The sequence below is a fragment of the Salvia miltiorrhiza genome, chromosome 8, assembly GCF_028751815.1.
Source record: "Salvia miltiorrhiza cultivar Shanhuang (shh) chromosome 8, IMPLAD_Smil_shh, whole genome shotgun sequence".
NCBI classification, from domain to species: domain Eukaryota; kingdom Viridiplantae; phylum Streptophyta; class Magnoliopsida; order Lamiales; family Lamiaceae; genus Salvia; species Salvia miltiorrhiza.
This window is the reverse complement of record NC_080394.1, coordinates 24923842-25055391: the sequence shown is the minus strand read 5'-3', so window position 1 is coordinate 25055391 and position 131550 is coordinate 24923842. Positions and strand designations below refer to the sequence as shown.

Below are 131550 nucleotides of genomic sequence, written 5' to 3'. Positions count from 1 at the left end.
AAATTTTAGTTTCAAGAATTCGGAAAAACAATTTTCCTACCACTTAATTGTTGCAATGAATTTTGTGCACAATGGCCTACTCTTCTTTGGTCCGCCTTTGCCGGCCGATATGAAATTTCATGTCATAAACCGCACCCAAGAGACGGGTAGAATTAAGGTTGGAGCGCGGATGATAGCTGGTTGAAAAATACGAATAATTGAAAATAATGTATTTTTAAATGTTATTTTTTTTCACGACAATTATTATTTTTACTCATGAAAATTTGTAATTTTCGTTTATTTGATCAAGTAATTACACTGATAAAAAGAAAAATAATGTTTCAATAGATATCATAATGCTAAAATATCATAATGCTAAAAAAGAGAGAACTTGTAATTTTCGTTTATTTGATCAAGTAATTATTGTTAACCATTAATATAAAGAAAAGTAATGTTTCAATAGATATCATAATGCTAAAAAGAAGCAAAAAGCTCCAAGGAATTGAACCAACAACCTTAGAGATGATAGGCGAAGAAACACAACACTAGCTTTAGTGTAGTGAGTCTTATTTGTAGAAGACTGGATAGTTTTTATTAATACACTTGTACTGAAATCCGTTAAATCAAATAAAAAAATACTGCTCCTAGAACTGAACTCATTGAACCTATGTGCTACAGATGATAGGTGAAGACATTATCATTGAAGTAGTTTGTGCTATTTATAGAATAACAGACATATTTTATTTGTACATTCTTATGAGAAACGGTCTCATGAATGTACACATAATATGGGGAGCGTTCCAATGAGATCCCTCATATATGATGAGATCTTAGATTGATTTATAGGCATTGATTTAATATATCCTATGGCTGATATTTACTTGGAGGGGGGAATTTTTTACATGGGTTCGAATCCTGGGAGGAGCGCAAATTTTACTAATTTTTCGAATTTTGTTATTCAATACTATATACTGCATTATTTAATACTATATACTATCTTATTCATTATACTTAGCAATATCATATATATATATATATATATATATATATATATATATATATATATATATATAGGACAAAGTTCTATGGAAACACAAAGATAGGCAGAGAAAGAAGACATGATCTCGTTCGTTGATTGGAGGAAATCTGACGACTGTGATTGAATATGAACACATGCGGTATTATATAGGCAAAAGGATATGTTGGTATTTTCCTAATTATTGTAACAGTAGGTTACCTTAATTATACATAATCATATCTTTTTTATTATGGAAGATTTGTTCGTCCGATACATTAGATAACCTTATCCCTTTCCAAATTATAGTTCTCCTGTTCATAAAATCATTATTTGTTCACATGCTCAAAATGATAGAACATAAAAACTTATTTGAATGAACATGATCTGCCCATGTATTGAACTTAATATGTTAATAAAATGTAGCTTATTTGAATGAACATTTGAATGAACATGATCGGCAAATGTATCGAACTTGATATGTTAATAAAATTAACATGCTCAAAATGATCGAACATAACAACTTATTTGAATGAACATGATCGGGAAATGTATCGAACATATTTGACTGCGGATAATGCACCAGTGTTCGTCGACGGCGGGAGCAACACAAATAATCAATAACCTACGATTATTAATGATGATATAGAAAAGAAACAGATACCTATAATCAAATCCCATCGAAACAAACCAAGATTTGCTACAGATTTGGAAGGTGAGAAATTTTAGGGATATTATGAATCTTACCAAATTCCGTTTATTGTATTTTTTACTTAATTGGCTTTTTGAACGAAATATATATAAACTTAATGTCAGAAATGATTATAATAATTATATTAACTTCTAATCTCAGCCCTTGATCAAGATGGATCTAACGATCTAGAAACTGTCTTCTTTCTCTAGATAGGGAGCTGTTTTTGTTGAAGCCACCCCTACATATATTATATATATAGAGGTGGGCTACCGTGAGAACACATCTTAAAATAAGAAATAAGAGCAATTTTCAATGTATGAATTTTATGTAGAACACGTATGAATTCGCTGTATAAAGGTATGAATTGTGAAAAATAAATTTTTGCTACCTTTGGATTCGAACTCAAGACCATAAATCCATCCAACAAGATTACGAACCAACCATAGATCTTGATGATCTAAGGGTTGAAAATGATTCTTATTTTATATCTTAACCAGTGTACTTATTTTAGCCTATATATATATATATATATATAGGGGGCCGCTCCAATGAGACCCTCTAATTTTAGTGAGATCTAGGGCACGATTTGGTGCATTTATTTTATCAATTATATGGCTGATATTGTATCTCGAGGGTGATTTTTTTTCACAGGGTTCGAATCCTGGAGGGAGCATAATATTTTAAATTTTGTTATTCATCAGTATCTACTGCATTGTTTATCACTATATATTTCCTTGTTCATCAGTATATACGTCTTATTCATTACCAATTTTTAAAATTTTGTTTTTCATCAGTATATACATCTTGTTCGTTAGATATACGTCTTTTTCATCAGTATATATGTCTTATTCATTGTACTCAGTGTTTCACGTAAAATAGGAGGTCTCACTGGAGCGCGCTCCTATATATATATATATATATATATATATATATATATATATATAAATATCTTGGTGGTGAAATATATGATGTAACGTAAAAAGTGTGATTAAATAATTATACCAATTTCAACCCCTCCAAACATAAATTTACACATAATATGTATTGGTGAAGTGATATATAGAAAGTAATGTGAAAATGTACGTGATTGGATAATTATACCAATTCCACCTTCCAACATATATAATAATAATAATAATAGTAATATAATATAATATAATATAATATAATATAATATAATATAATATAATATAATATAATATAATATATTAGAATATAATATAATATAATATAATATGTATTGGTGAAGTGAAATATTAGATGTAAGGTGAAAAGTGTGATTGAATAATTATCCTAATTCTAATCCCTCCAATATAATAAGGCCTTTTAATTCTGCATTAAGTTAAATAAACTTACCCTTATCAATCCGCTAATCCCGCCCATTCTGACTTTTATACCCATAACCCTAATTTCCTTTCACACTCTCTCTCGATTCAGTCGTCGCCTCTTCAAATCTCTCTCTCTCTCTCAAATCTTTCGCAGCTGACGCCATTCACAGTCTCCTCATTCGGATGCGTAAATCCATCCACTTCGAACGAGGGATTTCAAGGACGCTCTCTTGATTCACTCGCCGCCGATCTCACTTATCTTTCCCATATCACCTCTCCTAAACATTTCCCTCTCTTGCTCCATGGCTTCGACGCCTCATTCGGATGAATCAGGTTGGGTCAATCCTCGCCGCCCCATCAATCGAGTTCGATCTCTCGCCGTCGAAAAGATCTTAGGAAAAATCCGAAGTCGCCACTGCCCCACTGGGATGACTGATGAGAGCGGTGGGGTTATCGGCATCATCTCGTCTAATCCATCTCCGTCACTTGTTAACCCTAGATCCAGTGCCAATCATCCTCGACACAGAGCGATCCGAGTCCTTTGGCCCCCACCGTGAATGTGATGACTGAGTCCGTTTAAAATAATATATTCAGTAAATAAAAATTTAATTAAAAAAATAAAATAACAATAGATTAAAACTAATTACTAACTCCTTAAATCTTGTGCCCAAAATAAACGACTCATATTTCGCGGGGCGAAGGGTGTATATACTGAGATAATTCCTTATTCTAGCCATTTTTCATATAATAAAAATAAATTATAACCATATATAACTAAAAATATGAAAATAGTATTCTCTCCGTCCATGAAAAAAATTTATATTTTTTCTTTTTGGGATGTCCATAAAAAACTTTCTACATATTTTTGGATTACATCCCACTACTTAGACAACCACCAAGAGTGACATTTGATGAGGGTCATGCAAATGGGACAAAACAGATTGTAAAAAATAATAATTGGAAAGTCATGGATAAGGTATGACCCGGGTGTTCTGCCGCCCCAAGTCACCCTTTCCCACTTTTTATCTTTGATGCCACATGTCAAATTATAGTTCCACGTGTCTGTATTTGCTTGCTTTTGGGTTACATATAGGGTTTTGGCATCATCAAAAATGAAAAAATTGTTGGGACACAAAAAGATATCCAACTAGTTTTGATGATACCAAAACCATTAGAATGCTTCGCTTGTCTTTATCTCTATTGCAGGTCTAAGGGTTTCAGTCCTCACAGGCCTTGACTGAAGCTGCAAAGACTTTAGATCATGTGGACAAGGAACAGAAGACTGAAGATCAAAGACAGTACAACTGAAGCACACTTCACTGAACGAGCAGAAGGACGCATCCTGACTGGAAGTCATCAGTCATCAGTTGAAGATGTTCACACAATTCAATATCAGCATTGAACTGAAGACCAGTCAAGTACCAGTCGACATTCTGCATCTGACTTAAGAGAAGAGTACCGGGCACGCTGTATTAAATGCTCAAGTACAACAACATGAAATGCCGAAGATTTGAAGATCGTCCTTGCAAGTACCGGAGCTTCCCTTTGCGTGTAAAGATGCAGAAGCACCATACTCAGAGGACAAGACAATTCAAATATCTGTCAAAAGGAGTATCCGAAGATTGCCACCTCAGCCCAAGAAGCGACATCCTCGCACAACGACAGAAATCCTGAAGACCATCTCTCCAACGGATCTATTTAAGACTTCGCCTATAAATATAGCTTGAGGAACAACTACAATCTTCACCGATTCAAAGACATACGCTGAAGCTCTACCGAATTAGAGAGCCAGCATTTTCATAGATAGATTTCGAATCGAAGAAGAGAGTAATCAATATTGTAAATCAGTCTAGCTGATTACCTAAACTCTCTTATTAGTCTAAGCACTTCGTATTTTATCTTAAGCCTAGAATGGATTACTTGAGAGTCTGTTCTCAGTAATCTTAGTTGGAAGAGTCCAAACCCCATTTTCAACCGAGAGAAAAGTGAGTTTGAGTGGTTGTTGTTTAGTACCAGAAAACTAAACTAGGTGGTTACCTTGGTACCGTTTAAACTAAGAGGGAGTTCAGATTAAAGGTTCTGGCTCCAATTACCCTAGCATTAGCTGATTGGACACGACAGCGTCAGGGCGTGCTAAGTGTTAAATCCAATTCAGGGTGGATTGGTAGGTTTGCTGTGCACTTCTAAGCATAAGCCCGGAGTGTTTGTCAGACAAATAATCTGGATGTGGATGTAGGAGAGATGTATCCGAATCACGTTAAAAATCCTTGTGTTCTTTATCTGCTTTTAATTTTTCCTTACTTGTGCGAAACTGTTTTCAACTGAACTGGATTAACTGAAAAGTATAACTAAGGATTTTACAAGTGACAAACATTTTCTAAAGGCTATTCGCATTAAGTTTAATTTCCGCCGCTGAGTTATTAATCCTACTGACGACTGTTAGTCAAAGAGATTAATAACTCTGCTCTGTTTTACAAACTAGACTGAAGCTTTACTTGGATATCAGTTAAGCCTAGTGCTCGACTGATATCACTTTACTGAAGTATCTTCAGTATCAGTCTTCAACCTATTTCGAACTGAAATCTGGTTAAGTTTGTTTTGTTTGCGAAAAATAGCCCACATGTGTATCCCCCCTCCTACACATGTCAGTCAACCCTCCGGGACCCCAACAACAACGTTACACGAATTTTGATTACACACAAAGTTCGTGTAAATTGTGCAAGTGTGTAAGGGTATAATAATAATCCAAATAAGCTTTATTTTTATATTTTTATTTATATAACTATAAGAGCATCCACAGTGGTTGAGTAAGCTCCTTACTTAATAGAGTGAGGGACCACTTATGAGTAAGGAGCTCACAATGGGATGACTTATTCTTTTTAGTTTTGATTTTTGTATTTTCATTTAACTTGAGTTGCACAAATTTAAATAACACAATTTACTTCAAATTAAAATTGCATTAATTTTAAAAACCTACAAATTACATAAAACTTAAAAATTTAAAAACATAGCCTAAAATAACTATTTCGGCCCTAGAAGTCCGAAACGTATCCAAACGTGCTCGATCAAATCATATTGGAGCCGAGCATGTATCTGCCTATCTCGGAGAAGTGCATCTCTTTGCACGTATTCCTCCAAGCTAGGTTGGGTTGCTTGAGCCCTCCGTCGAGTCACTACTAGACGCCCCGTGTTCTGAGTTGTCATCTCTCCAATAAATGTAGTTGGAGATTATAAGAAGAAAAATGAAAAAAAGAAGAAGAAAGAAATAGAGAAACGGTCATATGACCGTTTGAAACAAAGAATTAAAAAAAACCCGGCTAAAGAGCCGTTGGATTCAAAATTCAAGATTTTAATTTTTTTTAATTCAACATGTGAAGGGCACGCGCTCATCAAAACAACGAATGAGTCATACTCGAATTATCTAGTATTACTCGAGTCATGCATAGCCACAGCCCACAGTGGCTTACTCGAGTAAGGTGGATCGAGTAAGCCACTACAGATGCTCTAACTATTTATTATTATATGATTTTAGCTGGAATAGAATGTTGTCTAAGTGATATCTGTTTATATATATATATATAATACTCCATTCGTTCCACTTCAAATATCTTGTTTTCCTTTTTGGATTGTCCCACTTCAAATGTCTTGTTTTCCTTTATAGAAAAAATTAATCTCAAAAAGTGAGAATTTTTTGGGGTCACATCACGTTTTCAACTCTATATCACACTGCTTAATAATCTAATTAATTACTCCATCCGCCCCATTATTAATGTCACGTATTTCATTTTGGGATGTCCAAAGTTAAATGACTCATTTTTATTTTTAAAAATAATTTTATACTACAAATCACATGGGCCTACACACCTTTGCACACTTCTACACTACAAATCACATGGGTCCACATACATTTACACACTTTTGCATTACAAATGACATGTACCCTCATATTTACTATAATCTTATTTTATTTAATCTCCGTGCCGAAAAGACATGTGCCATAAATAATGGGACGGAGAAAATATTTTCTAAATAATGATATCGAAAAGAAGCAAGATACTTGAAGTGGGACGGGAGGAGTATAATTTAAGGCGAAGTTGTGATTGAATAATTACATTGGTTCCAGGCCACTCTAACGTTTAGCTGAATCCCCAAAATGTCAAAAGCCACTAATTAAGCAAAATCGAATAGCTGAAACGTTAATCGGCAATTAACGTGCATTAAATTCGAAACATGGTGCCCAAGTTATATCGAACCAATTGCATGTTACAATAATCATGGTGATAAATACCTCAGAAAAAGTAACAACCGTGATTATGATAAAGTTATTGTTATACCTAAGTTTCTTCTTCTTCTTTTTTTTTTTCCTAATTTTGTTTAAAACAAAGTATTATATTATTCTCTCCATCCATAAAACATTTTTCTTAAAATTTGAATACGATGAGTTTTAAGATTGTCTATTTGGTGAATATAAAATGACCCCCATAATTTAGATATTTGGAAATGTCCCACTAATGACAATATGCATTTATTTTAAAGGTGATAATTAGAGAATTTATGTCCAAATAAAAAGTAGTAAATGACTTTGTAAACAGATTAAAAGAATATAGGAAGATGTTCATTGATGGATAGAGTATTATTTGCATTTAAGCATTATTATTCTTTTGTTGGTAACTCGAGCCCAATTTTTTTAATATTTTTGGTTGTTAATGAGATAAAAAATTCGAAGTTGAACAAAAGTTTGCATAAAAAGAAAAAAAAGAGGAAAAAGTTGAACCAAAGTTGGGTTACATACACATAACATGCATGCTATATTGGAATATTTTGAGCTATGCAAGATTTTGTCAGACTTCGATATATGAAGATAAAATTGACTAATGGGATAAATAATTTTAGATCAACATTAAACGCCAATGTGTATATGCTATTTGATGCTTCCCAATTTAAATAAAAACTAGAAAAATGTTGAAGCAGCGAGACACAAAGTGTATAAAGCTGCATCACATGAATCCATTGGAAGGATAAAGTAAAACAAGAAGAATATTAAGCACATTTCAAAGCAACCTTAGGATTGTTCAAAGGAGATTTCCAATATCACTTTTCACAACTTTTTATATTTGCCCTTTTACTTTATTGAGATATGCAATTGATCAGTCAATTTTTTATACACAGAGAAATAATTTAGTGAGAATAATACTTTTATGAGAAATTAAAATATTCAAATTTTATGAATGATATTTATTTAAATATATCGTGTGAAATGAAAAATAACGAAGAAATTAATAAAATCTACGAATAAATCAATGTAACGTACAAATAACTATTTTGATATGAGTTCGAATCCTAAAGAGGGTGAAAATTTCTCTACATTAATTGAATATGGTTATTCGTATATTATATTGATTTATTCGTAGATTTTATTAATTTATTCATTATTCTCATTTTACGAGCATTGTCAATAAAATTTACGAATAAATCAACATAGCTGTATCCAGTTAATATGATTAAAATTCCACCTCCTCTAAAATTTGAATCCATAATAAAAATACCTATTCATATATTACATGAATTTATTTATAAAAATTATTAAATTATTTACATGTATTAGCATATATTCTCAGTTCTCATATATTTAGCATTTTGGGTGAGGTGTGATGGACCAAGAATATAATTTTTTTGAGGATGATGGACCAAGAATATTTAGAAGCTATCTCACAAAGAAAAGGGAATATAAAGAAGAACTTTCTTCAAATGGGAGTGATCCTGTAAGCCCATAGCGTTTTTTTATCGTTGCTGTAAGCCCATAATGTTTTTTTATTTTGAAGAATGTAAGCCCATAATGTTAGTGTTGTTGAAGCACATCTCTTTAATTCATAAACTCATCAGCTACATTGATATTTAGGGGGTATATTCGTTTAAGATTTTAATTGATTTCTGTAAACTTTTAAAATCTGGGTGTATTCGTTCAAGATTTTTAAAAGTCTATGAAAATATAGAGGTATTCGTTTCAGACTTTTAAAAATCTATGCATTTTAAAATTGGACTGATTTTCATTAATTTCATTCAAAAAATACACATGAACAAATCCGACCTCAGACCACGAGATTTCGAAAATCTTCAAATTCCAGCGCCGGCTGGGTTCTAGCGGCCGCGGCTTGAAGAAGCCAGCGGTCGCTGGGAGCTACAATCTTCATTACTATACGAAAAAAATTAGGTTTCATTACTATACTCATTTTAATGAACATACTGTAATATTTTTATGAACGTAGAGTTTTTTAAATAGGCTCCTTTTTGTGACATATGGAATATAATTTCGTTGAAAGCTGTTCCAAATTCTACATATGCATTAATAAATTCATAAAGATTCTATCATTATACGAATCAATGATAGTAATAGGAATTGAAATTATCATTAAACTGACCTTATTTGTACATTGAAATTATCACACAACCACTTAAATATTTACTTTTTAGTGCAATAGAATCAATGATAGTAATAGGAATTGTGAACGTCACTTGCTCTTATGAAGCCAGCGATCGCTGGGAGCTGTCCCAACGCTCAATTAACTCCAACGAGCGTTGGGATGGTCGATTTCAAATCCGTAAAAGTCACGTCAATTTTTTGTTAAAATCCCTACAAAATCTGTTTAGAATTCCAATATTATACATGAAGAATCTGTGTGAAATCCGTAGATTTTTAAAATCGAGAGATTTTAAAAATCTATTAAAATCCTAAACGAATACACCCCCCTTAGATATCAATTGAGCCACTTGATTTTAGGTCAGTTTATTCGGTTTTGGATTTAATTTTAAGCCAGTTTATTCGGTTTTGGATTATTTTTAGCTTCGATCAATTGATTTTTCTTTTCGAACGGTAATCTTTTAACTCTAATCCTAACTTACTAGGTTGCGGACTAGCAGTCAGACCGAAATACTTATAGAATTTTTATTTCATATTTCTAAATTTTTCTGAATGACCCTATTCGTATAGAAAACATACATATGCATTATAATTATATATTACTCCATCCGTCTAAACTCAATAGGATATAGAAATATTAAAAAGAAAATAGTTTATAATAGAATAGGAAATATGAAACAATTTTTTTGGAGGGAATGTGTCAAAAAATAGGAGATAGAATGAATTGTTCCCTAATAAATGTCCCATTTTAAAATTTGAGAATATTATTATGATGTTCTTCTTATTTTATTCTTATTTAATATTAGAATATGAATTAGTTGTATATTCGTATTTATTATGATAATTAATTTGGTATGTGTATTTTGACGGTTGGGGACACTTGATGAAAAATGGAGGGAGTATTTATTAATTTTGATGTTAGGTAGTAGTGACCTATTGAAATGAGAGGTCCAAAAAAAAAAAAAATATAGTCAATTCAATTGAGATTGATTGATGAAGTATAAATTATCCAAAAAAATTCTTTATAAGTTTTATATTATATAATTAGCAGCAAACCTAGATCTTCAACCTAATTTTATTACTACATAAAAAAAGCATTAAGCTGAGTCGTTGACACTGCAATTTGCCCATGCTTTGATTAACAAAAGGGAAAAGGTGCAGATGCACCCTTGTATTGGTAGCCCCTATAGCGTATAGCTCCCCTTACTCACTGTGTGTGCAAATAGGCCCCCAAAGTCCGAAAAATCAATTTAATTGATCGATTTTTTAATTGATCGAAAAATCGGCGGTGGTGATGGCAAAGGCATTAATTGACGGACAATTTTTTTGGCAGAGTAGAAGTTGAAGGGGATCAGGGGCTCGAGGTAGTGGTGGCGGCACTAATTGAGGATGGTGGAACGGTGGGCGAGGTTTGAGATGAACGGCGGAGAAATCAGGAATAGCAGCACGCTGGAGAGAAGGGTTGAAGAAGAGTATTTTTATTAGGAGTAATATTTTTAATCAGGGGCTACAAGGAGGGTGAAAATGGTATTTTATTAATATTTTAATATTTTAATAAATTATAGGCTACAAAGAGCAAAGTGTTATTGAAATAGAATCATCCATTCTCTTTATTTAAAATAACTATTGATCCAATTATGTATATATATTTTTTAATACGATTATTTATATCAACAATATCAAGTATGATTTTATTTTATACTCCATCCATCTCATTAAATATAGCTCATATGTAAATTGGATATAAATAATAAGATTCATAATTTTTCAATAATTAAATATTAATATTAACTTTTATAAAAATGAGTTATCTTTAATAGAACGGTCCGAAATGAAAATTAAATAATTTTTAATAGGGCCTAAGGAATACCATATAATGTTATTATATTTTAATCGAAGGAGAAGTGTCAAGTACGCACTTAAGTGAGGAACTGCTTTCCTCTTGTCAATTTTAATTTTTTTTATGATTTACAACTCATAAAACACCCACACTAGATGACTCGGAGCTATTAATCGAAGGAGAAGTGTATTATCAATTGAATTTCACATAGCCACTAATTGAGGAGTTGCAAATATAGAGTAAACATGGAAAATGGTGAATGTTTGGAAATCTAGTTTCTAGGGGCCTGTACTGACTGAGAAGTTGCTACAATTTGAGCAGTGATATTGGCATACTGGATAGCTGTGTGCTGCATCCCGTACTGATCCGGGAGGCCGTATTCTGCAAAGTTTGGTTCGTTGTGTACAAAATGACCAGGTAACGATCTTTTTGAGAGGGCTTCCTGCCAAAGTTCAAAGAAGTCGCCCAAGATTTCGCGTGATTTCTCCCATGATGAAATCGGTACATACTCCATCTGCAACAAAAATCACCAGATCCTCAAGCTATGCTTCATCTTCAACAAAATCAAGCACTCCTCATGATAATGGCAGTTACATGCAAACAGTTCTTGTTCTTCTATAACAGTAACTTGCTAAGGGTAATCAAAAAGGAGAGAGCTGAAGACTTAGCATAGAGGGAAAAGATAGAAATGCTCAACCTTAAAATGTAGTACTTTGAGTTTCCCTTCCAAAATAGAAACTCTTTAGTTCAAGTTAACTTTAGGTTATTAAAGGAACTGCATGCTGAATCTCAATTTTTTATACCTGAAACTCACCCATTCTGTAATTAGTTTTGACCCCTGTACTAAGAATGTCATTTGAATGAAAAGTAAAAGGGGGCATAGATGTTATTACTATTATCTCTTTCCTCCATTCAATTCCTCAAACTTTAAAAGCAGAAACGAGAAGCATGTATGTTCCTCGTCAGCAATCAACATATCAGAAATAGAGACTTGTGCAATCATGCAGAGACCAATCACAGCATATTGACATCAGTTCTGCTCTAATATATACCACTATTAATGATTTTTAAAGTCAGACTTCTCCAAGAATGCACAACAACATCTATCACCTTCTTGAGTAGTAGTATAAATTTTTTGTGATCGGGGCAAAGTTCCTAGGTGATAACAAACTCTGACGAGTATGGATATTCCATGAGTTTTTTGTTTTAATTTTTAACTTCATAATGGTTTTGAACTAACAGCATCCTTCAATAGGCTAAGGCAGGAGTTACTTTGCCTAGGTGTAACTAACCTCTTGTTTCGTCTTGTTTTCATTACATTCTATTCAACTGCAATTTGCGAACAAATAACTTCACAGTACTAGAATCCCAGTGGTCTATAATCATACAACCTAGATCTATTACACGTCGTGTAAACATATAAATTTAAATTAGGCTAAAAAGGTTCTATAAGATAGCCAATTACCTCCATAACAATGCCCCTCAAATTCTCCGAGTTCATTGGGACAACCTTCCCTACTCGCAACTGAAAGTCGCCAAGTTGATATTGGTTTCCCTGCAGTAATTTAAACATTCACTGAACAACTAATATAAAAGTAAAAATGAATTTTGCTTTCAGTTCTTCCCATTTCTCAAGCTTCAGCTCAACTCAACTGAGAAGACAAAAGTTTATGAACCAATAAATATATAAACAGAACAACAGGCATATCTACAAAACCACTAACCTCAAAATTAAGAGCAACTCGTGTTTTATAAGACTGCAGTTTCTCCATTATCATCTGAATACTCGACTCCGCCTCCACTACAAGACGCTGCCCTCTAATTACTAAGAAATATTTGCCGGGCTGCTCCGCAAGCGAAATCCCCACAAAATCACGAGGAAAGTCATTCGCAATAGCTTGTTCTTCAGCATCACCATAGAAAAATAAGTTAATAATTTTTAGGGATTAGGGGTTAAGGTAGAAAAAGCACGTTTAATTCAGTAAATAAATTGCAGATCGAACTGCGTCAACACCAATTTGACTAACTGTAGAGCTTAAAATACAACAAATAGTGCTCGAAATTGGACGCCGGAACCTAGAACGAAATAGAATGCGCACTAAAAGTGAGTGAGATACCTCTAACCATGGCTTTGTAGAAACTGAGAGTGGTTTTCCAGCGCCCTTCTTTAACGCCATTGATGCTCTCAGCGCACTGAGACACTTCTGAGAGGATTTGGGTGTTCACGGTCGTGCCCGGGTTGGGCTGCCAGTGCAAAATCCTGCACAAATCAACACTTCATTACGCAGTTATACGCAGATTCGTTTACAATTAAATCGAATTCGGGCAACAGAAAACGGGGATTAAGGTTCCCAATAAGTAATATTTCCATTCCCGACTTACCATTTGATGGGCATAGTGTCAACGAATCGAAGCTCGTTGAAGGGTGAATAAATTTGAAAATCCTGAAATACGAGCAGCCCAATTCTTTAAATTTTTTGGAGCCCAAATTAATGTTTTGTTTCTCTATAAATAGCAGCTCATTAGCTGCTAACTCACACTTGCAGAGCCCAAATTCACTCTACAAACTCTCTCTCTCTCTCTCTCTCTCTCTCTCTCTATTTTATGGTTTTTATTCTCTCCCTCTCTATTTTATGGTCTTTATGTTTCTATGTCGTACTCTCATTTTTTGCAGTTTAGTTCTTCTATTTCTTTTTTTTTTGTTTTTATGTTTATATGTAGTACTTTTATTTTTTTTTTGCTTTTGGCTAACTATTAGTCACAGGTACAATAGAGATACTAAGAGATTATTACAACAATTATTTCTAATTTATACATGAAGAGGCTGATATTTTTCTGAATTTTCTGTATCTATCAATAGAGCATGGAAGTGGTTATCTCTTGGATCTGCAAAAGCAACCAAAAAAATGAATTTATATTTTAATGATCAGGAAATCTACTATTGTATATGTGAACTTTTTCTTCATACCCACAAAGGAATTGGTTTTTTTCTGTTATTTTTCTGCTAAAACAATTTTTTACTTATTTTCAAGCATCATCAATAGACTAATCCGAGAATCAGCTCAAATTTTCAAAGAAAAAAACGATAATCAGTTTAAATTCTTTTAAATCAAAGATGCAAATAAAGGAAAAAAAAGTGCAGTTGTAATTCATCAAAGATGCAAATAAAGTAAAAAAAAGTGAAAATAGGAAAGAACATAAAATTATGCGGAAAAAAATAAAGATGTTCATAGAGATCGATGTTCATGTTAACAAAAAAGGTGTTCATAGAAATTTTCATAGATCTGCAAAATTGATATGCGAAGGTAAACAGCTTGGTGATTCGCGCATGCAATGAGCAGACAAGAAGGAAGAAGATGAGGAACAGAGATTCAACAAAAGGAAGAAGATGAGGAACAGAGATTCAACAATGGAGCCCCAGAAAGATATAGATACATATTTTCTCTTAATTTTCTCATCTTTTAGACATATAGATTATTAAACACATTGACTACAAAAGAAACACAAAAAAATGAAAAACTAAAAAACGAAAAACTAATATGCGAAAAAATTAAAGATCTTTAGTTTTAAGCGACACTTTGTGTAGAAATTTAAAGATTTACCAAAAGCAATGACATAATCTGCGAAAAAATGTTGATATTTCTGATTGAAGCAACACATTGTGTAGATATTCACAAATCTGCCAAAAAAACACACAGATAAGAAACATCCACATTAACAAGCAGACAAATAATTATATGGAGGGCGCTAGAATTTAAGATGCATACTAGGGAAGAAGCCGAGATCTGGAGCCGTCGTTTGAAACCCGGACGGCGGCGGCTGGATACGGGCTATGCAGAAGGATGCGGCGGAGCATTCGTTGTCGGCGAGGAAGGAGGCGACGCCGCGTGGAGCGACGCAGTGCCTAGATGTGAGAGCGGAGTGGGTGGATTGGGGATGTAGGGCTTTACCGCCGTTGTGTCGCGAAATCAGATAGGTCGAGGGAGATGGGATTAAGAAATAGAGGGTGAGGCAGAGGGAGAGAGTCAGAGAGATGAAGAGGGAGAGCATCGGCAGCCGTGGCTTGTGGAGAATGTTTGGAGCGTTGAATCTGGAAAGTGAGAACGGCGGATCTGTAATGAGATTAGGGTAGAATTTTGGAAGAAGTGGAGAACACTCTAGAATTCAAAGGCAGCGGCTGAAACCCTAAAAATGAATGCCTCTCTGTATTTATATTATGCTAAATATTGTGGTTGGGGCTCTCGAAAATTAGTACTAGCTTTTATATTGAATATTGTATACTCCCTCCGTCCCAATATTGTTGGCCACATTTCTATTTTGGGTGTCTCATTATTGTTGGCCACTTTCCTAAAATGGAAATATTTATCACATTCAATCTCTTATTTTATCACATTCTCTCTCCTACTTTATCACTTTATTACATTCTCTCTCCTACTTTACTCACACACTTAAAATACTCCTTCCGTCCATGAAATAAACTCCCATTTGCCCTTAAATTTTTGTCCACCAAATAAACTCCCATTCTACTTTTTGGACAATTATGCCCTCCCTTATTTCTTACATTTATTCTCTTTTACCACTCATGGGCTCACCCCCACAACACCTTTATCATTTTTATATTCACATTTATTATCTTTTACCACTCATGGCCCCACCCCACAATACCTTTATCACTTTAGTCAACTACCCTTATATTTCACTCACAACACCTTTATCAATTTTCTTAGTTTCCGTGTCGACCATCAAATGAGAGTTTATTTTATGGACGGAGGGAGTACTAATCTACAACTCCTTAATTCCCGTGCCGAAAAGAATGTGGCCAACAATATTGGGACGGATGGAGTACTATGTATCTGCCATATATTAAAATGTTAATAAATAGTAGGATAATATATTTAGTTGGGTTCGAAAATTAGTAGTTGTTTCGGACTTTCTTCTAAGCGTGGCCCAAAAAAAAAAAAAAAATTACACTTTTATTTAGTGGAGTTCATGGAGTTTGCTCTAATAAATTTATTTTTCTATATTTTTTCTTCAATTTATTGATTGAATTAAGAGCATCCATATTGATTGATTAAGCTCTCTTTACAGTTTACACTATAGAGTAGGGGATCATTTCTAAGTAAGGAGCCCACAATAGAATGACTCATTCTTTTTAGTTTTGATTTTATATTTTTCATTTAATTTTAATTGAACAAATTTAAATAACACAATTTACTTCAAATTAAAATTGCATTAATTTTAAAAACCTATAAATTATATAAAAAAATTACATAAAACTTAAAAATTTAAAAACATAGCTTAAAATTATTAATATATGCAAATTTGGGTAAAAATACCGATTTGCTATATTAATTCAACCAAAATTGCCACCAAAATTGTTACTCCAATTCAAGTTCCATTTGCTATATTAATTCGAATTTGGGTAAAATAGGTGAGAAATTGGAATCAGAGGTGGAAAGTAATAATGTGACCGTTTAAAAAATTTGAATTTAACTTTTTATTTTTATTTTAATTAAAGCGTGCACTGCACGCACTCCACAATAGGGAGAATGAGCCTTACTCGAAAAATCGAATAATACTCGAGTCTATGCCAATCCACAGTGGGCTTACTCGATCTCTCCCTTATACGAGTAATGAAGAACGAGTCACCATTGTGGATGCTCTAATGGTTTTTATGTGAATTGATATGTTTGTGAAGTAATTGGCTCAATGTATTCTAAATTGTTTAGAAACTAGTATTTATATTCTTTCTCTCCAATTGAGTTACTGATTGTATTTAACTCATATATAAAAAGTGTGTACCTATTTTTGTATTAAAATGGGGAATTCTACATGGAGTTAAATTATGAACATGTATCCAATTGGATTTAAAAATAAGGAGCTACACATTTGGATTTAAATTATACTCCTTCTATCTGCGATATGGTTTTCAACCCTAGTTTATCAAAGACGGGCCTGACGGAGCTGCTTGGGCCGAGTTTTACGTTTTTGAGCTTTTTGTTTTCTGTTTTAAATGTAATAGATTAGAATTGGGATTCCACGAATGGGTCACGAATAACCTTTTTTTTTCTTCTTTTATTCTGTTCTTTGCATGTCGTGGTGTTATTCCTTTATGCTCTTTGCATGCTATTTTTGTCTTTGCTTGTTAATACGTGTTTATTAACTACGCTTAGACAAGCATGCTAGGTTTATCGTTTTCTTAAGCATGTTTTTAGAATTCTGCGAGCATGTTTTACGTGTTGCGTTCTAGAAGAGCATGTTTAAGATTATGTGTTGAGCATGATCAAACCTTTTGAAAGAAAAAGACTAAGCTGATTTAATAATTTTTATAGTGATTAAAAATTATTTTAGACCTCCACATGCAGTCTCTAGACAAAGTGATTGGCGATATGAGTAAACATCCACACAGCGTGGCTTACTTCATGTTTGTTCTTTCATAAGTTTGTCAGATGAGGTTTCTATTAAAAATATTTAAATCCATTAAAGTAGTGGGAGTTATGCAGTAAACGTCTACACAGCGCGGCTTACTTGTATAATTTTCACGAGTACTTTGGAGAATGGAATTAAATAAGATAACCAAGAAAATTAAATTAAAAGCGGCATGGTCCGAGTGAGTATGCTAATTTCGAGAATTTAATTATCAAGGTTAAATTGTGGTCATTGCTTAGATATCATATCAAGTATAATGTACAACTCCCCGATGAGTCCCTTCTTGATGATGATATGGTCTAGTTAAGTTCCAACTATTAATTTCCTTTGTCAAAAGGTTAAGTTGACATGGATGGAAATTAAATGACTAGGTGAATAGTCTGGTTGAGGAGTTCGTGTGTAAACGTCCACACAACGTGGCTTGCATATGAGATTCCTTGAGCGGTTGGAGGTTTCATTAATATTGTTTAATCAAAAGGTTACAATATTTTTGTTACGAATTATGTGCTTCATGTTCTTACATGCTTTAATTGTTTACTTTCAGATATGTCTATGTCTCCTATCATCTCTATTATTGCAAACAATCCTCTCACCGGTCCGAAATATGTTGAATGGAAACGCCATCTAATGTACATTCTTGACGCCGAGGAGCACAATTTTGTGCTTACTACTCCACGTCCCGCGGCCCTTACTGATGAGTCGACTGATGCGGAACGTGAGGCGCATAGAAGGTGGCATAGCCAAGTGCTATATTATGACGACTATGTCACAAATTTTGCAACTCCAGCATCAGGTCATGAATGACGCAGCTGAGATCATGTTAAACCTTACTGAGGTTTATGGGGAGTCCGAGAGATCTGCTCGCTTTAACATAATGAGAGAAATCTTAGCATGTAAGATGAGCGAGGGCAGTTCTGTACACGAGCATGTCATGCACATGATAAATCTTTTTGATAGGCTTGAGTTACTCGGAGGAGGTATCGAAGGGGATGTCAAAGTCGATATCATCCTGAATACTCTCCCCAAGACCTTTGAGAACTTCCGTCTCAATGCCATTATGAGCAAGGCCAACTATACTCTTAATAAGTTGTTGAATGCTCTAGTTATGGCAGAGGGAGTCTTGGGCAAGGGGAAAGAAGTTCTTGTCACTGCCAAGGGATCTGCTTCTACGTCGAAAGGCGGGAAAAAAAAGTGGAAAGGTCCAAAAAGCAAGGGAGGCAAGGAAGCTAGTGGGAGTGGTAAAGCGGGCGGCCCTACCGGCGGCGTGAAGAAGCCATGGGAAAGGGAAAGTGCTTCAAGTGCGGCAAGACTGGGCACTGGAAGAAAGATTGTCCGGTGCTCAAGGCAAAGGGACAAGGTACGTCACAAGTTCTAGTAACTGAGACATGTTTAGCTTCGTTTTCTACTCATTCTTGGGTAGTGGATACGGGGGCAACTGACCATGTTTGTTACACCTTGCAGGGCTTCAAGCCGACAAGGGAGCTGGGAAGTGATGAGAACACCATCTCCAAGGGCAACGCGTCGAAGGTCGTAGTTGTTGCATTTGGAGATTTATCTTTATGTTTTGGTGATGACATTTTAGTTTTGAGAGATATTTTATATGTGCCGGAGTTTCGGCGGAACATAATTTCTATTTCAAAATTGTTTTTGGATGAATATTCTGTTACTTTTGATAGAGGTGTCTCTATCATGAAAAATAACATGACTATTTGCTCCGGAATTTTGAACAATTCTCTCTATACTATTACATGTCCAATTAATAACTCTGTCCATGTTGCATCTACATCACAAATCTGTCCAAATCCAAATAAAAGGAAATATTTTTCTCATGAACAATATACACATGCTTTGCACCTAAGATTAGGCCATATCAATCTAAACAGGATCCAAAGGCTTGTCTCGAATGGAATTTTGAAAGACTTTCAAGCTGTTCCATTTAGAACCTGCGAATCCTGTATAGAAGAAAAGATGACGGCAAGGCCTTTTAAGGCAAAGGAGAATAGGGCCTCGCATGTGTTAGAATTGATTCACTCTGACTTGTGTGGACCGATGTCCACAAAAGCTCGTGGAGGGTATGAGTATTTCGTCACTTTCATTGACGATTACTCAAGATATGAGTATATTTACTTACTTCAACACAAGTCTGAATGCTTTGAGAAATTCAAAGAATTCAAGGCGGAAGTGGAGAAGAGAACGAGTAAATCTATCAAGTCATTGCGGTCTGATCGCGGTGGCGAATACCTCGGAAACGAGTTTAAGCAATACTTGTCAGATTCTGGGATCACATCCCAATTGACTGCACCAGGCACTCCCCAACAGAATGGTGTAGCGGAGAGAAGAATTAGAACTCTTTTGGAAATGGTACGATCAATGATGAGTTATGCATCGTTGCCTATTTCGTTTTGGGGATATGCCTTGGAAACAGCGGTTTACTTGCTGAATCTAGTACCGTCCAAATCGGTTCCTAAAACTCCAGTCGAGTTATGGTCTGGGCGTCAGCCCGTTTTGAACCATATAAAGATATGGGGTTGTCCTGCATACGTGCTAGACAAGGAAGCGAAGAAACTGGAGCCTAGATGCGAAGTAATGTTGTTTGTAGGATATCCAAAGGGAACGAAAGGTGGTTATTTCTATAATCCTAAGGATCAGAAAGTGGTTGTTAGCACCAACGCACGATTCTTGGAACATGATTATATAGATAAACACAAGTCTAAGTCTGAGATTGTCCTTCAAGAAATCGAAGGCAATGGATAGACGATTCCATCACCCCAGCCAAGTGTGTAAGTGAATGCACCACAGGACACTGCACAAACCATTGTCACAGCTGTACCACCACCGCTTCGTCGTAGTGGGAGGGTTGTCGTCCAACCCGATCGATTTATGTTCTTGTAAGAATCTTCGGATCTTCTCCCTGTTGATGAACAAAAGGATATCGACCCTGATAACTTTAGACAAGCGATGGAAGATCTAGATGCAGATTCTTGGTACGACGCCATGGTTTCTGAAATAGAATCCATGACTGCTATGGATGTATACGAGAAAACTGAATTACCAGATGGCTTTTTAGCTATAGGTAGTTGGTGGGTATACAAGAGAAAAAGAGACTCGGAAGGCGAAGTCGCGGCTTTTAAAGCTAGATTGGTGGCGAAAGGTTATACCCAGGAACAGGGTATAGATTACGATGAAACCTTTTCGCCGGTTGCCATGCTTAAGTCCATCCGAATACTCCTTGCCATAGCAGCCCACATGAACCTTGAGGTTTGGCAAATGGATGTCAAGATCGCTTTTTTAAACGGTTTCCTTGAAGAAGGAAGGGACATCTATATGCAGCAACCCGAAGGGTTCGTGAAGAAGGGCGAAGAACATCTTGTATGGAAGCTGAAGAAGTCCATTTATGGACTTAAGCAAGCTTCGAGGTCATGGAACAAATGTTTTGACGAGGTCATTAAATCCTATAGATTTACTCGTTGTGAGAGCAAAATTTGCGTGTACCGTTTAGATGCCAATGGTGACGTGGTTTTCCTTGCACTTTATGTAGATGATATCCTCCTCATTGGCAACAATGTGGCGCTATTATCGGACATAAAGAAGTGGTTATCCGAACAGTTTCAAATGAAGGACTTAGGAGATGCAGCGTACATCCTGGGGATCAAGGTTGTTCATGATCGCCAGAAGAGGATGTTGAGCTTATCTCAAGCGTCCTACATTGATACTGTGATTGCTCGTTTTAGCATGCAAACTGCCAAGAAAGGATTGCTACCTTTCAGACATGGCATTCCTCTGTCGAAGGACATGTGTCCTAAGATGCCTAGTGAGGTTGAGGAAATGAGGAAGGTACCATATGCTTCCACTGTAGGTAGCCTCATGTATGCAATGCTTTTCACGAGACTTGATATTTGCTATGTCGTTGGCATGGTTGCGAGATATCAGTCAAACCCTGGACCAGGACACTGGACTACGGTAAAGCATATTCTCAAGTACCTAAAAAGGACTCTAGACTATAGGCTAGTTTACCAATCAGACAGTTTAACTCCTTTGGGTTATACCGATTCGGATTTCCAGGCTGACCGGGATGAGAAGAGATCTACCTCTGTTTATGTATTTACCTTGGGAGGTGGAGTCGTATCATAGCAGAGTGCAAAGCAGAAGTGCATTGCAAACTCCACCATGGAAGCCGAGTATGTAGCTGCTTCCGAAGCTGCTAAAGAGGCTGTATGGTTCCGGAACTACCTCTTGGATCTAGGAGTGGTACCTTATTTGCCTAAGAGTATCATAATTTATTGTGATAACTCGAGTGCAGTGGCAAATTCTAAGGAACCCAGGACCCACAAGGCGACCAAACACATAGAGAGAAAGTACCACATCATACGAGAAATCGTACAAAGAGGAGATGTGCTGGTTGATGATCACTAATTTCTTAACAACAATAACTGCAACTAAACAGTGTAATTGTAGCACAGAAATAGCAAGCAGAGTATCGTATCCACAGAGACTATTATAACGAAATTACTATATCTATTTCCTAAACAGACTCTCACAGTATGCAGGTAAAATTAAAATGAAGGTGAATTACGAACTAAGATTAACTAAATAAAAACTAAAGAACATATAAATAACGATAACTAACTCAAATGTAAGGAAAACTCTTACCCTAGGGATGTACCTTTACTAATCAACTACATGCATTTAATCTATCGATTCAATTACCAATTTAATCCAACCCTGATGAAAGATCACTATATTATTCACAAGGTTCTCTAACGAACACCTATGAACGTAGATTAATTAACCCCTTTTCGCATTCAAGACTCCAAGGAATAAATTAACTCCAAATAGCATATAAAGAATAGCTTCCTATAGCTTCACCTATCGCATTCAAGACTCAAGGCTAACACTACATCATGCATTCCTGAATCGGCTGAACAATTATCACATTCAAGACTCAAACTGAATAGCTAAACATGTAAATCATTGATCAGATAATTCACAAGAATAATAAGCACCAGGAATCATGAATCACAAGTTGGAGGGCAATTGATATCAATAAATAAAAAATACATAATTAATCAGCTATGTACAAACCCTAGGTTCAGATTAAGAAACTAGCCAGACATCATAAAATAAAACATAAACATAATTAAAAACAACGCAATTGTAAAAACAAATTGTATAAAAACCGAATTAAAACGAATGTAGCAGCTTGAATCTTCAATCTTGATCCAAGCCTTGAAAACTAGAAAGCAATAGAAAATTCTGAAAGCTAGAAAACTGAAAAATAAAGTCTGGGAACCCTAGATAGGTCAAAAGAGGACCTATTTATAGTCTAAGGGTCAAAAATCAAGTTCTAAACCGAAAATAACTTGAAAAAACGTAAAAACGCGGAAGGATTAAAAACACGCGTCCAATTCGGTGACCCGTTCGGCGATTGCCGAACTGGTCGCCGAATTCAGGCCAAATTCTCCTTGAAAACGGCGATCGCCGTTTTTTTCTCCGTAGGCCAAATTTCGATCAGGGATTTCGGCGACCTACTCGGCGATCGCCGAGTTGGTCGCCGTTTTTCTTCTTTAAAACGCCCAAATTCGGCGGTCAACTCCTTTAACCGCCGAAACTGCTCTTTTTCCGTCCCGACTTCAGAATCTTCGTCTTTTCTCGATTTTTAGGCTCGATTCTCTCATAACTCCTCTCTTCAACATGTTCCTTACACTCCATGCTTCAATGTCACTCAATTCTGCATCCAAACAGTCAAAACTATACCCGACCGTGAAATCATGAAATAATAATCAATGAACTCCAGATGATAATAAAACGGGCGTAAAATCGACTTAAACTACAGAATATAAACCATAAAAACCATGCAAAATGAGTGTTTATCAGTTGAGAAGATCAATACTTTGGAGAACTTAGCTGACCCTTTCACGAAGAGCTTACCGCAGAAGGCCTACGAGAAGCATGCTCGAGGGATGGGATTGCGGTTGATGCCACTCACTTAGGAAAACTTTCAGTATAAGTGGGAGAAATGATAGTGTTGTAATAGCTAGTATTTAGACACATTGTATACCAAAAGTTTGCTTTAGTATAAGTGGGAGATTGTTGGATTTGTATACTGAAAGCAAGAACCTTTTATGCTTGTATACAATGATTCATATGTTCACTATTTAATCTCCCATCTGATTGTGTTCATGATTGCATATGTATGTTCATTATCTCTATAGAAGTAGATTATATGGTGTGTTGTAGATCACAGAAGACCATATAATTGGAATAACCTTAAGAGATATAAAATGATCACAGCCGAAATAACTCTAGGATGAGTTATTGGTTTAGGCTGCAGTATAGATGGAAGTAGTTTGTCTTGACTACTTGTCTATACTGGTACGTCATAACGTATTGATAGGATCACAGTGAGATGTATTCTTCTATCTGACATAAGTGAAGAATCAAGATCTCGGTGACTTAATAGAATCTTAATACTAATAAGTCTTCAAATATATATGTTAATTCGTATATCACTTTGACTTACTATGGGTGAGAGTTATATAGTAACTTGAGTACTCTGTATCTTGGGTGATAGCGATTAATATATGATATTTGATTATCTGTATTAGTACCTGTATCCGGTATAGGATAATGACATCCCCTTAAGGAGCTCAATAAGGTTTATTGCGTTAAACCCTGCAGGTTGATTAAGTTCAGACGCAATAATAAAGTTTGAGTGGTACTGCTTAAGGATTACAAAGATATTAATTAATTTAAGCTGTCAGAGCTCTAATTAATTAATGGATGTCGGATATTTTAAATACGAAGATTTAATAAGTCTAAATACAAGCCCCGACTCATCGCCGACAATAAAGGGGTAAGTCAGTATTGATTCTCTAGTGGAATGAATTAATACTTATGAATTAATTATGATCTGGGCTGATCATAGAAATTAATTCATTGGAGGCCCATCTTTATTCCTTGTATCTGGTCCCTGGACTGGCCCAAAGTCTCCTTGCCCTAGCTGGAGAATTCGCCCATCACAGAAACTAGCGCCCCAGCGCTGTACTTTAATTATTTAAATATAGCTGTCAGCTCTCAGGAAACACACACAAAAATTAGGGTTTGAGAGCAGAGCTGAGCGGCGCTAGCGTGCAGGGCTGAATTCTCTCTTGGTACTTTCATAGCTCGTTGTCCACCCAACGGTGAAAGCTGAGCGGGATACAGTTTAGAAGGTCAGAGCTGGAGTCGTTCAACACGATCATCGACAGCCTTTGCATACAGTTTTCAAGTAAGTAATTCTAACTCCTCTGTGCAGCACTTAAATTCATAGGAGCATGTTAGGATTAATCGTTGTATGGCAAATTAAGATATCCAAGAAAAGATCTCGTAGGGGCTAATAATCCTTCAGATAGCCCTCCAGAAACATGTCTCATCAGCAAAAGTAGCTCGGAGCTCAACTGGCTGTGGCACATGAGACTCAACTACCTCAACTTCAAAATGATCAACAAGCTTGCTAAGCATCAACTGGTAGAGGGCTTACCCTCTATTGTGTTCCAGAAGAAGCAAGAATGTGAAGCATGTCAAAGAGGAAAGCAAACCAGGAAGTCATTCAAGTCAAAGTTAGGACACTCATTTGGAAGAATTCTTCAACTACTACTTCACATGGATCTGTTTGGCCCAATCTCTCCCAGAAGTTACAATGGTAGGAAGTATACCTTAGTTCCCGTGGATGATTATTCACGATATACTTGGGTTATCTTTCTCTACAACAAGAGGGAGACACTACTAGAATTGCCAAAGTTGCTGAGAAGACTTAAGCGTTGAAAAGGAAGTCAACATCATCAACATCAGATCAAATCGAGGGACTGAATTCCTCAATGTCGTCATTCGTGACTACTGTGAGGAACAAGGAATCAGTCATCAAACTTCTGCAGCAAGGACTCCTCAACAAAACAGAGTAGCAGAAAGAAGAAACATGTCTTTGAAGGAAGCAGCAAGGACGATGCTAGTCGAATCAAAACTCCCTTTGAAGTTTTGGGACGAAGCAGTCAACAACGCATGCTACACGCAAAATCCCTCATTCCTCACTCAAAGACATGGGAAAACTCCATACGAGCTATGGAAGAATAGGAAGCCTTCAATCTCATATTTTCATGCTTTCGGTTCTCGGTGTTTCATTCACAACAATGACAAGAGGAGATTAAACACATTTGATAGCAAGTCTGATCCAGGAATCTTTCTTGGATACTCTGGAACTGAACGATCCAGGAAAGCCTATCGAGTGTTTAATTCTCAAACTCTTTGTGTTGAAGAAACACCACATGTTATTTTTGATGAGTCTACTGATGATTTCAGGAAACAGGAAACTGAAAGAAGTGTTGAGAACACTGAAGTTTCCAGAACTGAAATGAACAACACCGAACCTTCTACAGTCTTGGTGTGGGGACCCCGAAAAGAAGAATATAATGAAAAGCTTCAGTATCAGAAGATCAGTCAAAGGTTTGAAGCTCTGACTGGAACCAATACAGATGGCATCAGTCAAGGGGGAACTCCGTTAGCCGAAGAACAAGTTGAACCTGCTGAAGCAACACCAGTTCAACACTTCCCTGCTCGAGAAACTACTGAACGATTCAGAACTATTCTGACTGAAGAACCTCCACCATCGCCAGAAGAGATCAAGAAGTATCGAAGATTGTTTGAACTCCATTCAAAGGAGAACATCATTGGAGAACCATCAGACGATGTAAAGACTCGAAGATCAATGTGCAATCTCATCTTTGACATCAACCAGAACTGCATCAACGAAGATAAGAACTTTAGTTGTTTCTTATCATCTACAGAGCCCAAGGACGTTGAAGAAGCTCTGAAGTCCACTCAATGGGTCATCGCAATGCAAGAAGAACTCAATGAATTCAATCGGAATTTAGTTTGGGAACTTGTAGATCGACCAGACGATGCAAAAGTGATTGGTTTGAAATAGATCTTCAAAAACAAGAAAGACGAAAAAGATTACGTAGTAAGAAACAAAGCAAAGCTAGTAGCAAAAGGATACAGTCAAGAAGAAGGAATCGACTACGATGAGACTTTTGCTCCAGTTGCCAGATTGGAAGCAGACAGGCTCTTCTTAGCCTTTGCCGCTCACAAAGGATTCAAGGTACACCAAATGGATGTGAAGTGCGCATTTCTCAATGGAGTGCTCACCGATGAAGTCTACGTGGAACAACCTCCAGGTTTTGAGGTTGCAGGACTAGAAAAGGTGTACAAGCTGAAGAAAGCGCTCTATGGATTGAAACAAGCACCAAGAGCATGGTATGATACTCTTTCTGAGTATATTGTAGAACAAGGGTTCAAGAAATGATCAATGGACAGAACCTTGTTCACTCTCAAAGAAGGAGAAGATCTCCTACTTGTTTAGATTTATGTCGATGACATAATCTTCAGATCCAAATCCGAACGCATGTGCAAGAAGTTTGCTGATATCATGACTAATAAGTTTCAGATGTCCATGATGGGAGAAATGAATTTATTTCTTGGATTACAAGTCAAGCAAACCAGCGAAGGAATACTGATCAATCAGTCAAAGTACGCCAAGGAACTGATCGCCAAGTTCGATATTCAGCACATGAAATCAGTCAAGATTCCAATGAACACAAACTGAAAGGTAGATCCAGGATCAGAAGGAAAATCTGTATCGTTAACCAAATACAGAGAAATCATTGGGTCATTGCTGTATTTGACTGCTAGCAGACCAGATATCGCTTAAGTAGTCGGGGTTTGTGCAAGATATCTGTCAGATCCAAAGGAAGCTCATATGGATGCTGCAAAACGAATTTTGCGATATCTCAAAGGCACACCCAACTTAGGATTGTGGTACCCAGCTGACGATGACTTCAAGCTCACCGGATATTCAGACTCAGATTTTGCAGGATGCAAAATAGATCGCAAATCAACTTCGGGAACTTGTCAATTCCTAGGCCAGCAAACTTATCTCATGGTTTTCAAAGAAGCAGACTTCAGTTGCCACCTCCACAGCTGAAGGTGAATATGTTGCTGCGGGAAGCTGCTGTTCACAACTCCTATGGTTAGTCCAACACTTGAAGGACTATGGGATCAAAGAAAATGAAGTCCCAATCTATTGCGAATGCTCTAAGTGCTATTGCAATATCATAGAATCCAGTTCATCACACCAGAGTCAAGCATATTGCAATCCGACATCACTTCATTCGTGATCACGTCGAAAAGAAGAATATCTCTGTTGAATGGATTCCAACCGCAGTTCAGAGAGTAGACTTGTTAGGTCAGAAGGGTCTCGAATAGGTGTATGGGGGAGGGGGGGAATACACCTATGGGCTATTTTTCTTCTCTAAAGACAGAGGGAACTCAAGATAGAGATCAAACGAAACTTTACACTGCAAACTTAGACGCCTGTTGACTGAAAGGAGTTTTGACAAAACAGGGTTAACGACTGATACTGAAATACTCTTCAGTAAAGAGTTATCAGTTAAGTTACTGGAACTTAACTGATGCACGTTAAGGCTTCAGTCGAGTATGCTAAAACTGAGATGTTACAAGTTTCCTGACTATCAGAGGATAGATCAGTCAGACTGATAACATACGCAATGGAAATAACTTTGTTTCGTAATAGCCTCGGTTGAGCACGTTGTTAGACTTAGGTTTCTCTTTGTAGTTAATCAGAATTCAGTTTATCAAATGTAAGAACACAAATAGGAATGTAAAACTGAAAGCTGTAAATAACACAGAGAATTTTACGTAGTTCGAAAAAACCTTCCTACATCCACGGTCGGTTGATCAGACCAACAATCCATTCTGCAAGTGCTTAACTGGTGCACTGCAAACCTATCCGTGTGCTTAGCCGGGTGCACACAATCGAAACAACCAAAGATTCCACTCTTCAGTACCAGAGTACCTTCCTGAACTCCTTTTCACTCAAACACTCGATTCAGTATCTCGAAGGGAGGTTTGAAATCCTGCCAACTAAACTTCAAAGAACAAGTTCTTTGGAGCTAGTTTGACCTAGGCTTCTGGGTGAACAGAGGTTTGCCTAAGGTCTAAGAGAATGTGTGTAATCAGCAGTGACTGATTTTTGGCATTGGAATTCTCTTCTTCGATTCAAGCTTTGGCTGAGAAACTATTTTGGCAGAGTTTCAGCTTATATCGTTGAATCGGTGAAGATTGAAGTGATCCTCGAGCGCTATTTATAGGAGAGGTCTTGAATAGATCCGTTGGCGGAGAACGTCTTCAAGATTTCTTCCGTTGGAGAGCTTTTCGAATTTAGGCTGAGGCTTCAATCTTCGAGGTTCCTTGTTTGGTGGGAACGACTATGTTGAAGAGCAGGAGATGTGACGTCTCTGATAAAGTAGCCACCAAATAGGAGTGACCTCTGCAGAGAGGGATGATCCTGAGATCTCTGCATTTAATGCGGCTGTACTTTTTGGAGTACGTGGCTTCCTTTGAACGTTGGAGGTTCAGTCCGAGGAAGAATGTTTAACTGATACTTGACTTTAGTATCAGTCCGCTGAATCCACGTGGCACGCATTGAGTAATCAGTTCCGAACTGATTCTTCAACTGATACTTCAGTTGGTAACTTCAGTCTTCAGTCTTCAATCCTTCGTCCTTCAGTCTTCAGTCTTCAGAACCGCAAACTAAACTAGAAAAGAACTCTAACACTTGAGTTCGAACAGTTCTAGTCTATTACAATTAAGGCCTATGGATTTTGGTATCATCAAAACAAGGATTAGAATATTTCAATAAAGTTCCCAACAATTTCCCCCTTTTTGATGATGCAAAAACCACACAACAGTTCTAGACAAACAACAGACTGAACTTAGAGCACAAGCCCTAAAACAGGGTGAATACTATTCCCCCTTAACAATAGAACCTAAAAACTTGTACTAAGAGAAAGAACACAACAGTTCTAACATAGAACGAGGAGAAAACAGAAAAACATTAATCAGAGCCTGGACAAAGAGTCATTGTCTTCAGGTTGAGATCAAAAGAAGTTATTTTCATTAAAAATAAGACCGATGAGACATCCATCGAGGTACAGAGCAAAACTTACATTGGAGTAAAAATAAAAACATTTACACATGGGAAACCCATGGACTCCAGCAGTCTGCATGGCTGCGCCTTGAACTTCTTGATCTTCATCTTCAGTCTTCATGTTCCTAAGCTTGTTCCATTCACACTTGTTTTCCGTTGACTTGAGGTCTTTACTGGAACGTCCTCCTTACGACTTCTGGTGATCCTTTTGCTTTACCATCTTCAGTCAAGAAAGAAGATGCAGGAAAAACCTTTGAGAAGGTTTCTCTCTGACTTCCTACTTTCCCCCTTTTTGGCAACATAAAAAAGAGAGTTGATGATGGAAGCGATGATCAGATGGGACTTCAACTTCGACTCTCAAGCACTTGTGGGAGGACTTGAGAAGAAGATGAGTCTAGAGATTCAGAAGGAGGAAGACACCAATGGAGAGGTAGAGAGATGAGAAGGGAGACGGAGAAGTGAAGGAGACGGAGAGATGGAGAAGAGTAGTGTGAAGGAAAGGAAAGTATGCATAGCATCTTGGAGATATTCATGTGATGCGGCTATGCATACAGACCTAGGGGAGAGGGAGAGAGACGAGGAAAGGTGGATAAGAGGAGTGCTAGAAGGGAGGAGGGAAAATGAATGAAATGCATGACGAGCCTTTGGTGAAAGAAGTAGGGCAAAATACGGCTTGTCATACATGTAGGAAGTGGATGTAAGGATGGAAAATCGAATCAGTGGTAGTCATGAGGACTAGCACTGTCGATGTTGCGCCGACTGACAACGAGCTCCTGCTCATTGTTGTTGCTCCATATGGAAACTTCACAAAAAGGTGAGAAGCTTTCCTGAGAACCAGGTGAAGTCTGTCTTCTTGAGACAAGAACTTCAAACCGTATGGGTCGGGCATGAGGATGGAAGACGGTCGCGTCGCTGGATACAAGTGTGGATAGAGTAAGCTTTGACGTCGGAGAGACATTGAGATCCAGTGGAAGGGTCCGGTGAAGACCAAGTATGTGAACGTCATTCTCCCACTCCATGACTTTGCAGTCATTGATTTCTCCTTTTGTCAGAACAAAATTTTTCTGCAACTTTGGGAAGATTGGAAATTTTTCTCACAGTGAAGGCTGTGAAGAGTTGTTAGTTGATGCAGAAAATAAGTGAAGACATCAAGGTATAAATACACAAATTTTACCAAGAGGAAGATGAGAGAGTTTTTTTTGAAAACTGTGCCTAAAATGTTTTTGAAGTAAAAATTCACGTCCGCCGTCACTGCAAGGGACGGAAGCTTCAAAAGGTGAGAAGTATCATTGCATTATGTCATGTCAATGAGATTCTCAAGAAATTTGATTACAGAGGCAAACGGTTGGAAAGATTTTAGAAAAGATCAGGACAAGATAAATCAGATACGATTTTTCCCTTTTGAAAAGTACTTGTCCTTCTCGGATATTTCATTTTCCAACAATCAGTTAAAGGTTTTGAAATAAATTGATCAGTCAGAGAAAAACTTTTGAATTCAAACAAAAGACTCTTAACTGAAATAACTGATTTTTTAAGAGTAAGTTGAAAATACTTACTGCTCGACTGATTATTGTAGTCAGTCGATACCACTAGATCCTGGTTGACTTATCAGGATGAGTTTTCTTCAGATGAGGACTTGTCTTCATTGCTTTCCACGTCAGCGGTCGTAGAACAACAGTTGGTTGACCACCAGTCAGCATGACTGTTTGAGATGATCTTCAAACACAGCATCACTCTTCTGGGTTGATGAGGCCGATCCTTCCACATAGATCGTTGAACCTTTCTTCTGGAAGAGCCTTGGTCAGCAAGTCCGCTCTCTGAACAGCAGTTGGAATCCATTCCACAGAGATGTCCTTCTTTTCGACGTGATCACGAATAAAGTGATGTCGAATGGAAATATGCTTGACTCTGGTGTGATGAACTGGATTATGGGAGATTGCAATAGCACTGGAGCTGTCGCAATAGATTGGGACTTCCTTTTCTTCTATCCCATAGTCCTTCAACTGTTGAACTAACCATAGGAGTTGTGAACAACAGCTTCCCGCAGCAACATATTCAGCTTCAGTTGTGGAGGTGGCGACTGAAGTCTGCTTCTTTGAAAATCAAGAGATGAGCTTGTTGCCTAGGAATTGACAAGTTCCCGAAGTCGATTTGCGATCAATTTTGCATCTTGCAAAATCTAAGTCTGAATATCCGGTGAGCTTGAAGTCATCGTCAGCTGGGTACCACAATCCTAAGTTGGGTGTGCCTTTGAGATATCGCAAAATACGCTTTGCTGCATCCATATGAGCTTCATTTGGATCTGACTGATATCTCGCACAAACCCCGACTGCAAATGCGATATCTGGTCTGCTCGCAGTCAAATACAGCAACGATCCAATGATTTCTCTGTACTTGGTTGAAGATACAGATTTCCCTTCTGATCCTGGATCAACTTTCCAGTTTGTATTCATTGGGATCTTGACTGATTTCATGTGCTGAATACCGAACTTGGTGATCAGTTCTTTGGCGTACTTTGACTGATTGATCAGTATTCCTTCGCTGGTCTGCTTGACTTGCAATCCTAGAAAGAAATTCATTTATCCCATCATGGACATCTGAAACTTATTGGTCATGATATCAGCGAACTTCTTGCACATGCGTTCGAATTTGGATCCGAAGATTATGTCCTTGACATAAATCTGAACAAGTAGAAGATCTTCTCCTTATTTGAGAGTGAACAATGTTCCGTCCACAGATTCTTTCTTGAAACCTTGTTCAACAAGATACTCAGAGAAAGTATTATACCATGCTCTTGGAGCTGCTTTCTTCAGCTTGTACATCTTTTCTGGTCCTGCAACCTCAAAGCCTGGAGGTTGTTCCACGTAGACTTCATCGGTGAGCACTCCATTGAGAAATGCACACTTCACATCCATTTGGTGTACCTTGAATCCTTTGTGAGCTGCAAAGGCTAAGAAGAGTCTGACTGCTTCCAATCTGGCAACTAGGGCAAACGTCTCATCGTAGTCGATTCCTTCTTCTTGACTGTAACCTTTTGCTACCAGCCTTGCCTTATTTCTCACAATATTTCCTTCTTCGTCTTTCTTGTTTTTGAAAATCCATTTCAAACCAATCACCTTTGCATCGTCTGGTCTATCCACAAGCTCTCAAACTGAATTTCGATTGAATTCATTGAGTTCTTCTTGCATTGCGATGACCCATTGAGTGAACTTCAGAGCTTATTCGATATCCTTGGGCTCTGTAGATGATAAGAAACAACTGAAATTCTTATCTTCGTTGATGCAGTTCTAGTTGATATCAAAGACGAGGTTGCACATTGATCTTCGAGTCTTGACACCGTCTGATGGTTCTCCAATGATGTTCTCCTTTGAATGGAGTTCAAACCATCTTCGATACTTCTTGATCTCTTCTGGTGATGGTGGGGGTTCTTCAGTCATAATGGTTCTGAAATGTTGAGCATCTTCTGGAGCAGGGGAGAGTTGAGCTGGAGCTGCTTCGGCATGTTCAACTCGTTCTTCGGCAACTTGAGTTCCCCCTTGATTGATGCCATCTGCTGTGGCTCTAGTCTGAGCTTCAGACCTTTGGTTGATCTTCTGATCCTGAAGCTTTTTAGTATCTTCGTCTTTTCCTGGTCCCCACACCAAGACAGTAGAAGGCTCGGTGTTATTGATTTCAGTCCTGGAAACTTCAGTGTTTACAACATTTCTTTCAGTTTCCTATTTCCTGAGATCATCAGTAGACTCATTAAAGACAACATGTGGTGTTTCTTCAACACAAAGAGTTTGATAATTAAACACTCGATAGGCTTTGCTGGATCGTTCAGTTCCAGAGTATCCAAGAAAGATTCCTGGATCAACCTTGCTATCATATGTGTTTAACCTCTTCTTATCATTGTTGTGGATGAAACACCTAGAACCGAAAGCATGAAAAATATGAAATTGAAGGCTTCATGTTCTTCCATATCTCGTATGGAGTTTTCCCATGTCTTTGAGTGAGGAATGAGCGATTTTGTGTGTAGCATGCGTTGTTCACTGCTTCGGCCCAAAACTTCAAGGGGAGTTTTGATTCGGCTAGCATCGTCCTTGCTGCTTACTTCAAAGACCTGTTTCTTCTTTGTGCTACTCCATTTTGTTGAGGAGTCCTTGCTGCAGAAGTTTGATGACTGATTCTTTTTTCCTCACAATACTCACGAATGACAGTATTGAGGAATTCAGTCCCACGATCTGATCTGATACTGATAATGTTGACTTCCTTTTCAACGCTTAGTCTTCTCAGCAGCTTTGGCAATTCCAGCAGAGTCTATCTCTTGGTGTAGAGAAAGATAACCCAAGTATATCGTGAATAATTATCCATAACAACTAAGGTATACTTCCTATCGTTGTAACTTCTTGGAGAGATTGGGCCAAACAGATCCATGTGAAATAGTTGAAGAATCCTTTCAGAGGAGTGTCCTGACTTTGACTTGAATGACGTCCTTGTCTGCTTTCCTCTTTGACATGCTTCACATTCTTGCTTCTTCTGGAACACAATAGAAAGTAAACCTTCTACCAGTTGATGTTTAGCAAGCTTGTTGATCGTTTTAAAGTTGAGGTGGTTGAGTCTCCTGTGCCACAGCCAGTTGAGCTCCGAGCTGCTTTTGCTGATGAGACATGTTTCTGGAGGACTGTCTTCCCATGAGACGACGTAGAGACTCCCTTGTCTGATTCCTCTCAGAACCACCTTTCTTTGGCTGTTTCCAACAATAAATTCATCCTTTTTGATCTTCACTGCGAAACCGCTGTCACAAAATTGACACACAAACAACAGGTTATGTTTAAGACCAGAAACAAAGCTAACATTACTGATACTGGCGTTACCCATGTCGAGCACATCATAGCCTTTTGTTTCTCCGATTGAGTTTTCTCCTGATTGGGCGTATTTTATACGCACATTTTGAGTGTTTTTGGTGAATTTTAATTCATAGTTCCTACTTATTATTATTTTTTGGAGTTAATTATGGAACTAATAAATTCTTTTAATGGTTTTGATAGGTTTTGGAGAAAAGGTTTAATTTTTGAAGAGTTTTGAAGTCTTAAGTTATGAAGAATGAAGGCTGCCCAATGTCTGTTGTGTAGAACTCACAAGCTGAAATTTGAGCTAATTGAAATTACTGGGGTGGCGAAAAATTGAGAGACGTTGGGTTGATTTAGTATTTATTTTGTTAGGGCCTTGCGCCACTTTACTTAGTTAATAGTACTCCCTCCGTCCCACTCTAAATGTCCCATTTGCCATTTTGGGCTGTCCCACTCCAAATGACCCATTCCCTTTTTGGCAAAACACTCTCTCTCTATACCTAATATTTAAATAATTTCCACCAACCCACTTTATCTACTTTATACCCACTTTATCTACTTTTTACACATTTCTTAATCTCCGTGCCCAAAAGAAAGGAGACATTTGAAGCGGGACGGAGGGAGTATTAGATTAGGTTTCAATTTTGTTTCCTTAATATTATATATAAGGGAGATCATGTAGGAAAAAAGGAGACACCTTTTGTTAACGCCAACTTGGAACAGAGCAGCTGGGATGTGATTTTTCAGCAAATTAATTCAACTTTTTCTTTTCTTTCATTCTTCGCAATTTATTATTTTTATTTTTCTTGTTTTATTTTTTGTATGAGTTTTAGTTAATTTCGTTTATTCCAGCAACGATTAGGGAAGCACTAGCAAGATTATTCTATGAGATCTAATTCTTTCTTATACTTTATTTTATGCTTGTATCTGTGATTCTCTGTGTTTATCGTCATTAATTATTTTAATCCATTAGGTAGTGCGCAATATTTAGTGGGTTAGAATTAATTATACAACCAATTGAATCGGCCATACGTAATCGTGGTTTAGGTTTGATTAGTGGTAAATTGGCACATCAGGGTCAAGGGAAAAACAGTTTTAATTCAATAATCCTGCATCAGAGTTTATTGGTTTTGAATCGGGTTTCTCGAGTAATTAATGTTGTCGGCTCATTAAACCTATAGAGCGTCTCTTACGGTTGTCAGTCGATTAGGGTAGTAATTAGTGAAGCGTCTTCCTGGTTACCAAATAATTAAGGAGAAATAAGATCACGTCAGAAGCGTCTTCGGTGATTATAACTGGTTTGCTTGCATGAATTAAAGTTTTATTTGCATCAATGATCGGAATAATTAAGCTAGGGTGGACTTAATTGATTGCTGGAATTCTTTATTAACTGTTGGATTTTCTATTTATTTATTTAATATTAGAACCATTGCACTTCTTTTGAATTATTTATTTATTTATTTCTATTTTAGTATTTCATATTTTTCCCATAAATTTCATTTCTTGCGTTTCTTTGCAAGTTGAATTTTAGGAGAATTCTCGCCGATCCCTTAGGAGACGATCTTGCTTACTACTGTCTGCGCAGTGTGGGCATACCGGCTGACTGCCGGATATTTTTGGTGTAAAATGACGCACCAAATTTTGGCGCTGTTGCCGGGGATCGGTTTTTAAGTAGTAATTTTCCTATTATTTCGATTTGCTTTTTTTATTTTTATTTCTTTTTTATTTGATGTTGATCTAGAGCTGAAGCTGAAATGTCTGAAGATGGGGACGATGATCGTGATGATATTCTGCCACCACCACCATTGATAAGAGAGTTGGGCCGCCATAGGAGAAATCATCCTCTATGCATTGTGTTGCCCACGATTAATGAAAAGGCTGAAATCAAGCCCGACTTCATTCAAGTTCTTCCAAAATTTGGCAACTTGCTTGGAGAGAGTGCACATAAACATCTCGCTGAATTTGATTTAGTTTGCACTACTTTACGCCCTCAAGGTTTTTCTGAAGATCATTTAAGATTACTAACTTTTCCTCATACATTGCAGGGTAGAGCTCGAGATTGGTTGTTTGATCTATCACCTAGCTCAATCAGAACTTGGAACGATTTAGAGGAGCAGTTCTTGCGTAAATTCTTTCCAGAATCAAAGGCTACAAATCGAAGAATAGCTATTAGTAGCATCAAGCAAAGGCAACACGAGTGTTTGCCTGATTATTGAGAGAGATTTCAACAATTATGTCATAGATGTCCTAACCACGGATTTTCTGATTATAAGTTGCTCATTAATTATTTTTATCGTAGTATGTCTTCTTTTGACAAGAGGATTGTTGATGCTGCTTGTGGAGGAAGTTTGACCAACAAGACCTTGGATGAAGCAAAATAATTGATTTTTGATATGGTCTCCAATGGTCAACAATATGAGGATGAGGATGATGATAGGTACAGGCCGGTCAACAGAGCAGAAGATGCATGTGTGAATGAGAAACTCGATGCTCTAACTTCCTTAGTTATAGGCTTTGTTGGAGCTCAAATTTAGAAGGATAATCATCCAAATTTCAGCTGGAATCATTCGCCTGAATTTTTCACCAGCGCACAGCCGCAGGCTGGGCAGTATGCCCATACCGACCGCCCAGAGCCCAGTATGAGCGATATTATTAAAAGTCTGGAACAGAGCAGTCAGATTATTAATAATCTGGTGCAAAGTCAGCAAGCTTTCCAGCAAGAGACGCAGGCTGCGTTGGGTAGTATGGGCACACAGATCACTCAACTCACCACTCAAGTGAACAAGTTGCAAGTCAATCATGGAAAACTTCCATCTCAAGAAGTACATCCCAAGGAATATGTTTATGCTGTGAATTTCATGAGTGAGGAAGACTTCTTTGATCCAAAGCCCATGGAAGATGGAAAGGAGACGGAAGAGCAAGAAAGTGCTCAAAACGATGAAGTTGTCGAAGAGGCACAACAATATGAAAATATCTCTTCTTCCGAGGTAAGTGTTGAATCTAAAATTTCTAATTCTAAAGCACTAATTCCTTTCCCTTTTCCTTTCAGGTTGACCCAAAACAAAGAAAAAGAATGTGGCAAAGAGATTCTGGAAATATTCGCGATGAATAAAGAACCACCAGAATATTATGACGAAATTCAAGGGTGTAAAGTGCAGTCGAACTCCACCAATGAAATTCACACTTGGCATCTGTCGCGCGGTATGCCCATACCGACCAGCACTTGGACAGATTGTGCCTTCAATTGTGAAACTGCCAAAGCGGAAATTGAAACCACCTAATGATTGATCCAGTTTCAGGGAAGTTCTGTTACCTTCTTTCGTTTTTATTTTATTTTATTTATTTATTCTTTTTCCTTCCTTTTATGCTTTCTTTGTTTTATGTTTTCGTTGTTAGTTTTTCTCACACAATGAGGACATTGTATTGTCTAAGTGTGGGGGAGTTTTTATGTCTTTTGTCTTGAGTCGTGTGTGCATTGTTTTATTTTGGTCTTCCTTTTGAGTTTGTCTATGGCAACTTTTCATGCGAGCATTTTGATTTGTTAGGATGAGCATATTGATATGGATTGTTTGGTTCTTTTCTTGGATGTGATACAAAAATGTGTTGAAACCCATATGTGTTTGAGGATGACGAATGTGCAAATTGATCAATTTTTTTTTTGAAAATCACTCATATAGTGAGGATTGAGCCTTTAGAGCAATAACTTGAATGCTCCTTGCTTGTTTTCGATGAGTGTTATGCATTCTTGACTTCTTGATATTCGGTTTGCCATGTTGCCATAATAATTTTTTTTTGGAATTGGACTCATTTGTGAAGGTGATTTAGGCATTAGGAATGAACCTCATTGGCCTTAAAAACGTCCTACCTTTTGCATATCCATTAGTGAGCCATTTTGAAGCCTTGACCCTTTTTATTGTTATATATGATTGAAGCCTCGAAAATTTTAGCCATTAGCCTTCTTTTAGCCTTGCTTTGTCCATTTCCAACAAGATGCAAGTGGTTTTGTTTTGTGATATTACTTTGTTGGAATAATAAGGTTGATTGAAATTTAGTGCTTGGTTGGAATGATTGAGGATTGAAATTAAAAAACATGAGGTTCTGGGTTGTTTAAGAATGAGGTGATGTTATGATGTTAGTTCAGAAAAAAAAACAACAAAAAAAAGAGAGAATTTTTTTTGTGAAAAGTACCATCTGCAAAAAAAAAAAAGAAAAAAAAGAAAAAAAGAAAAAAAAAAGAAACAAGAAAAAAAGAGAAGAAAAGAGAAGAAAATGTTGGAGTTTGAATGCCTATGTATTGGGAATAAGGGTTGATTTGATTTAGTATGATTTTGGGATTTGAATGTGGTGAACTACTTGCATTTTGTTGGTTTTATTAGCCTTGTTTATTCACTTTTGTTTATCCTACCCTTGCACCCTAGCCCCATTACAACCTTGTGGAAAGACCTATTGATTCATGGATAAGTTCAGTTTTCGAAGTGAAAATATTGACATAGTGGCAAACTTATAATGGATAGAGTCAAGTTGCATGTGTGTGAATTTACCTTACCTTTTGATATTGAGAGATTTGAGTGAACATGGTGAGGCTGGATTGATTTGCACACTTTTGATTCGAAATGAAGGGGTGAATGCACATATTTGTAGATTTCAAGAATGGTTCGAGGAAAAAGGATGATTGTATCTTATTCTAACTATGAGATTTGCTTGTTGTGATTGTTGCCATGGCTAGTCGTCGTTAGTTGCGTCTTGTCTTGTCTTGTCTTGTCTTTTGAGTTTGTTTTTTCCCTTTGTTTTGTTCTTCTGATGCTTGAGGGCGAGCATTGTTTAAGTGTGGGGGAGTTTGATTGGGCGTATTTTATACGCACATTTTGAGTGTTTTTGGTGAATTTTAATGCATAGTTCCTGCTTATTATTATTTTTTGGAGTTAATTATGGAACTAATAAATTCTTTTAATGGTTTTGACAGGTTTTGGAGAAAAGGTTTAATTTTTGAAGAGTTTTGAAGTCTTAAGCTATGAAGAATGAAGGCTGCCCAATGTCTGTTGTGCAGAACTCACAAGCTGAAATTTGAGCTAATTGAAATTGCTGGAGTGGCGAAAAATTGAGAGACGTTGGGTTGATTTAGTATTTATTTTGTTAGGGCCTTGCGCCACTTTACTTAGTTAATAGTATTAGATTAGGTTTCAATTTTGTTTCCTTAATATTATATATAAGAGAGATCATATAGGAAAAAATGAGACACCTTTTGTTCACGCTAACTTGGAACAGAGCAGCTGGGACGTGATTTTTCAGCAAATTAATTCAAGTTTTTCTTTTCTTTCATTCTTTGCAATTTATTATTTTTATTTTTCTTGTTTTATTTTTTGTATGAGTTTTAGTTAATTTCAGTTTATTCCAGCAACAATTAAGGGAAGCACTAGCAAGATTATTCTGTGAGATCTAATTTGTTCTTATACTTTATTTTATGCTTGTATCTGTGATTCTCTGTGTTTATCGTCATTAATTATTTTAATCTATTAGGTAGTGCGCAATATTTAGTGGGTTAGAATTAATTATACAGCCAATTGAATCGGCCATACGTAATCGTGGTTTAGGTTTGATTAGTGGTAAATTGGCACATCAGGGTCAAGTGAAAAAGCAGTCTTAATTCAATAATCCTGCATCAGAATTTATTGGTTTTGAATCGGGTTTCTCTAGTAATTAATGTTGTCGGCTCATTAAACCTATAGAGCGTCTCTTACGGTTGTCAGTCGATTAGGGTAGTAATTAGTGAAGCGTCTTCCTGGTTACCGAATAATTAAGGAGAAATAAGATCACGTCAGAAGCGTTTTCGGTGATTATAACTGGTTTGCTTGGATGAATTAAAGTTATATTTGCATCAATGATCGGAATAATTAAGTTAGGGTGGACTTAATTGATTGCTGGAATTCTTTATTAATTGTTAGGATTTTCTATTTGTTTATTTAATATTAGAACCATTGCACTTCTTTTGAATTATTTATTTATTTATTTCTATTTTAGTATTTCATATTTTCCCCATAAATTTTGTTTATTGAGTTTCTTTGCAGGTTGAATTTTAGGAGAATTTTCGCCGATCCCTTAGGAGACGATCTTGCTTACTACTGTCTGCGCAGTGTGGGCATACCAGGCTGACTACCGGATATTTTTGGTGTAAAACAACGCACCATCTCCGAATGCAACTTTGGATCCAGCTTTCTCAACATATTGAGATAGATATTCTTTGTAGCCCGTCATGTGCTTCGAACAGCCGCTGTCCAGATACCATGTTCTGATTGAAGCTTTAACTTCTTCCTTCTTTTTATGTTTCCTATTTTTCCCCTGCAAGGAAAAGTTACTTTAGGTACCCAATCAAGATTTGGGTCCTTCAATGTTAGCTCGTGTTCCCTTTGGAACCCATATCTGCTTCAGAACTGGTCTTGCTGATCTCTTGCGCTTTGCTGGTCGTCTGACTGAAGTAGTTGGTGCTTCAGTTGGCACATGAGCAATCTTCTGTTGAGCTTTTCCTTTTGAGAACCTCACTCTTGTAGGCGCTTTGTCTGATGAGTTGTTGAGGTTTTCTTTGCTCAACAAAGTATCTTCCTTGAGATACTCGAGTCATTCCAGACTGATGGAGACTTGACTGATGTCGTGGAACATGAGTCGCATGATGTCCAGTCGCTTGTCGTCGTGAATGATGTTTGGCTCGTCGGGACTCATCATTGCTTTGTCTCCATGGATGTTAGTTTGTTAGGTCCGGAGGGTCTTGAATAGGTGTATGGGGGGGGGGGGAATACACCTATGGGCTATTTTTCTCTCCTCTAAAAACAGAGGGATCTCAAGATAGAGATCAAACGAAACTTTACACGCAAACTTAGACGCCTGTTGACTGAAAGGAGTTTTGACCAAACAGGGTTGACGACTGATACTGAAATACTCTTCAGTAAAGAGTTATCAGTTAAGTTACTGGAACTTAAATGATGTACGCTAAGGCTTCAGTCGAGTTTGCTAAATCAGAGATGCTACAAGTCTTCCTGACTATCAGATGATAGATCAGTCAGACTGATAACATACGCAGCGGAAATAACTTTGTTTCGTAATAGCCTCGGTTGAGCACGTTGTTAGTCTTAGGTTTCTCTTTGCAGTTAATCAGAATTCAGTTTATCAAATGTAAGAACACAAGTAAGAATGTAAAACTGAAAGCTGTAAATAACACAGAGAATTTTACGTGGTTCAGAAAAACCTTCCTACATCCACGGTCGGTTGATCAGACCAACAATCCACTCTGCAAGTGCTTAACTGGTGCACTGCAAACCTATCCGTGTACTTAGCCGGGTGCACACTGAAGGATTATTAGCCCCAACGAGATCGTTTCTTGGATATCTTAATTTGTCATACAACGATTAATTCCTAACATGCTCCTATGAATTTAAGTGCTACACCTTGGAGTTAGAAATACCTGAAGAATTCCTAAGAATTCATCAATTCGTCGCTGAACAGGTCAGCCAACTTCAACACTCCGTTTGACCCCTCAAACGACCTCCAATTGTATTTTGTGCAGAAATACGACTTGTTCGTCTTTGAAAGAGCTTTCCGTGGCCGCCTATTTCACCTCAATCGGAGTTCTGTAGAGGAAGTTATGGCTGTTTTTCGGAGACTGCCAGAACTTGGTTTCCTGCGAAAAACTGACTCCAGCTCAGATCTTCTGAACTGTATCACGCTTAGCTTTCACCATTGGATGGACAACGAGCTATAAAAGTCCCAAGAGAGAAATCTGCTTCTCACGTTTGGCGCCTTTCTACTGCTCTCAAAACCCTAATATTTTAGTGTGTATTTCCTGAGAGCAGACAACTGTATTTAAATAATTAAATCAAGCTGTGGGTCGCCAGTTTTCTAGTGATGGGCGAATTCTCTCTCTGCTAGGGCAAGGAGACTTTGGGCCAGTCCAGGGACCAGATACAAGGAATAAAGATGGGCCTCAAATAAATTAATTCTCCATGGTCAGCCCAGACCATAATTAATTTATAAATATTAGTTAATTCCACTAGAGAACCAATATTTACTTACCCCTTTATTGTCGGTGATGAGTCGGGGCTTGTATTTAGACTTATTAAATCTCCGTATTTAAAATATCCGACATCCATTAATTAATTAGAGCTCTGATAGCTTAAATTAATTAATCTCTTTGTAATCCTTAAGCAGTACCACTCAAACCTTATTATTGCGCCTGAACTTAATCAACCTGCAGGGTTTAAAACAATAAACCTTATTGAGCTCCTTAAGGGGATGTCATTATCCTATACCGGATACGGGTACTAATACAGATAATCAAATATCATATATTGACCGCTATCACCTAAGATACAGAGTACTCAAGTTACTATATAACTCTCACCCATAGTAAGTCAAAGTGATATACGAATCAACATATATATTTGAAATCTTATTAGTATTAAGATTCTATTAAGTCACCGAGAACTTTTGATTCTTCACTTAAGTCAGAGAGAAGAATACATCTCACTGTGGTCCTATCAATACGTTATGACGTACCAATATAGACAAGTAGTCAAGACAAACTACTTCCATCTATACTGCAGCTTAAACCAATGACTCGTCCTAGAGTCATCTCGGCTGTGATCAGTTTATATCTCTTAAGGTTATTCCAATTATATGGTCTATTGAGATCTACAACACACTATATAATCTACTTATATAGAGACAAAGGACATACATATGCAATCATGAACACAATCAGATAGGAGATTAGATAGTGAACTTAGGAAACATTGTATACAAGTATAAAATGTTCTTGCTTTTAGTATACAAATCCAACACACACAACCGAAACAACCGAAGATTCCACTCTTCAGTACCAACACTTCACTCGCGTTGGATTTCTCACTCCTAGCACGACCTTGCACTAGGATCTCACGGAGCCAGAGTACCTTCCTGAACTCCTTTTCACTCAAACACTCGATTCAGTATCTCGAAGGGAGGTTTGAAATCCTGCCAACTAAACTTCAAAGAACAAGTTCTTTGGAGCTAGTTTGACCTAGGCTTCTGGGTGAACAGAGGTTTGCCTAAGGTCTAAGAGAATGTGTGTAATCAGCAGTGACTGATTTTTGGCATTGGAATTCTCTTCTTCGATTCAAGCTTTGGCTGAGAAACTATTTTGGCAGAGTTTCAGCTTATATCGTTGAATCGGTGAAGATTGAAGTGATCCTCGAGCGCTATTTATAGGAGAGGTCTTGAATAGATCCGTTGGCGGAGAACGTCTTCAAGATTTCTTCCGTTGGAGAGCTTTTCGAATTTAGGCTGAGGCTTCAATCTTCGAGGTTCCTTGTTTGGTGGGAACGACTATGTTGAAGAGCAGGAGATGTGACGTCTCTGATAAAGTAGCCACCAAATAGGAGTGACCTCTGCAGAGAGGGATGATCCTGAGATCTCTGCATTTAATGCGGCTGTACTTTTTGGAGTACGTGGCTTCCTTTGAACGTTGGAGGTTCAGTCCGAGGAAGAATGTTTAACTGATACTTGACTTTAGTATCAGTCCGCTGAATCCACGTGGCACGCATTGAGTAATCAGTTCCGAACTGATTCTTCAACTGATACTTCAGTTGGTAACTTCAGTCTTCAGTCTTCAATCCTTCGTCCTTCAGTCTTCAGTCTTCAGAACCGCAAACTAAACTAGAAAAGAACTCTAACACTTGAGTTCGAACAGTTCTAGTCTATTACAATTAAGGCCTATGGATTTTGGTATCATCAAAACAAGGATTATGATATTTCAATAAAGTTCCCAACAAGACTTGCTGACCAAAGCTCTTCCTAAAGAAAGGTTCAACGATCTATGTGGAAGGATCAGCCTCATCAACTCTGAGGAGTGATGCTGTGTTTGAAGATCTCCTCAACAGTCACGATGACTGGTGGTCAACCAACTGGTGTTCTACAACTGCTGACGTGGAAAGTAATGAAGACAAATCTTCATTTGAAGGAAACTTATTCTGATAAGTCAATCAGAATCAGTGGTATCGACTGACTACAACAATCAGTCGATCTGTAAGTATCTTCAACTTACTCCTTGAAATAAGTTATTTCAGCTATGAGTGTTTTGTTTGTTTTTAAAAGTTTTCTCTAACTAATTAGTTTGTTTCAAAATCTTTAAACTGATTGTTGGAAAATGAATTATCCGTGAAGGACAAGTACTTTTAAGAAGATTTGAATTTGATTTAACTTGTCCTAATCTTTTCTCAAAATCTTTCCAACCTTTTTGCCTCTGAAATGAAAATCTTGAGAATCTCATTGATTTGACAAAATGCAATGATCTTTCTCACCTTTTGAAGCTTCCGTCCTCTGCAGTGACGACGGACGTGAAATTTTCCTTCAAAAACATTTTAGGCACAGTTTTCGAAAAACTTTTTCATCTTCTTTCTTGGTAAAATGGTCTATTTATACCTTGATGTCTTCTTTTGTTTTCTGCATCAACTAACAACTCTCCATAGCCTTCATTGTGAGAAAAATTTCAATCTTTCAAAAGTTGCAGAGAAAAATTTGTTCCAACAAATGAGAAATCAATGACTGCGAAGTCATGGAGTGGGAGAATAACGCTCACATACTTGGTCTTCACCGGACCCTTCCACTAGATCTCAATGTCTCTCCGACATCAAACTTGTTTCTATTCTTACTTATATCCAACGACGCAAGTGTCTTCCATCCTCATGCCCGACACCAAGAAGCCCTGTTGGTTCTCAAGGATACGGTTTGAAGTCCCTTTCTCCAAGGAGGACTTCACCCCGCCTTCAGGCTTCTCTCACATCTTTTGTGAGCTTCCATGGTGTGCAACAACAATGAGCAGGAGCTCGTTGTCAACCGGCGTAATATCGACAGTGTTAGTCCTCACGACTATCGCTGATTCGATTTTTCATCCTCACATCTGTTCCCCGCATGTATGACGAGCCCCGTTTTTCCCTACTTCTTTCACCAAAGGCTCGCCATGCATTTCTTTCATCTCCCTCCTCACTTCTATCACTCCTCTTCCTCACCACCTCTTGTCTCTCCCCTTCTCCCTTTAAGGTTCGTATGTATGGCCGCATATCTTGAATATCTCCAAGATGCTATTCATACTTTTCTTGCTTTCACGCTGCTCGTCTCCATCTCTCCATCTCCTTCACTTCTCATTTTCCCTTCTCATCTTTCTCTCCCCACTGGCGTCTTCCTCTTCTGCATCTCTGGACTCATCATTTTCTCAAGTCCTCTCACGAGTTCTTGTGAAACGGAGTTGGGTACCGTCTGATCATAGCTTCCATCATCATCTCTCGTTTTGATGTTGCCAAAAAGGGGTAAAGTAGGAAGTCAGAGAAAAACCTTCTCGAAGGTAGTTCCCTGCATCTTCTCGAAAGACTGAAGATGGTAAAGCAAAAGGATCACCAGAAGTTGTAAGGATGACATTTCAGTAGAGACCTCAAGTCAACGGAAAATAAGTGTGAGTGGAACAATCTTAGGAACATGAAGACTGAAGATGAAGATTAAGAAGTTCAAGGCGCAGACAAGCAGACTGCTGGAGTCCTTGGGTTTCCCCCCATGTGTTTTCTTTGTTGTTTTTGCTCCCTTGTATGTCTTGCCCTGTACCTCGACTGATGTCTCATCAGTTTTTCTTAAATGAAAAAGAACTTCTTTTTTATCTCAACCTGAAGACAATGACTTTTTGTCCAGACTCTGATTAATATTTTTCTGTCTTGTCCTTGTTCTGTTTGAACCGTTGCATTATTCTCTCTGAGTACAAGTTTTAGGTTCTATTGTTAAGGGGGAATAATATTCACCCTGTTTAATAACTTGTGCTTTGAGTTCTTTCTTTTTCTTGCTTAGAACTGTTGTGTGGTTTTGGCATCATCAAAAAGAGGGAAATTGTTGGGAACTTAATGAAATATCCTAATCTTTGTTTTGATGATACCAAAATTAATAGGTTTATTTTGTAATAGACTAGAACTGCTTGAACCCAAGTGTTAGAGTTCTTTTTCTAGTTTAGTTGTTGTTCTGAAGACTGAAGACTGAAGAACGAAGGACTGAAGACTGAAGTTGCCGACTAAAGCATCAGTCGAAGATTCAGTTTTGAACTGATTACTTAATGCGTGCCACGTGGAATCAGCGGACTGATACTAAAGTCAAGTATCAGTTAAACATTCTTCCTCGGACTGAACCTCCAACGTTCAAAGGAAGCCACGCACTCCAGAAGTACAGCCGCATCAAATGCAGAGATCTCAGGATCGTCCTTTCTCTGCAGAGGTCATTCCTCTTTGGTGATTACTTTTTCAGAAATGTCGCATCTAATGCTCCTCAAGATAGCTGTTTTAACCAAACAAGGAACCTCGAAGATTGAAGCGTCAACCCAAGTTCAAATTACTCTCTAACGGAAGAAATCTTGAAGACCTTCTCTGCCAACGGATCTATTCAAGACTTCTCCTATAAATAGCGCTCGAGGATCACTTCAATCTTCACCGATTCAACAACATAAGCTGAAACTCTGCCAAAATTGTTTCTCAGCTAAAGCCCAGACTCTCCAAAGTTTGAATCGAAGAAGAGAATCCCAATGCTAAAAATCAGTCAGTGGTGATTACATAAATTCTCTTAGACCTTAGGCAAACCTTTGTTTACCCAAAGCCTAAGTCAAACTAACTGCAAAGAACTTGTTCTTTGAAGTTTAGTTGGCAAGTTTTCAAACCTCCCTTCAACCGATTGAATCGAGTGTTTGTGTTGTAAAGGAGTTCAGAAAGGTATCCTGTCTCCGTGAGATCCTAGTGCCCAGTGCGTGTTAGGAGTGAGAAATCCAACAAGGTGTGTTGGTACTGAAGATTGGATCTTCGATTGTTTCGGTTGTGTGCACCCGTAAGCACATGTTCAGGTTTGCAGTGCACCAGTAAGCACTTGCCGAGTGAAGTTATTGGTCTGATCAACCGACCGTGGATGTAGGAAGTGTTTTTCGAACCACGTAAAAATCTATGTGTTATTTACAACTTTCAGTATTTAGTTTCTTATTTGTGTTATTCCTTTCATAAATTGAAAACTAATTAATTGCAAAGAGAAACTTAAGACTAACAACGTGCTGAACTCACAGGCTATTGCGAAACAAAAGTTTTCCGCTGCGTGTGTTATCAGTCTGACTGATCTATCTTCTGATAGACAGTAAGACTCATAACATCTCTGTTTATCAAATTCGACTGAAGCCTTACGTGCATCAGTTAAGTTCTCTTGACTTAACTGATAACTCCTTACTGAAGAGTATTCAGTATCAGTCGTCAACCCTGTTTTGGTCAAAACTCTTTTCAGTAAACAGGTGTCTGAGTTTGTGTTTAAAGTTTCGTTTTGATTTTTGTGTTGAAATTGAAAATAGCCTATATGTGTATTTCCCCCCCTTACACCTATTCGATACCCTCCGGACCTAACAGATATTAATTTATACATTCCTAAATATTTGGACTTGATTTACGTTACATATTCACAGATAAAGACATGGCAAATGAACCAAAGGGAAAGAGAAATAGAAAAAAGGTGTTTGCAAATCCAAAGAACGTCAAATGTAGAAGACGCATTTTGCAAAGCAATAATGGTGTACAACCGAAGGAAAAAGCAGACCACCCGCAGCTGAAGACTCGTACAACAACTAGAGAATTCTTCAAAAAGTTGGCAGAATTGAACGATGCACAAAAGGCTGTTGTACGGGCTATTGGTTTCGGAAGTATACTGCACTTTAAGGTGAATATGGTGCCATCCAAAATGGCATATTGGGTGCTGGACAGATTCAACAATAAGAATTGCACACTTGAGATTGACAACTTGACCAAGGTTCAAATTGTGGAAGATGATGTGTACAGGGTGTATGGATTTCCCAAGGGAACAAAGCTCGTTGAGGAATTTGAGCGCACAACAGAAAATGATCTCTTTAGAGAGTGGATGTCATTCTTCGGCGTTGTCAACAGAGATAAAATCAAAATAAAGGCAGTGCTACGTCATATGATCGACTGTGCAGATGGCGGGACGTGGTTTAAGCGCCATTTCGTCATTGCTTTGTGTTTCTCGTTGATGGAAAGTTTCACTAGTGGGACAGTACATCCGTACATATTTACGACTCTGTTAAACGTCAATGAAATCCATACCTGGAATTGGGGAGAGTATTTATTGCGTTGTTTGATAGATCACAAGAGATCGTGGATGGCGGACAAGACAAAGGTATTTGGTGGGCCAACATTGTTCTTAGTTGTAAGTGACTTGTTCCCTTTTCGGTGTTCTTATGATATTGTTAGGTCCGGAGGGTCTCGAATAGGTGTATGGAGGGGGGGGAGTACACCTATGGGCTATTTTTATTTCCTCAAAGTGAGGGATCTCAAAGACGGAGATCGAAACGAAACTTTACACGCAAACAAAGACTCCTGTTGACTGAAATCAGTTTTGACCAAACAGGGTTGACGACTGATACTGAAAGCTCTTCAGTAAAGAGATATCAGTTAAGTTGCTGGAACTTAACTGATGCACGTTTGAGCTTCAGTCGAGTTTGCTAAAACAGAGATGATAACACTCTAGCTGACTATCAGAAGATAGATCAGTCAGACTGATATCATACGCAGCGGAAATTAAACTTAGTTTCATAATAGCCTCGATTGAGCAAGTTGTTAGTCATAGGTTTCACTTTGCATTAACACAGTATTCAGTTTATCAAATGAAATAACACAGATACGAATGTAAAGACTGAAAGCTGTAAATAACATAAAGTCTTTTACGTGGTTCGGAAAACACTTTCCTACATCCACGGTTGGGTGATTAGACCAACAATTCACTCCGCAAGTACTTAACAGGTGCACTGCAAACCAACAACTGAAGAAAAACCTTCTTCAGTACCCACACTTCACTAGCGTAGGATTTCTCCGTTTAACACACCCCGTGCTAAGACTTCTTGCTCAGCACACCCAGTGCCAAGACTTCTCCGCTTAGTGCAACCCGCACTAAGACTTCTTGCTTAACACAACCCGTGTCAAGACTTCTCTGCTTGGTACAACCCGCACCAAGACTTCTCTTGCTTAGCCCAATCACGAGCTAAGACTTCTCCTGCTTAGCACAACACGTGCTAAGACTTCTCAGAGTCAGGGCTCCGAATCACTCAAACACTCAATTCAGGAAGGAAAGGAGGTTTGAACGAGTGCCAACTCTGCTTCAAAGAACAAGTCCTTTGGAGCAAGTTTGACCTTGGCTTCTGGATGGACAGGTATATGCCTAAGGTCTAAGAGAATGTATGTAATCAGCAGTGATTGATTTTGGCTTTGGAATTCTCTTTTTCGATTCAAGCTGTAGGGAGATTTGAGCTTTAGGCTGAGTAGCGATTTTGGCAGAGCTTCAGCTTATGTCGTTGAATCGATGAAGATTGAAGTGATCCTCGAACGCTATTTATAGGAGGAGTCTTGAATAGATCCGTTGGCGTAGAACGTCTTCAAGATTTCTTCCGTTGGAGAGCATTTTGAATCTGGACTGAGGCTTCAATCTTCGAGGTTCCTTATTTGGTGGGAACGGCTATGTTGAGAGCAGGAGATGCGACGTCTCTGATAAAGTATCCATCAAATAAGAATGACCTCTGCAGAGATAAAAGATATCCTGAGATCTTTGCATTTAATGCGGCTGTACTTTTGTAGTACGTGGCTTCCTTTGAACGTTGTAGATCAGTCCGAGGAAGGATATTTAACTGATACTTGACTTTAGTATCAGTCCGCTGATTCCACGTGGCACGCATTAAGTAATCAGTTCCAAACTGATTCTTCAACTGATACTTCAGTCGGGATCTTCTGTCTTCAGTCTTCACTCCTTCGTCCTTCAGTCTTCAGAACCGCAAAACTAAACTAGAAACGAACTCTAACACTTGAGTTCAAAAGCGTTCTAGCCTATTACAATTAAGACCTATGGATTTGGGTATCATCAAAACAAGGATTAGGATATTCCACAATGTTCCCAACAGATATAAATATATATTCTTTTAAGTGACTTGTACCCTTTTCGATGCAGCTTTTTTACGTGGATAGGGTGCAGATCGATAGGAAAATGTGCCTAGAAGTTTCCCTGTTTTCATGAACTGGGATGGAAAAACTTTGCGGGAACTCCAGGAGAAAGAGCTGGACGATGATTTCTTCGGTGGTGGTGCTGTTGTACCACCAATAGATCTCCCAGAAGAGTACAGAACTGAAGACCCATTTGAAGATGCACACGGTGAATACAGGGGTCCCATGGCAACAAAATTGATGAGGGACGCAATAGTAATTGGTGAGATGATCCATAAAGCACGTGAAATGGTCCACAATGTTTCAGCAAAGGAGAATGAGTCAAAGTACTTCAAGGATAGCTTGGTAGCAGCTTCAAAAATAATAGGCGTAAAGATTGAAGTCGATGGAAAGTTGCGTTGTAAAATGCCTGAGGGACTGGAACCTGAAACTGACCCATATTGGTATATGGACGAAGTTCACGATGTAGTTGACGCAGCTTCATCTGAAGCTTTGCATGAGAAAACAAGGCACGTGGCTGAGGATACTAGTATCCCGAGCTTCTCACTAAACGTATTTCAAGACTTCAAAAATCCAGAAACCAATGTAAGTATTATTTGTTAAGTGTTTTAATATGCTAAGATAAGTTTTATGTATGCTCGAGTAGTTCGATATTAATTTATTTTATAGTTCAGTTCGATTATACAATTGTGCAGTTCAAATGCATAATTTTTTTAAAAAAGTCATAGTTTAATTAAGTTTGTTTATGAGTGTGTATCTGTTCGTTTATCTTCTATAGTTTGTTCTTTAATTGGTCTGAAATAACATTTTGAAATATATTTTTCCAAGGGTGTGTTATACATGGAAGCGTGCCTGAAATCCATGGACAAAACGGTGAAGGTCTACGTGACGTGACTGATGTTGATGCAACAAAGGAATTGGCGGATGATGTATGTTTTAAACAAACCATCCATTACATTTTGCATGCTATATAATAAATTATCAAAATGTATATTTATTTATTTTGTATGTTTTTTAATAGCAGGTGTTGGACCAAAATGACATAGGAAATACAAAGGAGACAAACACTGAGATTCATAATATGGATGTTGTGAGCATGACTATCGCGACAGATAAGGTTAAATACTAGAGAACTGCCACATTCGTCACGACTCTAATTGTATTCGAATATATTTAACTGATGTGTTCATTTATTGTTCTTAACTTTGTCAAAAGGATTTAGCAAATGACCAGCATGCCGATGTTGGTGAAACGACCGTTAGTAAGGAGACGATTGTTCAAAGTGTGAGGGGTCAGCTAGATGGTTCGACCATGAATGAGGTATTTGATTACTAACACTAAATATGATGTGGGTATGAAAATGGAGATTTTACTATTTTGTTTATTCGGGTTTTAATGGATGCTGCAATTGGAAGTGAAAAGATTCAAGGCGGCGATGTTAGTGGCGTTGCCGTTGTTAGGCAGGAGGTCAGACGTTCTAACAGGGTAAATTGTCAAGATATGTTCGTTTGAGTATTATACATGTTCGTTTTATTCTGCTATGTGTTCTTATACGTGTAAAACAATGTATGTTGGAACATGTCAGGTTAAGGGGATCTAGGTGGGTGATGCCGGGAAGCAGGTGCTTTGTCCTACCATAACAAAGACAGGGGTAAAGGTGGCATACCCTGTAAAGAAAGCAAAAAAATAATTCGATATGGTTGTATGTTAATTAAATAATTTTAGCAGGTTGACGGGAACTCCAAAACAATAGTTGTGGTGGATCGGTTACCATTACAGGCCATTGACACAAACGTATGTGTCCTTTTGAATTGTTTATATTGATGGCTTGATGATTGTATCTTATTTTGGGAGTGTTTGATGATCTATATATATGAATTACTATTATAAATCCATTTGTAGTATTCAATCATTTTTATTTTCTTTGAAGATTATTAGTCCAGAAAGACGCGAGACTAAAGCTACAGGGATGAGCATGTTCTTGCATACTTTAAAATTTCGCTCGCCCTATTTTCAACGTGATATAAGCACTTCAAAACAGTTGAAAAAAATGAGAAGGAGTTGGGATTTTATGCCATGTACTTGGACAGTGGGGAGAAGTAAGTCGTTATTTTGTTGACTTTTACTTTAAATATATTGCTAGGAAATTTGTTTATATTATATGTAGCAAGGAAATTTTATTGGAATTGATGGATATACAAGTAAGGCGTTTTGAGATGTTATCAATGAGAAGAGGCAATGTGGTGAACATTTCTATTATAGATGCATGGACGCTAGTTCTGAACTAGAAAAAGCAATATCGATCAAATAGTTCACCACTTCGGTTTTTTTCTACGGCCAGCCTATATGTAAGTTATATATTTTCATATTCAATAAAAATAGACTCTAATTTATATTTTACTATTTTTTAGCTCGATAGCATAGCTCCGCAAAATTTAAGTCTTGAATCACAACGAGCTAAATTCTTGATGGAGTTATATGTGGAGTTGATGGAGTTTGGAAAAAATCTAGTTGGGAACATTGACATGGTACGCAACTACTTTTTTAAATGAATAGGAATTGTAATTTTCTTTATAATGTAAGTATTATTTATAAATATATTTGTTATTGGATAGTTTTTCTTCCCCGTATATGAACAAGAACGATACTTTGCACTGTGTGTGGATTTAAAAAGGGAACGAATCTTTGTGCTGGACAATCTCATAGACATACCAGATGACATTGATGAGATGAAGTATGACAGCCTCTACACCAAAGTTGTAAGTATTTTGAACTACTATCGATGCATACACATATGTTTATACATGTCTGAAGTTACAATTTTTTTTATAAATTGCAGCGTACACTATTGGCGTATTATCTAAACGACAAATAAGAGACCATCAAGGCAAAATCGGTGACTAATTCGAATATGCATATTGTCAAACTGAAGTGGGCGGACAAGAGAAATACATTGGACACAGCTATTTATCTTATGCGACATTTAGAGACCTTCATGGGAGATAGTTCGTCAAATTGGAAGTGTGACATGTCCGACGCAAGTACACGACAAATCTCTCGAATGCGCGTGAGGTATTGCTCATCCATAATATCATAGTCTGGGAACGAAGTGAAGAAAGTGATTGAGGATAATGCTGCAATTGAATATCATAAGATATGCAGTGATCCATCGGTTAACATAGATTCAGTCTTGGTGGGTTGAGTTAGATTGATTTCTAAATAAATTTAAATTATCTTGAATTTTGAACATATTTAACTTATCACTTCCAAGTGACTTGATCGTTTTTTAGAGATATTATGGATTTAGATTGTTTGTGAGATGTTACTGATTTAAGTTGAATTATCTTGATTTTTGGACCTATTTAAATTTAATTTTATTAATTTATGGTATTTTTTGTAAGTGTTTTTTATTCAATTGGGCTATTTAACTGTATTTAAAATGCTATTTAAAGTGTAATATCTCAAATTCATGTCCAACTTAGTATAAAACCAGAATTTTAAATTAATGTTTTTGATCATATTAGGAAAATGAATATACATTAAAATTTGAACAAAGTAGATCAAAATATGAACATACAAAATATGTCGCCACAACATGGGTACAATTTTTCCATACGTGAATTTCATGATATAAAAGTCCACCATCGTTATTGAAAATTAAATAGATAAAGGTTCACTATAAAAAAAAAATACTAAACAGGATTAAATAACTTAGATCAATTAGAAAGCTTATTTCAAATTCATGTACAATGGTTCTTATTATGCAAATGGTTCTATACAGTAGTATAATATAAAATCATTACAAAAATCGATTGTAACTTATAGGAAAGTCTATCATATAAAAATTTAACAAAACTTAATAATGCTTTCTAGGGAAGTCAACAAATAGAATTGAACATATTGCATTAAATTTTGAACAAAACAAATAAAAAAAAATGAACATACAAAATATGTCGCAAGAAAATGGATAGAATTTTTCCATAAGTGAATTTCATGACATCATGATGTTAACTAGATAATCTATACGCATAATGAATAAAAAAAGTCAACAAAATGATATCAACTAAAAAAGTCCAGCATCGTTATTGAAAATCAAATACATAAAGGTTCACAAAAAAAATAATCAAAAAGAGTAAATCAATTAGAAAGCTTATTTGTTGGGCAATTCCTCGAATCATGATGCCCCATCGTATTGCATTTCTTGCAATTACGCAATGGCTTCTTAGCAAGATCCATGGCCTTCTCTTGGTTCGATTTTCTTCTTCCACCTGCGCCACTGCCTTTCATTTTGGATATGAGAGGAGGTAACACAGATGGTACTTCCGGTGCTGTAGTACCATAAAAATCCTTGAAAAGCCTATGCTTAGCTTCTAGCTTAGACTCTGTACTGCCCTCCTTCGCAAATCTTTTTTCAACTTCAATCAGCGCTGCAAGGAGTTCTTCACGTAGCACTTGATTGTCACCAACATACCCAATACAATTGCCAACAACGTTGAAAATTTTATTGTTACCAATAACAGAATTTTGGCTTGGTGCACTGTCGAGCTCAAAACCAGGAACCATGGCCAACAATCTACTAAATTTGGCTCCAGCGAATTGATATGTATTTATCAGGAATTCTTTCAACTTGCAATGTGCGAAATGCAAGAAAAATGTGTTTGCACATAATACCTTTCCTGACGAACAGATTGCAGCTGCAAGATGTATAAGTGTCCGACAGTCTATGTCGCACCACTAATTTCCCATCAACATTGTCATGCACAGTATATATGCTCTCATCAACTTGCTCCTCCATCTGATACATATTGCAATAGGTTTGCGAAGCATCTATCTCGTCTTGTACCTCCTTGAATATGTTGTTGATGTATATGGTTGCAGCATACTTCTCTATTTTAAGTCTCGTCTTCATGGGTAGAACGCCAGTCTCGTCGGCAAAGGTAGTCTTATGATAATTATGTCGTTGAGCCTCCAATGCACTGCAATATTGCATATAAAACAACATAAGATTTGCATTCTTATGGACAAACCGTTTGAAGTAGCTATTCTTGCTCTCTGACAACAATGTAGTTCTGAATAATCCACTCATACTGACATCTCTAAAGTATGCAGGGATCCAGTGTGAACGATCATCGAACATATCAGAAAACCATCTATTATCCTACAGGTCGTACTCATCCATAAGATTTTTCCAATTATCCTAAAAAACAGCAGGCTCATCAAATTCAGACCAAACAAAATTCCCAAAGTTGGTTTTGAATTCAGTGCTATCCCTCAGTCTTTGCGGCATCTTCTCAGCAACCTTTCATTGTAATATGCCACATGCAGTATCTGTGACGTGTTTGAGGCCAAACTGCCGCAACAGCCTTTTTCAACCCTGAATCTTGATCAGTTATTAATAGTGGTGGGGCATTTCCCACGCATTCGACAAACTTCTCCAAAACCCAAGAATACGAATCAACATCTTCTCGAGATATGATAGCTGCACCAAAAGACAAACACTTGCCATGGTTATCCCTACCCGTGAACGGTGTGAAGATCATTTTGTACCTGTAAAGGAAAAAATGAATCTTTAATACTATGAGAACAAAACGGAAAAAATAAATGTTCATACTACAACAATATAAAAAAGAATAAAACTGACTTTTCAACCTATTTGAACAGTTATCAAATACAATCCGAACATTCGAGTAAAAACGTTTGAACACAAAACTAAACAGGAACAATTTTAATAAATAATTTGAACACATAAAGAAACAAGAACAAAATTATACAGAACAGAGAAAAATTAAAAATACCTGTTGGTATTGTATGTTGCGTCGAAGGACACGGCTTCACCAAATAATTTGTAGTTCTTAACAGAGACTTCGTCGGTCCAAATCAACCGACAAAGCCTCTTCTCATCGTCTACATCATAGAAATATTGGAAGTCATTCCTAACTCTTTTTTATTCATGAATGTTTGCAAAATCATGTGAGCATCTGAATCAAGTGCGTAAACATTAAGATCACGTACAAAATTCTTGAAATCATTACTGACGCAACCAATATCCTCATACTCGCCCATAATCTCTCTGTACATACGGAAAGATCTAATAGGCCCAATGTTTGCTTTAATCGCAGACGTAATCCACATCTCATGGGCAGGGGTAACGTTCTTGTTCACGGGCATAAGGTGTCTAGATACAGTAGGAACCATGGCGTGATTATGACCCTCAATGAACGTGCGCACCTTATACATACCAAAATCTGAAATTTGCAAAATAATCCGAGCCCTGCAATTCAACTTGCATGACGTTCTCTTACGCTTGTTGGTTGAGCATTTACTTTTGGGCATCAATGACTCGTCAGGCTTAGGAGGAATACCTTCTCTATTGCATAACACATAGTATAAAATAATTGTACCATCATCATCCTTTGTGCTTGTGTTTTTTCTGGATGTAAAACCGCATAACTCTGCATAGTCGTCGTAAAACTTACATCCTACATCCAAATTTGGAAAAATCTACCCCACAAACGGTTTGCTCTTAGCCTCACATTCAGGGATTATACGTTCAACTGTTTCATTTTCTTCATACGCCGGATATCCTTGAAAACAAAAAATACAATGGAGACAATTTTAGAACATGATGAAGTGTTAATGCTCATTAAATAAATTATAGGTAAACTGGAAGAATATACTGTACTATGAAGTGCAAACATTAAAAATTCGAAGCTAATATATAGTAGTTATAAAAAACAAAAAATGTGGACAAATGACAGCGCAAAACACATTACACAAATGAATTATTCATTTAAATAAACGAACATAAACTATTAAGAATCGAACATAATAGTATTATACAAGAAACTGGTGTAGATGGATAAGTGTAGAATCGAACAGAACAATACGCAAATCATTACAAAAAATATCTCACTAAATCATTGTGAACAAATAATGCACGAGTTCGAAAAAAACAACAAATATATACTTGTTTGGAATCACCGCGTAAAACTATAATGAAAAGAAAAAAAAATTTACATGTATCATCCATGGAAGCCGACTTCAATGTTCTGAAGAACAGACGTCGTTTTTTTTTTTAACTTTCCGAAACGAAGCTTCTGAGATTGATAATGAATTTTGATACTGAGTTTTACGGTAGGAGGAATTTCACAGTCAGAGAAATTTTACTGAATAGATATGGTATAATCAAATCTTACCAAAAAAAGAAGATAATTTAAGATTACATATCTTAATATACGGTTAGTTATGAAATGTAATTACTATAATGACCTTTTCGAAAATAATTAAGGGGATTTTTGCTGATTAAAATTCGGCCATTGGATTTAAAGGAATCAATGCTCCAGATCACTTCTCTCTTCTCTAAATACTTGTACTTCTCTGTTGAACCATTCTCGCTCTCTCTCTCTCTATATATATATATATATATATATACAACTTTAATAAATGGATTCTCAACCTATAACAATAATTAAAATAAACAAGCTAACACATACGATACAACCAAAAACAACAATAATAAGTCAATTACTTTCAATTTAAAGAAAAGTATCCAATGAAAAGTCTAAGGAAATTAGTCTACACTCCACCAACAAACATAACATAAAACATGAAGTAACACAAGTCTAAAGGCCAACACCAACAACAAACAAATAGTTTCATGGTAAGACACTTTGGCTTGTCTGATTAGGAACACCTCTACTAGGTCCTCCACGAACTCCAGGTCCTGCACCACCACCAATCCCAAGTTGAACCAAAACTATTAATTTTTCAAAATTAAAACAAGAAGAATAATTAGCATATATTTGTAATGATTTTAACTTTATAATTTATAATAGCATTAAAGTACTCACTCGTTTCAAACTCCTTCTCTAACTCAGTTTTAGAAACATCTTCTTCATCTTGGAAGAATCAATCCGATGAACTAGATCTGAGCCAATCCTCAGCACATATCAAAGCCTTCACCATATTAGCAGTCACCGAGCTTCTAAATTGAGATAAAACACGACCCCCGTACTAAATGCAGCCTCAGAAGCAACGCTCGATATAGGGATAGCCATGATGTCCCTCGCCATCTCGGATAGATTAAGGAAGTGCAAGCCATTTTTGGACCACCGCTGTAGGATATCAAACTGATCACCCTCGATAGCTCTGTGTTTGTATTTCTTTTCAGCAAAGTACACAGTAATCTCTGACACATCGCCAATATCTTCATCTTCACTATCATCATAAATAACATCAATATGGCTTTGAGTACCATTAACTCGAGGTTCAACTTGAACCGAGGTAGGTGTATTGGCAAGTGATTCCTCAACTAGAGTAAGTTGTTTCTTGTAATACTCAAACAACTCATTCAATGAGTTGCGCACCTCCCCACCAATTCAGTCGCTCGCTGAGGACCATATTCCTTAAGCACTTTTTCACATGTGTGATCTTCTGTCTCGTATCCAACAATGCAGAAATACTATATTATTAAGCGACACATATAATGAATTGACTTTAGAGTTATGAATTCTAAACTTGATAATTAAAAATACACTGAACTAATTCATATACTATATATTATTTCTGTGTTAGGTGTGTGACAACTTTTTATAGATAACCAATTCTTCTTCAAAGAGAAAGAAGTCGCCAAAATGGACAATTAAATTTAGCCATACCCATATTATACTCCTTTTACAAAATTTAAAAGCGAATGAATGTCTCAATGTAGAGCAGGGAACAACGGTATCGAACTCCTTCTTTGGTGGATATGTTCCCTTATTTATAGAGTGACAGTGGACTAGGGCTTGGCACATGAATCAGGGTTTGCGTCTTGGCTGCTAGGGTTGACAGAGATTCTTTCCTACGACGTCAAACCCTAGTATCTGATGAATCTCTTTGCTTTGGCAAGTAATATTCCTGGAAAGGTAAGTGGATCTCTCCTTCATTCTCGTCAGTGCGATGGACTGCGCCGCTTTGCCCAATAATCGCCCAAAGTTTGCTTTTCTCTTTGGCCTGTCACTTTTGCATTCTATTTTTTGCCCCGATCAAATCCATTTTTTCTTTGGCTCTGTGTCTGAACATGACCCGATCCCGCACGGTACTTTTTCTGGGCAAAGTGCAAAATTCTATGCCCACTATGATTTCGTGTTCTTGCCTCTCTTACATAATGAGGTCTGTTCTGCCCACAAACGTATGTGCACGCTCTGTGCCCTACAACATATCCTCCCAGACAAAAAAATACAGAAAAACACAAGAAGAAACTCAATCTAGACCTAAACACAGACTCAAAAGAGCATGAAAAACAAACTCGTTTGATACTAACATGATGATTTTCCTCGTATTCACTACAAGAAATTCGCTCATAGATGACGGTTTTTAGTTGTCATCTATGTCCTCAATGAACCGTCAAGTATAGTGGCCTCCATGACGGTTTGATACTAACATATTATGTTCTTGTTATTCTAACAGATCTCCAGATTCTACAAGATTCCCAATAAATATTGTTATGTTTGAATTAAACCTTTGTAGGTTGACATCACCTTTAGTGTCGTTGACTAAGGATGACGTGGCTTCTGATCAGCTAGGATTCCCATTCAGCATCAACTACATTTAGATAACTAGATTCAACATGTATAGATTTTAAACTCAATAGCAAATGTAAGTAGGACTAGTCTTGAATAATCTGAAGTGTGTCTTGATGCATTTTCAACAAATCATATTTGATGATTCTTTAAGTTGTGAACCTGTAAACAAAAGAAGCACATTTCCTAATAAGTGAGCTACAATGTACAAGGTACAAACAATAGTAAATCATCAACAAGGGGCGTTTTGAAAAAACATCAAAACTTTATAATTTTCCCAACAATCTTGATTCGATTCTAAATTGAAAAAGATAATGACGTAAATTATATATATATATATATATATATATATATATAGGAATGGGATCATATAGATCCCAATGCTTATAATAGATCCGTAGATCCAAATCTAGACCACTCATTTATGACATGTGGCGCATCAAGATGGTGACACGTGGCAAGGAGCTTCCAAGCATTCCAAGGCAAAATCTGGAGGGGTAAAATGTAGCGACCCGCTCTTTTATCAGTATTTAATTTCAGTTTTGCATGTTTATTTACCTATCTGCCAGTACATGAAGAACTTTATGTTTTCAACTATGTTTCTGAATTTTGTATTTTGGAGACAGAGTCACTACACTAGCAGTATGCATTTATTTATCTTCGCGTGTTTAAAGACCGCGACGAAAATCTTTGAGTCGATGAATAATTATTATTCAAAGTTATAACCAACTTAGCTAAGTTGTGTTATTTATCAAGATGGAGTTTATTTTACATTGTTGCTTAAGTCGTGAATTACTTCCGACTTTATCGTTAATTAAATCTCGGGTGTAATACCCCGGATTTTCGATCCTAGGTTTCATATGATCCTATTGATATTACAAGGATATGATAGATCCCTAATTCCCGGTTAAAAAGAATAATTATCCTAGCGATGATTTAATGAGTCTTGATGCCTAGGTTTTCTCTTAAGAAAGTCGGTAAATAAGAAGATGATTTTTTTTATTTTTTTCGTGTGTTGTTGATTTCAATAAATATATATTTTTATTTTCATTTCAAAGTATGAAAATCAAAGTGCATATTTATTTCGAATACGCGTTTGTTTTAGTTCGGGTTTGAACGATTACGGGCCCGTATAGAGGGCCAAAGGTGGGCCGATTTTTAGAGAGCCTTGGGCCGATTTTAAGGCCCTATTTTAGAGCCCAAATGCAGCCCATTTCAGCCCCCAAAGCCCACTTACACATCAGCCACCCTTTCAAATTCAAAGGGGGACAAGGGTGATCTTTACAGGCATGGGGAACTACCAAAGTACATGGGAAGTGCAAAAGTCTTGGTGGCAGCCACCCTACCCTCCCCTAGGCCTCATTTTCGTGCTCCCCTCTCCCTAGAGCCAAGAGTTGGCTGATGCAACTTCCTCCATACTCTTTAACTCTCTCTACAAAGCCTAGTCCTCACTCCACATCCACCCCTCTCCATTTTCGTCCCTCCTTCCTTCCCCCACTCTCACAACTTTTCTCCCACCATTATCACACTCCATAGAAGCCCTTGAAGCCCCAAGAGAAGTATCAAAGCAAGGGAGAGCGTGGAAAAACTAGGGCGTAAAGTTGGAGTGAAGATTGTGCTTCGAGGGTGAGTTTTCTTTTGTTGTCTCAACTGAAAATACTTTAAGACCATGGATTTTTACACATATGTGTGCTATATTGTGCGAGGATATGTTTTATGGTTTTGGATGTTTATTTTGGTAAAGTTTATTGGGTGAAAAACCGTGCATGAGGTAAGGCAGCGAATCTGCCATAAGCACACTGCTCCGGCAGTGTTTTGCAAGGCGATTCCAGTCATCCAAACGGTCCCCAAAACTTCCCAAATTAATTGTGTATCATCTTTAATATGTTTTCTACACTTTGGTAAAATTTCAGAAGGTTTGGAGCTCTTATAATTTATTTATGAATTTTTAAAACATCACTGCCCATCTGGAATACATTTTTGGTAAATACTCTTTGGGAGGCCATAAGTCAAGTTCCAATCGGTGAACGCCTTTGAAACTTGAATATGTCACTCTAGACTCCCATATCTTTCTTTTGGCTTTGGCCTCACCATTTTTGAGCAAGGGAAACAACCGGTATAAATTCTTGAAATCTAGTTCTTATTCCTTGTACCATCCAGTAGGTTTTACAAACCTACGACTTTGAGCTCACAAAGGCCGATTTAAATCTTTGATTCTCAAGCCTATATTTCTACTGAATATTCACTGACATGTTGGGAACTTACTTGTTCAGTTTTAGAATTTTTGGTGAAGCCTAAAGTGGTTTTTCCGATTTATGTTCTGAATCTGCCAAACTTGAACTCTTTTTGTGCACTGAACTTTAGACAGTCATATCGTCTAAACCATGAATCTTCTTGGGGTAAATCCAACTGGAGAGTGTTACACTCTCTCCCTAGTTTCCGGATTGACCCTTGGAGTTCCCAGTGGAGTTTTGTAATGGGAGATATGAATTTTAAAAGAAGGCCCATTGACTTGGTTCTAATCTGGAAATCTGAAGTTTCCAGATTTTTGCTTGTTAAGTACCCATCTTTGAGTGGGCATACCTTGCTCGTTTGAACTTTGTCTCATTCGATTCAAATTGGAGAATGATCCTTGAAATGTCTAGTTTCCAGAATGCCTTTTGGAGCCTCATTTGGAGATCCGAGGCGGATTTGGTGTCTGTTACAAAACAACCCCTTAAGAGCTCAAGTTGTTGAATTATTTTCTATGTATCAAAGTTGATTTTTAAAGGATGTTTCATAAAAGATTTAGTATATGTGCGTAACGAGTTTGGGACATGTTTTGTGCAAAGTTTTTATGAAAATGAGTGAGTTAACCTAGATAAGGCATCAAGATAAGCTAATGCATAATCCCTAGTTCGATTATGCGTTGTAAGTTCGGGAATAGGTTGACCCAGAGACCCTAAGTAGACAACGATTCTCGTTATCTATGGTATGTGCTAAGTGTTAAGAACTCGTCTTGTAGGAATTGGTTCACAGGACGGTACTACAGCTTAAGATCACCTCTCTTCCATACCGAGGATCAGGTGGGCATTACTTTCATATATATCAAATGAGTTTCATGTTACAGTTGTACAAGTTATTTCATGACAAAATCTTTGAATTAAAGTTATTTCAAGTATTGTCTTGCCATAAAATATTTCAATTTCAGTATGATATCTATCTGCTTTGGCCTTGCCAATGATGTAATCGAATTCGGGTCTTGAGCAGTTGATAGTTGTCCTGCCAGGGCTAGTGTACACGAGGGACCGTGAGCCATCTAGCGGGTTGGCCGGTCCGGTGACCGTGAGAGGTGGCCACCTCTCCGGCACACAGTTCCAGATATGATAGATTACAAGAGAACTTAGACTGATCAGTCGAACTTTAAGAATCACAAATGAATTTAGTAAGCTTGGGCCTATTTAGCTAAAACTCCCTTGTTGTACTGTTTATGATGGCATGACAATTTACAGTTTTGAAGTATGTATTTTATACTTAGGCATACGTGCCCACTGAGTGCTTTTGTACTCAGCCCTGCATATATTTCTAAATGTGCAGGTTGAGCAGTGGCTGATGAAGATGAAGTGACGAGTGGAGCTTTTGTCATAAGTTGATTGAATAAACTCTTGGATACATGTCTTCATACATGTAGTCAGATTATTATTTCCGCTGCGTATTCTTAAGTAATAAGCCTCTTGATTTAAGTTCGGATTCATCCGAACTTACTAGTATTTTAATCTTTGTAGCTAAACATAAGTTATTTTTAAATGCTCCTTCACTGTCAATGATTAAGTTCGATCCTTCATTAATTATTTTTACCCCCTTTCTATCCCCGCTTCTAATCTCCCTCCCTTGGTCACGGTTTCCCGGCTTGGTTATCCTTAATTAAGTCCGGTCGTGACATAAAATTGGAATGTAATTTTCAAAATTAATAATTAAAAAAATATATATTTTTTTAGATTTTCTCAAAATAGATATATTTTAGATGCATATAGTCTCACACAAATATGCATAAAGTTTTCACATGAAATGCATAACTTTGAATAGAAAAATACATTTGATTTTTACAGTTTTGATAGTTTCACCACCCCACCCCATACCACCCCCCAATCCACCCCACACCACCCCCCAACCTTCCCCATTACCACCCCCCAAAAATTGGCACGTTTCATATGCATATAAAATCAAACAAAAATGCATAAAGTTTTCACATAAAAATGCATTAAATTATACAAAAAATGCATTTCATTTTAATAAATCTAGTAGTTTCGCCACCTTACCCCTGCCCCACCCCCACCCCACCCACCCCCACTTTCTCCCCCCATTACCACCCCCCAAAAATAGACATGTTTCACATGCATATAAAATCAAACAAAAATGCATAAAGTTTTCACATAAAAATGCATTAAAGTATACAAACAATGCATTTCATTTTAATAAATCTGGTAGTTTCGCCACCCCACCCCTGCCCCACACCCACCCCACCCCACCCACCCCCCACCCCCTACCCACCCCCCCACCCCAAAAAAAATTCAAAAATTCATTTTCTGATTGCTGACCCACCCCCACCCCCACCCCCCCACCCCCCACCCACCCCCCCCTCCCCAATTTTTGTTTTTCAAAACTGATTTTCTGATTGGTGACCCACCCCCACCCATCCCCCCCCCAAAAAAAAGACTTATTTGTAGTTAATGTTTTATGCATTTTCATGTAATAATATATGTATTTTATTGTTCTTGATTATGCATTCTTCTTTTTTATATACACATGTTTTATAATATTTTATTTTAGGGTATAGGGTTAGGGTTTAGTGTTTAGGTTTTTAGTGTTTAGGTTTTTAGTGTTTAGGGTTTAGTGTGTAGTGTTTTAGTGTTTAGGGTTTAGTTTTTAGGGTTTAGGGTATAGGGTTTAGTGTTTAGGATTTAGTGTTTAGGTTTTTAGTGTTTATGATTTAGTGTTTTGGGTTTAGGGTTTAGGGTTTAGGGTTTGTGTGTTTGTTTTGTGTTTGTGTTTAGGGTTTTTTTTTGGGTTTGTGTTTAGGGTTTCGGGTTTCGTTTTTAGGGTTTGTCTGTCGTGTTTTCGTGTGTCGGTTTTCGTGTTTAGTCTTTCTTTTCGGGTTTGCGTTTTCGTCTTTCGGGGTTCCTGCTGTTTCTCTTTTGTGTTTTCGTGTTTCGGGTTTTTTTTTTCGGTTTTCGTGTGTGTGTTTTGTGTTTCGTCTTTCTTTTCGGGTTTTGGTTTTCGTGTTTGGGTTTCCTGCTGTTTCGAGTTTTCGTGTTTTCGTCTTTCGGGTTTCGTTTTTCGGTTTTTGTGTGTTTTTTAGTGTATCTCGGTTTTTGTGTTTAGTTTTTTTCGGGTGTTTTGCAATAATTCTTTGTAGTTAATGTTTTGCCTTTTCCTGTCTCTATATCTCAGTGTATGATTATGCATCCCCAAAAATTAAAAAAAATGAAAATTAAATTTTTTGGGGAGAGGGGGGTGGGTGGTGGGTTGGTGGGGTGGGGGTGGGGGTCGGTCAGTGGTCGAAAATCAGTTTTTGAAAAAATTAAAAAAAAAATTGGGGGGGGGGGGGTGGGGCTGGGGCTGGGTCAGCAATCAGAAAATCAATTTTTGAAAAAAAAATTTTTTGGGGGTGGGGGTGGGGGTGGGTCAGCAATCAGAAAATCTGTTTTTGAAAAAAAAAAAAAAAATTTGGGGGGGTGGGGGTGGGTGGGGTGGGGGTGGGGCGGGGGTGGGGCAGGGGTGGGGCAGGGGTGGGGTGGGGTTCAGGGGTGTGAGGGGGTGGGGTGAAATCTTATGCATTTATATATGAAACTTTATGCATTTTGATATGAACCTTCATGCATTTTCGTATTAAACTTTATGCATCTAAAATATACTCTATTTTGAGAAAATCTAATTTTTTTTTTAATTATTAAATCTGAAAATTACATTCCAATTTTACCCCTCTCCAGATTTTACCTTGAAATGCCTTGCCACGTGTCACCATCTTGATGCGCCACCGCCACATGTCATAAATGTGTGGTCTAGATTTGGATCTACGGATCTATTATAAGCATAGGGATCCACATGACCCCAACCCTATATATATATATATATATAAATATTTTTGTTAAGTGATTATATGCTTTTATTTATATAATTATAATAAAATTATAGTTTTTTATTGTATTTATAATTTTTATATAATAATTGAGTTAGTTTCTATTATATGTATAAAAAAGGTTAATTACATTTAAACTCATGAACTTTAAATTTTTTATGAATTTCCATGAATTTAATAGGTCGTTCAATATTATTTGCCACAATTATCTTAAATTCAGAAATGAGAAGCTGACATGATATTTTTTAAGTTGCCAAAAATATGATATGGAATTGTCGAATGATTAATAAAACAACGTTGTTTAGTTGATGTAATACGCCGTCGTTTAGAACCCATACCACCATCGACGCCAACAACTCTTTAATCGGCAACAGTAGCCGCAACAATAGCCCCGACTGCCACCATTGCACCATCGACACCAACAACTCAGAACCCACACCAATCAAGCCCTAGCTTTTCCTCCCTTTTGAATCTATCATCGTCTCTCTCCTCTTCGATTGGAGGTAGTGGCTGTAATAATTGCCTTGGCCGCCGCCGCCACACCGTCTCCAGAAACCACGATTGACATCAACAACTCAAAATCTACACCAATCGAGCCCTAGCTTTGCCCCCGTTCGAATCTACCGTTGTCCCCTTCCTCTTCAATTGGTGATAGTAGCCATGGAAATTGCCTCGGTCGTCACTGCCGCACCGTCTCTAAATACCACCACCGACACAAACAACTCAGAACCCACACCAATCGAGCCCTAGCTTTTTTCCCATTTTGAATCTACTGTTGTCTTCCTCCTCTGCAATCAGTGGTAGTAGCCGCAGCAATTGACCTGACCACCGCAGTCGACACCAATAACTCTCCCCATACTTCTCTTATCTCACACCCGACCGGATGTCCAGCAGCAAAGTCGCAGCGTCCCGACGCTGCCTTTTAATTTCCTCAACTGGATGATAGTTTGCCACCTTCATCTTCCTCTGTTACTAATTCAGACGAATGTAGTGAAGCCGCTGACCACTTCTCATTTATGGCCAAATAGAATTGCTCAGCTAGGGTTAGGGTAATTGATTTTAATCCTAATAGAATATAAATGACGTCGTTTCCTGTTATTTGAAAATAAAAGAATGTAGTTTCAATTAGATAAATAAAACGACGTCGTTTCCTGTTATTTGGGAATAAAACAACGTAGTTTCAATTAGATAAATAAAACGACGTCGTTTCCTGTTATTTGGGAATAAAACAACGTAGTTTCAATTAGGTAAATAAAACGACGTCGTTTAATTAAATGCCATGTAGGAGACAAAAGTTGTACCAAATTATATTGAACTTGTTCAATTTATGGATTTTTAGACAAATTTAAAGCTTATGCAAAAGTCAAAAATTGGTGCAAAGTTTATGAGTTTTAATATAATTAACCCTATTAAAAATAGAGTAAATATATAAAACTATCCACTTTCATATTGTAAAGATAAAAAATGTCCACTAAGATAAAAATAATAAAAACTATCCACTTTGTGGTTGAAAGGACGGAAATGCCCCTCAACCTAAAATAGCCCTTTCATGGCCTCTTCCTCTTTCACGGTTTCACGGTTTCACTCTCTCTCTATCTCTTCCTCTCAGATCGCCGGTGAAGCGCCGCTGCCCCGACCTCGGCCTCGTCGCCTCCGCCATCTCTTGCATCACCCCCCGCCGCGACTTTAGCCTCCCATGTAGAAGAGCATACCAGAGATGTAGAGAAGAGGCGCGAAGAGAAAAATCCCCTGGCGCTTGAGGAGGAAAGAGAGCAGGATCCAGACGAGGCGCTGCGTGGGGAGTTTAGAGAGAGAGAGAGATAGCTGAGGGAGGCGGCGGTTCCTCGCTGTCGCCAAGGTGAAGGTCAGTGCTGGGATTTTTTATCTGAGATGAGAGTAGATCTGAGAGAGAGCTATAAGGAGAAGGAGGGGTGAAAGGCGGCGATTGGCCTTATCGGCTGATGCCATCGCCGGGGGGAGTCCTGGTGTCGGTGTTTGCGGAGGGTAGATAGAGCAGGGAAGGCAAGGCACGCGGCGGTGCCGTTGCTGCCCGGCCACAGTCAGGCGGAGGCGGCAGTGCGGCTGGTGTCGTGTCACCGCCGGAGTCAGAGGGTGGCCGGCGCGCCATTGGAATCAGAGAATTAGGGTTTTTTTATGGTTGATGGATTGGGGAGGAAATGAAGAGGTGAGATTATACGAATTTAATTTCTGATTCTTCTGAATCTTCAGCGCGCGCCGGCGGCGAGCTGGTCGTAGATGGAAAGGTTTTGGCACTGGGCGAAGGGGCGGCTGATGAAGGGGATGCCGATTTTGTTGGTGGTGGAGTCGTGCGTGCCCGTCCACACGATCTGGTTGATGCGGAGCTTGTCCGGGTTGAGGGCGGACATCCAGTTCTCCAGGTCGGTGGCGCGGTAGTTGCAGCAGAGGAAATCGCAGCCGCAGCCAATTGAGATTACCGCCGCCACCGAGCTCTGCCCTCAATAGTTCGTCGTCGAATAGATTTTTGGTGAGATCTGCAGAGTAGATTAGACTCGTTTTTGTTAATTCTATGGAGGAACAAATATTGCGGAGGGAGAAGGTGATTTCGAAATATGGTGAATTTTTAGCTGCGGATGGGAACTCTTTGTCGTGAATCTATCTCTTAGCATCTGAGACTTCTTCGCCAACAGCTAGCTAATTGATATTCCTCTCTGTTGATCATGAATCTAGAGGGAAAGAATGTTGGGAAATTGCATAGCTAATTGGGATTTCCTATCTCTTGATCATTAATTTTAAAAAATAGCTTTAAAATTTTAAATTCAAAACTAGATCTATGAATTCGCAATTTAATGTTCTTAAATTCACAACTATAACTATGAATTCATAACTTAATGTTGTATTTTAATTGTAGATTGAATTGATTCGAATAATATTTTGTTGTATTTTGATTGTTGATTTAGAGGAATTGATGTATTTTGATGGTAGATTGAGTTGTTGTATTTTGGTGTTGTACAGCAATTTGATTGAGCTGTATAATTATTTTTTTAATGTTCTTAAATTCACAACCAAATTTATGAATTCGCAGCAGCTTAATGTTTTTGAATTCACGACCACATCTATGAATTCACAACTTAATATTCTTGAATTCACAACCAGATCTATTAATTCACAACTAAAACTCGAATTCGCAATCAAAATAAATTACAGTTTTAATTGTGAATTCAAACTTTAAAAACTCAAATTCACAACTACTTGAATTCACAACCAAAATAAATTCTAGTTGTGAATTAAATTCAGGTTGTGAATTCGACTGATTGTGAATTCACAACCAACATAAATATGGTTGTGAATTAAATTTTGGTTGTGAATTCGTTTGGTGTGAATTCACAACCAAAAAATTCTAGTTGTGAATTAAATTTTGGTTGTGAATTCGACTGATTGTGAATTAAATTTTGGCTGTGAATTCGACTAGTTGTGAATTCACAAACAAAAAATTCTGGTTGTGAATTCGACTGGTTGTGAATTCTCAATTCACAACTACTGTAAATTCACAACCAAAAAATTTTGGTTGTGAATTCACACGGGTTGTGAATTGCGGGATTTTTTAAAGGGGTGATGTAAAGTGGATATTTTTTTAATTTTTAATGTGAAGGGTATTTTGGTAACAGTGAACATTTTTTAAGTTTTTTATCTTAGTGGACATTTTTTATCTTTACAATATGAAAGTGGCCATTTTAAAAATCCACTCTTAAAAATATATATATATAAATATTTCTTGTGCACCGCACGGGATGCAAATACTAGTTCTAATTAAAGATCATAAATCCATAAGTGGAATTTATTAAATTCATAATTAAAGTTTATAATCTCAAATTAAAATTTATTAATCACAATAGATTAATTCATTTATAGTGAATAAATGGTACATTCGAATGTACTAGAGTGTGCTTCAATTATATATTATCTACACATAGAGATATCAGACCAAGTTATTAAAAATCTTGTTTATATTAATGTAAAAGAAAAACGAAATTCGAACTCAATAGCGAAAAATAAAGGATTCTGAGCACACTTGATGATAGCTAGTTTTGGAATAGTGAGATCTTAATCTTGATTTGAATTGACAGCAGCGAGAGTGGACAAGGATTTGGTGCTGAGAATAAGCACTCCATTTTAATAACCTAATTTTGATTAAAGGGGGATCAGCTACCATTATCCAATTTCTCAACCACCTAAAATTAATTCCTCTCTCTCTCTAGTTAGTGTCTGCCTCCATAACTATCTAGCATTGCATCTTTCACATAAAATTTTATTAACTCTTTTTGGTTTTTGCATGCCTTTTTACCATGTTTGGTAGGAGTAAGGATTTTGTGGTTTCAGAATTTGCACCTATATAAGCAGTTTGGTAGAAATTCCTAATTTCAGGTACAAGTTTACCACCCCTCATAAAACTAGCTTCCTAATAATTTCCCTTTATTCTCCCATCTTATCTCTCCCAATCTGAATCCGATCTTCAATACCACAAAATACTAAACATCTGTTGCTAAATTTCATCTTTTTCGAAAGTGGCCGTGAAGGTTTCTAAAAAGTGATCTCAACCAATTTTATTTTCAAGATTGGAGCCAAAGAAAAAAATATTGGTGATATATCACAATGATGAATCCCCTACTTTGTATTTCCTTTGTGGTCCGATTCTCATCTGAATGCATGTGGAGGAAACAAGTTCGCACCATTCACTTTTAGCATTCTAAAATTATATTTGTAGCGCTTCATCAGAATTTTGAGCAGAAGTTCCTCAGTTTGAAGGCGGCAATGAGATTCTATCACTGGCCGCGCCGCCTGCTCGTCGAAGCTCGAGACAGCGGCGGCGGCGGCTACAGCAGAGCGGCGAGCTTCGACAGGAACATGGTGATCATACTGGCGGCCTTGTTGTGCGCTTTGATATGCGCTCTCGGGGTAAACTCCATAGTGAGATGCATGCTGAGGTGCGCGGCCAGGATGAATATTAATCGGGGCGAGGCGCCGCCGCAGTTCGGGAGGAAGGGGCTGAGGAAGGCGGCGCTCCGGCATATCCCGGTGGAGGTGTACCAGGGGGTGGGGTCCACGGACTGCCCGATATGCCTTGGTGAGTTTGTGGATGGAGACAAGATGAGGGTGCTGCCCAAATGCCATCACTCCTTTCATGTGAAATGTGTTGATGTGTGGTTGGCCTCCCACACCTCGTGCCCCACGTGCCGCCACTCGCTCGCCCCCGACGGCGGCCGAGGAGCTGATTCTGCTGCTCAAGAGGTGGCCTAATTGCATTGTTTATATTTTCTTAGGATTAGTTTTATTTTGGATTTGCTTTGTTGTTTTTAAATGGCTTATGTGTGTCATGTAAATATTGGGAAAAAGTTCTTGGAGATGTTCGGTGTTTGGCTAATCTTATTTTGGAGAGATTATGAACTCCAACGCTTAATAAAATGTTTCAAGAATTTAAAAGATGTAAGTTTTCAAAAATTTATAAGTTATTAAATTGTTTGAATTATTAAGTTTAAAGGTTAAATAGAGAATTTTTGGTTACCGAGAGAAAATCCTCGTTAGAAAAACATTTTTAATTTTTAATTTTTATCAAACACTTTAAATAAGTTTATAAAACTTCTAAATAGCGTATGACATGTTTTAAAGATCTTACAAGCTCAACCAATCACCCTTATTTAGAATTTTTATAACACTATTGAGTCTTTGCAGTTAAAACATCGGGACTTCTCATTTTTTAATTTTTTAAATGAACCGTCCTTTTAATTTCTTTTCAGATAAGATCGAATGTACACAAATTAAGATTTTTTGTGCAATGAAAAAGAGAGGTTTCTTTCAGTTCTTTTGTGCATGTATGGGAAAGTTATGCGGAAATTGCAAAATTAATATAAATAATATGTTTCCGACACAATTAACCCATTTTGAAATATGATACCAATATCTTTGATGGCGGGCTAGAGTGTGTTGCAGCTTTTATTTATGTATTTATTTATCTGAATACCAAATATCATGTGATTATGTACTTGGGAAGTTGTGAGGTAAAAAGTAATTAAGATGGAGGTGGGTGTGATTGATGATATATATGGAATTGAAAAGCACATGGGATGTGCGAAGAATAAGTAAACATATCATGTTTGGATGTGGAACATATAGAATCGACAGTTTAGAGTGCTCCTAGAATGGAATCCCACTCTCTCTCTTACTTTCTCCCTCTCTCTCTCTTTCTTTAGTTTTATTTAAATTTTGGGTTGCAAACAAGCTAGGTTTTTTATCAAGAATTTTTACGTTAAAATGAACCTGGAATAAGATCTTGATTGACATTGGTTGAGGATGAAAACAACATTATTGGACCACTTATATGCCCGTTACTCGTAGTGTCATGTCAATATATATATATATATATATATATATATATATATATATATATATATATATATATATATATATATATTCCACCTGCCAAGAGTACGTCACTTTCTTTTTAAGACATAGTCCCACATCTTTTTCTTATAATTTATCCTTAAAAATACCCATTATTTACAAAAAAATCCACCTCTTATTCAATCTCAACCCCTTGTTCTTTTCTTCACTACATAAAAAACACCAATTATTTTATTAAATCCTGTGCCCAATCAAAGTCACATACTCTTGGCGGACGGAGGGAGCACTTCTAAATATATTCAAGTTGACCGATTGAAGGATACGAAGGTGGCACGTGTTCAGACTCACTTATGTCACGTCGGTCCTAAAGTCAACAAGCTTAAAGCAAAGTTAATCTTTAAAGTGTATCAAGTCATTCCGAATATCTAATGCTACAGAATTCGCATTAAACATGAATCCCGCTTTTCAGAAAAAAGTATAAGGATGTCTGTCGAATATCAACATGAACGTATGGATATGCAGATCTAGCTATCACAAGCATTCCTTGATACAACGAAAAGATTTCAACGGACAATAAATCAAATTATGAAAAAAGCTCTCTTCAACGGCCCTATTCAAAGTTGTAAAAATAGTCTAGGCTTACACTTTTAGGATCGAACTATGACGTGACAGGCTCGAAGCTCATGGAAAAATTACATAGAAATTTTAAAATGTACTTGTAGCATTCCCAACAAAATTTGAGAATTCTCTTATCTACAAACCTTCCAAAATTGACTATGTGAAATTAAGGTTCGAACACATCAAGTGGAATTTACTAACAACTTCGGTCTTCCATGTGAACTTTCGAGTCTTTCACATTATAGATTGATTGCGAAAGTGTAAGTCTAAATTATTTTAATTATTTTATCAAAGTTTAGGCTATTTTTTGCATTTATTAAAGTTAGAGCTGTTTTCACAAGTTTCATTAAGGTTTTGCCCATATTTTATATAGGTTTTAAAAATTCTAACCATTTTTACAAATTACTCCCTCCGTCCAATTGATCTTGTCCCGTTTTCATTTTTATTTGTCCCACCATCTTGTCCCATTTCTATAAATAACCCTCCTACTTTATCACTTTATCACTTTCTCTCTCCTACTTTATCACATTCTCTCTCTTTCTCTCTCCTAGTTTTATCTACACACTTAACATTACTATTACTCTCCTTAATAACCGTGCCCAACCCAAATGGGACAAGCCCAATGGGACGGAGGGAGTACATCATTGTCTGAGTCTTAAACTACAAATAACCCTTATTTTTATGCATATACCAAAAAAAACAAAAAACAAAATACACCCTAAATTATCATTGTATAAATCAACCACCTCTAGGCGCTACTACTTGGACTAAATGAGTTATTCTATTTAACATAAACTTTTTTTAGAGGAAAAAGAACTATTCCCTCCGTCCCATTATAAATGGCCCGTATTCTATTTTGGGACGTCCCACTATAAGTGACATATTTCCACAAATGGAAAAATTTAACCCTTAAAAAGGTGTAGGCCCTACAACTTTTAATCAATTTACACTATCTCTTTAATTCTCGTGCCGAAAAGTTTTGAGCCACTTATAGTGGGATAGATGAAATAATATATTAATCGGAACGAACAATATCAAGAAGCCAGTGAGGGAACACCGACGTCCCAATTATTACATCGTCAGAAGAAAAAGAAAAAAAAAACTTGGCAAGCTCGTGAGCCCCCTTATTTGCAACACGACGAACATGCCGGAATTCAAAAACAACATACTTGCGAGCATGCTCAAAACCTGTCTAGAGATCATCACTCAGCGATTCTAAACCTCGATATATATCATGGAACACACGTATAGCCAAGAAAGAGATATATAGTAAACATGATCAGCAGCCCAACATCCCTTTCTAGACAAAAGCTGATTGCCAAAAGCAGACGAAGCGAGGCGACAACCACGTCAACACGCTGCAGCCCACGGCGAGGCAGAATCCAATGGTCATCTCCTTCCAACGGGAGCAGCCGCTCCTTAAAGTTACTCCACATCTTCTCGCATCCATGGAAGTTGGACGCCACTGAGACGTCGTGCACATAAACCTCACATTAACATCAAACCACCTTTTGAGGCCTTCAACTCCAAACTTGACATCATGCTGAAATGCCAATTCACCTTCACGAAACTCCAAAAATCGACTCTTTCCATAAATCACAAACCAGGAACATACAATGGACAGACCAAGAGCAAATTTCAATAGAGGTGACATGATGCCGAACTAAATTTCCATCCGTGACAATCAAGTCATTAACCATACGCTACACGAAATGCTTTGTCTTTAAGAGACCAAATAAACTTCATCTTGCGTGGTTGTGTGTTCATGCAACATAAGTAGCTTGTTTTAACTGAATATCTGCCTCTCTCATCATAGCTCTAATAGCATCACATAACTTGATAAAAAAGACACCCGCAATCACATGAGGCAAGAAGAGGACATAATCTTTTCATTCTTGTGTGTCAACACTTTACATGGCGTTGTTCACCATACCCGATATCCAATTACCAGTGAGGGCTTGTACCATGAATGCCTTGCCTAAGAAGTTCACAACCTCAACATAAGGAACGCCAATTAGGCAGGACCTCAGCATTCATTAACGACACTGAGGAATGAGGAATCAATTCTCCAAATGTGTTTAGCAAGCAAGACTTGATTGAAATTCACCAAACTTTGAAAACCAAGTTCACCGTGGGATTTCGGTCCCTCCTCCCAGTCGCCCCACTAGAATTTGGAGCAAATTTTCTCAATATCCGTACAGATGTCAATTAGCCATAATATAATGGGAATAGATTGAAGCACTGTTTTCCACCCCAAGAAAAACAACAATGTTTCCAGCTACCAAGTTTCTTGCTAGTCGAATTGCATTATCTTTTTTCTCACAATGATAGTCGGTAATCCCAAATACGTTGAATGCCCTTGTGTTTCCTTAATGCACAAAGTTCCACAACACCATCAATCTCATGTTGATTGGAGCCCAGACTGAAAGTAAATGAAAGATTTATCGTCTTGGCCTGAAACTCTTTCTTATTTGCACAACAAGTCTCTAAACTCGTTTACCATCCTTTGCTCTATTTTGAAAAAGATTAGGCTATTGTCGACGAAGAACAAATTACTAATAATCATCGGACAAGAACGTGCCAACAAAATAGACCCCGAGCCTCGTAACAACGAATACAAAAATGAGAGGTGAAAGCAGGCAGACTTGACGAAGCCCTCGGAATCATAAAATTTGCAATTAATCACAAAGAAAAATTCCACCCAAGACACATAATGCATGATGAGATAAATAATACGCTTGAGGAATCTCGTAGCAAGCATCATCGCTCGTAAAAAACTCCACTCCACCCGATCATACACTTTACTCATGTGAAGCTTTACTGCGGCGTATCCCACCTCTCCCTTCTGTTTAATGCATCCATTCGTATCCAGTAAAATAGAATCAGAGATTTAGCGACCAAAAATGAACTCACTTCATCAACAACATCATTCAAAAATCCATGAGTGATTTATTTATTTTTCCTATTAACATAGTATCCCTTACATTCCACAAACATGAAACTACATCACCTAAATACCTCTTTTTGGTCATCTTTAAGAATTCGGGATGATTCTCAAAAGAAAAAGAAATATTTCGGAGTTTAATTCTCATAATAATAAGCTCACATTAAGAATCAATTGAGAGGCTGCAACAATAGTATCAATAAACCTATAACCTAACTCAATTGAGAGGATGCAACAATAGTATCAATAAACCTATAATCTAACTAAAAGGTTGAACGTTTCTTAACGTAAGATAATTTATTTGGATAACTCGGCGGAGAGAGCGGTAGCCAAGGAAGAGATGGTGGTCGGAGACAATCCACGGCTCCCGCCCAAGTACCATTTCTGTATCATCTCAGCCACGTTCGCATTGTTCACCTCCATCTTTGATTCTTCCTTCCCCTCCGTTGAAAATACAATCTATATATAACCATACAGTAGGGTTAGATTTAAATTTATAATATACTCCTTTCATCCTTAAAAAATAACCATACAAAAAGTGGCATTGATTTTAACAAAAATGGTTGAGTTTACTATGAGTGGAGAAAGAATCTCACATCAAACGTAGTATTATAATAATTAATTAAGTGTATTGTGAGTTGAGAAATGAGCCCATGATAAATAGAATAGGTATTGTGGGGTAGTTTCTATAAATAAAAAGATACTTTTTAATAGTTTTATATATGTACCAAAATGACAAATAAAATATTTTATAGGGACAGAGGGAGTATTAAAAATAAAATTTCAATTTGAAATATTTCAAATCAATTTAAGTGACAATTTTGTTATTACAAACAATTTTGATGTAAATTTGCTTAAGAGTTATTTCCTCCATCTCATTAGTATGTTCCAATTACTATATTGAGACTTCCCACTAGTGATGCCTCGTACCATTTTCAATAAACATTTAACCATATAAAATGTTATTAACAATAGGCCAAACTTACTTAAAAAAAATCTTTCATTATCTTCTACCAACTCACTTTATACACTAACTACACTCTTCTAAATCTTCGTGTCCAAAAATTGATTAAATTAAATTAAATTTTAGTAAAACTAAATTATATATATATATATATATATATATATATATATATACCTATATATAGGGAGAAGATCCATGGAGAATGCTAAATATTTTGAGAATAGAGAATGCGTTCGAATAAGTCTGTAATTTCGATGAATAAATCAATATATCGTATGAATAAGATTTTTGGCCATGGTTCGAATCCTGATAGGGGTGAGATTTTCACTATTTTTACCATATTTACTGAATACATCTATTCATTATTTATGCTGATATGTTCGTAAAATTTATAAACTTATTCGTTATTTTTTATTCTCTCGAAAAATATAATTCTCTATGGATCCCTACCCTATATATATATATATAATTAATAAAAATAATCATTAAATATGTATAAATATATATTACTATATGAGATCCCCTATATGTGGTGAGATTTTAGATTGATTTGTGGGTGTTGATTTCATGTATCCTATGACTGATATTTACCTAGAGGGCGAAACTTTTTACCAAGGTTTGAATCCTGGAGGGAGCGAAAATTTTACCATTTTCTTTAATATTGTTATTCATCAGTATATATTGTCTTATTCAACGCTATATATTGTCTTATTCATTGTACGCATGATCTCATGAAAAATAGCAATCTCACTGAAATGCACCTCTATGTATATACATACTAGATTTACAGTTCGTGCAATGCACGGAAAAACGATATTTATCTTGAGTAATTATAACAATCCAAGTAATTATTTATTTATGTAGTCGAAATAAAATATATTCTCCTTATATATACATATTTTAGAATCTTACAATAATCCAAGTAATTATTTATTTATGTAGTCGAAATATATTGTTGATATTTATCTTGAGTCAATTTTGGATTAAAAACGATAATAACTTGAATTGTATATATTGTGTAATATTTATACATCTTTAAATAATTTAGTTGCACATTTTAAGTATTAAATATCATTATTCCATTAATTGGAAGACACAAAGTAATAGTCTCTCCATCCACAAAAAAATACAGTTCATTTGTGCTATATTAGAATGTTCACAAAAATTAATCTCTTTTTATTTTTTGGGAAACTTTAATATATATTACATGGTGGTCCCTTTCTCCACTCATAATAATACAATTAATTTTAATTTTTAACATTTCTTTTTAAGTGAGACCCTTTCTCTACTCACAATACATTGAACTATTTTTATTAAAACTCGTATCATCCCCTTCTAGAACTATTTTTATGTGGACGGAGAGCGTAATACTTAATATTCATATATGCATTTAAATTGAGAAATTATGAAATTTTATTTAGATATTTATAATAAAATTATATTTTATCGTATTTATAATTTTTTACTATATGATAATTGAGTTAATATTTATATTTTCTACATAAAAAATATAAAAGCGTTTCTCATACATTTTACTAGTGCAAATACTAATTCATTTTAAAATATAACTAGGAATTGTAAAATATGATGAATTCGTTGTAAGATTAATAAATTAAAAAAAGTGAAAATTTGGTCCTCATGCAATTCTAACTTAGTACAGAATTCATTTTAATTTAGCAACGAAATGTAAGCTATTTTGGCATGAAATGATTACCTGGACGGTAGGAGCAGCAGTAGTTGGAAAGTAAAATGTAATGGTAGAATGTGGGTTGAAATATTTGGATTGGAAGAAATGGACGACTTGTTCCAAAGCAGCTTCTTCTTCCTCCTCGTACTTATCCTCTTCAGCCAAACGCTCCCTAACAGAATTCTCCAACTGCACTCCGTATTGCGACCCTTTTATCTCCTTAATCACCACCACGCGTATCAGCTTCTCCACCGGAGCTGTAATTATTATAATATGTGTTTGAGAAATTTAAGTTAGAAAAACAGATTTTGAGAGATGTTTCTTACCAGAAATTAGGGCGTCGAAGAGATCGTCGTCTTGTGCTAAGTCGGCGGGAGATTTGCCTTTCCATTTTTGGAGATGGGTCCCAATCTGAGGGTCCAAGTAAACTCCAATTGCTGTGAACTTAATCTGGAGGAAATGTATCTCTATGTCCGTAATTCCTATTATTTATATAATAAGAGAAAGCATGACATGGTTAAGAGGCAATACTTTATTTTAGCCAAAATCAGATAATAAAAGAAAATTATATTTATATGAATAAAATTGTAGAAATAATAATATTTATGACAAAAATATCTTTATAGCACATCGTCATCGGACCACCGATGCAAACTTTCGACTTCACCGATGGTCCTATAACGATGGGCTATATATTGTTCAAAATTTTCTTTCGTATAGAATACATTAGGATATGATTTTGTGGCAATCAGTCATCGTGTTTCATGTGTAATTTCGATAAAAAGAGCTATTGTCATAGTTTTAATGTGATTGTGCGGTTTCAGATGGACTTCAACGGCTAAGATTTCTACTTGTAGTATATTTATTGTATTTCTTAGTTAATTACACTTCAGTTTTAGTTTTTATCTCTGTGATTGAGAGGGAAAAATACAGCAAAAGAGAGAGGAAAGTAAAAGTGCAGTGCCCAATAGGCTTAAAGTCTGACATTTTTCATTTCTTGAGCTGTAGATTGTAATCGATTCTTCTCGTAGTCGTTGATGTTGATTAGTGAAGAAGAGAGCTCTGCAGTAGATGTAGATCATTTAAGATCGAACCACATAAATATTGTGTCTTTAGATTTGTTTGTGTCTTCATTTTATCTCCTGGTCTTAGCTTCATAAATTGGTTTAAGAAGCAATGCTTCTAACTGTTTCTTGAGCACAAATTCACAGCACTGTCACTGGTCAAGTGATATATTATTTTGTGGGTGCTTAGTTGCGATTATAGTCATATATACATATTACTCTCTCTATCTTACAAAAACATGAACATTTATAAGTGGCACAGATTTTAAGAAATGTTAAGTAAAAGTGTATTGTGAGTGGAAAAAGGATCTCACTTGATAAAAATAGAGATGAAAAGTAAAGGGATTGTGGTGGGGTAGTGTACCAAAATAGAAATGTTCATATTTTTGTGATACGGAGGGAGTATATCTTAATTCGGGTTCGATTCAGTATTCAATTCGAACTTTTAATATTCGAATACAAAATTTTATGATTCGAATACAAATACAAATACTTTTTTTGATTTGATTAGTTATCATATACAATTCGAAAATTATGATATTCGATTCTATAATAATAATAATAATAATAATAATAATAATAATAATAATAATAATAATAATAATAATAATATTAATAATAATAATAATAATAATAATAAAGTAAAATAAACAAAAAATAATATTTATTTAGATAAAAATGAACAACAATAGTGAAAATCAAAGCTTTAAAAAGACTTTGATTCTAAATATAATTCAAGTGAAAGTGTTTTATTTAAAATATTATTTTAGAATTTTTCTCTATCAAAATCATGAATTAAAATATATTCGATTTGAATCAAATAATAGGAGGACGGATCGAATATTAGGAATTTTCGAATCGAATATTCGATTTATATTGTAAAAATTATACTTGTAAAGAAATGAAACGAATACTCGATTCGATTCGAATATTCGCGAATTAGTGTACAAATCGAATACGAATAGTAAATAAGATTCTAAAGATATTCCAAAAACCAATTCAAATATACAATCATCTTTACGAATATGAATAACATTTAATTTGATTCGATTTGTTTATATCCCTAGTCACGACTCACTCTGTTTGTTTGTGTGTGTAAAGAAAAAACTACCCAAAAGCATCTGATTGAAAGAAATTTTTAAGTCGGAGCCGACTAGCTAGAAAAGTCAATCGGATCTTTATTCTTATACCCTTACATGGGCTGATATGTTTTAAGGAAAAAACCAAAGCTGGCCCAATATCAGGCCGGGTTGAATTCTAATAGTAAGAGACATTTTCAATCTTCCCAAACATTTTAAGCATAAAAATATGTATTTGTTTCAAAAATCATGATATTTATTTCTGCTTTGGAGGGCAATCCGTTACAAACTCTTTTCAACTATATATATTATGCTTCATTCTTTCTCCAGTATTTTTTACTTCTACGCTTTATAAATAACCCATTGATGTACAACATATACCAACTACTAAAGGATAACAGAGACTATCTATAAATAGAAGTATATATATTCTATGAATGACCATTGTATTAATGCCATCAACCCACACTTTCACAATTAAAGATTAAATTTGAATTGCCCCTTTTATTTTTTTCATTTATTTTTTACTCCTAAATACAACGAACTAACCATTTTCGTATTAGCACCAAAGCACCCATAAGGTCAATTTTGGCAAAATGAACTACTCCTATTAACTAGTTAACATATTTTTCTACTCCCTCCGTCCCACAAGAGTGTGCCATTATTTCTAGTTTGAAACATCCTACAAAAATGTGTATTTGTTATTTTTGAACACCACCCCACCACTAACTATTTATTACTTACTTTTATTAAAGTGAATCATTTTTGCAGCTTCTAATTCAATCATCTAACATTTTATTAAAACTGGTGTCATCAAAAGTGATGCATACTCTCGTGGAACGAAGGGAGAGAGTAGTAAACTGTCAAACATATACCAACATATATTCTCTCTTCTAATATATATATCACGTCAAAAACTATTTATATGTTCTAATTTTGTAAGAAAGTAACGAGCTTCTGGTATGACAAATAATTAGAAATTCCAAAATTATAGGTTTGGAAAATTAATGAAATTACACGATTGATTATTCATGCACTTTAAAATTGGGATTAGTACGAAAAACTAAACATTAAAACGGCAAGATCCATTACATGGGATCCTCTATCTCACTTTTAATTTGGTGTCTCTCCGTGTCCTAATTTCAATTTTGTATTGTTTTTAATTATTTTTTCTCCAATTCTAATCTATTATAATGTAGTATAATTTTGAAATAATTAACTAGGGTTCATTAATCAAATCCAAGGATCCACTATAAGTTTTATAACGATGAGAAATCATAGATGATTAAAAAATAAAATAAAAAGTAAAATTGAAATGGATAAAAAAAATGTATTTCTAGTATTTTTAATACTTGCAATATTGCTTACCATGAGCCAGCAAGGACAATGGCTTGGTGATGGTTATTTGTGGAGGAAATGGAACTTCATCCACCATCACAGCCTCCACCTCATTACTACCCACTGCATAATAACCCATAATATATATATATATATTATTACTTCACCACAAACTATCAAATGTAGATATTACCCCTTTATCATATGATTCATATCAGTTTCTATCATTATTTAATACTTCATTTTCAGTGTAAATATTATTTTTTTGAATTTAAAAGGCATGTGTGCAATCATATAATATTAACGAGAGAGAGATTTCTTACTCTAGCTGTGATCTCTGCGACTGCAAGGAGTTGTTTGAGAGAAGATTTGTGGAAGAAGAAGAAGAAGAAGAAGAGGAGGAGAGAGAAATTGAAAAACCAAATGCAAAAGCGTAATGTTTATAAATGTGTGGGGAGACAAGAATTTAAGTTACCTGCCGACCTGCCTCTCAAGCAGAGAAAGGTGGTTGAGTAATTTAAATTTAAATTACATGAAAATAGAGTTAATTAATTTATATAGTAGCTTATATTTATATTATTTGTTCATAAAACTAGAGAAACTCTATCTAGTACATATGTTTATTGCAGTTCATTGTAATTAATTCTGTTGCAACTAAATTTCTCTGTGTTGTCTGAGTGGTGTGGGTTTTAAATTTATTTGTAAATAAGAAATGAAAAGATTAGGTAGGGAAATACGGAATAATTTTTAATTAGATCAGAAAGGAGAGTTGAAGAAACGAAAGTACGTATGATCACATGGCTGCATGAGCATCACAAGATCTACCTAACAAGACTCCTTCCCTTACTTATAATTGGTCCAAAATATATATCAATGAATCATTAATTTATGCAGCTTTTATATTGGAATGGTTGATAGATGACAACAGAAATGTCAAGAGAGGACTAAATTATAACTAAATCAACACTAGATCATGATAGTAATAATAGTCACATTTTCCTCCCATGTATAATTAGTAGGCTATTACATAGAAGTGAAGTTTACTAAGTGCACAATTAAAATTAAGATAGTGAATATTTCTTGCTTGTATGGAAGGAAATTGCAAAAAAATTATCCAATTCCACTCTCCAGAAACTAAACATTTTTGGTAAGTTTAATTTGAGGAAATTTGATCGTGATGAAGCCCTAATTGATTCGAGGGCGAATTATTTCTCACATGGAGAGAATGACGGAGATGAAGTCGCATTGGTTTATTTGGAGAAGTTCAATCCTCTTTCGGCTTAAAAGTTATGCTATACAATTTAAATGTTTAAGTCTTTTTTATATATTCTCTATGTGTTAACATTTAATTTACTTTTTTGTTGTTATGAAAAAATGATGATTTTTTGATTTTATCATTATCAATATATCAGAAATTGAGGAGTTTCCTAATCTGTATATTTCAACGTTGTTTTCTGTATTGTGAGAACCAATAAAATTGAGTTGTGTTATAGTGTAGTGGGGTAAAATATGTAGTTCCCATTTTCCTCGACAGACCCCTATTAGGATCTGACCTGAATCATGTAATACCCATTCACAAGGCAAGTCTAAAAGGGAGACCCAACCAAGGGTCATAGTCCTAGCACATGTATGACAATGGCAAAGGCAAAAAGGCTTAACCCCAGAGGGCTCTAGTAAGGATAAAGGTAAATCCTCTCTATACTTTTTTACACCGATGATTTGGAGGATGCTAATGAAGTCGAGAGGCAAAGGCAACATATGGAACAAATGGCCAAGGAGCTAAAAGAACTAAAAAAAATTCAACGTTTGACGAACTCACGATGACACAGAGGTCTCCTATACTCCAAGGAAACGAAGGATGTGCCAAATGAGGGAATGAAAAAGGAAAAATTGAAGTCCCAAACGATGAATAAGAGTTTTTATCAAACCCCAAAGAAGCGGCAAGTCAACGACACCCCACTGAAAGATATACCCGGCATACTACAATAGCCAAACCCAGGGTCGAGGAATAGAAAACTTATATTCGGGGAGGGGTGTGGGAATAACTCGAAGAAGCCCTTTCTCTGAGGATTTACAAGCTGATCCTTTACCCAAACACTTCAAACCCATAACTTTCGAGTATGACGGGGAAATAGACCCTGATGAGCACTTAGCTTGACTTGAAAACATGTCCCTCTTACACCAATATATGGAAAGTGTTTGTCACCACCCTCATTTAACCAAAAAAATAGATTTTGGATTATCTTTTTTAGGGAAAAAAATAGATTTTGATTAAAAACAAAAAAATTGAGTAGTTCGCATATTTATAGGCAATTGACGCGACCGTACTTCGGATTTTAATCCAAGCTGTCGTATTGGTCAACGTACAAATAAATTTATAACCTTGCCCAAAACAAGCGTAGTGCCTAATGGTAAGCAATGGTCGATCCCATAGAGAGTTGGTGCAGCTTGTCTCTTGTCACGAACAAAAATAGGAAAAAAAGTTTGGGGTGAACTATCGTCCTGGTCACGAGACACCTCTCGGGACTAAACTCAACTTGACTTGAAATAACTACATAAACTGAAAACACTGAACATAAATATCAATAATAAAAGGCAATCTGGTCAAGACGTCGAATCCGTGGATAATCTCTTACACTCGCTCTTTGGTCAAGATGTTCATTACAATGTTGTGTCTACTGGTTATAACTTACCAATGGCCTGTGTCTCCATTCTCACTTGTCACATGCACTTCCATCATCTAAGAAAACCTATCCTTGAGTATGTTTAAGATATGGGACACCCTATACCATTAAACCATCTCGACCTAACCATGCAATAAGATACCTCAGAGCATGCAATTAAATCGAGAAGCATTTAGACCTAGATAGACCCGATATTGAACTTAGGCAGACCGTAGTCTACCTCAACCTCCCATGCCCGCGAATACTTTCAAGACGCACAGTGATAGTACTCTCCCTATAATATTTATTTATTGGCGATCTGAGTCTACTCAATTAATTAATGGCGGCCTGTTAACTAATCAAATTGAATTAGACACTTGGATACAATGCCCAGCACTTCGAAAACACAACAAGCAATTACTTAAGCACAAAATTTTAAACCTCACGAGTTTATAAGTTCATATCCACATCATCTATGCCTTGCCCAGATTTATGAATTTAGCTAGACATAAAGTAAATTGCGAAAATAAAAGATAAATAAGACATGGGAATAAAATAAAGTATACTTACTTAATAAGGGAAAATTGGACAGGATGCTACTCTGCCAACAAAAAGCATAAACTAAACGTTTTGCCCAAACCGGGCCTTAACATAAACTAAATGCAGAAAATAAAATATTGTTTTTGGTACTCGCCCTACTCCTTAGTTCGTGCACACTCCTGATGAAATGAGAACAAGTATGTATAGGGATCCAAGCGTGGGCCAAAAGCCAACACACAGCTAGGGTTTTGGAGAGTTCAACTCCGGCTGGAGTGTTCTTCTTCTGCCCGAGATAGAGTCCACAAGTGCAAGGACTCTACCTTTGATAAAATTTCACCATTTGATCTGTGCATATCTTCAAGCTTTCGTCCATATCCTCTCAGCGCATGGAAAAAGAAATATTCCCGCGCATCTTCTACATGCACCGGATCTGCCACGTCAGCGTCTAGCCCTGGACGCCTGGGCATGATGTATCGCCATTCCTGTCTTCATTCTGCCTTTCCACATGCCCTTAGTACCTCTCGTGGTGAATATTGCTGATTTCTGAGCGTAAGTCAGGCCAACCTCTTAGTCAGCGGCAAATAGCCTTAGCTGCAACACTCTCTCCTAGAAATAGCTCCAACTGCCCAGGACGTAATAGAACTCCTCCTCTGAGTGGTACTACATACTCGATCAACATCATACCCAGCAGGTCAGCAAATGAGACTCTCGATCTTTGGATTGCATCCAACCTGCAGGCTTCGTTAGAATTGATCATTGAGGTGTCTTCCTTTTCCTCATCAGATTTGCTCCATTTTGCCCATTATAGCATCCACGAGTCCCTGCCAAACAAGTGTCCTCTCAGACACAAAAAACAAGCAAAAACACACACAAAGACTCGATCTAGACATAGACACAACAAAAAAAAGAGCACAAAACTTGGGCTCGTCAGCAATTAACCCTTATATCTTTAATTGATGTATTATTAGTGATAAATGAAAATTGATTAAAAAAAAAGTGATAAATGAAAATTCTTCTTTTGTTCAACACATCCTGATGACAATAATTCAATGATAACAAAACCTCGATAATAACCAAACTAGTTGATGGATTAGGAAGTTTTCGGACAATATACATGATGCATTGTTTTACACCAAAAATATCTGGCAGTCAGCCGGTATGCCCACACTGCGCAGACAGCATTATGCAAGATCGTCTCCCAAAGGATCGGTGAGAATTCTCCTAAAATCCAACCTGCAAACAAACTCCAGAAACGAAATTAATGGGGAAAATATGAGAAAATACTAAATCTATAAATAAATAAATAAAATCCAAAAGAATTGCAATGGTTATAATCCTAAAAAATAAATATAAAACTCCAACGAAATTAATAAAAGATTGTTTTATATATTTGCATGTAAATATATATGTTGGTCTCGAGGGCGAGTATATACTGATGTATGGGAGGAGGAATATATACACCAGTTTGCAGTTTTTTGCTGTTTTTTTTCGTTTTCTCATAATATTAAACAACTTACTGATAATGAGTCAGTTTGTAAAGGAAGTAGTCTACCGACTAAAAATAAGCTTACTGATATATCAAGCAAGTTGATTGTATTTAGTTTAGACGAGCTCAAGTTCCTGTTCAATTGTTCATGCGGAATTCGAAAGGCTACGAGACTCGCTAGTTGAAAATCTTTCCTATCTATTCTCACATCAAAGATCTTAGATAAAAGTGGCAGGGCTCACATATTTTCAAGAATTTAAGACTGTATTCTATGAAAATGAGCCATTTTTAATGGAAGACGATTCAAAATGAAAAACGAATCATCTTCAATAGGACGGAGGGAGTACTATTCCTTTTATCAAAGTGACCATTTTCGCACTCAATTTTTAACTCTTTCGTCTCCATTAACAAAATGTCCATATATAACAAATAAATAAATAAAAATCTTGCAAGATATATTCAATAAATTCAAATTTACATGCTAAATGTTGAACGTCACAAGTTACACAATATCCATGTTTTTATGCAACGTTATTCAATACAAAATTTTATTTGCACCTAACGCGGTTGGGCCCGAACATTCCGAGGTTTGTGAATAAGCCAGCGAGCCACGTGCTACTACTTCCATCCATCAAATAAATATGCTTCCACCAAATTAATTGCAAATTATTACCAATGTGTCTTTGGACCACCAACCTTGTCATATAAAGTGTGCCCTCAAATTTGTCAACAATTAAAAACTAGGCTACCACTTCTACCGTAGATTTTCTAGAAATGAAATACAACGAGCACATGGATCATATTACTCCAAATTAGGTAGAGAGTATATATATATATATTCAGTTGTAGTTTTACTGAAATGGAGCGAGCATATGTAGTTTTGTACTATATTACTAGAAGAAATAGTGAATGATTTATGTGAATCAATTTTTTCAAAAGTTTGTAAAATATTGTACGAAGATCCTCCATCCCACTATTGTTATTCCAAAACTTTTGAGCATGGTAATTAAGAAGAAGGTGTAAAGTGAAAAAAAGTGATATGACCCATATTTTTTGAAGGGTTATTGCTTATCTTATATGAAAATGGGATAGCAATAGTGGGACAGCCCAAATAGAAAAGTCGGACAACGATATTGTTTAGATAATTAAAAGGTTATAAATTATCGAAGTGTTTAGATAATTGATCTTATAAGTTAGAGAAAATATTATGAGAGAGAAACATGAAATGAGAAAGGGATAAGTTGAAACATAATATAATAATTTTGGTAAATTAATACTACCTCCGTCCCATTATAAATGTCTTATTAATTATTTTTTGTCACGGAAATTAAGAAATGTGTAATTAATAGATAAAGTAGGTTAGTAAAAATTATTTAAATATTAGGTATAGAGAGAGAATATGTTGTCAAAAAAGGAATAAAACATTTGTAATGGAACATCTCATTATGAAAAATATGACATTTGTAATGGGACGGATGGAGTAGTTGTTTATAAGAATATGAAAAAATAAGATAAAATTGATGAATTTATTTTGTTCAAAATTATTACTTATTACTTATAGTTTGAACTTATTTGAGATCTTATAAATTATTAAGAATTTAATTTATCAAAGACAGACACTTTCCCATGGATTATAAACTACTTAACAGCTTGCGTGTTGTTTTAAGCCCAATAGCACCTAAATTACCAAAAGATGATTCTTCTGACATCTCACATAACTTGAAGCATAATTTAGTCCAGTTTCATAAAATCATTAGTACGCTAGCTTGATTGCACAACGAATATTGAAATTTAATAATATTTAAATAAATAAATAAATATAAATGTTAAACAAAATCAAAACATAAGCGAAAATGCTAATTAATTTTTTTTATCAAAATAATTCACACTGATTACTAAATAATGAATCTCAATATAAAAACATAGAATTTTCAACTTTAAATTTTTAATAATTGAAATACAAATTACTTGTTTTTAATTTACAATGGGTATACATACATAAATTCATTAAAAATAAAAAAAAATAAGTATAAATGATAGTGAATATGAATTATGTTGAGGCTACAATGCCACGACATGTCTCTCAACACCCAATCACGGCTTGCTCTTTATATTTCGGCACATCTATTTTGATCTATCTCTATATGTGTGTTCTTTTGTGCTAATGAGGCTGCAGTCACCATCTTCTTTGCACAGATCAATGCAAGCATTTTGAAATCGGTGGCGACAAAAAGGGCAAACCAACTTCCCTCTCCTATATGGAGAACTGCAGTAATATTTATTGAAATTGGATCAATTCCTTATTTGTTATGGATTGACAATGATGTTAGTTTTTGATAGAAGATAATGTTGTATGTTTGGATAGAAAATCAAGTTTTTAATTTTTTTTTTTTTTTTTTTTGAGAACAAGAGCTAAACTTTCATTACTCAGTAGAAGAAGAGTTCAGAACAAAGGGAAGAGACCCTTGGGAAATAAAAGGCGAGAAACTAGAAAGTGCAAAACTAGCAAGCCTATCAGCTATATAATTACCCTCCCTTGGAGTCCAGCTGAGCGCAACCTCATGCAGCGAGTCCATCATTCTAAAGATCTCATCAAGAGTGTCCCCAAGATAAGAAAGATCTGGCTCCCTCTTCACCAAACACCAGTACAGAATCTGGCTATCAGTCTCCACAATCACATCCCCCGCCTCCTTCTCCACGCACAACCGCAGCCCCTCCAGGACAGCCAAAGCTTCCCCCTCCAGGCAAGAGAAGACTCCTCGCCTAGCTCCATAACGACACCCTACGATCTCACCGACACCATTCTGCAAAACACCCCCTACACCAATCCCAACATCGTTCACAACAGCAGCGTCACACGAGATCTTAAGCTGACCCGACCTCGAGCAAAGAATCTTACGGGGCGTCATTTGATTAGTGGGCGAGCACATCTTCTTCGGCCAGCAAGCACGTTGGGCAATTTGTATACACTCAACATGGCTTATCACTTTACCTTGGAAAATCAACATATTTCTAGCATACCAGGAGGACCAAGCAAGGGAAGCAAACATCGCATGACTCTCCTTCTGGGGTGATCGCCGAATCCGCTCAAACCACTCGGGAATAGAACAAATATCATCAATCGGAATCGGTTGGAGGGAAACCGCCCAAAGAGCTTGAGTCCATGCACAATCCCGCAATGCATGTACCAAATCTTCGTTACACTCTCCACATCTCCTACAAATCGGATCAATGTCAATTGATTTTCCTCTTAACGCAGAACTGGTTGGGAGAGCATCCACTAAGCATTTCCACATGAAGAGCTTGATCTTTGGAATCACGTCCAGCCCCCAAATCCACCTCCATAACTCCCGATAGGAATTTGACGGCGAGGGTTCAGAACGTCTTTTCAAATCAGAAGCCAGCCAAAATCCCGATTTCACCGAATAGGAATTGAATTTGCCATAGGGCCAAAAAGGTTTATCTTCTTCATTCGGATTCCCATGCAACTGTGATAAGATTTTCCAGCCATCACTATGGTTAAACGTAGTCAACACCTTATCCACATCCCATCTAGAAGAACCATACAAGAACAACTCTTGAGCTTTAACATCTGACAGCGTCTCCGCCACACACACCTTTCCAAATCTCCCTTCGCCCATCGGTATCCAGGAGTCTATGCCAATTCTAATTCTTGCACCATTTCCCACCTTCCACGCAACTCCTTCCGCCAACAGATCACGTCCTACAAGCAAGCTTTTCCATACAAAAGATGGGTTATGAGCTTTGCCTGCCAAGAGAATATCAGTCCGCGGGAAGTATCGCGCTTTGAGTGAACGAGCCAGCAGTGATGAGTCATCCCTTAAAATTCTCCACACCTGTTTGGCTAAAAGTGCTTGGTTGAAGAGTGAGAGATCTCTAAAACCCAGCCCATCGTCGCCTTTAGCCAAACAAAGTCTTTTCCAGCTACGCCAATGGATTCGACGTTCATCCTCCTTTTGACCCCAAAAGAAACTAGCAGCCACACTGTTTAGCCTTTGACATATCTGATCCGGGAGTGCAAAGCAGCTCATAAGATAGCTAGGAATAGATTGCAGCACTGCTTTGATGAGCACCATCTTGCTAGCACCCGATAAAAATCTCCTTTTCCAGTCTTTTGATTTTTTCCTAGTTCTATCCAACAACATCTGAAAAATTTCAGACTTCGATCTGCCCACAGTGTTCGGAATTCCAAGATAATTAGAGCGATTTGCATTTAGAGTAACCCCCATCTGTCTCGCAAGATCCATCTGCTTTTGCTCCATAACCCCTCCACTAAAAGAAATTGTGGATTTTTCCAAATTCACTTTTTGTCCTAAAACCTCCTCATAGGCCTGAAGAATCTTCTTTACTTTCTCCACCTCCCTCATATTAGCACGCCCAAAAATGATGCAGTCATCGGCGAAGAGCAAGTGGCTCACACGTGGAGCCGTTCTACAAAGTCGGGCTCCATGCACTAACTGTCTTATTTCCGCCTGTCGAAGCAACCCGGATACAGCTTCGGCGCATAAAAGGAAGAGAAAAGGAGATAAAGGATCTCCTTGGCGCAGACCTCGGCTAGGCTGAAAAACACCCCCTGGAAAACCGTTCACTAAAACACGGAAAGAAACAGAAGAGACACATCTCATAATCAAATCAACAAAGGAAGTTTGGAAACCCAGGTGTGTCAGCATCGACTCCAAGAAAGACCACTCCACTCTATCATAAGCCTTAGCCATATCCAACTTATAAGCAAAAACACCCTTATCTTTGGCTTTATTCTTTTTCATCATATGAAAAATTTCGAAAGCAAGCAACGCATTATCCGTGATATGACGACCCGGTACGAAGGCAGACTGACTCTCATTAATAATAAAGGGAAGACACACTTTAAGCCTATTTGTAATGACCTTTGACACAATTTTATAAACAACATTGCATAGACTAATAGGTCTAAACTCTGCGGGGATAGAACATTTCTTTTTTTTTGGGATGAGACAAATAAAAGTATTATTCAAGGGAGCGGGAGACGCACCATTATTGAGAATATCAAGCAACATGGGAACAACCTCAAAACGACACGACGACCAACAAGAATTATAGAAAAGAGCAGGCATACCGTCAGGCCCGGGGGCCTTAAGAGGATGCATTTGCTTCAAAGCTTGCTCGATTTTCGCCTGAGTAAAAGGAGAGGTCAGCTCCCTGTTCATTCCCTCCGTCACAGCAGGCTCTATGGATTGCATGACCTCTGAAGGGTTATTGGGGGATCCCGTGGTGAAGAGCTCCTGAAAATATCTCCTGAAAACTTCATCCATCTCATCATTCTTCCTTGTGGTAGTACCATCGGGTTTCATAATCTCCTTGATATGATTTATGCGCTTTCGCCCCTCCGCAGCCTTATGAAAGAAACCCGTGTTGCGGTCACCCTCCGCCATCCAATCAGCCCGAGATCTCTGTTTCCACATAACTTCTTCTTTGTTAAGGAGCTCATCAAGTTCTTGTTCAAGGGCACGCTGTTCATCCTTAGTATAAGCTTCATTCTGCTCTTTTTGCAGCTCGGTCAATTCCTCCCGAATTTGGTTGCATCTTTTTTTAACATGCCCAAATACACGTTTTTCCCATAATTTGAATTCACGCCCCATATTCTCTATCTTCTCACTGAAATCTGCCACCGATGAGATCACTCCTCCAGATTCCCATATCTCCTTGCAGAACTCCCCACATCTCTCATCACGAAGCCACATCGCTTCAAATCTAAAAGGTCTTGGTCGGTTTTCAGTATCAGCCGGAGCTCTATCCAACACCAAAAGGAGGGGGCAGTGATCACTTGAATTACGTAGAAAATGTGTAACCTCAAAACCCACAAACGCTTCAGTCCACTTTTCACTCCCACAAACCCTATCTAATCTTTCCATGATATTATCTACACCACGTTGGTTATTAGTCCAAGTAAACGGTTCTCCACAGAACCCAAGATCGATAAGTCCACAATCTTCAATAACTTTCCGAAAATCACAAAGTCGAGAATCAGCCTTTGGAGCACCACCACGCTTCTCAAAATGAAACATAATTTCATTAAAATCCCCACCACAAATCCATCACTCCGACACTTGAGATCGAATGTCTCTCAAAAGGTTCCAAGTTTGAGGGTGATCTTCAACTCGACTCCATCCATAAATTCCACAGAAGTCCCACTCCACATGATGTGAGTCATTAATCGTCACCAAGATATGGTTGGGTGATGACGATTTCAGATTCACCGAGATATCATCTGGCCACATTAAACAAACGCCGCCTCGTCTGCCTCCTCCAGAAATATCACAATCCATCGCAATAAAATTATTAAAACCACACTGGGAAAGAATAGGCGCCCACTCTGTACCAAGCAACTTAGTCTCCGATAGGAAGACCAAATCGGGCTTCTTTTGTTTGGATAACCAAACGAGCTATCGAATTGTCGTATGGTTCCCAAGCCCCCGACAATTCCAGAATAGGCAATTCATTGTGCCCGGCGGGATTGCGTCAAGGCAATCTCCGCCGATAATGCAGTAGATGGGGAAGAATCATCAAGGATTGCACCTTTAAGTCGTTTCTGGACCAGTTCAATGGTGGCATCCTTAATGGGAGAAACGTCACCTTCTTCCTCCCTTGAGTGACGTTTGCTAAACAGAGAATTTGGGGAAGTTGCAATGGTTGAGTGTGGTGGTATTGGGTGGGGAGGTTTTGGGGTTGTACTATGGGGAGTTTCAGTTTTTGGTTTACGTGCAAGACGTGTCCATTTTTTATTTTTTGGTTTTGGTGTGGGTATGGGACCGGGATTAAAAGTCAGAGTAGGGTTTGTTTGAGGGTCACCAGCAGTGGGATTGGTATAGAGGTTGGAAATAGGCTTGTTATGGAGAGACTTTAGGAGTTCAGCTGTTGGAGTGAAGGGAGCTACATTAGTGAGTCGGTTAATTTGGATAATAGTTTGTTCCTTTAGCAGGGCAGGTGTAGGTTTAGAGTGGGCTAGAATAGTAGTGGATCTGGAGCTGGGTTCCTGGATTTTCAGAGTCGATGGGGCAGTAGTTTGAGTCTGGGTATAAATAGGTTTCGTTGTGGGAGGAAGCGATTCGTTTGGCAGATTGTACGAGCTGGTGCTAATAGTCTTGCCAGACTGTCGATCTGGAGGAGCCAAGGAACGGTCAAGTTTAGTGGTTGTGGCTGTTAAGCGTGAGTTAAAGAGGGAAGTACGAATATGGGATGGGTTGGTATTATCCGGAACAGGTGGTATAATTTGACTACTGGCATCACTGGTTGATGGGGAGTGTATTGGAAAGAGGGGTTGGCGTGGGATATTTATCTAATGAGCTTAGTAGGGTAAGGTGGTAGTGTTTGAGGGATTTATGCTAGACGGAACTTTTATGACATGATAATTATGCGAATGTTTCGCCTGTCTAGATGATCGTAGGCGCTTGAGTGGTGAAGCTTTGAGTATAGGTCCATATAGAAGATCCTCAAACTGTTTACCGTTATCATCTTCCTCGGATTCCTTGTCGCACGTTCTAGTGAAATGACCAATGATGCCACATCGATAGCAGAATGTGGGCAAGTTTTCATACTTAATAGGTGCCCATATCTTCTGACCTCCAATAGCAATGGTGAGACCTCTCATAAGGGGCTCTGTTATATCAAAATTCACCTTAAACCTTGCAAAACATCCTTCGTAGTTGGCCTCCAAATCAATTTCCTCCACCTTGCCAATCTGAGCAGCAATATGATTGAGGATATCTTTGTTCATACATTTCATTGGAAGATCATAAACACGGACCCAAAAACTGCCCCGATCAAGGCGAATACTCGAAGGCTGCAGCGAACCATCCAGCCCTGCTATTGCAAATAAATTCCCATCAAAGTGCCAAGGTTGCCGGCGTAAAACCCACTCCCGATCTTCCTCAGTCACAAACGTAAACAAGAACAGATTTTTCCTCCATTCCCGCGCCTCAAATTCAAACTTTGTCTTCCACGATTTTCTCATAATCTCGAGCAGATGGAAGGCATTTGGGGGTCTCAACGCAATTAATTTTCCAACCAAGCAATAAGATGGATTGCTTCTCTGAATGTTCGCCCCTTCATCCACCACTGAAATATCAACCACTGTTCCTTCGCGATCAGTTTGCCCTTCAATCCCGAGATCCCCTTCATAACCCCTCGATGATCTACCTCGTTCCATAGAACCTGCACACACAGAGGGAAATACACAGAAAGAGCATAGGAAAACCAGTCAGCCCCTAATACACCAGAAACAGAACAACCGCACAAACCTAAAAGCAAACGAAAGAGAGAGATCAAAGAAAAGGAGACACACAGAGGCGACTGAATCGCCGGCGTGAAAGCGACTCAGTCGCTGACCGGAATAGGAAAAACTAGACGTCAAACTCACAGGGAGGACAAAAAACCCTAGCAAAACTAGAGAACGAAAGCCCTAGCCAACTAGGGGACCCCATAACTATTTTTTATCTGCGGTATCAACTAATTACAAATCAAATCAAGTTTTTATTTGAATTAATTTGACTTGTCATTTTCATTACTCTCTCGAATTATTTGCAATCTAATGTGGGAGTTGATTTCTCTTAAAAATATATGCAAGCGGTTTTAGCTTGTCCTAGTTGATTTCTTGGACTTGAGACTTTGATTCTATGATTTTGTGGCTATTTTTATGTCTTCGTTTTGTTTGATATCTTGATAATTAAATTCAAATTTGATGTGTAACACCCCAATTTTCATAAACTTTTCAATTAAAAATCATGAAGAACAAATAGATAAAATAAAATTTCTTGACTATTAAAATTTAGGGTAAATATCATATTAAACCTTGAACTATATCCGTTTTATCAAAAATACCCTAAAACTTTTGAAATGCTTTCAAAACCCTCAAAGTATCAGGGTTTTATCAAATATACCCCGCATCTCTTTTCCGGCCACCAGAAAAGTGACGTGGCTCGCCGGATGCCACAGTGTAATTTAAATTATATTTCTTTTAATCCATATCATTTTTTATTCTCTTTTTTAATCCATATTATTTTATAAATGAAAATCCATCATGGAAATTAAAATCTATTCAACCCAAAATAATTGAAATTCACGCAGATCGTTTCTCTCTGATTCAACCCAAAATCTATTCAACCCATAATCCTTTTTAAAATCTCTCCTCGACCTTTCTCTCTCTCCCTGACCTCTCTGTTGGCCGGACGCCATCGGCGAGAAGCGCCGAAGCCGCCGCCCCTCCTCTTCCGCGGCGAGCAGCCAGCCGCCGCCGCTGCCACCGCGCCAGACGCCGTCTCTTCCTGTAATAGCCCGCTCTTTTATTCTATGATTAAGATAAGTAAATGCGATATTTATTTATCGCATTCTTCAGTAAATGAAATCCAGTAATTATCGATACCTTGAATTCTACTAAGTATCTTATATATATATATATATAAAGCAAAGTTTTATTTATGCGCTTTGCGTGAGATGACCGCGTAGTAAATTATTGAACCAATCAATAATTTATATTTTTAAGTGACTTAGCAAAGTCATATCATTCTCTATCGATTATTATTATTATTACTTGAGTCGTGGATTTTTTTTAACTTCGGAAGCAAATTACATCTACACTTTTTTTCAGATTTATTTTAAATGAGACGCATGATATTAGCAAGACCAGAGATCGATATTCAAGATACGTGATTAATGGGAATAATCAATGTTTGATTGCAAACATGCAATTTTATTAGCAAAAACTCGAGATTAGTATTACAGATACACAAGATATAGATTTACCGAAGACTGAAGGATTTTCTTCACTTTACTCCTACCATTTAGCTAGTACACGCAGCATTAAAGAAAAGAAAAATGGGAAGGGAAAAAGAAAGATGCGTGTGTACACATAGAATAAAATAGCTGCAACAACAGTAGTTCTGATAACACTCATGTCCCATCCTTTCCCCTGTAGCTTGCGGCGCTTGCGGCTGGAGCAGTAAGGGGTCTTTCAACCACCCTCTATCAGCCACCCTATGACAGCCTATCTACCCCTTTATACTACACCCAACAATCCATTCACTCATTTCCTTGGACACTAGAAACCAGAAATGAGAGAGAGAGAGAAAGAGCAGAAGAATTTGCTGCTGCTACCAGACTTCAAGGGAGGGTAAGCTTTGGCTTTAACTCTCCATTCCATTCTTAATCAACCTGCATTTATTAAGATGAACCCACAATTCTTTTCAGCTTCTTCCCCAATGAATTCAACAGCAACAACAGAAGGCCAACCATGCACCAAACATTCGCAAAGCATTCAAGGTATTCATTGAGCTCCATATACTACTTTCCCATCATACATGCTCTACACTTAAGCTTGATAAACAAACTACTATGGCTAGTTTTAACCACTGCATAATCAAATTATAGAAATGCTAGAGCTCAATAGAATTATGAACTGGGTTACAACAAACTTTGAGTTTCGTTCACAATAGAGTATTAAGAATGAACTTAGCTTTCATTAAGGAGGGGAGGCTGCCCTGTTTCGCCGAACCGAGGAGCATTGGCGGAGGCAGAGCTCTGCTGCTCGTCGGGCGAGATCAGGGGAGAACCCGGCAACGACGACGGTGAGGCTCTCGCCAGTTCACAGAGCGGCAGCGGAGGTTACCACGTCGATTCGTCAGGCAGGAGTTAGGGCTCCGATTCCAAATCTAGATTGAACATGTGTACGTCTGCCTTGGGTGGAGAAAAGAGGAAGCAGAGCCATGGGGCGACAAACATCGCCGGATTTAGGAATAGATGCGGCATCGCGGGAGAAGATGCCGGCCGTTCTCCGGCTTCCGGATTCAGACGGCGGCGATTTCAATTCAGGAGGAAAATTAGGACTTTCTTTTCTTTCCTTTTCAGTCGATTGAGGGCGGAAATTGGGAGGAGAAATGGAAGGATGACCATACAGCTCCGCCGGCCTTCAACAGCAGCGACGCCGCCGGAACCTCTAGAGAGGGGGCCGAGCCTCCGAAATCGAAAGAGGAGAGGGAGATGCAAGCTCGGTTTCATGAGGAAATCGAAGGCAGACAAGAGAGAGAGCAGAGCGCCGGACTCAGGCGCGGCGACGGCCGACGCCGGCCGGAGCCAGAAGCGGCAGAAGACCTTACGGGAATGAGCTGTTGAACGATAAAGAGAGAGAGAGATAGAGAGAGAGAGGATGATTGTTAAAGAAGAAGAAAGAGTTGGGCCATCTGATTTTTATCTCTTTGGGCCGAAAATTTGGGCCTTTATTTTAATTATGTGGGCTGCATATCTAAATTGATAATGGGTTGTATTTAATTAGTTTGGGCTAGAGTTAATTTTTATTTGGACTGCCATTATTTTTTTTTTTTTGCTTAAAATCAGGCCCAATTTAAGGATAGCCTAGATTAATCTATTAATTAAATTGAGCTAATTCTAATTATTGATTAATTTAGAATGAGGCTATTAATTAGTAAGTGAGTTAGAATACTCTAAGATGAGCGGATTAATTATTTATCCACCCTCATGAGACGATCCTCAATTAGTTAATTTTATTTAATCCGACAATTAAGATTTATAATAGAATCTTCCAGATTATTATCTCAGAATAATAATTATCGGAATATGAGTCATGCATAGTTAAATTACGCATTCTCATTATTTGAGAATTTTCCGTGAGTTAAATTCTTACTTTATATTCTCGGATTAAAGGTCAAGCACAAGAGTACGAGCTAGTCAAGGATTCTTTGCTATCAGGTGGGCATTACTTTCATATATATCAAATGAGTTTAAATGTTACGTTCAAGCAAGTTATTTCATGATAAAATCTTTGAGTTAAAGTTATTTCAAGTATTGTCTTGCCATAAAATGTTTCAATTTTAGTATGATATCTATCTGCTTTGGCTTTGCCAATGATGCAATCGAATTCGGGTCCTGAGCAGTTGATAGCTATCCTGCCAGGACTAGTGTACACCAGTGACCGTGAGTCATCTAGCGGGTTGGCCGGTCAAGTGTCCGTGAGAGGTGGCCACCTCTCCGGCACACAGCTCCAGATATGATAGATTACAAGAGAACTTAGTCTGCAGACGAACCTTAAGAATCACAAATGAATTTAGTAAGCTTGGGCCTTTTTAGCGAAAAACCCCCTTGCTGTACTATTTATGATGGCATGACAGTTTACAGTCTTTAAGCATGTATTTTATACCTAGGCATACGTGCCCACTGAGTGCTTTTGTACTCAGCCCTGCATATGTTTTCTAAATGTGCAGGTTGAGCTGATGTGATGATGGTGCTGCAATGAGCGGAGTCTCCAGGGTTGTTAATAAATAGTTAACCTGTCTAGAATATGTCTTCATACATATGTCTAGCTACTTTCCGCTGCAAAATGTTGTTGATGTTATAGTATGTTATGTCATACTTTGAGTCTTAAGAGAATGGTTTCATGTGATGTATAACTTGATTAATGATATTAATTAAGTTTTATGCTGTCTTTCATAGACTGTTTTCAATTGAGTATTAATGAATAAAAATGACGAGTTTTATTAAGATGAGTAAGTTTTACGGCTATAAATGACGCCCCTTTTCTTCCCCTTCTTCTTTAACCCCATCCCTAGTCGCGGATCACTCGGCCTAACTATCCCTAGTTAGGGCGGGCTGTGACAGAGTGGTATCAGAGCGAAGGAAAGCTCTGAATTAGAAGTCTTGAGTTTAGTCTAGAATGAGTCACTAGACTAATAGTTATTAACAACCGTGAGCTCAGCGCACCATCACACCAGGCTCAACGAGGTATGTAAAATTTCAAAGTTTATTTGACGTTAAATTTTGAAGAGCATGATGTTGAGGTTATATGATGAGTTATGATGTTATACTTTGAAGATGCATAGTTTGAGTTTGAGGATTACAACATGATTAATAATGAGTTATTATGTTGTAAAAGCATATGTTGACGTTACATGATGAATCATGAGAGCGTTTACATCATATGATGTTATATGATTGAGGATGCATAATTATGAGTTATGATGTGATGTATTTGAGATGTTTTGTGATGAGAATTGTTTGAGCAGTTGTGATAAGTCACAATGATTTAGATGAAGGAATCTAATGTCATTGTTAAGAGAGATTTTCTACTCAGTAGAAGGATGAAATGAGAACTTAGAGCTAAAGCTTGAGAGAATTAGCAATTGCTTTAAGTACTTGTTTGTATGAGTTATGAGTTTGAGTTATGAGCTTGAGTATAATAGCATGATTAATGATGAGTTATTAACATGCTGCAATGAGATATTGTACGATATGTTTGAGATGTTTTATGATGCGAGTTTTGCTCACGCAACCTTAATGGTACTTAAGGAGGTATCATGAGCCATAGTCTTTGGAGATGGCTTTGAGAGAGAATTGTTGAGTTATCTTACTGAATCACGATGATTTAGATTAAGGGATCTAATATCATTGTTTAGAGAGATTCCCTACTGAGTAAAGATGGGACGAGATGAGAATTTAGATGTTTTGAGCTTGAGTTTTAAGATAACAGTACTACTTAGTAGGAGTTTTGCTAAGTTATGTTTTGTTTATTTCTGTTGCTGGAGCCTAGTAGAGTTAGTTCCTAGAGTCACCTTTAAGTTCTCCTTATAGGTTGGCCAGGACTGTTGGCACTGCACGAAAGTGGACTGTTGTGAGATCGAACTCAGGAAAGATCGGATACGAGGATGAGGCGTACAGTATGTGGTACAGAGATACCCTAGCATATTTTCAAACACATGTTCATAGACTATGAAAGGATGAAAGCCTTATGGTTGTTACTAGACTGGATGGCATCTTGCACCTAGTCCCCGTGCTACCAATCGAGTGGTAGGATTGAGCAAGGAAGAAAGCCTCTCAATATGATGGGACGTGTAGTCTTGAGTGCTGGACCCACAGGAGATGAGATTTATTACAGATGCCCAGATTTTCTATGCGGATCTACTGACCGGATGCTTGTTTTCTACCAGGGACTCTAGAAGAGTGTAGTAGATATCGAGTCGATCCTTGAGTATCAGTTACCAAAGATGATAAATGATAAACGATAATGAGGATGAGAAGTAGCCGAGGAGGGCTAGAGTTGATGAGGATGAGAAGAAAAGTCGATGTAGACTAGAGTTAAGGATGATCTTGAGAGTATGAGCGGTACACCCTCGTTGTTGATTAGTTTCAATTACATTGCGATGTATATAACTTACTTAGAAGATACTGGTACTTGAGCTTTTGACATGCTGATAGATAAGCATGCAAATATAGTACCCTACTGATGTTAAATAGATGGATGTTCCTAGTGTGCTAAAGTAGCAACTAGATGAGTTAACTGGTAGAAATTACCGTAAGAGGTCCAGACCGAGACATAGTACTATTAATAGTGTCAGTTTAGAAGGGACATTACGATAGATACTATGGTTTTTGTAGGGTTTATATAACCCCTTTATGTAAGTCCTCTAAAAAGAGGCATTCTACTGATGGATATATTAGGTTGACCAGAGTGGTCTTTTTGTTAGCATTTCGTGAGTGCTTATTGCCTTACAGATGAATGTTAAGGTGACCGTGAGGGTTTCCTTAAAGTTGAGTTAGTAAATTGAACTTGAGTTTCGAGGATGCTTAGAGCGTTGGTCGAGTTGAGTTTTCCTTTTGTGATTTCAAAAATGCCTCAAAGATGTCATCAATAGTGTGATGTGAATGATAGGCGGGATAATACTCCGCCACCACCAGCGCAACATGAGAGGAGAGTCGAAAAATATTGAACTTTCGAAACAAGAGTCTAGAACATAGGACCCTGAGTTTAAGCTTTTAGCTTGCTGGTGTGAACTTAAGTTTTGTTAAATATAGTATGTTGAGGGTTTAGAAGACACAGAATTTCCAAGTTCGGGATAGTATATCCCGTGTGACTGGGGAGTGATTATGTTGGACCTGGCCAGTCCGCATGATCCAAATCTCAGTAGACGTGTTTTGGGTTTATAAACCCATGTGTTTCAACTTTCGGTTGAAAAGCCAGATGGGTTCTTACTCTAGGTCATTTTTGTTCGACCTGGTAGTTACTTCATTCTACCATCTGGTCATTCATTTGAGTCTCTTGAACAATTTGTTTTGATGTTGTTCTAGGATTGAACCCTTACAACTTTTGAGTTATCCTAGTAGATTCTTTTGATGTATAAGACTAGTGAGAGGCACGTCAGAGGACTTTAACACCCGAGCAACTGGTAAACTACACCTGAGAACAATTCAAGGCTACTCTTGAGAAATATGTACCAAGGAGTACAGTAAGCAGCGAGAGGCTGATTATCGAAGTTTGATGCAAGGAAAGAAATCGGTTGTAGAGTATAACCGAGAATTCTGTGAGCTATCACGATTTGCTCATCAGAAGATGGATACTGATGAAGAGATGTCTGAGTTTTATGTGCCGGTTTAAGGCAGGACTTTAAGGTAGTATGGGCAAGTTATTGGATGCACCAGTTGGAATCCTGTTTAATACAGGAGCCTCGCATTTTTAAGTGTTTGAAGCATGTTACCTTCAAACTCGAACCAAAACGAGCTAGTCCCGAGTTGAGAGTAATCACTCCTGTAGGAAGAGCTACTACAGTTTCTCACATGATTTCTAAAATAGAGTTTGAGTTAGGATCACTAAAGATGAAAACAAGAACCTTGCACTTAATGCCTATGTGGAACGTAGACATTATTCTAAGGATGGACTGGTTAGCAGAGAACTTTGCCCCGATTGATTGTAAGAAGAGACAGATAACTTTCCAACCACCTGGGAAGGAACAGACATGTTTTCAAGGCATTGATAGAAAGAAGAGAGTTCCAATCATTTCGGCACTTCAGGCGTCGAAATTGGTAAAGAAGAAAGGAGCACAAGCTTACCTAGTTTACTTGAAGGATGAAGGAGAATCAAGTAAAAAAACTTTGAGGATGTAGCAGTGGTAAGGGAATATAGAGATGTATTTCCCGAGGTCTTACCAGGATTGCCACCAACAAGACAGTTGGAGTTCACTATTGACCTAGAACCTGGATCAGCACTAGTGTCGAAGGCACCCTATAGAATGGCGCCTAAGGAGCTACAAGAGCTGAAGATTCAGCTACAAGAATTGCTCGAGTTAGGTTTTATTAGACCTAGTGTATCCCCGTGGGGAGCACCAGTCCTTTTTGTCAAAAAGAAGGATGGCACGTTAAGAATGTGCATAGATTATCGAGAGCTGAATAAATTGACACTCAAGAACAAATATCCTTTGCCGAGGATAGATGACTTGTTTGATCAATTACGAGGAGCGAGCTTTTTCTTGAAAGTTGACTTGGGATCAGATTACCACCAGTTGAAATTTTGACAGAAGGATATACCTAAGACAGCTTTTCAAATGAGCTATGAGCATTATGAGTTCATAGTTATGCCATTCGGTTTGACGAAGGCACCAGTAGTTTTCATGGATCACATGAATCGAGTTTTCATCAATAACTGGATAAATTTGTCCTAGTTTTCATAGATGATATTCTCATCTATTCGAAGAATGAGCAGGAGCGCCAAAACATTTGAGAACGATGTTAGAAACGCTAAGAGTTGAGAAGTTTTTTTTTTTTTTGCCAAATTCACCAAGTGCGAGTTTTGGTTGAACGAAGTAACTTTTCTAGGACATATTGTATCATCCGAAGAAATTAAAGTTGACCCCGCCAAGGTACAAGTTGTACATGAGTGGAGATCACCAACTACGCCTAACGAGATTCACAACTTTTTAGGCTTAGCAGGATACCATCAGAGGTTTATTGAAGGATTTTCCATGATAGCAAGACCGAGAAAAGAAGCTAAGTACAATTGGAAAGAGGAGTGTAAAGAGAGTTTTTAAGAGCTTAAAGGAAATTGACTACAGCACCAGTGCTGCTAGTCCCGGAAATGGATAAAGAGTATACCATCTACAAAGATGCGTCAAAGAATGGGCTAGGATGTGTTTTGATGCAAGAAGGAAGAGTTATAGTCTATGCATCACGACAACTTAGACCCCACGAGATAAATTATCCAACGCATGATTTAGAGCTTGCAGCCGTTGTGCATGCCCTGAAAATTTGGAGACATCACTCTACGGAGTTAGATGTGAGATTTTCACGGACCACAAAACTTTGAAATACTTTTTCAAACATAAGGATATTAACATGAGGCAAAGGAGATGGCTCGAATTAGTAAAGGATGTTAAATGCGACATTAACTATCACCCTGGTAAGGCCAATGTAGTAGCCGATGCATTGAGCCGAAAGGTCTCGTCAAAGTTAGGATGTCTTCTCACGAGAGAGAATGAGCTTATAAAGGACTTTGACAAGATGAGGATAGAGATGATAAAACCACCAGGGACGATAGCAAGTATTGTTGCGATGATGCCTAGTTTGAGGAAAATGGTGATTGAAGCACAAGGAAAGATGAGACAATGAACAAGTTACGAGAAAGGATAAGAGCATGAGATCTCAAGAGTTATCAAAAAGCATCAGACAATGCTATCTTATTTGAGGGGAGAATATGCATTCCCCGCGATGATGAACTTAAGAATACGATCATGACACGCCTTACACCGCCCACCCAGGAGGCACAAAGATGTATCAGGTTGTGAAAAATAGATTTTTGTGGGACGGAATGAAATGAGACATAGCTTCGTTTGTAGAGCGATGCTTAGCTTGTCAGCAAGTGAAAGCATTACACCAACGACCCTATGGGAAGTTAAAACCGTTGGAGATTCCCGAGTGGAAATGGGATCACATAGCGATGGATTTTGTGATAGCTTTACCAAAAAGTCAAAGAGGAAATACAGCAATTTGGGTGATTGTAGATCGACTAACAAAATCTGCACATTTCATACCGATCCTAATCGCGTATGGACCAGATAAGTTAGCACAATTGTATGTTCGTGACATTATAAGATTGCATTGAGTACCGGTGTAGATCACCTCAAAAAAAAAAATATTACATCACGTTTTTGGATGAGTTACATAAAGAGTTGGGTACAAGGATGAATTTTAGCATAGTAGACGATAGAAGATATGATAGGAACTGCTATCCTTGATAGAGGAGTAAATCGGGAGAATGTGTTGCCACTAATTGAGTTTGCCTATAAGATGTGAGACAAAGTTTCGAGATAGGAGACAAAGTTTTCTTGAAGGTTTCACCCTCAAAGGGGATGAATAGATTTGGAGTTAAAGGACAGCTTAGACCCAGAGTTATAAGTCCTTACGAGATGTTGCAAAAGATAGGTCCAATAGCGTATAGGTTGGCTTTGCCACCTAGCTTTGTAAATGTGCATAACGTATTTCACGTGTCATAATTGAGAGGATATATATTTTCGATCCAAAACATGTGGTTTACTAAGAAGAAATGATCTTAGAACCAGACTTGAGTTATGAAGAGAGACTTCAGATGATGCTAGATCATAAAATTCGGCAATTGAGTAATAAGTCGATTGCATTGGATAAGGTCCAATGGAGATATGATAGTTAGAAAGAAGTGGAAAGAGAGTTTGAGGATAAGATGTAAGAGAAGTACCCGAAACATTTAGCAGAGATATGCAAATTTCGGGACGAAATTTTTGTTAAGAGGGGTAGTATGTAATAGCCCGCTCTTTTATTCTATGATTAAGATAAGTAAATGCGATATTTATTTATCGCATTCTTCAGTAAATGAAATCCAGTAATTATCGATACCTTGAATTCTACTAAGTATCTTATATATATATATATAAAGCAAAGTTTTATTTATGCGCTTTGCGTGAGATGACCGCGTAGTAAATTATTGAACCAATCAATAATTTATATTTTTAAGTGACTTAGCAAAGTCATATCATTCTCTATCGATTATTATTATTATTACTTGAGTCGTGGATTTTTTTTAACTTCGGAAGCAAATTACATCTACACTTTTTTTCAGATTTATTTTAAATGAGACGCATGATATTAGCAAGACCAGAGATCGATATTCAAGATACGTGATTAATGGGAATAATCAATGTTTGATTGCAAACATGCAATTTTATTAGCAAAAACTCGAGATTAGTATTACAGATACACAAGATATAGATTTACCGAAGACTGAAGGATTTTCTTCACTTTACTCCTACCATTTAGCTAGTACACGCAGCATTAAAGAAAAGAAAAATGGGAAGGGAAAAAGAAAGATGCGTGTGTACACATAGAATAAAATAGCTGCAACAACAGTAGTTCTGATAACACTCATGTCCCATCCTTTCCCCTGTAGCTTGCGGCGCTTGCGGCTGGAGCAGTAAGGGGTCTTTCAACCACCCTCTATCAGCCACCCTATGACAGCCTATCTACCCCTTTATACTACACCCAACAATCCATTCACTCATTTCCTTGGACACTAGAAACCAGAAATGAGAGAGAGAGAGAAAGAGCAGAAGAATTTGCTGCTGCTACCAGACTTCAAGGGAGGGTAAGCTTTGGCTTTAACTCCCCATTCCATTCTTAATCAACCTGCATTTATTAAGATGAACCCACAATTCTTTTCAGCTTCTTCCCCAATGAATTCAACAGCAACAACAGAAGGCCAACCATGCACCAAACATTCGCAAAGCATTCAAGGTATTCATTGAGCTCCATATACTACTTTCCCATCATACATGCTCTACACTTAAGCTTGATAAACAAACTACTATGGCTAGTTTTAACCACTGCATAATCAAATTATAGAAATGCTAGAGCTCAATAGAATTATGAACTGGGTTACAACAAACTTTGAGTTTCGTTCACAATAGAGTATTAAGAATGAACTTAGCTTTCATTAAGGAGGGGAGGCTGCCCTGTTTCGCCGAACCGAGGAGCATTGGCGGAGGCAGAGCTCTGCTGCTCGTCGGGCGAGATCAGGGGAGAACCCGGCGACGACGACGGTGAGGCTCTCGCCAGTTCACAGAGCGGCAGCGGAGGTTACCACGTCGATTCGTCAGGCAGGAGTTAGGGCTCCGATTCCAAATCTAGATTGAACATGTGTACGTCTGCCTTGGGTGGAGAAAAGAGGAAGCAGAGCCATGGGGCGACAAACATCGCCGGATTTAGGAACAGATGCGGCATCGCGGGAGAAGATGCCGGCCGTTCTCCGGCTTCCGGATTCAGACGGCGGCGATTTCAATTCAGGAGGAAAATTAGGACTTTCTTTTCTTTCCTTTTCAGTCGATTGAGGGCGGAAATTGGGAGGAGAAATGGAAGGATGGCCATACAGCTCCGCCGGCCTTCAACAGCAGCGACGCCGCCGGAACCTCTAGAGAGGGGGCCGAGCCTCCGAAATCGAAAGAGGAGAGGGAGATGCAAGCTCGGTTTCATGAGGAAATCGAAGGCAGACAAGAGAGAGAGCAGAGCGCCGGACTCAGGCGCGGCGACGGCCGACGCCGGCCGGAGCCAGAAGCGGCAGAAGACCTTACGGGAATGAGCTGTTGAACGATAAAGAGAGAGAGAGATAGAGAGAGAGAGGATGATTGTTAAAGAAGAAGAAAGAGTTGGGCCATCTGATTTTTATCTCTTTGGGCCGAAAATTTGGGCCTTTATTTTAATTATGTGGGCTGCATATCTAAATTGATAATGGGTTGTATTTAATTAGTTTGGGCTAGAGTTAATTTTTATTTGGACTGCCATTATTTTTTTTTGGCTTAAAATCAGGCCCAATTTAAGGATAGCCTAGATTAATCTATTAATTAAATTGAGCTAATTCTAATTATTGATTAATTTAGAATGAGGCTATTAATTAGTAAGTGAGTTAGAATCTATAATGCACAGATTCTTAAAAAAATAGCACAGTGCAGTATCGGATACGCGCAGGGTGCGGGTGCGGGTGCGATTCGCGTGGGATTCACACGGGATTCGCCAGGTGGCGAATCCCCTCAAAAAAAAAAAAGGGATTCGCGAATCTGATTCGCGCACCCACAAATAGGGTGCGTTTTGGGCTATTTTGCAATTTTTTCAATTATTTTTGGATTTTTTTGCAATTTTTTTAATTATTTTTTGGGCTTTTTTGTAATTTTTGAGTTATATTTACATCCAATTTGAAACTTTTACATGCAATTTATTGAAATTTTTACTTTACTTATATTTGCAATGCTATTTTTTTTTCATTATTTTGGGCTCTTTTGCAATTTTTGGAGAACTTCATTATTGAAACTTTTACTTTAACCAATGCAATATTTAATTTGTGAGTGTTCTTTTCTTTTTTCAATTTGATTGGTCACATATAATAAAATATATATAAATATAACAGACGTATCCTTCACGAATCGCACCCTATAATTTTTGAAAATCCGTATCCCCGCATCCGAATCGTATCGCTCCCGCACCCGCCCCCTCGCACCTGTGCAACATAGGTTAGAATACTCTAAGATGAGCGGATTAATTATTTATCCACCCTCATGAGACGATCCTCAATTAGTTAATTTTATTTAATCCGACAATTAAGATTTATAATAGAATCTTCCAGATTATTATCTCAGAATAATAATTATCGGAATATGAGTCATGCATAGTTAAATTACGCATTCTCATTATTTGAGAATTTTCCGTGAGTTAAATTCTTACTTTATATTCTCGGATTAAAGGTCAAGCACAAGAGTACGAGCTAGTCAAGGATTCTTTGCTATCAGGTGGGCATTACTTTCATATATATCAAATGAGTTTAAATGTTACGTTCAAGCAAGTTATTTCATGATAAAATCTTTGAGTTAAAGTTATTTCAAGTATTGTCTTGCCATAAAATGTTTCAATTTTAGTATGATATCTATCTGCTTTGGCTTTGCCAATGATGCAATCGAATTCGGGTCCTGAGCAGTTGATAGCTATCCTGCCAGGACTAGTGTACACCAGTGACCGTGAGTCATCTAGCGGGTTGGCCGGTCAAGTGTCCGTGAGAGGTGGCCACCTCTCCGGCACACAGCTCCAGATATGATAGATTACAAGAGAACTTAGTCTGCAGACGAACCTTAAGAATCACAAATGAATTTAGTAAGCTTGGGCCTTTTTAGCGAAAAACCCCCTTGCTGTACTATTTATGATGGCATGACAGTTTACAGTCTTTAAGCATGTATTTTATACCTAGGCATACGTGCCCACTGAGTGCTTTTGTACTCAGCCCTGCATATGTTTTCTAAATGTGCAGGTTGAGCTGATGTGATGATGGTGCTGCAATGAGCGGAGTCTCCAGGGTTGTTAATAAATAGTTAACCTGTCTAGAATATGTCTTCATACATATGTCTAGCTACTTTCCGCTGCAAAATGTTGTTGATGTTATAGTATGTTATGTCATACTTTGAGTCTTAAGAGAATGGTTTCATGTGATGTATAACTTGATTAATGATATTAATTAAGTTTTATGCTGTCTTTCATAGACTGTTTTCAATTGAGTATTAATGAATAAAAATGACGAGTTTTATTAAGATGAGTAAGTTTTACGGCTATAAATGACGCCCCTTTTCTTCCCCTTCTTCTTTAACCCCATCCCTAGTCGCGGATCACTCGGCCTAACTATCCCTAGTTAGGGCGGGCTGTGACACTTCCAGCCCGACGTTGCCCCCTCTCCCCTCCTCTCTTTTCCTCAGCCCAGCAGCCATCCACGAGGCCGATCTGTCGTCTCCTCCTTCTCTTTCCCAGATCTAGCGCCGCCACCGCCGCCCCTGTTTCTCCTGCGAGGACGCCGCCTGCCGCTATGTCCGGCAACAACACGGCAGTAGCGGCGCCGTGACAGACGGCCCCGCCCCAACAACTCACCTCAAATACCCTTTTATGTCATTATAGGTTTTCTAATTGCTTCTGTATAGATGAGCATATGCATACATATTACATATGCCATTTTGATTTCTTATGAAAGAATTGATTTTGAGTGCATCTGTGTTGTTTCAATTATAAAGTGGGTGTTATGAATCTGAATGTAAAGATGAGAACAATTGTGAGAAGTATCTGCACACAACCGACAAGAGAAAAACAGAATATTGCTGTATAACATTTGCAGAGATTTTAAAAAGGATTATGGGTTGAATAGATTTTGGGTTGAATCAGAGAGAAACGATCAGAGAGAAACGATCTGCGTGAATTTCAATTATTTTGGGTTGAATAGATTTTAATTTCCATGATGGATTTTCATTTATAAAATGACATGGATTAAAAAAGAGAATAAAAAAATGATATGGATTAAAAGAAATATAATTTAAATTACACTGTGGCATCCGGCGAGCCACGTCACTTTTCTGATAGCCGGAAAAGAGATGCGGGGTATATTTGATAAAACCCTGATACTTTGAGGGTTTTGAAAGCATTTCAAAAGTTTCAGGGTATTTTTGATAAAACGGGTATAGTTCAAGGTTTAATATGATATTTACCCTAAAATTTAAATTAATTTAAAAGTCAATTTGCCAAAACTAAAGTAGTAACATAAAATGAAAAAAAAAAAACGATAAACTAAGACTTAACAAGTTCAACTATAAAGTTCAATGCAAAAACTCTATCCCTAGTCATTCTCCACTTCCATGGCCACTTCGACTCTGAAACTGCAAAATTGAAAAGACTAGTATGCCTGTCCGTGCGATGCACGGCGAGCATCAAAACTAAACGACATGTTTAAATAAATAAATAAATAAATAAAAATATTAAAGAGAATGAAAATATAAGCAAATGCTAACTATATTTTAAAAATAAAATAATATATTAACATCAATTATTCAATAAAAACTTAAATTTGAAAACATAAATTTTCAATACTATATAAAGTGTAATGATAATTATAATTATTAAACAATTAAAAATTATTTGATAAAATTAGCATTACTTATTATTATTATTATTATTATTATTATTATTATTATTATTATTATTATTATTATTATTACACATCATAATAAATAAATACATCTATCCATACACAAACATAAATAAAAAGTCATACTATTTAAAATAATATTTTTAATATATATAACTAATAATTCATCTAAAGTTATATTAAAATTAATAAATAAAAATATATTTTAAAAAAAGAGTTATATAATGAACCAATAAATTTTCCCTCACCTTTGTTAAATTCTAAACTATTATAATTAGAAAAACATATAAAACACAAAACATGATATTTACTTATTTTTCTTTTAAAAACACAAAAATAAAAATAAATACATACATAGAAAAAAAATTATAGAGTACAAAAAATTAAGTAAAATAAGAGTGAGGAGAGAAAAAACAATTTAGTTTGAAGCTTTAAATTTCTATATCTTTACTATTTTAAATCTATTGTATATCTTTTATATATCAAAATTAAAGTTAAATCTCATTATATCGTTAATTTGATATACATTTTGAGCATTTTATCATTACTCAAATTATACTCCTACAATTTTTTTTTAAAAAAAAAGAAAAAAGAAAGGAACAAATAAATAAAAGTTTAATTTGGCAAATAAAAACGGCTCCTACACCTAAATGATGGTAGAAGTGGGTTGAATGCACTTTAATAACTTAAATTTGAAAAATAACTATAATTTTAAATTTTAAATTTTGACGGGAAAAAATAGCCGTTATACTGCTCTTTTATATAATATATAGATAAGGGGTGAGCATATTGAAAATATACTCAGTGAGGAAACATAACAAAATATTCATATATGTCACATATGTAATCAAAACACGTTATCATACTTGCAAACATATGCCAAGAGACCGGAGCCCCTTGACAAACATAATCATAGTTTGAGTCGATGGCTTAAGTTCCATGACCAAACACATACATAAGATCAATGGCTTAGGTCCCATGATCAACTTATCAACATAGATCAATGGCTTAGGTCCCATGATCGCACATAACAACATAGATCAATGGCTTAGGTCCCATGATCGCACGTAACAACATAGTCATAAGATGCACGTAAACAAGTAATCAAACGCGATAATAAAAACATATATAACCATATGAATAAGCGTAAAATCCCTCACCTTAACCTTGCTTTGAAATATCTTGACGAAACGTAAATACATATAACCCGAAACAAAAAAAAAATTATAACTATGTGAAAGGAAAATAAAAATGGTGTTCTGCCCTTCCATCTTGGTTCGTGTTCTCCATATATATATATTAGCAATAGGAAAAATCTTTGATAGGCTCTAAAATTATTTGTGTCAATCTTAACTTTATTTATTCAAATTATTAATGTGGAGATTAATATGCCATCCATCATCATTTTCATTAAACAAAAGGCAACGTCTTACTTCTTTTCTTTTTCTTTTTAGATAAGTATACATATATATAATGATTGTATGCATATATATCCTAATCTATAAAGGACCACATAAATCTATTTTAATTAGAAAAAAATCGTCACTACTACTACTTATTATTATTATTTTTATTATTATTATTAGTATTATTATTATTATTATTATTATTATTATTATTATTACCATTCAAAATTAAACCTATCAATTAAGAAATCATTATAAGCTTATTAAAACAAAACATGAACATTAAAAACGAAATCACTAAAATAAATGCATTATAAATTTCTATGATAACACCCATTTAAATATGTTAACCATATATATATTTTCGTAAATCACTTTATATAAAAAAATTCAATTTACTTAAAACTCTAAATCTGAACTTCAAATATTTTATTAATAATTACAACCCAAAACATAATGAATTAATTAAAAATCTCATTTAAACTTCTATATATAATTATTATTAATTGTTCAGCTTCTATAATAATGCTCATAATATTGGGGTGTTACATGATGTATATTGACACTTTTAATATATATATATATATATATATATATATATATATATATATATATATATATATATAGGGTGTGGTTCTAGAGATAACTACATTATTTGTGAGAACGGGAGAACCATCAAATCTAATGCATTCACTGTAAAAATTAATGCATCCGCTGTTAAAATTAATGCACTCAAAAAAATAAAAAATAAATGCTCCCTTCAGGATTCGAACCCAGGATCTGCATTCATCCAACAAGATGATGCATCCACCGTAGATCTTGATGATCGAATGGCTGAAAATGGTTCTCCGGTCTTCTTTTATTTATGGTTCTTTCCTGAACCTCTCCCTATATATATATATATATATATATATATATATATATATATATATATATAGGGGGTGGTTATTCAACAAACCACCCTTAGCATATAAATTAAGAACCTCTTAACACGGTAGATCTGGCTGGATTAGACGGCTCTGATTAAGTTTTAGTGTTATTGTATAATTCGTTTAAATAAGCCAAATAATTCAACCCTCAAAATGACGGAAGGATAAAAATGGTACAAATTTTTTAACTTTCCATATGGCAATAATTACTCCTCCGATTTTGGCGTCTGTATCTTTATTCAATCTAAGATTTGATTTGGATTGACAAAACCCTATTTTTTTGCGTGAATTGTAACGTGAAGTAATAAAAAAAATCGACTAAAATTCTTAGAAAATTGGGATGCGGATCATCATTGATATGATTAAATACTTTCACCTAAATCACTTTTTGTTTCCGTGTGAACCGATTCCATTTAGTGCCTAAACTTTGAGAAGAAAAAACTTAGAGCTTCGACACAAGTGTGACGGCGAAGTCTCTTCCGGTTTCTGAGATTCTCCGTCCAGTTCGTCCGCGAAATTGTAGAAACTGTACTTAGGGATGGCAAGAACTAAACCTAATCGACATGGTTAGATGTGATTTTGTTTATCATCTGCAGTGTTCTTTTTATTTTTGTGAGATTCATTTTCGGTGTTCTTGATAACACTTTTCGATGTGTTCTTATGGTTGTGATAAAATGAATTAATGTATATTGGGTACTAAACTTTTCTCGTTGTATTGTTTTTCGTTTTAGATCCGGTAGTAGCAATATGCATCGGTAGTATATTATTTTTCAACGTTGAGTGCTCGTTGACCAACAATTTGCACGTGTGTTTTTTTTTCATATTAGCCTTTCATTTTTTCAAACAAGACTGGGTGTTTTTTTTAGTATGTTATCTTTACGTATCATGAATCGTAGTTATATAAAGTTTTGTTCAATATACGTATCAGAATACTTGAAGGTTTGGGTACATGAATTATGCTTTACAGTACGTACCAAGCTTCGAAATGATCTAACTTTAACAGAGTTTTTGCGTGTGATGGTTGATGGTATGTCATTTTTATTCAAAACTAATTCTAAATAATTAGTGGTGAATGCGTGCAAATTCATTTAATTGTGTGAGTGACTGTTGTTTCGTGTATATTGCTAAATTAGGTGAAAAGCTAAAGAGAAAGAGCAGGGAAACATCTACAGCAGTCCCCGCTATAGTTTCAGAACTCCCTGCAATTGTTTTAGGGTCTCCGGTAGCTCCTGCGAAGAAGACAAGAGTTGACAAGCGTAGACTAGCTATGGAAAACTACAAGCAGTTAGTGGTGAAACGATATGAGGATTACGCATCGCTTTTGACTTGGCATAAAATTCATGCGAATATACTGATTTATTCATGTCGTATACTCATCAAATTTAGATATTAAACACAAATATTCATATGTTGTTATCAAACTATTTTATATACTAAAATGAGACTCAACCATAACTAGGATATAAGGCATGAATTTTTACCTAACTCTCACTAATAATTCATGCTCACCAATTCGGACTATATTGGTTTCTTATGGAAAAATTCTTGCACATAAACTTTGATAAATTCATGTGAATATACTGATTTATTCATGTTGTAAACTCATCAAATTCAGATATTAAACACAAATATTCATATGTTATTAACAAACTATTTTATATACTACTAAAATGAGACTCAACCATAACTAGGATATAAGGTACGAATTTTTACATAACTCTCACTAATAATTCATGCTCACAAATTCGGACTATATGTGGTTTCTTATGAAAAAATTCTTGCGCATAAACTTTGAAAAATTCATTCATGCGAATATACTGATTTATTCATGTCGTAAACTCATCAAATTCAGATTAAACACAAATATTCATATGTTATTATCAGGCACGAATTTCTCGACAAATCTCACTAATCATTCATACACCAATATTTTTACACTCACAAATAAAAATAAATTCAAATCGACTCTTACTCCAAAAAAAAAAAAATCAAACCACTAAAAACAAACCCAAACTCTCACCAATTCGGACTATATGTGGTTTTTTATGGAAAAATTCCTGCGCATAAACTTTGAAAAATTCATGCGAATATACATATTTATTCATGTCGTAAACTCATCAAATTCAGACATTAAACACAAATATTCATATGTTATTATCAAACTATTTTATATACTAAAATGGGACTCAACTATAACTAGGATATAAGGTACGAATTTTTCCATAACTCACACTAATAATTCATGCTCACCAATTCAGACTATATGTGGTTTTTATGAAAAAAATCTTGCGCATAAACTTTGAAAAATTCAGATTATTTTTGAGGAGTAGCTATGAGCGACGCAGCCTCTGAAACTCCTTAGTTCTTTGGTTTTTTTTTTCTTTTAATATTCTGTTTATGTTTTTGTATGAGGTGTTCTATAGAAAAAAGGATATAAAATCCTTAATTGTGATTAATAGTAGAATCCCTTTAATTAAGGAATGGATTATAACCGAAAATCTCAAATTACTTTTTTATCCCCTCTTATTAAAATATGATTATATAGAAAGAAAAAACAAAAAAACAGGAGAACCTAAACCCTTGAAAGCACAGAAAGCAGACTAAGGGCCGAGCCTCATTAAAACCTCAGCAAGAGGAAAAAGAGTACTCGTCTAAAAGAAAAGGTGTCAGAAGCGGAGTTGGGAGAATCTCAGAAACTCCGGCCGAACCATCGTTCCTAGATAATCCCGGCTTCTCAACACAAAACAAAAACAAGAAGAAAAGCAAACGCAAGAAAAAACCAACCACCAACAAGAAAAAACCGAAAGCTGTCATAGAAGGGAAACCGGCCGGTGGAACGCCGTCGCCGGTTCCCTCCTCCAGCCATCGAACAAAAACGAGCACCAAGCTGTTCCCGTACCCAGCCCCGCAGCCAACCATCGCCCGACCATGCGCATAACTGGCCCTGCGCATGACCTGCCTTCTCGAAGTCCAGAAAATCGCCGAAAAAATCAGCTCGGGACTCATCTGAATCAAAGTCCCCCTGGGTATCATCGACACCATACAGCTTCCAGTAGCCTGGCTCGTTCGAGTATGAGCCTCCGTCCACAAATGCTCGTGACAGCCACAACTCTGCTGATATAAATCCGCACGGCGCCAACGGAAACAAGAGCTCCTGTCATCTGCTCTTCCCCCATCAAAACAGCTGCTCCCCCAACTCCAGAACCCATCACCTCTATGAAGTCAGCGAATTATTTAACATACTTGTTAGGATCAAATCTAGCCGTATATTTAAATTGATCCATTGGTTATTAATAGTTCTTAATTTATATCCTAAATCTAGTTCTTATTTTAGCCTAACCCTATATATATATATATATATATATATATATATATATATATATATATAGGGTGTGGTTCTAGAGAGAACTACATTATTTGTGAGAACGTGAGAACCATCAAATCTAATGCATTCACTGTAAAAATTAATGCATTCGCTGTTAAAATTAATGCACTCAAAAAAATAAAAATAAAAATTGCTCCCTTCAGGATTCGAACCCAGGATCTGCATTCATCCAACAAGATGATACATCCACCGTAGATCTTGATAATTGAATGGCTGAAAATGGTTCTCTGTTCTTTTTTTATTTATGGTTCTTTCTTGAACCTCTCCCTATATATATATATATATATGTAAATGGCACGTACTATATGCTTTAGTAAATGATGTTATTCTTATAATGTCTGTTAAAAGATATCTCTATTATAAAGTAGGGGTCACGTTTGTGGTGATCTGTTAATCTTTCGAACTATAAATCTATGGAAGCACATTGTCACATTTTTATGATGACGGAAACACGAAATCAATGACCTAACTATCTATATTTCTTTTTTCTTTTAGAACACACAATCAATAATGCATCACCAATATGTGGAAATTTTATGAAATGCAGTACATGCAGTTAACTAGATATATTCATTTGGTGAAATGCAATTATAGTACATATATGCAAAGGAGATCAAGTTTGGTGAAGAGAAAATCAAGTTGAATTTTGAGGTCATATTAATCATATATATAGTTGGACAAAATCAATAACGGAGATGATTCGGATGAGATCAGTATTTGATTCTTTACATACCTCTCATTTGCATCACACACACTCAAACATACTCCCTCTTCTTCATCTCTCTCTCTCTCTCTATAACAAACACATGCATGTGAAATTGATGTTTCAGCCTTCCTTCCTTAATTATAAAAGAGGGCTCCTTCTTAGCATATTCTTCCTCACACACTCTTAATTATCTCGCTCCTCAAGCTTTCTCTCTTTCTCAATATCCCTCGTTTCCTCAAGCCCTATAATGCGACGTCGGGATTTTCCGGGGGACGCTCATGGTGGACACTTACGCGACGTGTATTGTGATGTGCCGAGCAATAATGGCGATTTTCTTCTCCCTCACAATGCGGTGCGGGGAGGTATCGAAATAGCCAATCTAAAGTGAGAGTCTTCATGAGAGCCCTAAACTCCAAAATTTATATATATAGTTAAAATGTTAAATAATAGCGATAAACAATCAAAATATTGAAGTAGTTTTAATTATATTCGATCGAGTGCATGTACTCATTTTGTAACACCCCGCCTATTTATATTAAGTTTAGAATTTATTTTAAACTTAGATTAGGATGATTTACGCCGGAAAAATGAAAAATGATTTATATTTTAAATTCCAACAAAAATGATTTACAAAAGCATTTGTAAATTTAGTTATTAAATTTATATGCATTGCATATTTATTTAATTTAGCATTTAAGAATTTTTCACGAGCTTTTAATTAACAAACCCTGAAGCATTAGTACAGTCTCGACGATTTTATCCTGAGTGATTTTGGAGTGTCCAATTATCACTCATAACCTATGCCTTTTATAGCCACCCTACCCGCCACCCTACTCTCTGCGGCAGCCTCCAATCTCAGACCCCAAAGGTCAAATATTTCAGCCATGCTTTTGCAGGCAAATCTCATCCCCAATCCTCTGCCACTTTAATTATACAAAAGTCAAATATTTCAACCATGCCACTACAATCAGCTGCCCTATTCACCAACCCATGCTGCTACACTACTCATCAATCCATTCAACTGTTAACTCATTTTTCTTTAAATGATCTTTCCTCATTCACAATTCATCTTTACCCAGCTGCAAGAATTCATACGGTAAAGTTCTCTCTTCAACTCATTTTTCCCTCAACTATGTAAACTCAAACTCAAAACTATTTCCTCTGCATTTCATTTCCTTGCAGAACCAGCTTCATCCCAGAACAAATCCTAAAGGTTTTACCTTTTAAACTCCAACTTATTCCCTCTGCATAAATGACAATACAATGCATCCTATCTATGTATGCTGTTTTACTTCTACAACTTATCAAACCAACAAAGCATGAGAATAAACTGCATAACTTGGATACTACTACACATTTGTGCTTTTACAATGTTATACATTCAAAAGATGATAAAACAAGATCGATATATTGAAAAGAAAAATTCAAACTTGAGTCTTGGTCTTGGCTGTTGAATGTTGAGTGTGTTTTTGCTGTGAGAGTCGAGTCTTGAACTGATTCTTGCTTGAGTCGGTGGTTTTGTTGGATGGTTGCCGTCTGTCGAGTCTGAATGGGGGAAGAAGGAGGTGGTTGAGAGAGAATGAAGGGTGAGAGGGAGAACAGAAGGGGGCTGGGACGGCGATGGCGGCTCTTGCTGCTCGCCGGAATCGAAAGGGTGGCGCCTAGATTTGGAGGATTAGGGCTCGGAGGCGACGGCTCGGTCGTCGATCCGTTAGGAGGGAGGAGAGGGGAGGCAGAAAGGAGAGAGAGCGGGCGGCGGTCGGCGGTGGTTCGGCGCCACTGTTGTCGTCGGCCCGAGTGAGTAGAGGAGAGAGTGAGACAGAGACGTGGTAAGGGAGGAAGGCGGCGATTTCAGATCTAGGGCTGGAGGCGGTGGTGGCCGGCTCTTTGCTGCTGCTGCCGGAGTCGAGGAAAGGGAATGGGCGACGGCTTCCAGTTCGTGTGGGTGAGTGAGCTGTCGTGAGAGAGTGAGACAGAAGGAGATGGAGGTCAGGGGCGGCGGCGGCAGCGGCCGGAGGCCGGCTGCTGTCGTCCGCCGGATGAGGGAAAGGGGGGGGAGCTGGGCGGTGGTGTATGTGTGTGCGTGTGTTTCTGTGTGTAGGTGTGTGTGCGTGTAAAAGAAGAGGGAGGAAGAATTTTGGGCCATTGGGCCTCCTTAAATTATTTTTACAAATGGGCCGTTTTAATTAAAATCTGGGCTGAAATTTTAGTTTAAATGTGGACTGTTATTTATTTTATTTGAGCTGCGAATTTTTCAAATAAAATATGGCTTTCATTTAATTGTTGGACTTGTTTAATTGATTTATTAATTTGACTCTTTATTTGAGTTTAATTAATTATTTTTGAAAAAAGTTTGCATAATAGTTTTTTTTTTTCTTATTATGTGCATATGTTAAATATATTTATTTAATTATGTGAGTTAAAGCATGAATTAATTTTGCATCAAGCATTTTACATAGAATCATTTATGATTAAATTGGTTTTCATTAAATCCAATTATTTAAGAAAATCGAGTAAGGATATTGTTGGTGTCCTTAACTCAAGAATTTAGTTTTCAAGTATTTATTTACTAAATTTTGAAAACCCGACTAAGTGAATCATAGAATGTTAAGCACTTCACCACGACGTAAGATTAGCTTCACGAGACCTATTAAGAATAGAATTTCTTGTAGGCTTTGTGACCAGGGGGATTAGCGCTGCTTTCCCAAGACAGGTTTTCATGTTTATGATCTTCAGGCTTTGCCTATCCAGGTGGGCTTACTTTCCAAATGTACAAAGTATGATTGAGTTATTAAGCTCTAAATGTTTCAATGAAATGCAAATTGTTTATTTAATGTAATGAAAACTGTTTATCCAATAAAATGTTTATGTGCACTCTGCTCTGTTTAAGGCTCGCAATTCATGAATCGATCGAGGTTCTCTCTTGACCTAACACGTTATTTGAGAATTGTGTACACCTATTAGCTGACTCGGTGGGTTGATCTCCATTCGGGCACTAATCATGTATGTATGAGGCGTTATAAGGGTGCTCGACGGGATGTGTTCCGGAGCATTGGGTCCCAAATGGGAACTTGACTGGGTTACGCCCTCAGTTCAAGTAAGAAGGAGAAATGGATCCGTCGGTGGCTAAAAGGTCCGGGATCACAGCGAGTAACGGAAAGGGAGTGTGACATGTGCGCACAAATGAAAGAAAATGTTTTAACATGCTTAGAAGTTATTTCATTTTAAAACCTTCTAAGTTATGTAAATTATGATTGGATAAACTGTCTTTACGAAAATATGAAATGTTTATGAAAATGCATGCCCACTGAGTACATTAGTACTTAGCCCAAAAATACTTTCAAATGTTTTCAGGTTGGCTGGCCGGTGCTGACGGGACTGAGCTGAGGCTAGGGTTCAACTTCCTTTTAAGACTTCCGCTGTAGCAGTAAATAATATTTTGTCTTTTGTTTTCTCAACTTAAGACTTTCATATCAGATTTAGAATGACATCTATGATTGAGCCTAAGCACTTAACTCCTAGTTTTATGCTAATGAATATTGGTTATCAGAAGCATGAAACAAAACTTGTGATCCAAAGGGGCCTAGCCCGACTCGTTATCTTATTATTCGAGTCTTAACAAGGTTGTTCCTTGTTTATTTCTATGAATTAGTTGCACCTCGATTATATTTATTCATTCAAGAATTGGGGTGTGACAGAATGGTATCAGAGCACGAGTTTTCTTTCATGACTCTGATAACCATAAGCTTTTGATGTCGAGTCTAGAATAGTATCTCTAGACTTCTAAGAATGTCAGTAGTCCTCAGCTCGCCGTCACACTGCCGCAACAAAGGTACGATAATAGTTTCAAAAATATAAATATATGTATTTCAGTTGTTATGAAAGTTTTCAAGAAAATGTGCGCCTTATGTTTACGATGCTATGTGAATGCTTTTTGTCGTGTTTGGGACTACCCGAACCCATAACGACTTAATGCATGTATTTCGTGTTTGGGACAACCCGAGCCCTTAACGAATCAATGTATGTATGTATGTATGGTCGAGTTAGATTCCTTGAATCTTTCCGGCATAAGTAAAGTTTTTCATGAAAGGGACATTTAATGTCCATATGACTCAAAATTTCAAAGAAAGCAAATATATGTATGTATGTATGTATGAATGAATGATGAGAAAGCTTTATGTTATCATTTTAGGTTCACTGCCTATATGATTAGAATGATAAGTTCTTTTACAAACCGTTTGAGAACCACCCAAGAATGTCTTAAGAATGTTAGTCGTGATAGCACCGCTAGAACGGCATAGAATGGATTTATATGGTACCAATGATTTATGATTGAAGTACTTAGAAGTAAGTGCTTAAATTAGAAGTTCAATTAGAGCCTTATAAGAGATAAGATGTTGACATGATTGGGGGCGAAGCTCCCATTTGACTGAGTGACTCGCCGTGCTGGGTCTGGCCAGCCCACATGACTAAGATCTCGGTGATTGTCAATTAAGATGTTTGACCTTGAGTAGAGCGTCATTCCAATGTATAGACTCTCACTATGTAGTTGCCACAATAAGATTTTTCTTCCATCACAATAAGCACAATATTATTAGAATGAGTTCGTTTGTCAACAGTTCTCGAGACATGAGACGTAGCATTCTCACGATTAGAAAATGTGATAAGCATCAAGCTATGTAGGTGCACTGATAGTGAATGTCTAGTACTCCAAACTAGATTTCCTAAGTATGCAATTTCGAGGACGAAATTTTTATAAGGAGGGAGGAATGTAACACCCCGCCTATTTATATTAAGTTTAGAATTTATTTTAAACTTAGATTAGGATGATTTACGCCGGAAAAATGAAAAATGATTTATATTTTAAATTCCAACAAAAATGATTTACAAAAGCATTTGTAAATTTAGTTATTAAATTTATATGCATTGCATATTTATTTAATTTAGCATTTAAGCATTTTTCACGAGCTTTTAATTAACAAACCCTGAAGCATTAGTACAGTCTCGACGATTTTATCCTGAGTGATTTTGGAGTGTCCAATTATCACTCATAACCTATGCCTTTTATAGCCACCCTACCCGCCACCCTACTCTCTGCGGCAGCCTCCAATCTCAGACCCCAAAGGTCAAATATTTCAGCCATGCTTTTGCAGGCAAATCTCATCCCCAATCCTCTGCCACTTTAATTATACAAAAGTCAAATATTTCAACCATGCCACTACAATCAGCTGCCCTATTCACCAACCCATGCTGCTACACTACTCATCAATCCATTCAACTGTTAACTCATTTTTCTTTAAATGATCTTTCCTCATTCACAATTCATCTTTACCCAGCTGCAAGAATTCATACGGTAAAGTTCTCTCTTCAACTCATTTTTCCCTCAACTATGTAAACTCAAACTCAAAACTATTTCCTCTGCATTTCATTTCCTTGCAGAACCAGCTTCATCCCAGAACAAATCCTAAAGGTTTTACCTTTTAAACTCCAACTTATTCCCTCTGCATAAATGACAATACAATGCATCCTATCTATGTATGCTGTTTTACTTCTACAACTTATCAAACCAACAAAGCATGAGAATAAACTGCATAACTTGGATACTACTACACATTTGTGCTTTTACAATGTTATACATTCAAAAGATGATAAAACAAGATCGATATATTGAAAAGAAAAATTCAAACTTGAGTCTTGGTCTTGGCTGTTGAATGTTGAGTGTGTTTTTGCTGTGAGAGTCGAGTCTTGAACTGATTCTTGCTTGAGTCGGTGGTTTTGTTGGATGGTTGCCGTCTGTCGAGTCTGAATGGGGGAAGAAGGAGGTGGTTGAGAGAGAATGAAGGGTGAGAGGGAGAACAGAAGGGGGCTGGGACGGCGATGGCGGCTCTTGCTGCTCGCCGGAATCGAAAGGGTGGCGCCTAGATTTGGAGGATTAGGGCTCGGAGGCGACGGCTCGGTCGTCGATCCGTTAGGAGGGAGGAGAGGGGAGGCAGAAATGAGAGAGAGCGGGCGGCGGTCGGCGGTGGTTCGGCGCCACTGTTGTCGTCGGCCCGAGTGAGTAGAGGAGAGAGTGAGACAGAGACGTGGTAAGGGAGGAAGGCGGCGATTTCAGATCTAGGGCTGGAGGCGGTGGTGGCCGGCTCTTTGCTGCTGCTGCCGGAGTCGAGGAAAGGGAATGGGCGACGGCTTCCAGTTCGTGTGGGTGAGTGAGCTGTCGTGAGAGAGTGAGACAGAAGGAGATGGAGGTCAGGGGCGGCGGCGGCAGCGGCCGGAGGCCGGCTGCTGTCGTCCGCCGGATGAGGGAAAGGGGGGGGAGCTGGGCGGTGGTGTGTGTGTGTGCGTGTGTTTCTGTGTGTAGGTGTGTGTGCGTGTAAAAGAAGAGGGAGGAAGAATTTTGGGCCATTGGGCCTCCTTAAATTATTTTTACAAATGGGCCGTTTTAATTAAAATTTGGGCTGAAATTTTAGTTTAAATGTGGACTGTTATTTATTTTATTTGAGCTGCGAATTTTTCAAATAAAATATGGCTTTCATTTAATTGTTGGACTTGTTTAATTGATTTATTAATTTGACTCTTTATTTGAGTTTAATTAATTATTTTTGAAAAAAGTTTGCATAATAGTTTTTTTTTTTCTTATTATGTGCATATGTTAAATATATTTATTTAATTATGTGAGTTAAAGCATGAATTAATTTTGCATCAAGCATTTTACATAGAATCATTTATGATTAAATTGGTTTTCATTAAATCCAATTATTTAAGAAAATCGAGTAAGGATATTGTTGGTGTCCTTAACTCAAGAATTTAGTTTTCAAGTATTTATTTACTAAATTTTGAAAACCCGACTAAGTGAATCATAGAATGTTAAGCACTTCACCACGACGTAAGATTAGCTTCACGAGACCTATTAAGAATAGAATTTCTTGTAGGCTTTGTGACCAGGGGGATTAGCGCTGCTTTCCCAAGACAGGTTTTCATGTTTATGATCTTCAGGCTTTGCCTATCCAGGTGGGCTTACTTTCCAAATGTACAAAGTATGATTGAGTTATTAAGCTCTAAATGTTTCAATGAAATGCAAATTGTTTATTTAATGTAATGAAAACTGTTTATCCAATAAAATGTTTATGTGCACTCTGCTCTGTTTAAGGCTCGCAATTCATGAATCGATCGAGGTTCTCTCTTGACCTAACACGTTATTTGAGAATTGTGTACACCTATTAGCTGACTCGGTGGGTTGATCTCCATTCGGGCACTAATCATGTATGTATGAGGCGTTATAAGGGTGCTCGACGGGATGTGTTCCGGAGCATTGGGTCCCAAATGGGAACTTGACTGGGTTACGCCCTCAGTTCAAGTAAGAAGGAGAAATGGATCCGTCGGTGGCTAAAAGGTCCGGGATCACAGCGAGTAACGGAAAGGGAGTGTGACATGTGCGCACAAATGAAAGAAAATGTTTTAACATGCTTAGAAGTTATTTCATTTTAAAACCTTCTAAGTTATGTAAATTATGATTGGATAAACTGTCTTTACGAAAATATGAAATGTTTATGAAAATGCATGCCCACTGAGTACATTAGTACTTAGCCCAAAAATACTTTCAAATGTTTTCAGGTTGGCTGGCCGGTGCTGACGGGACTGAGCTGAGGCTAGGGTTCAACTTCCTTTTAAGACTTCCGCTGTAGCAGTAAATAATATTTTGTCTTTTGTTTTCTCAACTTAAGACTTTCATATCAGATTTAGAATGACATCTATGATTGAGCCTAAGCACTTAACTCCTAGTTTTATGCTAATGAATATTGGTTATCAGAAGCATGAAACAAAACTTGTGATCCAAAGGGGCCTAGCCCGACTCGTTATCTTATTATTCGAGTCTTAACAAGGTTGTTCCTTGTTTATTTCTATGAATTAGTTGCACCTCGATTATATTTATTCATTCAAGAATTGGGGTGTGACACATTTGTACTTCATTCTATTTCGTGTTATAGATTCCTTATTTTATATCAATACATATGATGTTGATACTAATATTTCCTCTTCTTTAATTAGGTGATGGTTCCGTGACTATTTTGGAATTCCGCTAGGGGCTTCTCAAAGCCCAAAGACTATAAAGCCCTTGATTGCTGCATTCACTTACGTACCATTAATTTTTCGAAGCCATGGATCTTGGAGGATGCATAACTCCTCAGGTATATTTATATATGTACTAATAAAAAGAGCTTATGTTGTACGCATAATCAATGTTATTTTATTTGATAAAAAATAAAAAATATTTTGATGCATAAGTCCTTAATTTGGTTAATACATCGGCTATGCTTATCTTTAAAATAAAATATGTAACAGGGATATAATAGGCAATCTATATTTTATGACAAATGCACTTTTTCTATTAGTATAGATCACATATTATATATATTTATAAGAACATATTAATTAATGGGATATAAATGAATTTGAAATTTGGTGTGTTTCAGTGAATCAAGGGCTTGCTTGGTGTGGGAGTGAATCTAGTATTGCTCTTGACGAGAGTGATGGAACAGGACAACACCAGCACCGCAAACCAGGCGCTTCCTTAGCAATTCAGGGCCGCTACAAAACTTGTGCTATTTTTCAACTCATTTTTGTGATCGTAGGTCCAAATTAATTTACAGAAAAGACATGACATTTCTCATCTTTTCTCATCGTAAGAATCAAATTAATAGAACGATTAAGAGGGTGTTTGGCTAAGCTTATTTTAAAGAGCTTATAAGCTCTTGGAACTTATAAGATGTTTCAAAAGCTTATAAGATGTAATTTTTAAGAGTTTATAAGTTGTCAAAGTGTTTGGATAATTGAGCTTATAAGTTAGAGAGAGAAAATATTTTTTAGAGAGAGAAAATCGAAGAGAAATGAACTTAAATGATTAATGATGAAAATAATAAATTATAGTTGAAAAATATTTGTAAAATGATTGTTGCATATGAGATTATAAAAAAGTAAGTTGGGGTAGAGGAACTTATTTTTTTAAGAGCTTATAAGTTCTTGGAGCTTATTTTTGGAGCTTATAAGCTGTTTAGGAGTTTATTTTGCCAAACACTTTGAAAGAGCTTATAAGTGCATCGCCATACTTATCTCATGTTGCACTCAATTAATTAATTCAAAACTATATGGGGCTATGGAGACTTAAATATAAATGATTAAATAGTACTATAAAGAATATTTGAAATCCTTTATTCTTAATTTTAGAGTCACGTACAAATGATTAATTATGCTAAAGATAATATGTTTCTTATTGATAGCAAATAATATTTACATCAAATTTATAAATTATGACAAGAGTAGATTTCTTATTGCATTAGAACTCTTCTTAATTTCGAATTTATGAGCGCCTATAAATATTAATTTCTCTACAATCGCTATTTTCCTTCACTTCATATCAACAAATTTCTTTGCTTTTACTTGGTGATACTTCATGTTTGTGATTGTGGAAGACAAATTGCCAATTTTTTTTTATTTTTTTTTCACTTTCATGTTTCAATTTGCCTTTGCATCATTTTTTCTTAATTCTTTTATTCCAATATTAAATAAGATCATTTACTATCAATTTTTTTTCTTGATTGCTGCACTCACTTATCATCAATTTTTTTATATATAAAAAAGTAGAGGTTACTTTTCTTTGTATTTACATTAATTAAGATCATTTAAAGAGCCGCTTGGAATTGTAAATTGAATGAGGGAATGAAATGAATGTAAGTAAGAAATGACAAATTTTGGGTGATTACTATACTAACAAGGAATATAAAGGAATGGACTTGTGATTCCTTTACCCATTTCATTTTTATGATTGGTGGCTAGCTATAAAGTTTAGAAATGTATAGAATAAAATTATTAGAGACTCCAACATTTTTGCCTTCTAAGATCTGAGGCTTTCCACCTCATTTATATGGAAGAGTCTAAGCTACACCATGCGTGGTGCGCTTCCCCGGTAAGATGCTGCCACGTGGCCCGAACAAATTTTAAAGAGCGGTTCGTCCGAACCGGATGTAATACACTTCCGTTTCTTTTTTAGCAAACGGCCGTTAGCCAACTTTACCCATTTCCAACATTTTCTTTTCTTCTTTCTTTTTAACTTCAGCCATTTTCTTCTTGTTCCTCGTCCCAAGTTCCGCAATATCTGATTCTAATAATTCTTTTTTTTTTTATAGAAATTAGCTCATCTTCTTTCTCTTTAGAGAGATTATTATTCAAACCAAACTCGTTCTTTTTAGAGTAGCAGCGTAGCATGACATCTCGCCGATTTCGATCCTTATTTTTGGACGGCGCAGCGGCGCAGCATGTGCGACGGCGGCCGTCGCCTTTCAAGGCAAAGAGAGGTCGACGGCCTAAAGAAGGGATAAATAGGAAAGAGAGAGAGGATGGGGGTCGACGCCGGCTGCTCGCCGAATTTAAGAAAGATGATGCGGCAGTCGGCGAGTTCGCTGGATTTGGGTGAAGGAAATGGGTTCTATGTTGTGAGTGCAGCATGAGGCTAGAGAGAAAGAAGCGAGTTAGATCAGGCTAGTTAGAGGCGAGGGGTGGAGGTGGCACAACCTCGTCGGATTTCAAATATGGCAGCGGCGCATACTGTGAGGAAGAGAAAGGTGAGAGATAAAAGATGAAGGAGACGATAAATGAATAGAAAGAAAAGGATTTTTGGTTGGGCCTAAAATATTTAAGATGTTGGGCTTAATAAATTGTGTATTGGGAGTTTGGGACCATTTTAGAAGTTTTATAATTATAAAATAAGTTATACGTATTTATATAGATAATTAATTATGAGATAAACATAATTGTGACTTATGAACAGACTTTGAAAAGTCAATCAATGGAGTGATATAAATTGTACTCCCTCCGTCCCATAAGCTTAGACTTGTTTTCCTTTTTTGAATGTCCCATTTATATAGGCTTGTTTCCATAAAAAGTAATATTTTTTTACTCATTTACTATTATATCTCTATTTAATTCTTTAATTTACTCCCACTTAAATACATCATTAAATAATAAATATGGGCATACTAGAAAATTTACTTATATATTTTCATTTCCAATTATTTTTCTTAATCTTTGTGAAAATCTCAATCAGCCTAAGCTTATGGGACGGAGGGAGTATAATCAAATGATATAAAATAATATATTCGTATGTTTTATATTATTAGTACATAATAAATACTTATGTGTGGCATACACTAGAATTTCATTAAAGAAAAAAAAAACTATAAATATGTTAAATGGGTGGTTATTATAAAAATTACATTTATCGTGAGAACATTGTACTAGATGTATAAAGTTATCCTTCACAGTGAAATTTACTATACTAAAACAAAAAGCTTCATTTGAAATTTGAATCCAAGTGTTGCATTCACTAGTCAAGGTGAAGTTCTTTTTTGCACGGGAGCTGCTCCCAGTATCATTGTCAACTCTCTTTTACGATCTATGAAGTTCTTGCTTTTCTCTCAAAAAAAAAGAAAAAAAAAAGGATGATGCAAATATATAGTCTCATTTAAATGAGACTATATATTGAGGGAAATTTTTATTTTTTTCAAGTATAATAAATTTAATTGCGAATGCAATAACTTTATATGTTCAATACAAGGTTATCATTATAAATGCCATTGTTATAATAATTTACCCCTATATTTCTATAACATGAAATCGAATCAGAGATTATGAATTGAAGTAAGATTACATGAAATCGAATTGAGGATTACGAAATTGAAGTAAGAGTACATGAAATCGAATTGCGGATTAAGAAATTGAAGTGAGATTACATGAAATCGAATTGGGGATTATGAAGTTGAAGTAAGATCACATGAAATCAAATTGGGGAATATAATATTAAAGTAAGATTACATGAAATCGATTTTGGGATAGTGAAATTGAAGTGTGATTAGTGGAATGCGATTGAAGATAATGAAATTGAAGTTAGATTACATGAAATCGAATTGGGGATAATGAAAATTGAAGTAAGATTACATGGAATCGAATTGGAGATTATGAAATTGAAGTAAGATTAGTGGTAATGATCATTTCGGATTCTCAAATTAGAAGTACTAGTAGTGAAAAATCATTTGAGGATTTTCAAATTGAAGTATGATTAGTGGGAAATCAATTGGATGTTATGAAATTGAAGTAAGATTAGTGAAAAATCATTTGGGGATTCTCAAATTGAAGTATGATTAGTGAAAATTATTTGGGGATTCTCAAATTGAAGTATGATTAGTGGAAAATCATTTGGGGATTCTCAAATTGAAGTATGATTAGTGGGAAATCGATTGGATATTATGAAATTGAAGTTAGATTAGTGGAAAATCATTTGGGGATTCTCAAATTGAAGTATGATTAGTGGAAATCATTTGAGGATTCTCAAATTAAAGTATGATTAGTGAAAAATTGATTGGGGATTCTCAAATTGAAATAAAATTAGTGGAAAATTATTTGGGGATTCTGAAATTGAAGTATGATTAGTGAAAAATTGATTGAGGATTCTCAAATTGAAATAAGATTAGTGAAAAATTATTTGGGGATTCTGAAATTGAAGTATTAATAGTGGAAAATCAATTGGAGATTATGAAATTGAAGTATGATTAATGAGAAATCGATTCATGACTCTCATATTGAAGTAAGATTAGGGGAAATCATTTGGGGACTCTCAAATTGAAGTACAATTAGTGAAAAATCATTTGGGCATTCTCAAATTGAATTATAAGTAGCGGGAAATCATTTGATGATTCTCAAATTGAAGTATGACTAGTGAGAAATTATTTGCGGATTCTCAAATTGAAGTATGATTAGTTGAAAAATTGATTGGAGATTTTCAAGTTGAAGTATGATTAGTGGGGATGGTCAAATTGAATTGGGCATAATGAATTAAAGTAAGATTACATGAAATTGAATTGAGGATTATAAAATTGGACTTAGATTACATGAAATCGAATTGGGAATACTTAAATTCAAGTTAGATTACATGAAATCAAATTAGGAATAATGAAATTCAAATTAGATTACATGAAATTGAATTGAGGATTATGAAATTGAAGTATGATTAATGAGAAATCGATTAGAGACTATGAAATTGAAGCATGATTAGTGGGAAATCGATTGAGATTTCTAAAATTGAAGTAAGATTAGTGGGAAGTCGTTTGATAATTCTCAAATTGAAGCAAGGTTAGTGGGAAATCGTTTAGAGATTCTTGAATTGAAGTATGATTAGTGGGAAATCGTTTAGAGATTCTTGAATTGAAGTATGATTAGTGGGAAATTATTTGGGATTATCAAATTGAAGTATTATTATTTATTAGTGAAAAATCATTTGGGGATTCTGAAATTGTACTATGATTAGTGGAAAATCGATTGGAGATTATGAAATTGAAGTATGATTAACGGGAAATCGATTGAGGATTATCAAATTGAAGCAAGATTAGAGGAAATCATTTGAAGATTATCAAATTGAAGTATGATTTGTGAGAAATCATTTAGGCTTCTCAAATTGAAGTATGATTAGTGGGAAATCTTTTGAGGATTCTCAAATTGAAATATGATTAGTGCAAAATCATTTGCGAATTTTCAAATTAAAGTATTATTAGTTGGAAATTGATTGGAGATTATCAAATTGAAGTATGATTAGTGAGAAATCATTTGGACATTATGAAATTGAAGTTAGATTACACGAAATTGAATTGGGGATTATCAAATTAAAGTTAGATTACATGAAATCGAATTGGGGATTATGAAATTGAAATTATATTACATGAAATTGAATTGGGGATTATGAAATTGGAGTTATATCACATGAATTCGAATTGGAGATTATGAAATTGAAGTTAGATTACATGAAACTGAATTGGGGATTTTGAAATTAAAGTTAGATTATATGAAATTGAATTGATGATTATCAAATTGGAGTTAGATTACATGAAATTGAATTGTGGATTATCAAATTAAAGTTATATTACATGAAATCGAATTGAGGATTATGTAATTGGAATTAGATTACATGAAATTGATTTGGGGATTATGAAATTAAAGTTAAATTATATGAAACCTGAATTAGGGATTATCAAATTCGAGTTAGATTACACGAAATTGAATTGAGAATTATCAAATTAAAGTTAGATTGCATAAAATTGCATTGGAGATTGTGAAATTAAAGTTAGATTACATGAAACTGAATTTGTGGATTTTTGAATTGAAGTTAAGAATTCAAACGAATCGAATCGAATATTATTGAATTCGATTCATATTCGTAAAAATAATTGCATATTCGAATCAAT

The 131550-nt window shown here is 36.7% G+C and overlaps 4 protein-coding genes and 3 long non-coding RNA genes across 8 annotated transcripts; 4 read left to right on the top strand and 3 right to left on the bottom strand.

The window, feature by feature from the left end:
- Positions 1 to 11443: 11443 nt before the first annotated feature.
- LOC130997206 (mediator of RNA polymerase II transcription subunit 20a-like) lies at positions 11444 to 15503 on the bottom strand. Of its 2 annotated transcripts, XM_057922456.1 has the most exons (7): positions 15042 to 15503; positions 14090 to 14160; positions 13657 to 13718; positions 13392 to 13534; positions 12999 to 13177; positions 12740 to 12829; positions 11444 to 11788 (listed from the first exon to the last, which is right to left on the bottom strand). In XM_057922456.1, exons 1-7 carry the CDS (start codon positions 15322 to 15324, stop codon positions 11546 to 11548), a joined length of 1071 nt encoding a protein of 356 aa, XP_057778439.1. In that variant the 5' UTR covers positions 15325 to 15503; the 3' UTR covers positions 11444 to 11545. The 2 variants fall into 2 exon arrangements, with proteins under 2 accessions (XP_057778439.1, XP_057778440.1); XM_057922457.1 differs by lacking the exon at positions 14090 to 14160 and having other exon boundaries at positions 15042 to 15165.
- A 39234-nt stretch (positions 15504 to 54737) lies between these two features.
- Positions 54738 to 56795, bottom strand: LOC130998232 (protein FAR1-RELATED SEQUENCE 5-like). Its single transcript, XM_057923663.1, has 6 exons — positions 56633 to 56795; positions 56396 to 56504; positions 55952 to 56147; positions 55628 to 55758; positions 55272 to 55576; positions 54738 to 55186 (listed from the first exon to the last, which is right to left on the bottom strand). Exons 1-6 carry the CDS (start codon positions 56793 to 56795, stop codon positions 54738 to 54740), a joined length of 1353 nt encoding a protein of 450 aa, XP_057779646.1.
- A 4371-nt stretch (positions 56796 to 61166) lies between these two features.
- Positions 61167 to 63966, top strand: LOC130997205 (uncharacterized). Its single transcript, XR_009093009.1, has 3 exons — positions 61167 to 61789; positions 63168 to 63228; positions 63740 to 63966. It is a non-coding gene; the product is annotated as an uncharacterized LOC130997205 (long non-coding RNA).
- Positions 63967 to 70536: 6570 nt separating this feature from the next.
- LOC130997204 (RING-H2 finger protein ATL74-like) lies at positions 70537 to 71613 on the top strand. Its single transcript, XM_057922455.1, has one exon. The coding sequence runs from the start codon at positions 71073 to 71075 to the stop codon at positions 71556 to 71558; it is 486 nt and encodes a 161-aa protein (XP_057778438.1). The 5' UTR covers positions 70537 to 71072; the 3' UTR covers positions 71559 to 71613.
- A 4593-nt stretch (positions 71614 to 76206) lies between these two features.
- Positions 76207 to 82814, bottom strand: LOC130997202 (chalcone isomerase-like protein 2). The gene is made up of 5 exons (XM_057922454.1): positions 82677 to 82814; positions 82384 to 82476; positions 79199 to 79354; positions 78900 to 79129; positions 76207 to 76680 (listed from the first exon to the last, which is right to left on the bottom strand). Coding segments are annotated over exons 1-5 (642 nt in total). The 5' UTR covers positions 82678 to 82814; the 3' UTR covers positions 76207 to 76518.
- Positions 82815 to 119936: 37122 nt separating this feature from the next.
- LOC130997201 (uncharacterized) lies at positions 119937 to 120909 on the top strand. The gene is made up of 2 exons (XR_009093008.1): positions 119937 to 120016; positions 120620 to 120909. It is a non-coding gene; the product is annotated as an uncharacterized LOC130997201 (long non-coding RNA).
- Positions 120910 to 124193: 3284 nt separating this feature from the next.
- LOC130997200 (uncharacterized) lies at positions 124194 to 125166 on the top strand. Its single transcript, XR_009093007.1, has 2 exons — positions 124194 to 124273; positions 124877 to 125166. It is a non-coding gene; the product is annotated as an uncharacterized LOC130997200 (long non-coding RNA).
- The last annotated feature ends 6384 nt before the right edge of the window (positions 125167 to 131550 follow it).

Excerpts from the sequence above, each read along its gene's own strand:
- LOC130997206 (XM_057922456.1), bottom strand. The coding sequence starts at position 15,324 with ATGCTCTCCCTCTTCATCTCTCTGACTCTCTCCCTCTGCCTCACCCTC. Across the intron at positions 13,535-13,656 it reads GACACTATGCCCATCAAATG|GATTTTGCACTGGCAGCCCA; the intron begins GTAAGTCGGGAA and ends TGATTTGTGCAG. Across the intron at positions 13,178-13,391 it reads CTACAAAGCCATGGTTAGAG|AACAAGCTATTGCGAATGAC; the intron begins GTATCTCACTCA and ends GTGATGCTGAAG.
- LOC130998232 (XM_057923663.1), bottom strand. The coding sequence starts at position 56,795 with ATGGTTCCTACTGTATCTAGACACCTTATGCCCGTGAACAAGAACGTT. Across the intron at positions 56,148-56,395 it reads GCAACATACAATACCAACAG|GTACAAAATGATCTTCACAC; the intron begins GTATTTTTAATT and ends TTTCCTTTACAG. Across the intron at positions 55,759-55,951 it reads TGAAAAAGGCTGTTGCGGCA|GATAATAGATGGTTTTCTGA; the intron begins GTTTGGCCTCAA and ends TACGACCTGTAG.
- LOC130997204 (XM_057922455.1), top strand. The coding sequence starts at position 71,073 with ATGAGATTCTATCACTGGCCGCGCCGCCTGCTCGTCGAAGCTCGAGAC.
- LOC130997202 (XM_057922454.1), bottom strand. Across the intron at positions 79,355-82,383 it reads ATTGTCCTTGCTGGCTCATG|GAATTACGGACATAGAGATA; the intron begins GTAAGCAATATT and ends TATAAATAATAG. Across the intron at positions 76,681-78,899 it reads CTGCTGCTCCTACCGTCCAG|ATTGTATTTTCAACGGAGGG; the intron begins GTAATCATTTCA and ends GGTTATATATAG.